The 144,179-nt window shown below is 30.1% G+C and overlaps 5 protein-coding genes across 10 annotated transcripts in view; 3 read left to right on the forward strand and 2 right to left on the reverse strand.

Annotated features, from left to right (window-relative positions):
- Nucleotides 1-312: 312 nt before the first annotated feature.
- LOC129913713 (matrix metalloproteinase-14-like) lies at nucleotides 313-51,289 on the forward strand. 5 transcript variants are annotated; one of them, XM_055992523.1, is made up of 7 exons: nucleotides 313-1,328; nucleotides 16,500-16,862; nucleotides 39,957-40,363; nucleotides 40,434-40,981; nucleotides 41,048-41,424; nucleotides 42,920-43,094; nucleotides 50,966-51,289. In XM_055992523.1, the coding sequence occupies exons 2-7, from the start codon at nucleotides 16,698-16,700 to the stop codon at nucleotides 51,103-51,105; spliced, it is 1,812 nt and encodes a 603-aa protein (XP_055848498.1). In that variant the 5' UTR covers nucleotides 313-1,328; nucleotides 16,500-16,697; the 3' UTR covers nucleotides 51,106-51,289. The 5 variants fall into 5 exon arrangements, with proteins under 5 accessions (XP_055848498.1, XP_055848531.1, XP_055848523.1 ...); XM_055992556.1 differs by lacking the exon at nucleotides 50,966-51,289 and adding an exon at nucleotides 46,069-46,316 and having other exon boundaries at nucleotides 314-1,328; nucleotides 42,920-43,007; XM_055992548.1 differs by lacking the exon at nucleotides 50,966-51,289 and adding an exon at nucleotides 45,689-45,837 and having other exon boundaries at nucleotides 314-1,328; nucleotides 42,920-43,007.
- Nucleotides 51,290-54,543: 3,254 nt separating this feature from the next.
- Nucleotides 54,544-60,420, reverse strand: LOC129913743 (uncharacterized). The gene is made up of 2 exons (XM_055992568.1): nucleotides 57,890-60,420; nucleotides 54,544-55,245 (listed from the first exon to the last, which is right to left on the reverse strand). The coding sequence occupies exons 1-2, from the start codon at nucleotides 60,177-60,179 to the stop codon at nucleotides 54,917-54,919; spliced, it is 2,619 nt and encodes an 872-aa protein (XP_055848543.1). The 5' UTR covers nucleotides 60,180-60,420; the 3' UTR covers nucleotides 54,544-54,916.
- Nucleotides 60,421-63,550: 3,130 nt separating this feature from the next.
- On the reverse strand, nucleotides 63,551-64,589 carry LOC129905116 (uncharacterized). The gene is made up of 3 exons (XM_055980504.1): nucleotides 64,452-64,589; nucleotides 64,029-64,391; nucleotides 63,551-63,968 (listed from the first exon to the last, which is right to left on the reverse strand). The coding sequence occupies exons 1-3, from the start codon at nucleotides 64,532-64,534 to the stop codon at nucleotides 63,755-63,757; spliced, it is 660 nt and encodes a 219-aa protein (XP_055836479.1). The 5' UTR covers nucleotides 64,535-64,589; the 3' UTR covers nucleotides 63,551-63,754.
- Nucleotides 64,590-66,994: 2,405 nt separating this feature from the next.
- LOC129905360 (RNA-binding protein 28) lies at nucleotides 66,995-75,696 on the forward strand. 2 transcript variants are annotated; one of them, XM_055980831.1, is made up of 5 exons: nucleotides 66,995-67,056; nucleotides 67,153-67,236; nucleotides 67,300-68,386; nucleotides 74,738-74,993; nucleotides 75,053-75,696. In XM_055980831.1, the coding sequence occupies exons 2-5, from the start codon at nucleotides 67,203-67,205 to the stop codon at nucleotides 75,632-75,634; spliced, it is 1,959 nt and encodes a 652-aa protein (XP_055836806.1). In that variant the 5' UTR covers nucleotides 66,995-67,056; nucleotides 67,153-67,202; the 3' UTR covers nucleotides 75,635-75,696. The 2 variants fall into 2 exon arrangements, with proteins under 2 accessions (XP_055836806.1, XP_055836805.1); XM_055980830.1 differs by having other exon boundaries at nucleotides 66,996-67,056; nucleotides 67,297-68,386.
- A 67,691-nt stretch (nucleotides 75,697-143,387) lies between these two features.
- LOC129921562 (leucine-rich repeat neuronal protein 1) overlaps nucleotides 143,388-144,179 on the forward strand; it is a 1,613-nt gene continuing 821 nt past the window's right edge. Inside the window, exon 1 of the mRNA XM_056003448.1 lies at nucleotides 143,388-144,179. This exon is cut by the window's right edge and continues 821 nt beyond it. Within this exon, the coding sequence (XP_055859423.1) occupies nucleotides 143,482-144,179 (698 nt within the window). The 5' untranslated portion in view covers nucleotides 143,388-143,481.

Here is a 144,179-nt window from a genome sequence, read left to right on the forward strand (position 1 = left end):
AGGTAAACAAAATTTTTGGAATCATTTTTTTTTTTGTTATCATCTCCATGGCTATAATACCTATACAAATAAAAATTGCATTGCACTTTGGTTTGGATCCCGTTAGTTCATATAAATTAAGATTAACAACAACTGAAGTATAAGTACTTGTTTTGTTGTATTGTTTTTTTTTTTCTCAAACAAAAACGAAGCTCAAGTGAATCACTCACATTAATGCCAAGAAAAAATAATATCAAAAGCCAGTACAGACCAGAACACAGAGAGACCAGAACAGAATATAAAACACCACAACCAACATAAAGTCCGTATTAGAATACACTTGCCACTTGCCACTGACTACGATTATACGACACGACAACGACCGTCATCATTGGCTTTGGCGTATTAGTATTTTGTACGTTGTTAGTCGTTCGTTATTCGTCCTAAAGAAGCTAAATAAAGCACCCTCTTGGCAGGCAGAGAAGTTTTGTTATTCGCGTGACTTCGTCGAGAATAGTTGTAGACACTGACACGGAGACTACACTCGGGAGAGAGTCTTAATCGAGCCGCGAACACCAGCGGTTGTATGTTTATATTATTTTTTGGATTTTCATAATTTTTTTTTTAATTTAAATTTTATTTAAACAATTTTTTGAAATTCAAAAAATATACTCAATTTGACTCCTAGTGAGAGAGTCAACACCACCCAAAAGGATAAAATTTAAGGTGTCCTAGTTTCATATACGACATTCCGCCGCAAAACATATCAAAACTGCCATTTTCACGGAGCGATATTTTGCAATCCGTTTAAAAAACAAATAAACGATTTTTTTCTTCATTTTCAAAAAATTCTAATCAGTGATAAAAAAAAGCTTTCAAAGTGTGATAACAAAAAATTTTATTTAAAAGTATCTTTTGCGTTTGTTCAGATATCAGAATCGCGTATTTATCTATATCACCACGACAGATAACAGTTTTTATTTTTTTTTTCATAACTCTTTTGCGTCAAGATATCATTCGACTGAGTTCTAAGTTGTTCCATTGAACCCATTTTTTTGTTTTGTTCAAAAAAGAAAATTAAAAAATTTATATTTATTGTGAACTGTGTTCAGTCAAAAGATACAAAGATTCAGATTCGTGCTTAGATTGGTTTTGGAAATAATAAATCTTTCAAACAAAGAGAGGGACACTGGTTGAACTTCTTAAATTAAAGGTCACTACTGACTACCAAGAAAAACCATTAACAAAAACAAAAAAGAAAGAACAAAACTGCAATTACTCAAAAAAAAAACATAAAACAGCTAACAACACGTATTTGTGATTTCGGACCTTTTAAACTATATATGCAGGTGAGTTGTTGAAAGAATTTTGCATGATGATTTTTCGAAAGGATTGTGATGGTTTAGCTATATACAATTTGTTTGTATATATTTTTTGTATAATCTCAGTTAGAAGATCAATTGCGATTTTGAAAAAAAAAAATAAGTGAATGTCGTTTGTTTTAATATGCAAGAGACAAGTTAAGCCATTTGGCAAGAGGACGTGTTAATATGGGGTCTTCATTGTTAATAAAATTATATATTTTCTTGAACCTGATCGGATTTTTATACAAGTGATGGTAAATGATTGTGCCAAGTATATAAGAGGTGTCTAGTTTGTTGGTTTTAAAAGCGTATTTTTATAAATAATTTTATCTTATTATAAAACAAAAATATTGATTCGGAAATAAACTACAAAAAAGTACTATTATAATTTAATTAAATAAAAAAGTTTGCATGGAAATATAGATACCTATTCAAAAATTTTGTAGGTAGACCCCTTCGATATTTTTGTATAAAATCAATTTAAATTTATTTAATTGAATTATAAGATTTGCAACAAAATACTAATGTTTCTTCAACACGAATAAAATATTGGGATGATAACTCTAAAAAATATACATATATACATTTTTTAATTGGTTCAACTCTATACAAAATGTTGAACAAAATATCGATTTAAATATGTAATTGTTTGAATGTTTCAATAAGAGAGTTCCCAATGCTTTCGATTTTTTTTAAATTTTGCAAATTGGTACTTTCTACTTTTAAATTTGTTTTGCATTTTCTTCCAGTGTTTCGATTAATAGAATATGTCTTAAAATTTACTATGTCTCGTATGTTTTCTTGTTTTTTTTTCAGAAGAACTTTCAATATCTTCAAAAAAAATATTTTCAAACTTCAAAATTTCAATATCATACATTGTTTTGTACATTAACTTAAATTTTAACTTTTGACAAGAATCTCAAATTTAAAAATGCGAAGTAAGAAAACCCACCTTAAAATTTGTATGGCGTAACATACATAATATGCATTTCACTTAATGAATCAAAAACTATTGCACTACTGAAAAGAATAAGTCTTGTTTTCAATTCTTGAGCATTTTCAATTTTTTGAGATCTGCATTTTTGGAAATTTCATATTGAAATAAGCTGCATTGAAAAAATTGTTTTAACGTCCTTTTTCCTTCGGGTTAAAATTGTCGTTGAGAAAAAAGCTGTATAGTCGAAATATTAACGAGGATTTTAGAACTTTTTGATTAACTTCTTTTATTAAGATGCATTTTTAGAAAGAAAAAAACAATTCTAAATCTTGGGAGATTAAAAAGACTCCAACGTCATTATAAGCAATTCCATATTAATAAGCACTTAGATAGTAGTACAAAAATTTTTCATTTTCAAAAAATTTATTTATCAAGGCAAAAAATAATGGAAACTTTTAAGCAATAAACAATTAAAAAAGTATTTACCTACACATTATGCAATGGGTTTTTTGTATGCAAAATATTTTTATTTTCCAATGGGAAAAATGTTCGTAAAATTTTTAGTGCAAAAATGTTAAAAAATCCAATGAATAAATAAATTTAAAAAAAAGTACGTATACGCCACAGTGCACTCGGATATTAAAAACCTCTCACTTATAGTACAACTAAAATATTCCTCTTTTTTTGATATCTTTATCTCGAAAACGAAATGAGATAAAATCTTTTTTTTTTGTTTTTGGCCAAGATCTGAAACTTCCCACTTAAGAATATTTGTTTGCAACGATGGCGTTGATGCATCGTTTTTCTCACAAACCCCGCGTGACACCAGCCAGACTTTGATTTGTGTAGTTTGCTCACCAAGTTCATTTTAATATAAACAAAAATGGTGTTTTGCAGACCCAAAGCATCCACTGTATACCCGGTTTGTTAGCAGTTCTGAAAACGACTAAAAAAATTTTATTGAGTCCAATGTTCTAACAACGAATTGAAAATACTACGAGTAATTACAAAACTATTTCTTCTTACAATCCAGCTTCATATAATTAAGCAAACACAGTAAAACCATAATCAAAAATAATTATGTCGTCATCTAATTTAACATTTAAATTATAATTTTTTTTTTTTGTTAAACTTGTTTAACTGCCCTTGCAATAAAAGAATATATTATCAATACCTACGAACTCTCAAAAGCTACTTTATGATTAAATATACCTACTTTAAGCTTTCTTAGACTATTATCTCTTCTTAATACTTCCAGTAAAATTAGTTTTACACGAATAACATTTGTTTAAATTTCCTACTACGTCAGTAGTAAATTAATTATGCACATTATTCATTCATGAATTGAAAGTCATGGGTAAATCGCCAGAGTAAACTTACAAGCAAAAAAAAAACACTAAACAAACAACCTACTAATCTTATTGAATTATATCGAAAAAAAAAATCAAAACCAGTATTAGTGTCTCTAAAGAGGAAATTTTTAAATCATTATATTATTCCATATGCATCGGAATTGAAATGATTTTCTCCGAAATTCAAATATGATTCATCTCATAATGGAGATATTTTACCCGTAATGATCAATAATTTGTATTGCAAAGATATACAAAAGTTAACCAGGTTACGGTTGTGCGGTGTGTGGTTTATATTGTGGGTGACGATGAGTGTGTCTTTAAGACACCGGAAGTTGGTTAGTTAAATAACTTATAAATGTAAACATAAACACACAATAAAATTACACATTTAAACACTGTTAACTGATTAAGTACATTTTCAGAAAAAAACAGCTTTATCTATTGTTCCAAGAAAATATTCATAGGAAAATCTATAACAACATTATTAAGTCGAATCATTCATTCATTAAATTTAGTATCTTGTTAGAAAAAAAAAGCAATATTTTTTTTGTAGATAGAAGGAAATTCAATTCATTGCTTAAAAGTAGATAAATATTTAATGATCTTTCCAAACGGAAGAATTAAAAAGAAAAGATCGAAATGGCTTTTTGTTAAAAGACAAAAGAAATATGACACCTGATTGGAGTCAATTAAAGAAAGTATACTATTATATTGTACTTATAAATCGAAGAGGTGACCGACGAGTTACTTAACTCATAAGGTTAGAGGTTAAAATTAGTGTCAAATGAATGATGAGTTGATACTGAAAATTAAAAAAAAGGGTTGCCACTTTTAAAATGGGAACTTCTATGTGGCAAACCTTTTTTAAAAGCCAAACAAGAAGGTCTACAAATTTGGCAACCCTATACAAATGAAAAAGAAAACTCTAAAAAAAATATTTTTTGAACAAAAGAGTAAATTTTTTAATACACCCAAATGCTTAACTATACACCAAACTTTATGGACACCTCTAAGAGACCAGAACTCGACAACCCTACGCAAAAACACTCAAAATACTAATTTTTCAGAAAAAATGTATGATTTTCGACAGAGTTAGGCTAGGCGCACACATGCGATTTTAGTCGCGCGATTATTCAGTCGCAAAAATGGATCACAAGGATTTCAATGCCTGTGAACACACATGCTTCCCGCGATTAAAAAATTGAAAATTGTGTCTACAGTCATTGAAATTCTGGTCATCTAATTTGCGACTGAATAATAGCGCGATCAAAATCGCATGTGTGCGCCTAGCCTTAAAGGCCTAAATATACATCAGATTTAAGATGAGACTCTCTTCTATCTTTAAAATGTCAGGTGCAATCCGTTAAATACGGAAAAGTACTCGGCAACCCTACGCAAATGCTCAAAAACACTAAAAATACAATTTTTTTTCATCAAATATCTGTTCTGATGACAAAATTTTATAAGATATTGTTCCACCTGATCCAAAGAATTAAAAAAAAAAAATTAATCCAAAAAACAGCAAATATCTTATTGTCAAGTCAAACCCACTTCAGCCCTTTGCGAGTCTTCGTCATCGTCATCGCCGACATCAATATCACAAAGAACATATACTCAAGTTTGAAATAAAGGCAAAATAATAATTTTTTCCTTATGACAACTTTACGTTTCCAAGAAGCAAACGCTTATTCATCCTCAGTGTTGTTGCAGTCAATAAAAGAAACTACCTATACAACATAAAAAAAATGAGAGTGGAGAGGGAAAGAGAGTGAGAGATCCTCAGCCTAGCCAGACAGCTCCAACAAATTTTTTTTCTTTGATGTTGTTCCTCAAGCTCCCCTTACCCCTCCCCACCTCTAGGTTATTCCCTTCTCCTAAAAACTGAGAGCAAAAATCAAAGAGAAAATGTTTACTGAGAGACAAAAAAAAAATAAAAAATATCTGCACCAGCAGCAGCACAAAAGCACCATTCATTCAAAAGATACACTTAACATTATTTTCTCGATCAGTTTATCTATCTTTGGGTGAACACAAGACAAAAAAAATAAAAACAAAAAAAAACCCCACAGTGACTCTGTGTAACTATAAAGATACATGTGTATTTATCTTGCCTATCCAGTAGATACACCAAACGAAACCTAAATGCGAAGCTTTTGTGCGTTTTGCGGTGAGCTTTGATCGATCAGTTGCTAATTTAGTCGCCGACCGATCAGTTGAGTTTAATGTTAACTCGGTTCTCCTACGCGAGGGTTTCGTTGCTATATGATTTTTTTTTTTTATGGGGTTTGAAAATAATTTTTTTTGGGGGAACTTTAAACTGATACCGCGAAATTTATTAGAAAAGCCAAAATTTTAATTTTGTGTTTTCTTATAAGAAAAATAAAATAATTAAACGAATTTTTTAAAAAAAATAATTACAAAAAGAAACAACAAAAATATTAACAAAGAATATTATTTAAATTTATAAGGAAACAAAAATTATTTTTTTCCTGTGAAAACAAGAGTGATGTGCATTGTGGGATCAATTCAGTTATTTTCTGTTTAAATTTTTTGTTTTTTGAAAGAAAGTTCGGTGATCTTACCCAGGGACTATATACCTGCACTGTCTTCTTTCACTTGGTATTAATTTATTATTCTGCGAGTTCATTCAGTTCGCTTGTTGATCAGATGAAAGCCGCATAGAAGATAATATTTGTACAAAGACCATTCCGTGTTAAGAAATGGTTATAAAATCAAACAGAGGAGAAGGAGATTCCAGCAGCTAACAGAGCTGCAACTAACCAACAACAACAACAACAACAAAAACTGTTAAACTATTTTGTAAGTAGTTGCTTCCTACTAAACCTAAGATGGGAATTTCAAGTTAGGTAAAGTAGTTTGGTTAGGAATTGATAAAAGGAATTCGTAGTTTGAGAAAATAAAAATCATAATGAGGCTTGTGTTTGTTTATTTTTAGATTTTTTTTTCATTTTTTTGAATACATTTCTTTGTTCTGGTTGTTTTTTGGGGTTTTGTCTGAAATACAAAGATTTTTGCTAAAATTTACTTTTCATACTCTAAATCACAAACAGAATATTATTCCCTTAAAGTTGATCCTTTAGCAAATTTGTTTACAAAATCTTCTTATTTTATTGTGTATGCCAAAGGAAAAGAATTAATAAAAAATCATTTCAGTTTTAACAGATACTCTTGTTAAAATGAAATGTAGTTCACTTTGATTTTAATAGATTCCATTTATTTTTAAAAGGTATCTTATTATTTTAAGAAGATAAATTTGGGATCGGGTCAAAATTCTGCTTTTTTCAAGAAAATTCTGTCTTTCAAAATTCTGCTTTTAAAAATTCTGCCAGCATTTTTTTAACAAAAAAAAAAATCTGCTAATTCTGCTTTTATTCATAGCAAAATAGCTTCTACTATACCAAAATACACCTCATTAATGTTATTTTAGATTGGTATTTTCTTAACTGCTTGCTGTTTAACCATTACAAATAATTTTCAAACTGCTCAGAGTACTGACTTTCCTATAACTCACATTTATACGAGTATACCGTTGAAAACTAATTATAGAAACGATGTTGTGCGATAAAATATATTACTTTTCTTATTTAATGTTTTGAATATCAATTTTTATTTGACTAATTAAGTAATGTTCAATTACTATTTTTCGACTATATTTATCATTAATATTTAATATTTAATTATATTACGAAAATTTGAAAAAATACTGTAGTAGAAGTATCTTAAATAGGCAGCAAATTTTGCTAAAAGATGATTTTACAAAATTTGAATAACAGAATTTTAAAAGGCTGAATTTTGAAAAGCAGAATTTTGAAAGCAGAATTTTGACCCCAACCCGATAAATTTAAGAAAATCGATTCTATTTGTGTCTTATTTGTCGCTGAATGAATTGAAAAGTGTCTCTATTTTTTACTACACGTTACATTTTTTAAGAATTATTTTTTAAGAAATGTATTAGTATCTCAAAAACGTGAAATATGAAAATATGACACAAGAGATTTTTTTTTTTAATTGAAAATAGTTTCTTCGGTTGATCAATAAATTTTCAAAAAAAAAAGCAAAATAAGTTTCTAAAGGATGTCCTCCCTCAAAGTAATTGAAATTATTAAGAGGGAAAAATCTAAACTTAAAAATTACACAAAAATTTAACTAAAACCTTTTGATTTGTAAAAAAAAAATGTCATTGATTCCTTTGTGTTTCATTAATATGGTTCGTTATGTTCAAAACTGCGATTTAAATTATAATACCTTTTCATCGAAGAGTTCTATAGTTAGTTTATGAAGTTCCCTATGGTAGTTACTTAGGTCCAGTACTATTAATATTTTTTTTTTTTTAATAAGCTGTTACTTCGCTGAGGTTAATTTTTCATATTTTAAAAAGAAAAAGAAAATTCGAACAAAAACACAAATAAATAAATACAACATTTTTTTAACAAAATATTTTATTTTCGTCTAGAGACGGTATTATTAAACCAACTTCAAAAAGCAAAAAAATAATTATAATTTATAACATTGTTTATAAAGTAAAACCTTAGCTTAACTGAACATTCAAAATTTTAAGAATGGTTGTGAAATTGTTTGTCTTAAGCACAGTGGAGATATAGAGGGTACACAATAATATTAAGACTAATTATAAATTATCCCACAAGATTACTTTTATTTTTGCAACTTAGCCGGATCTTAGTTATCTTTTTTTGTTGCCAACTGACGTAAATTACTTAGTAGGTAACACACGCTTAATATTTATCTACTTTTTTCTTAATTCTTAATTCAATAAAAATTATTTAATTTTTAACTCAAGATGAAGAACCTATGAAGATAGGTCAAGGTAAAAAATAATTGGTTCATGATATTTATTCAAAGCTTTAAAAACTGGTCATTATTCATATTGAAAAATTGACTCTTTTCAAATTCTTCCAAAAATAAAGCCTTTGTTTTCTTTGAATATTCCTATAATTTTTTTACAAGTAACTCTATTTTTTTTTTAACTATATTATGTCTATTTTTAAATTCATATAAGGCTCTCCTCATTGTCATCTCATTGAATAAAGTAGATATTATATTGATGATGTCTTAATTAAGGAACATAATAATAATTATATATCACTATTATTCCCTGTTCGTTTGTTCGTTAGTAAGTTCAATGTGATCAACGTAATCATTAAATTAAAAAAATCTGTTAAAGTTGTAATCAGAATTTGGAGCTGAAGTCGTAATTAGTGTGCTTTTGCCATAAATAAAAATCTTACTTTTAGAACTTTTTTTTTCTGAAAGAACAACAGAAAATCATGAAATTTAATTAGAAATAAAATGAGAGTTGTTTTTTTATTTTTGTATCATTAATGACTAATTTATATGAGTTCGTCTTTAAATATTATTATTCTTCGAAGACTTGAAAAATTCTTGTTTTGGTTTAGAATTTTTATCTGTGTCACAATTTGTATTTTTATTCATTTTATTCATTCAAAAAAAAAGCGTGGCTGATAAAAACAATAATCAAGTTTTTGTTTAAATATTCAAAGAATGTTAATTTAAAGACATATTTGCGATAAAAAGTCATACGATATCTAAGACTTTTTAGAATTTGTTTACAAATTTGGTACTGTCACATATGAGTAATTTGAAATCAGCTCTTAAGAATCCTGATGATGAACTCCGAATCTAATATGTTTTTTTAAAGCTTTAATCAGTTTTAATTTGGCTATACCATAATCAAAATTTCAGGCCAAATCAAGTTTGCAAACGTTAATTATTTAATTATAAAAATGTCACATACTTAAAAAAAAATGACAAAGTTCGGTGGAATTTTGTTTTTATATTTAATAAATTTTTTTTTTTTAATTATTTATTAATTAACGTAAAAACAAATTGTTACACTTTTAAATTATTCATATTAGTTTCAAAACCAATTAACTGTTAATAAACTATAACCAATTAGTAGAAACGGCACTAGAGGGCAAAGGGGAGTATTGGAAATTCCGATTCCGTTAAGTCAACAAATTGACAAGTTATATAAGAAAATTGGGTGACACATACTGATACCTATCACAAATCAGAAATGCTTAGGGAATAAACAAAGTTTTTGAAGTGAAAGCAACTTTAGTATCGTAATGATTTGAAAAACGATGAAACGAAAAAGCGACAGAAAAAATCAATTGATTACACCGGCACACAAAAAAAAAAGTGTCATGAACCAGAAACCAGACCTATCTTTCTATATGTTTTTGGGCACGCTGAATCCGAATTTGAAGTCCGTTTGGCCCCATCACCCTCCAGTTTTGAGCTGTGAGTGCATTTTGTTTGAATTTTTATGACTTTTTTTGGAGTTTTTTGCATTTTTCTCAAAACTGAAGAGTGACCGGGCAAAACGGACTTGAAAATCGGATTCAGCGGTCCCAAAACATATAGAAAGATAGGTCTGCTTCCTGGTACATGAAACTTTTTTTTTTGTGTGCCGGGTATGACAGCGACATGTCGCGACAGTGCTAGCACACAAAAAAAAAAGTTGTATGAACCAGAAACCAGACCTATCTTTCTATATGTTTTTGGGACCGCTGAATCCGAATTTCAAGTCCGTTTTGCCCGGTCACCCTCCAGTTTTGAGAAAAGTGTAAAAAAGACCCCAAAAACTACCTTTGTTTTGAGTTTTTTGCATATTACTCAAAACTGGAGGGTGACAGGGCCAAACGGACTTGAAATTCGGATTCAGCGGGAAAGATAGGTCTGGTTTCTGGTTCATGACACTTTTTTTTTGTGTGCCGGTGTTATTAGATAGATGAAAGAAATTTATGGTGTAGATAGGTAAAAGAATTAACTATAATTGTAAAATTTCAATTGATTTTATATTCAAAATCCTCAAAACACCTGTGGAGATAATATGTTGCCGATGACCAGCCACCAGTGTAGGAAGTACCGTAATCTCAGTTTGAAATTTCCACATGGTTGGCTTTTAAAAAATTCTTACATTTTTTATAGGCATTGTAGAAATATGATTGAAGCGTCATATAAAAGATGAAATTATAAGCTTTCAAATGATATTAAATTTATTGCTGGTTGTCATTTTAAAAAATTGATTTAATAGTGTTAGAAGAGAAAAAAGATTGATTTTTTTGCTTTTTTTTAATGACAACTTAAATTCTAGCTCTGTTATATAGAAATGGTCGGTATAAATATTTTGAGCTGAAACAACAAGCTCTTTCAGATGATATAAAATGTATTATAGCTTGTCATACAAAAATGGACGTACAATTTGATAGAACTGCTGAATGGTGGTATGTCGCATTGATCAGTAAACTACCAACTTGATGCTTAATACAACAAATAACAATTATTTTGAAATTTAGAACCTTGAATATACCGCTGATTTTGAAATAGTCACACACATTTTCTACTATAATCAATAACTAAAATCTTATAAAAAAAATTTCAAGTACAAATTTTAATTTTCGGGGCAGCCCCATTCAAAATTTATAAATCATATAATCAATACTCTTATCGACTAAAAAATAAATTGATAAGATAAAATAAAACTCATGGTCAAATAGCTAAGTTTAAGTTACTTAAAAACGTCATTACGACTTAAATCTTGATAATTATTTTCTTTTTTTTGTATTTGTTTGGACATTAAAATATAATTTAAAAATAGATGTGACATGAGTATTTAACCACGAAAACAAATGTATGTTTATCGAGTTAAAATTAAATGTTTTTTCTTAAAACAATATCTCAATTATGTTATCTATCTAAAAGATATGAATGAAATTGTTGATAAAGAAAAAGTACAAATTGCAAAATAAATTTATTTAACCACAAACTGACAAAAATATTATTCTTATCAGAGTTTTATTTGAAAATATTAAATACAAATGTCTAAAAAATTAAGCTTAAGTGAAAAATGCGCACCCATTTCTTGTGACAAAACTTCTTAAAAAAAAAACACAAAAATAAATAAAAGATAAAAAAACATGACCCTTCAAATAGTTACTTCTACAACACCTGATATCATTGTTATCAATTTTTTTTTATTTTGAGGAATTTAAGGTTATAAACCAACCTTGCACAATGAACCATATATTTTATTTTGAAGGCCTATAATAATTCAATAATATTGACTAATCTTAATCGATTTTGTCCACTCTAATTTAATATATCCCATTTAGATTGGTATCAATAGAAAAAAGTGTCAACATGAAACAACACAAACCTACATTAACAATATATATATTTTTGGGGAAACATCCTCCCCCATATCACCTACAATATTGATTAAGGTTAAAAAAATGTTTCTTTATGTTTTTTTTTTCGATGTAAGTGTGTATGTTTTTTACTCCAGAATTTTGTTTTATCAATAATTCAACTGTGAACAATACACATTTACCTTTTTTTTAGGGCTATATAAAAAAAATAAATGAAAATTCGGCTACCTTACTGAATGGTAACGAAATACAAAGGGAGCTCTAAAAAAATTCTCATGCTACCACCTTGAAGAAATAGCTTTAAGGCAAAATGTAACAAACGATAAAGTTATTGTTAAGGTTTATGAGAAAGTTTTTTTTAAGCTTTTTTCATAAAATTTTTCACAAATCATACAAATGTACAGACATGAAAAGTAAAAAACAAATATTAAATTCTTATGAAAACTTTTTGCATACAATTCAGGTTAATAAGGATGTTTTGCCGCATTTAAGGAAATGGTAATTTGTTGTTCTTCTTTTAGACCAATTTGAATAAGTAATTATAAAGAGATTATTTTTTATGGCGCATCGTTGTTTCCTTAAATTAGTTAACAAAAAGTATCGCCAATTTTATTATCTGTCACGAAAAGATTATCCTTAAGTTCAAATTTTAAAACAGGTGCAAATTAGAGCTTTAAAAATCAATATTGTATTATTTTTAACTATGTACTATCTACTCATACAAACTGCGCTCAATTTGCTTTCAAAAATAAAGTGAGCTATAGCAAGACTTAAAACGACTCGAAGTGGTAAAAAAAGTACAATCCTGAATAAAATGGGTGCCGGGGTAAAAATCGGTTCAGACCTTTGGGTCTTCATTAAAATTGGATTTCAAAAACTCTTAATATCTAATAACAGTAATTCGAAGTGAATAATGGGTTTTCGTTTGTAACATCTTGGCGGTAATAACTGTCAGAAAATAGCTTATTTATCATGTGATTTTCTAAAAAAAATGGTTGTCTGTAAAGCCGGTTTACGGACGATGATTTTACGTGATAACATCATAAGAAAACAAGTTGTGTGCTTTTGTTAAAAAAAAAAATGATCTAAAAATTACACTGTGCTAGTTCAAAAAACCGACAGAGGGCTCTCATGTCTACTAAAGATAATTCGAGTATGCTGAACACGATGGCGTACTCAGTTTTTCTGGATTAGGTCAAATTAGAAAGATTTTTGCGTTTGAAATTTTGTTTGCACATGCCAAAAATGAGGGTATAAAACACCATATATTTTCCAATTCTTGATTTTGTATCGATGTAAAATGATGGAAAATCTATTTTTTGGAAGGATTATACGTAAAAGAAGTTATTTGAAAAAAAAAAATCTGTCGAATGACATTTTAAATCATTATTTTATGGCAAAAAGCGTCGACTTTTTTTTTCCCTTTTATTAAATTTTTTAACTATAAAGGTACAAATTTATACGAAAATTCAAAAATTTTTTTGTACACACCTTTTATGTGTTAGTACTCTGGAATATTATACATATGTAGATGTAGATATTTAATTACAAAATCAGGCATGGTATCAATACTTTTATTTAAATTTTTTTTAAGTTCAAAAACTATTTTTTTCTTAAGGTTCAATCCTTTGGGATTCACTCTTTCACAAAAAAATACTCTTGAATATCAAACTTTCATTATAAAAAAGAATAAGTTAAAAACTTTAACTATCTCACTGTTAAAAGTGCAACTTACTTTTAACATAAACTGTAATGATTTGTTGAAAAATCACAAAAGTTGCCGTAACTTTTTCGGAGTTTCAAAAAAACTTGCTCATACTTTCAGACATGGCCGATCGTACCAAAAGCCCCTTTTTTCATATTGCAAGTTTTGCCAGTTTTATTTTTTGTCATACAACATAGTAAGAAAACGATTTTGCCCCCACTTCCCCTACATATGTATTGCATTAAAACATTTTGTAATTTTTTTATTTTATAAACTAAAAATTTGAGAAAAAAATATGGTTTTACTGCTACTTTTTTAACCAATATTGTAGGTAGGTAGGTAGGTTCTACCTATTCGTAAACAAAGCCATATTCTATCTCAAAACACAAGATCAAATCGTTGCCACCGAGTGCTGCATTTTAATTTAAGTAAAACGAAAAATACAAGAAAAATTAAAGAAAAATCGACGTTTTTTTACCATAAAATAATGATTTCAAATGTCATTCGACAGATTTTTTTTCGATAACTTCTTGTACGAATAATACTTCTCAAAAAATAGATTTTCCGTCATTTTACATCGATAAAAAATTAAAAATTGGAAAATGTATGGTGTGTTTTATACCCTCATTTTTGGCATGTGCAAACAAAATTTCAAACGCAAAAATCTTTCTTATTTGACCTAATCCAGAAAAACTGAGTACGCCATCGTGTTCATCATACTCGAATTATCTTCAGTAGACATGAGAGCCCTCTTTCGGAAAAAAAAGTTCCATTTTCGAACACAGTGTTAATTATTGGTCAACTTTCTTGTAAGAAAATTTATAAGATAATAAATTTTATAGAAAAGTACTTAAGCAAAAGATTAAAACCTTAAACTGAAGGAAAAGCCACCATAAAACAACGTAAAATCAATGAAAAAAACATTGATTTAACTATTATTCGGAATGATTTTGCGTTGAAGACGAAAAAATTAAAAGCAACGTGGAAAAAAGGTTAATTTTTGATGGTTTCGCATCTTAAAGTCACATAAATCAAAGTAGTTCACCTTTGAAACAAAGACGTTTCAACTTCAATTTATTTTTTCCTTCAGTGTACACATTTATAAAAAAAAATACCTTTTTTTCCTTTCTCATTATATCGATTTTTGTATATGAAAAGCTTACAAAAAATTACAGCATTAAAAAGTTTAATATTTTTTCCAAAGAATAAGCCATACTTAAATTTTTACAATGCGTGAAAGGTATACAAATATTTATTGAAAACAATCATTTATCATGAAAAAGTGAAAACAAAGCCAAACTTTTTTTTTCTAACACAATAAAATCCATTTTTTTACATAAATTTTATACCATCTGAGCTAGAATATTTTGAACAAGAAAATCAATCTTCTTTTTGTTCAATTCAATTACCTTAGAGTCCATTTTTTTAAATGACAACATAGAATAAATTTTATATCATATGAAAGCTTATTATTTCACCTTATATATGACGCTTCAATCATATTTCTACGATGCCTACAAAAAAAAGTTAGAATTTTTTAAAGCCAACCATGTCGAAATTTCGAAATGAACTGGGCAACAGATCTCCACAGGTGGTAGGGTCCTATATTATGGTTGTGTGTTAAGTTGAGTTCAAAGCCTATAGGATTTATTTATACCTACTGACACATTCAAAGGGCATCTCAAACATCTAGTTGATAAAGCATGTTCTCACAGTTCGTTGATTACCACTTCAACATTTTTCTCAGTTAAACGTTAGCTCTGAGGTAACTGAATAATTCAGAACAATCTTCTTCTAAATGGGCAAATTTCTTTTTTTATTACTTCGTTTTCGTCAAATATTTTTCAAAAAAATTCAAATATGCACCTCCATTTGCACCACTTCTTCAAATTCTTCTTCTAAATACATAAATAGAATAGGTACCATATTTTTTTGTTTTCTTTTTTTCACCAACAAAAAAAAAAATATAAGAAGTTATTTCAAGAACATAAAGGTCGATGGATATACACAAATATACTCTCGTTTATATGAGATATTTTAAAGTTGCGACAAAAGAAAATAAATAAATTTATTACATTGCCTGTAATAAATTATCATATATTCCACATCGAAGTTATACTCGTCTCGTACATAAATATATATCTACCACAAAGTTTATCCACATCAACAATCTAATTTTAAAATACCTACAACAAACACACAAAATGAGGTTATAATTCCAAGGTGGTTCCGGAGAATCTATCTAGGCACAACTCGACGCTCTGATGCCACCCTCTTCCTTTTGCCCTGATGTTGTTACTCCCCCATCTTACTCCTTCCTCTCTGCCCCTCACACTAAGAGCTCACACTCGCACTAATCTCAACCTCAATCTAAAATACCACAACCTGTTGGCATTTTCCAGTTTAGCCTGACTTCGACTTGGGCTTGGGCTATATGGAAACACATAAATATACAATATAATGTAGTAAGGTATTCCTTGACTACTTTGCTCCCTCATGACCACACACTATAGCCGCAACACTACCGCTGCCTCACCGCACCGACCACTTCCAAAGAAGACAAGAGCAGCTGTAGTAGGACTTCCATTGTTTTTTGAAGAGAAACAAAAAATAACATGAAGAAGAAGAAGCAGCAATGCAGTTTGTTGCTTCTCCGGTTTTTCTATTTTTGAAATCAGGACACTAAATACCAAAGGAAGAACCTAGAACCTAATCTATACAAAAACGTACCTTCTACATAAAATACTATATAGTAGATAGAAATACAGAGGATTCTATTTAAATGAATGTGCTAACTACACAGGCACAAATGTTTGCCCTTTAAGGAGCAATGAGTTGAGGGAATGACAGTTGATATTTAGATAGCTGATTGTGGGAATTGTATTCTATGTTCATCATCCTGGCTAATAAAGTGTTTTTTTTTTTTTCTCTTTTGTTTATTTTCAGGTTTAATTAAGCAACACACAACACGAACTTTTGTGTGTTTTACTTTAAATAACAAAGGATTACAAGATAAATACCAACAAATATATACATTTAACGAGACGCAATTAACTTTAAAGTGATAAATATTTTACAACATATCAACTCTATACACAAAAGAATATAAGCAATCAAAAGAATACAAAAAATAAAGGAGCAACAATGTACGAAATCGAAGATATAAGTAAAACGACTCGTCGAAAGACTCCAGCCACAATCATCAACATCTCCTGCCAAAGTGTGTTCATAGTTTTAGCCACGTTGCTAGTATCAACTTCAACAGTTGTGGCAGATACTACACCTGTACAAACAACATCACAAGCTGCGGTAAGTCTTTTTTATTTGAATTTTAACATTTTATTATAAAAAAAAACAGCTTAAGTCCAAATAATGATAGTTTAAAGGCTTTAATAAAAATGTCACACCCGTAATTAGTAAATTTTTCATGATTACTCTCATGCTGATCATTTTTCGGAAGGTATATCCTCTCAACACTACCTCTTACTTCGTTTTTTATAATAATACTTAGTTTTTTTGATAATTCAAGCCTTTTACAAGTTGTCACACCCGTAACAATAAAACAAAATTTGAGTTCTTCTCTTTTCTTGGAAAAAAAAAAAGAAAATCGAAGTAATCATAAAATATCCCACACTTTATAATAATTTGGCAAGTGACTAGTCACACCCGTTACAAAGGAAAACTGTTCCTACAAACTTTAACGAAGTTGTTTTTTATATTTTCAGAACGTTATGACTTTTAATGATTATTTAAACTGTTTTTTTTTACTATTTTCGAATAATTTACAAAATTATGACTAATAAGAGTCGCACCCGAAATGTTTTTGAATACCTTTGTGTATCTTTAAAAAACCATATCTTTCTATTTGAATCGTCATTTTTATCAGAAGGTATGTATATTACCTTAAAATTACCTTTTACTGCATTTACTTGACATTTTAAAACTTATAATTACTTGTCACACTCGTAACAATAAAACAAAACTTATTAAGTTTTATTCTTTTCTTAAAAAAAAAAAAAACAGAGAAAATGAATGTGTCCTTAAAATATCCCACATTTTTTGAAAATTCAAGTCAACTGATTAGTCACACCCGTAACAAAGGAAAACTGATCCTACAAGCTAAATCAAATCTATTTATTATTTATTATTCAAATTTAATTTGACTTATTAGGAATAATTTATAAAAGTATGACTTAAAAGTGTCACCCCCGTAATGATTTCAATACCATTATGTATATTTCAGAAATTAGTCTTCTATTCTAAATAACAAATAATTTTTCTTCTAGCAAAGACAGTCAATCAGACAGTCATAGAGAACAATAATGTTCTGATTAGTAATAAAAATTGACAGAAAATATATGATTTGTGACAGTTTATGCAGATTTTCAAGTCATTCCTTTTGAAATAATTCTAATTTATTAAAAAAAAACTCAGTACTATTCAACACAGACAAATTGCAATTAAATTATGACCTAATCACCTAAACTTTAATAATAAAACAGCCCGCCCATATATCTCCACGCAATTGAAATATATAGATTTATAGATATGAGCTTCTGTCCACATAGATAAATTTATGGCACATTGTAGTAGCTGGCTGACAGACATTATTTTTGTTCTACGTTCTCTTCTCTGTTCAGTTCATCGTTGTCTTTTCTAATAAATTACTTAAAAATTAATTTGTTTACCCCTCACTCAATGGTTAAAACACAACCATCATCACAGTCCCTGATGACATGGGTGTGTTTAGTGCATCATAAAAAAAAAAGGTCTTTTTGTTTTTTGTTGCAAAAATATTATTTTGATTATAATCTTTGAGAGAGAGAGTAGTTAATGGCAACAATGATAAATTTATAGTAAATTTGCAAATAATAAACAATTTTCATTTTGAGCAAAAACTAACAAAAACTACTTAATAATTGTTACGCCCTGATAAGCTTATCGTTGTGCGATCATATTTTGTAATTATTATTATTATTATTGTTATCATAGAGACGTAACACCACTGATTTTAAGCGTGGAGTTCTGCGGCATTAAAACTGATTACTCAATGGAAGCATTGTTTATTGTTCCAAAAATAAATAAATAAATTTTATCTTGTACCAAAATGTTGATTTAAATGAAAATGACATAAACCTCTGACGACTTTAATATCGGACCGGCAACGGGTCGCAATGGCAATAAGCAAGAAATAAACCATGATTAGATAGATAGATATTAGTGGCTTATGAGCTTTCAGTTTTTATTTTTACCATCCGGTAGCTACTTTTTCGCACTTTGACTACCATTTTTGATTTTTTTTTTTTTTTTTTAATTTTGTCTCATAATCGGATCTTCTGTCTGCTTGTGTCGATATAGTAATTAAGATGAGTCATTTTTTTTCAATAAATACCGGAAAATGAATCATCGCAAGCAAATGTGCTTTGAGGCATTAATTCTCCGCTGATGACGCTTACTGTGCGGCGACGGACGCTCCCGTGCCGGCCGGTGCTGGTATTTTGTGAAGTTTGGATTTATTTTTTAATCATCGAAACCGTCATGGAAATGATTTGTCATTTTTTTTTTTTTTTTTTTGAGTAACTACAACAGATTTTTTTTTTTATTTTGGGAATCTGAAGTGGATTGTGAACAAAGGGAAAGGCAGCGTCAGTCGTCAAACTAAAGCTGACATTTTGATAAATCTTTTCATTTGAAATGTCAAACAGATTCTTTAATGGAATATGACAAATCTATCAGTTTTTATAGATTCTTCAAAAATTATTCAGTAATTTAAAAAGAGTTCAAGAGTTCAGTGAGACAGACGTGGCTATTGAAATTTGGAGTATTAACCACTTTTACTTCAGTATCTTTAAGCCAAAGTGCTAATATTATCTATAACGTTCCTATAGGTACCATCTACACGGTGTGAAATCATATAAGATAAAATTATTCTCAGATAAATTCTCTATAAACATACTTTAATGATACAAAAATAAACATTTTGGCTTCTATAAAGTTTTACTAATTCTAACAAAAATATCCTGTGTAAGGTTTTATAAGAGCAAAATTATGTCTTCATATGACAATATCTATGAATGTACTATATTTTGTAAGAAGGTTGGACGATATTTCCTTTTGAATTGATAATAACACTGGCTTACAGCCAAAAGGGACACTCAATTCCACTATTTTTTTCTTACGTACTTTGACCTCAGGAACTTGAAAATCACTGGATCAAAAAGACCAAAAACAGTATATTTTGAAAGTCCATATTTTATTCAATTTAAGCCGTATTCAATTATCGTGACCATTATGTTAAAAGATAAAGTATTTTCTCAAAGGATAAAAATAGACTATTTAGTAAAAAAACATCAAAAATGTAATTTTTTTCTCTTTTTTTGAACAGTTTTTTTTTAAGTTTTTGACAATATTTTGATTTTAAAAATTATCGATACGAAATTTAATTATCTACAAAAAAATACTTAATTTAATATTTTCAAATCCGGCTTCCTTTTCAAAATATAGACAAAAATACAAAAAGTAACAAAAAGTTTCGACTCTCTTTGTTACTTTTTGTTTTGATCGTTACAAAAATCATCATATCTTTATAACTCATCCATAGATTTGAAAGAAAATTATCTTGTTATCTTTTCCAGAAAATGCACTACACATAAAAAATATAAAACTATGAGGATTCGAAAGATTTAGATTTTTAATTGCAGTAAGATTTTTTTTTGGAAATATTTCCTTTAAAAAATAGATTTTTTTTAAATGTTTTAATACTTTTCACTTAAACATCTGGAGTGACCTAAAAAATAATTCCATTGTTTGGTTCTTATTTATTCAGCTTTCAGGTGCCTGTTTTTCTGTTCAGATTGATCGTTTATTGCTCAAGATATACCGGTAAAAAACCACAACAAACTTTCAAAAATCATATCTCGAAAACCTAACCATAAACATTTTTTTAGATAAGATTTTCGAGTCTCCTGGGCTCAAATCTATATGAAACTGTAACGGGTAACGGTGTCCAAAAAGTTTTTACTTTTTTTTTTGGTTTATTAAAAAAAGCAGCAGTTAGCATTGGAGCGTAAACGGACCATTATTCGCAAGCATTAATAGTCTTATGCTTATAATATGCAATAAGTTTTCTGCGGTACACTATTAGAAATGAAAAACAACGATATCAGCTCAGAATTTTTATCGGAGTGAAAATAAAGTAGCCTTTTCGAATCTTTGGAGTTTAATAGTAATTTTAACGGGGGTAAAATTGATAACTTCAAGAAGCTTCTCTGGATAATTAAAGAAGCGAAATTGTTAATTGGGTGGGTAATTCATAGGAATAATGATGCACTCAGTGAAAATTTGACTTCTTGTCATAAAAAATTTCAAGAAATCAAGTACAAAGTACAGCAATGCAAATGAATAAATGACGATTAAAAATCCCCTTAAAATGGAATGTTAAACAACAACCTGCAAATCACGTTTTCCCCAAAGACAAATGGAATCATTAAATAGTAATTGTCAGTTGTTATTGTTTATCTCTAAAAAAAAACATGAGCTTAAAATTCCATTTGGACAAAGATGCATCTGAAGTATTTAACTTTATAAATTTGAATATGAGTGTAGCGGGTAATTATGTTGATATATTCAGGGAGCACAATTTACTAATTTAGTAGTGATTTTAAAGAAAAAAAATTAAATAATTTTATACTCAATTTCAGAAGAAATTTCCCGAAGTTTTGCATTGAAATATTTTGGTTAAATTTCAAAAAATATTTATCTATAATAATTTTTACCTTGCAATTCTTTGGAGAACAATTTTCTTCACTCAAAGAAATTAGTCAGGAAATGGGTTTGTACAACTGTTCAACTGATTTCTCCAATTAAAAAAATTTTTAATCAATACTCATTCTAACTACATTTTTTATCAACCCTGGATATCTACAACATTTATCTCACGTGGACATTATAAATGTCAAAAAGCGTGCAGAACAGAAAAAAAACAACACTGCCGCATGACAGAAAAAAAAAACAAGCAATATTCATAAAGTTGAAGGTTCATCCATTAGCTATGCAACAACAATATGCAAAAAGCAAAGCTAGACCCAAACCAAGCCTAAGACACCCCCTTTTCGTGTCTCCTCACAAAGATGGCATCGATATGACATTGTGATATGGTGACGACGACGATGTCGTTGTTGACGGGTTCGCCAACAGCGCAGTGGAGGAGGATGAGAATTGAGAATTGGCCGACAAAGTAGCAACAATCCTCACTCTCATTTGAATATGTAATTACCTCATGAGTGCGGGCCTATGCTTGTAAATTCTGTGGCATGTAGCATGCAATGCAACTATTTTAAAACCTCAATGTGATGCTTTGAAAAAAAAATTACACATCTCTAAAACCTCTCAGTTTCCATGACGGAAGTTAAGGCGTGTGCACATGGAATTAAAAATGATTTTCTAGGAAGTGTGAATGTACACAAGTTTACCGCTCTGAGAATTTTTTATATCTATTATTTAATTAAGAGTGTGCATATACAGTTTTAAATTGGTAATAATTGTATTTTGTGATTTATCTTACAACAGCGTATTAATACAAGCTGGTTAACTGTTTTAACGATCAAAAACAGACATTGTATTTATTTTTGAGCTGATTCATTACAAAAACAACAACGATACAAAATAATTGGAGTTGAGTTTGGTGGCAGTTCGAACTCAGATAATTGTACTAGTGAATACACGAACAAATAATAAAGTTTTTCTAGGAATTAATTAACAGTATATAAATGCACCCATCAGGTTGAGTTCAAGATTAATTCATTAATTGATTGTTATTGAGTTGACCGTTAGTATAAAACAACTTGACGAATGACGAGACGTAGTTTTTCTTATATAATTGACAGTTTTTTTTAGATTTTGGAATTTTTAATTTAAAAAAAAAATAAATATTGAGTAATTTGTATTTTAATGATTACAAGTTTACTTAAAAAATAAGTATTCGACTTAACAACTAACTTAAATGTCATCGGAAAAAAACTACAAAATTTAAAAAATAAATGACTTGAAATGTCATTATACTTGATTATTCTTTGTTTATATTATTTTTATAGAAGGTTTTTTTACAAATAAACAATTTTTAACCTGTGATTTTAAAAACAAATATGAGGGAACGTTTCATGTCAAGCGAATATTTAGTAATACAGAAATATATAATAATTTTTAAATTAATTAGTCTGCAATGGTATCGTTTGGTATCATCTCTCTCAATTTGCGTGTGAAACTGCAAGAAACCTTGAAAGTTAACATTTGTGTAGGTTTATCGGGACAGGGTTAAATTTCTCAATCATATTATTAAATTAACAATGAGTAGGTATCATTTGCCCTGAGAAAGTTTATTGATATTTAAATAGACCTTTCAACTTTTAACTGCTTTTTTTCTGTTTAACTGTTTTATTTTATAGAGCTGAAACTGCTATAGCGATAGCTGCTTTAAATCACTCTGCTCTTCCACTGAGCAGAGAACAGTTGTGATTGCTCTTCAATATAGCTGCTCACTGCTCATTCCTTAACCCCTAAAAAAATACAACCTAATCCAATTTTTTGTGTTTTACAATGATGAACAAGAAGCAATTAAGTGAACAGGGAGAACAGTTAAAGTGAGCAATTCTCGTAAAAATTTCAAAACTGCTCACAGTTCTTTGTGATTTCACTGCTCTTTTTTAGAAAATGTTCTCGGCTCTTTATAAATTCACTGCCTTTTTGTAGGCATTCTGTTTGTTCTTCATATGTTATGATTTGATTAACGATGAAAAAAAAGAAAGATGTAGAGAAAAGTTAACCACGAAACGGCGAAATATCATTGTTTCGGTTCAGGCATTTAAAGTGTTAATTTTTATTGAAAAAAATCAAAAATGATCAATTTCGTTTTATTTATTTTTTATTCCATATTTATAATCATATTTCAAATCAAAAAGAAATTTAAAGAGTAATTTGCTGCGTTAACTGCTATATAAAGTGTGATTAAATAGCAGCTTCAAATAGCTGACCTTTTTACATGCTGCTCACTGCTATCGCTGGTCTTTAAAAATCGCTCTTTAGCACATCCCTATTAATTTATAAGCAATAAACAATAAACCTTTGAAAATCGTTAGAGCCGTTTCTTAAAAAATAGTTTTTTTTTCATATAAAAATTTCAAAAATATTGATCGACAATGAAAACATTGTTTCAGTGACATTTATTCATTCTTTTTCAAAAAATTGTTTTTTAAAAGCCAAAATGTACCTACATATTTTTTTTTGAAATTTTGTCTTAACAATTATAAAATTAGTCTTGTTTAAATGTTTTTGTACAAAAATTTCTAAGGAGAAATTAAGACATCAAGAAAAAGGTAATATTGTTTATTTTGGCCAAAAAAAAAATAAAATATTAATTTCACCAAAATCTTGAGAGGTAATTTCATTCAAATATATTTAGAGAATTATAAGCTTAAGCACACGTCTGGACCAATTTTATCTGTCAAAACCAGCTCCTTAGACTGTAGATAAATGGTACAATTTTATCCATACATTTTTAACTACTCTACTTAAGGTTTAATTTCCTTAGAAGATACTCATATTCAAAAATTTAAGAACAATTCGAAAAAAATTTGATAAATACTTTAATCAAAACAAAATCAGATCAATTTTTTCTTATTACCAATTTTAAAATGAAAAAAAAAATATAAATAAATAAAAACAAAAAATAGCGGAAATTAACCTTGATTAAAAAAAAAAAAAAAAACATAATTTAAAAATTCCACTCTTGTCCTACAATCAATAAAATAAAATTATAATTATTACATACAAACATAGAATATTTGTAGACACAACCAACATACATAAGTGAGATATCATACTGCTACCAAGAATTATATTGCACGTACTTAAAAAAAAACAAAATCGTTCCTAGTTTAATCAACTTGGCGACGCGATGTACTTAATAAAAAAAAAAAACAAAAAACCGCACGCACATACACAGCCTTTAACCTGATGTGAATTTTAATTTAAAATTCTCGCAAAAAATAATATTAAACAAAAGAATAAAATAATAGTTAATAATTTCAATAATCATATTTTATTAATTTTTTTTATTTATTTCATATAAGTTCATTTCAAAAACAAATTCATAATTATTTTACAATTCATGAATAAATAACAAAAAAATTACTCAAATTCTTAAAATTACTCAAGGAAATCCATAAACTCAAAAACAGTTTGAGCTGATTCGGTGTGTGCGTGTCAAAAGCACTTCCCCCTTTTTTTGGAGTGTAAGCAGCAGCAATTTTTTAACTTACTCATGATCTCAAATAGGAGAGAAGGGGTGTAGTAGAGGTTTAGTGTGTGAAGTTCGATGCCAATATTGACTGTCCGAATGGCATTGAGTGACCATACTTATGATCATTGATCAGAACTATAGTCATAGACAAAGCCGCCAAGTGTAGATATAGAAAATTGTACTTTTAAAGTAAAAAACGTTTGCTAAATTCTAAGCCGATCGTGGCTTCACATATCAATTAGTCTCTATTGTTCTATTGGAAGTAACATTGTGGTTGGTTAATCATGTTGGATATTTTTTGTTTTGTTTTGTTTAATTCCTTCTGTCAAATAATGGCAGGAAATAAATCTCGAATAGCTTCTACTGTTCTTCAGAACTGTTTGCATTGTTAGGCGTTTTTTTTTATAGAGGAGACTTGCAATGCTGTCTGAGTCTGGTCGATCAAGTTAGAGAGCTGGTGACAATTTAGTTTATCATTTTCCATTTTAAAGTTTTATCAAAAATTTGTCCGAAGCGGAATAAATTTTCAATCTTGAAAAAATTTGATTTTTTTCTGTTTTGAAATTTCAAAAATCGTTTTTAAATATTTTATCTTGAACGGATTTCCTCTATTAAATTTAAAGTCGCCATTAAAAGTGGGAGATTTTAAAATTTGTATGCGATTTAACAGATTTTTAATTTTTAATGGCGACTTTAAATTTAATGGAGAGTGAATAAATTGTGCCTAAATAATAAAGTTCAAGTAAATAATATTTCTGCCACTAGCTCCCTAGATTTTACAGTCTTTGGTATAAATTCTTGGCTTAAAACAAATGACTTAAAGAATGCAGGTTCTGGCGTCAGTGGCGGCGGCGGCGTCCGTCGTTCTTCATAGATGGCGTCGTAGTCGTCGGCATAGGTGGTTGATGAATGATGGTGCAGTTTACAGTGAGTACTTAATAGATACTTTGGGGCCAGTAGAAAAACATTAAAAGTTATTACAGGTGAATTATACCGATTTCATGCTCATAATTTATTAACCTTCAAATGCGGGGATTAAATGAAAATATATAAACAAAACCTTAAAAAAAATATATACAAAATCCGATAGAGGAATTAGAAAAATACTTGAGACATGAATTGCATGCAAGCATGCATGCGCCAATGTTTCATGATTGGGTGTGGTAGTCACGTGCTGCTGCAAGGCGGCGAGCTGGTACAACTTGTCTCCAATGATCTTTGGCAATGATCTTTTTTGTAGGTGGATATAAGAACATAGTGTCAACAGATCAGTTAAGACGATGAGACATGGTTCTAGGATAAGTATGTAGATTGCAAAAAAAAAAATACGTGATACTGTTTTTTGTTTGTCTTTTTTTAAAAGCACGTAACAATTTCGGAAACGTGAGCTCGTTTAGGCATAATTTAGAATATTAAGTTTGCTGAAGGCTTGACGTTCAGGAAGAAGACAATTTAGAATTTCGGTTCTTTTTTTGTCACTCTTTGATAAGTTTTATATCGAAAATCTATTTTTTTTAGATTTTTTTTCATTAAGTTTTAATTTCAAATAAAAACACTATTCACCTAAGTAAATATTTATAACACAAAGAAGGATCAAGGCAGAAATTCGACAAGTATTAAAAAAAAAATATTTAATGCACACATTTTGATTTAAGTTTTTTTTTTTTCAATGCAGAAAATTTTTTATTTGCAAAACAATTTTTTTTTCCAATTCAAATATTTTTCTTCGCAATAAAAATTATATTGTTTTCATAAAAATCACGAATGACATTACGATAATAGAGAAAGCAAAATAATCATTTAACATTTAAACATTTAATTCTTGAATATCTTTACAAAAAATAAAAGAGAAATCGCTGATACAAAATTCTATTGTAAACAATTTACAAAACTTTGTGATTGATTAATTCAATTCGTGATCTTTATTAAATCAATATTATAAAACTAACGAGGTAATGAATTCCCAATAAATCAGATTTAATCTTAAACTAACAAATCTAATTAAATGTGAAACAGCCCTTATTAAAAACACAAACTAATAATTTTAACAGGAATTATTATTTGCCAATTGTTGAAAACAATCGATTATTATATTACAGATAACAGTTTTAATTACTGCAGTTAATAATGTATTATGTTCATAGAAAAAAATTTTAGTAATTATTGTAACTTATGGAATTTAATAAAATAAATCTATTTATGTGTCCGCAATTAAGAAAAGCTAATAAATTCAATTTTTTTCTATATAGTTAAAAACTAATTACTTTTTTGCCTGCAAAAATTAATGCTCTTTTTTCTATATTTACAAAATGAATGAAACATGATATTAAAGTCAATAATTATTATGGGAGTGGTAGGTAGGATGAATCACGAGAAAATCACTATCAATCTGCCTTTACTTTATTTACTTCCTGTATTTCAAAATAATTTTACTTGTTTTTTTTTTTTTTGGAAAAAACAGCAAATTTTACTATTTTTCTATGTCAAGACAACAAAGTAGTTAAAAAAAGTTGAGGTCTTATAGAGTTTTCAAAATTTTCAAATTAGGAAATGATGAATAATTAAAAAAAAAAAAACTAAGAACCTTGATATTCTCTGTTGATTTAATTTTCCTTATCGACAAATCATTATTTTTATTAGTAATTGTACTCATTATTTTAAAATTAAAATGTAAAAAACAATCCCTTGAATACTAACCCCAAAAATAATCACAATTAATTTTCATACAAAATAGCTATAACTTGATGCTTTTCATTCAATGATTTTTTCCACTACACATTTAACTAAGTATTTATTCTAAAAACAAAAATAAACTCCTAAAACTAATTGCTTCGTTTATCTACTAAACGCTTCTCATTGCATAATTAACGCACTTAAACCACTACCCACTGATAGGGATTTCAATATTTAGTTTTCCGTTTCAATACAAAAAAAAGTTAACCAATCAAATAAGAGTGAGACTCCTGCTAATTGGTTTGAATTTCGTCCTGACCTACATCCTATTTATTTCGAAAAGTGAATAATACATGAACTCGTTTCAAGTTTTTTTGTTGTTTTTTCTAACTTGTATGGTAATAACAGTTGTTAGCATCAGACTCTCAATGAAGTATCCATTTGACTTTCCAAACGCAATTTGTGTGGGAGGAAATACTAAAACAAGGATAATAATACCAAATTACAAAACCAAATACCTACTAATAGTAGAATACCGGCATATTTTATTAGGTCATTCAACTGAGCACGGGGGCGTATACGTAACTTTTTTGTGTGTGTGTTTATTTCTTTGATTTTGTTTTATTGGTTTGACCTCATCATGTAAATTACAAATTTTCTCAAATATTATTAACCTCATTTTTTTTTAACAAAAAAAAAAGAAATTGACTTTGTATGAAAATATGGTTGTGGTTATGATATCTAGTTTTTCATTTTTTTATTTCTTTCTTTTTTTTACTAAAATTGGTCGGAAATATTGCGTCTCTTAAAAAGTAAAGAAATCACATGTGTATCTTACGTCATGTTTTAGTTATTCCGGTGGCACAAAATGTAAACAAAAAGTGGGGAAGAAAGTAGTCGAGACGACTTCTTGTTCGTTAATGGCTGTCACCAACTTTTACTCTTTGAGACGATGCAAAACGCAAAGAAATATAATACAAAGAGCAAGTTAAACATTGATGTGAGTGTGATGGGTAATTTATGGAATGAAATTTTTTGCAACGGGGGATCCAGTTTTGTTTGAGTTTTTCTTTTTTTTACATTTTAATCACCTACATAAAGTAGTGTATCAATGATTATTATTTAACTGGTCAGTTTGAAATTATTTCCGGTTTGTCATTAAAAATTAAACAATAATGAGAAAATTATTTTTTTTATTTTTATTGGTCAAAACAGACTTTGTTAAAAAAAAAATATAGAAACACAAATCAAAGATTGACAAGTGGAATGATATTGAATTGAATTGAGGATTTAAGTAGCTTAACAGCAATTCATTTTATTAGATTTACCCAAGTTAGAACATTTTGACCTGCAAATTATTTGTTAAGTCTAATTTAAATAAATGCAATCTCTTCAGTAATATCTCATTAAATGTATCAGTGGTTTAAATATTGTAAACCTTTTTTTTATAAACCAACCAAAATAATTTCCCTTTTTTTTTTAAATGCCAGACTTATTTAAGAAATTTTTTGTTTACCTCTGTTGTATGGGAATATTTTTTGTAACGAAAATAAAATCCAACAGCGACAGGTACTTGCACAGCCATTTAGCCACAATAAATTGCACAACTGCATACCTAAATACCATGTCAGCAGCTGTAAAGGGTCATTTGGCAACAATTATTGTCTTAAGGCGTTTAACTCTTTTGACTTCGTTTAAAATTAGGGTGACCATATTTTGATTTTTTTCTTCAGAAATTATAGGGAAAAAAACTCACAAAATCATTTGTTTCAAGTAAGAGATTTTATTTTACAACAAATGAAATAAATGATTTTGAAAATGATGTAAGGGAAATTGTTAGAATATTAAAACAAAAGCTTGTAGAAGCTTCTTTTTTCTCATTTTTAATGCATTAAATCAGGCTTTTAACAATTGTTTCTTTTATGTTTATTCTTTATTTAATTAAATTAAATTAAACAAATGACAGTAAAAATATGTATTTCGTTAAAATAAACATCCTTTCTGTAACATTTTTATCTGATTTAATGCATTAAAAATGAGAAAAATAAAAAGTTGCACAGTCAAAATGTTTAACCGAAAAAAGGAATCTTCAAGAATATTTTTTTGATAAAGAATTTGCAAATAATTAAAATTATTAACAAACCTCAAAATAAACAAATTGTATTATATGATTTGCCAAGGTTAATGCTAAAATGTCAGAAAAAAAGTTAACAAATGCTAGAAAATGTAAATTTCCATTTTTAGAAAATGTTTAGAACTTTTTTTTTGCAGTTTCGGTTTTTATGAATATTGTTTACATGCATTTTTAATGAATTCTAAATGAGATCAAAACTAGTCTTAGTGTGTCCTTTGAAAAAAAAAATTGCAAAAAAATTAGAGTTGGTCACAATAATGTATATAGCGTTACCAAGGAATTTGTGTTAACTTTTTTATTTGAGAAAATCTAACACTCACTTTTTATACAAACTTCTTTTAGTGTGTTTGTGTGTCTGTGTATATTTCCTTCTTCATAACCAAAGCAAAACAAAAAAAAAATACAAAACAAACGAGGAAGCAAAAAGAAAACGAAGAAATAGGCTTTTGGTATAGGAAACAACCTTCACCTCGTCAGTGGTATGAATTTATGGGGTTGGTGTTCCACTTTGACCAGTTGGTCGTTCGGTTATTTTTTTCTTTCATTTTTTTTGCTTTCTTTTATTCTACCTTGATTAATTATTTCTTTGGTTCTTCTTTATTTTAAGGATAATCTGCCCTTTGATACCTTTTTTTTCTAACATTTCTACGTAAAAGAAGTAAAAATTTCTTGTCCTTATTTTCTAGTAAAAGGTTAACATCCTGTTGAAACTGATTTAAATCAATTAGAGTTCATTTTCGGAGAGGGGTCTTTAATTGTAACAAAACATGTTAGAAAGTTATTAAAAGAATATATTCTTCTACATGGTATTTAGACCTATTTTGGTTTAGTTTTTTAATTTAAGAAATAATAAAATCGTTTTTTACTATGTAACATAAAAGTTCAACAAGGGTTTGGTTTGGGTTAATGGAGTTGGGTTAAGACGGATATGACTTTCATAAATAAATAGTTTCGTTGTGGCCTATTAACCTTTGTGTTAAGGGGTTGGTATTTAAGTTATTAACGGTTTGTTGGAAAGAATTAGGTTTCATGAACTAAAATAGAACAGTTAAATCTTACCAAGAACAGAATTGTGTTTTATGTTAAAATTATGTTAAATATTTACATGAATTTGAAATAAGTAAACACAAATATGTCGCATGTGGGCGTTGCTTGTTAACAAGGATTTTCGTCCTTTTATCAAGTTGTATCTGCTATTTGAAGATCAGAAAAGAAAAATGAAGTCAGGCAAAGAATTTATTGCAACCTTTTTCATGGTACCATTAAATTACTCTGAATTTCTGAAAAAATGACTCATTAATTTACTTTAAGTAAAACTAAGACGAATTTCTTTTATTCACAAAATTTTGGGACATTCTCCTGGAATTTCAAAATTCCGTTCTTCGTTTTATAGCTATATTCTCGGTCTGCATTTTAAACACTCTTCTGATTCTGAGTATTTAAAAAACGAACAAGTGTTTTACGTCACTTTGTCTTGTTTGTCTTCTGTTGCCATAAATATTTTATGGCATGTTTTAAGAACCATTATGTTGTTTTAGATTTGTAATCTTATTTTTTTAGAAGTTACCATCTTAACATTGGTCAAGTTTTTTTCATTTTTTTTAAGCATTGAACTCGTGTGTTTTAAATGCTCATAAAAGGATTTTGGTACTAAAATTGTTTTTGTTAAGTTAGATGCAGAGTGACCTCGTTTTTTTTTGGAATCATCTACAGAATACAAATCAATTACCAAGAACCCAAGAACGGAAAAGTCATATAAATCTTAGTCGGATACACTTATTTGGTTTTTTTAATTCCGACAAAAAAACAAAATTCCCATTGTACATTATTTGGTTATATAACTTTCTGGATTTTTTTTTTTAACTAAATTATTCCTGATGGAGATTTGTTGAAACGACAAATATCATGTGAATATTGGGAACGTTGTTGGAAATTTTAAGGTGACTCTCTTGTTTCACGTTGTCCATACTAATTTGTATGTCTTGAATAATTTTTTGTTTTATTGTAACCACTCTTGACGTCTTGTCTTGACCACCATATCGATTTGCATAATTTTCTGATTGGTATCAGCTGATGGTTTTTGGTGTAGGTTTCCAAATACAATTCGAAATGCCGCCAACACCTTAACAAGGGGCGCGCACATTTTTTTTTTTTTTTTTTATTTTTTAACTTGTTATTTTTGTGTGAGGAAGTCGACTGATTGCCGACAGAATAGTTTATGGGTGTTTTATTTTAGGTTATAGGCCTTAATTTCCAAATAGGGTAATGAACTGTGTTGATATGGCATTCGCTAGGTTTATTTTAATATTTTTTTTTGCGATGGTAAATTTGTCTGAATTAGTTTGTTATGGGTTTTTTTTTATGTCAATAAATATGATTGGTAGAATATTTTTACCATCTTTGGTTGGTATAGATTATTTTAAAACCTATCCACAAATAAAAATAACCTTATCTCGAGTAGATTTTTAGCTATTAAAGTAGAATTAAAGTAAAACTCTAAATTTGTTATCTTGTTATCTTTGTAATCTTGTACGAATTTTATACAATTTTTTATTTTTGCAATTTAAGTGCACCATTTTTTAATTAAATTTATGCATGTAAATTGAATTTGGTCCTTTGCAAATCAAATTCACCCTTTTGTACTAAATTACATATTTTTTATTTTTCTTGATTATTGTACGATTTACTTTCATATGTATGGAAATGTTTTCATGATTTAAAAAAGGTGAATTTGATTTGCAAAAAATTAAGTTCCACCTCCTTTTAATTTGTCAATATAATGAATTCGATATGCAATAGGATTTCTTTTTTTTCTAAAAGGGAAAAATTAATGTAAAACAGCTCAGGAAGAAAAGATGACAGTATTTTGATGGATTTTCTCAAAGTGTATAGATCAATGACACTTCCTAGACATTTCTGCATTTCGTATGGATTAATGTGTATCAACAAATATGTTTCACATTTTAAAGTGTGCAAATTTCTTCAATTATTCATTGAGGACAAAACCCATAAAATTGATTTTCAATTATTCAATATAAAGAAAAAGGTTATTGTTCGCATTTTCCTTGCATTGATTTTTGGGTCATTCTCATCATCATTATCATCATCATAAACTTTATGAACTTGATGTCTATAATATTATGAAAAACCCAAAACATACGTATATACACACAATTCAGTTTAATTAAAGGCTTGTTGTTTCAAGAGTATATACATTACATTCTAGTAGCAGAAGGGTGAGTTTTTTAATATGACATAATGGCGTGTGGCACGCAACTTTGAACAAATAAAGTGTTCTTTAAACGAAAAAATCAATTTCATCTTATGAGGTCAGTGAGGTGTGCTTTATGACACCACCATCACAAATCTTTGAGTTATGAATTATATTGTTTATATATTATTTTTTTTTTTTTAATTTAAAACTTTAAGTTTTAGTGAATTTTGTTAAAAATCTAAATGAAAGAAAAAACTTTAAAAAACATTCATAAGCATTTAAAAAAAATTTAAACCATCCAAAATTCCCAAAATTTACTCATTTAAAAGCATTTAAATTTTTGATAAGTCATATAAAAATTAAATTCTATTGTCTACAGTAAAAGTCTTTCTAAGAAATTGAAAACTTGAGGATATTTGATATTTAAGCTTATTTCCTTTCGAAAAATTGATACTAGGTTACGAGCAACATATTAAAAATTTAAAAAAAAATCCGGAAAACATCTCAACTAAAAACACTTGTTCAGTTATAAAAACAAAAAATTATTTATAATAAGTCTGCTAACCCCACACGTGTGTTTTTAAAATTATATTGCATGACCAAAAAGTTAATACATTTTTTTTAACTACATACTTTATAAGCCTCGTTGCAGATGCAGTTTTTTTATTTAAAAAAAAAACTCATTTACTGCACGAATCTGTTGATGTAATTTATGTTTTTTATTTGACAGAGAGTATATTTCAATTGAAACATTTAATATTGACAGTCAAGTGCAAGTCCAAGGTACACATACAAATAGGTGCGTTTATTTTGACATTCACATGGAGGTTGACAAATAATTATAATGCCTACAACAATAACAAAAAAAACTTATAAATTACAATTATTTCAACTCATGCAAATGAGATGAATATCGCACGAACATTATATATGTATGAAAACAGTTGTTGTAGGTATGTGATGAAAAATATCATTAGGAGTAAAAATTTAAACCATGTCACAGACGGATGAACCTGATAATAAAATATTTTTTTTTTTCCATCATTTTGTATTGAGTGTAACCAACTTCACAACCAAACTTGAATTGTTTGAACTAAACTTTGTCCGTGACTCTTGGATAATAATGTTCGATGACAAGAGATTATAATAATTTGACATGTGTTTGTAACATTTTTTTGTTCTTGGATTTTTTTAAATAGGAATTTTTAAATATTCTAAAAAGATGTCTGGGAAACGAAAATGTAAATATTTGAATAAATTAAACTGTATTTAAAATAATTAAACTGTATCTTTTCTGACAAAAAAAAAACTCGGAACTAAAACTTAAATAAAATTACCCTTAACCGACAAAATGGACAACTTACCACTAAAATGCTAAAATGCCATCGTGTGTCATTTTATACTTACTTTCACATAGTTGTATACTTACTTTTTACTTTTTATACTTACTTTTTATAGTTGCTAAATATAAGCGATCTGCAGGAGGCAGTTTTGGGCCCTATTTCTTGTCGAACTATATCAACTACATCAAAAACTTTAAACTTTATATCGGTCCCCAGTGGCGTATTGAGGGGGGGGGCTCAGGGGGCTCAAGCCCCCCCCAGCCTCCAAAATAATGTTACTATTTAGCTGATTTCATCATAATCTACATGATTAACTGAAACTTCTTCGTAAATCGTAGAGATTTAGAGGCAGCTCAAATGATCGAGCCCCCCCCAAATTATAAAATGGTTGTTTGTGTTGTAAGTGCCTTAGTTGACGTTGAGGTTTGGGATTTTCAGGATTTTAGTCCAATTCAGAATTCTTCAAATAATTTGTTTGTTGTTTTGACGTCGAATTACATCACCGTTAAATTTAGCAAAGCTTCTTATGCCATCACGTTGTATTTTATTGTCTTGAGTATATTACTTTTTTTCAAAAATAATATTTTTCTCAAAGATATTGGAAATACAAATTGTTTATATCTCAATATCTTAGTGGTCAACAAACTAATAGTTTATTTAAGCAAATTCCAGTTTGTGCTTCTGATTTATATTAAAAAAGGAACATATTATTAAAAAATATATCGCATTAAACATCAAACGAATTTAATTGAAAATTAGTTTTTGAGACTTTTACGTTCTGCATTTCACTTTTTGAGCATTCACTTGCGTTGCCGATAGTGAAATTAGGAGTTCTACATTTTTTCGCTCATTTCGATTTTCTGATCGAATTCAATTCGCTTTGTTTCTGCTTGTGAACTTGGTATCTTTTTCAATGAATCTCCAATTTTTGGACAAAATATTATCAAAACTTATATTTTTATTGTTTTGTAATGTTTATTTGTTGTTAATTTAATACAAAATACATAAAACACATAAGGCATGAATATCATGCCTCTGTGTTGGCAACCTCATTCGCTTTACACTTTATCTAATTCATTTTTCTTTGAAAATTTGCAATAATATCGCCCATGTTCTGCATTTCACTTACCTACAAGTCTCGCAAAATGTGACTTCTTATTTTTTCTTTTAAATTCTGCTTTTTTTCAGTAAAGTTGCCAATAAAATTGTATCCATTTTCAAAGTAGCAGTAATTTAACTTTAGAAACAAAATAAAAATGGATGATCCTTCAGTTTTGACAGTTCGAAGCATTTTCGAAGTTTTCGAAATCGATCGAAGATCAATTTCACGTGAAATTGAAAAGTGATGCCAGTTCACTTTCGGTCGAATTGCGGAAATATGGGCATTTATACCGAAAAAAGTGATGAGTATTAAGGTGAAGCGATTTTATTTTAATTTTTTATTTTCGAATTGGCATAGTAATAAAAAGTTGCGCCATTTATAAACGAACAAAACTGTATACTTAAAATTTTTAAATAATTTCATTTTGAGGTGCCCCAAGTCCTCTGAATGCTTAAAAAGGGGACTTTTTGACCTTTAATAATAAAGTTCAATTTATTTTCTTTTTAATTCATGTTTCACTGAGTGTGAAACTTGAAAAAAATAAGTTACTTGACTTTTTTAATATATTTTTTAGAAAAAAGTCTTACGAAAAGTATGAACAAATGAACATCGAAATTTAAGAATTCTAGATTTTCAACTAACCGCACCTTTGTTAAGATTTTTGATTGAAATCTCAATTAAAAGTGAAGTAAAACATATTTTTTAGATGATTCAAACTCAGTTAAATACGAATTTAAAAGAAAATCTATACTGAACTTTATTTTTTCCCATTTAATTTAAAGGTCAAAAAGTTGCCTTTTTAAGCATTCAGAGGGCTTGGGGCACCTCAAAATGAAATTATTTAAAAATTTTAAATATACAGTTTTGTTCGTTTATAAATGGCGCAACTTTTTATCACTATGCCGAATCGAAAATAAAAAAAAAAAATAAAATCACTCCACCTTAATGAGTATAGCTCAAAAACTAGACGTGATAGGAGTAAATCTATAAACAGTTTTGAATTCAGCACATGAAACAGTTCGAACGAAAAAGTGTTTTTTTTAAAGATTACACCTTGCTGTTTGTGTAAAATGTTTGGGATACAAGAACTTGGAAAAATAGCTACTTTGAATGTGAAAGGAGACAATAGTACGAAGTTGTCGGGAGCAGTAAAATGCTACTATACGACTTTCAGTACCGCAGCACAGCGCTTTTCTCTCGATCAAAGATGAATAAAAAAAGAGACAAATTTGTAGTACATTTACCTTATCAAAAATTTTTGAAAAATTTTTCAGCCCCCCCCAAATTTTTTTCTGGATACGCCACTGTCGGTCCCATCAAACCTCGCGGATAAAATTTTAGTATTTCTGAATTATTCCGACCACAAACAAAAAATATTTCCCAAGATTCAATTGGTTTCTAGGGTCGTCAATTTTAATCTCAAAGCAATACTTCAAAACTTCAAAATCTTTATAATTGTTTCGAAAGGGTTAGCATTTCAATTCAACAATGACCTGCCATTGAAGCGTTTTTTTTTTAATCCGATTTTCTCCGAAACTAATACTAATTCGATTTCAACTAAATTTTATATAATTTGTATAAAATTTTATTATAATTTAAATAATTTTTATATTATTTATATAATTTTAATATAAGCCAAAATAAAATTTAAAAAAAATAAATTTTTGGATTTTAAAACAAAATTTGAAATTTGAATTCTTCTGTTTTGTGGGCTATAGGTCTTTTCTAATGATCCTATTTAATTTTTCAATTTACCAAGAAGGTAATAAACCTTTTTTGAAAAATCAAATTTTCGAAAACCGGACATTGAATTTTTTTGAAATTTTGGTTTAGATGTGGATTGGTAATTTCTTCAAAATGGCATCCAAATTTTGTTTAATTTTTTGTTTTTAAATGATTTATACAAAAATTATTTTTTTTTAAATACGACTCTAACGATTTTTAAATTAAGAAATTTTTTTCTAATGTTTCTTGATAAAAGAAATGAAACTGCATACTAATTTTGGAGGGCAATTTGATTTCAGATCATTTTTTTAATTTGAAAAACGAATTTTTATTGTTTTTTAAATCAATTTTCAAAGTTTTTATACAAATACTCTTAAAAATTTTAGCAACTTGAGTTCTAGGAGCAAGTTCGTTTGACCCAGTAGTTTTATTTAAAAAGAATTGGTTTTTCGATTCTACTTGTTTTCATTTTCCCAAAAAAATTCTAATATCTTAATTTCTGTCATGCCTTATAAACTCATATCTCTTACGGAAGATCCCTACGTCACATAACTATATTCAGACTATTCAACTTATCAATAAAATTTGTAATCTAACTGTATTCATCATAAAAAAAAAACCTAATATCCCTATAAGTCACAATCATTAAAAAAAAAAAAGAAGAATAAGAAATGCCTTCCATATTAGCAAATCTCCTTATACAAAACATAAAAGACTGAAACAAAATTAAAACAATAGCAAGGTGAATCACACTTGAGTGAAATATGAACTATCTTTATACCTACGTATGCAGTAAGATACGTCTCTATCTTTTGCCAGGTGATAAATTATAAATTCATCAAAAGAAACATGAACAAAAAAATAAAAAAAAAAATTAATCGATTCATAATTTCATGTGTAGGTATGTCCATAACGATATTCTAAGCAAATCGATATTTAAAATTCATACGTCGTCCTCTTTGGGAATACACCATCATCATCATCATCATATCGCATCGAAACTAGGAAGAGAAAAATTGATGTGTGTGTGTCTGTTTGAGGTATAGTGAGTGCGAGTGCTACAGAATTCTGTGATGTAGCTTTTATGGATTGTAAAAAGATTTTTTGAACAATTTTTTTTTTATTAAAATTATATAAAACAAAAAAAACACATAAACGTTGGATATACACACGCGAATTGCTTTTAAAGAGAAATGAAGCCATTCAAATGATTGATTGACACGGAATGAATATTATTTTTTATAGATATTTATTTTTTTTTTGTTCTATAGATTACAAGGCTTCGTTTGAAGAGGGACTTAGTGGGTGGAGACACTATCCCCTAGGACAAGGAACTGTTATGAAAAATGATAAACAGTAACAGTAAAAAATTAGATAGGGTTTTTTAGACGTGCCATCCATTATTATTATTTTTTTTTTTTTCTTTTTCATTTTAAATTATAATTATATAGGAAGAGCTTTATTGGCAATTGTTAGAAATATCTTTATCACGTTTTATTAGCAGTTTATTGTGCACGTGAACATGATCCCTTGTTTTTTTTTTTTTGTGATGAATTTTTAAATGAATGATTTTCTAATAACCATTTAGATATTCAATTAACTTCACGTGTTGAAATATTTAAATTAACATGACAAAAGATGTGTAGGTGAATTTGTAGATATTAAGATAACATTATGTAGATATTTTATATTTTTTACTACATAGGTACCTACTTGTATTTTTCTAAATATCAAATGTCACATTTTTTTATCAATTGAAGGACATACTAAAAAAATCAAGTATGCAATTGACACTTGGTAGAAGTGAAACCTTAAAAATCATTTTTCTTGCAAACAAATTCGAAAAAAAGCAAAAAAAAATCAATCTTTTTTCTCTTCTAACACCATTAAATCCATTTTTTATATGACAACCTATATTAAATTTTATATCATTTGAAAGCTTATTATTTCACCTTTAATATGACACATCAATAATATTTCTACCATGCCTACAAAAAAATTAAGAATTTTTTAAAGCCAACCATGTGGAAATTTCAAACTGAGATTACGGTACTTCCTACACTGGTGGCTGGGTTATATCGGCAACAGATCTCCACACTTGTTTTGAGGTATTTTTCAAGTTGTTCAAGATTGTCAAGACATCTGTACAAGCAGAAACAAACTAGTTTAAAATCATAGTACAATGAGCTTTTAGCTTAATCATTATTTCGGTCATTTATCATGATACAGATCCCCAAAAGTCCATTAAAGTCAACATTGGGTCATTAAAGAGATAACCTCCTTCGCGACTTGGGTACAAAAAAATTATATCAATGCAACAATGTCTGTCTGAAGTCCGTCCAAATCACTTTTTTCCCCATCACAACACTCTTGCATGTTCTGAATTGCATTCCATATCTATTTATTATGCATTCCCAATCATCACCAAATAAAACATACGCCAAAAATTTATTTTTTTCGATATCAGCAATTAACATAATCATCATCATTTTTGTACATAGTTTCCAATAAACCTATGTATTGTATTTTTTTCCTGTCTTGATTTGCGATCTCATCAAATTCGTCCTTGTCGGTTTTAACGAAATCATGACAACATGTGCTAGCCTATTCGGACTATGTGCATTGCATGTTAATTGGCCAATATTATTTGCTAGAAGTCTCCATTTCCAACAGATTGGTAGGTTTTTAGTCTATTATTGATCAGGTAACGCGTCGGATCGATAACGCTTATTAGAATTTTCATTATTTTGATTATGAGGAGGTCTTCATTATGGATTCAAAGATTCGTTTCTTTAATTTTGTATTTTAGCACTTTGAAGTGTCTTGTCGATGCTAAAGCAATGGTTATGATATATTTTTTTTAGAATCACATTCAAGACCCATGTGTGACTAATTTGTACGTCTTATTCTTTCCAGATATATCTGTCACAATTCGGCTATCTTCCAGCGGCAGCTAGAAATCCTGCCAATGGTGGACTATTAGATGCCAGCACATGGACCAAAGCTATTCAGGATTTTCAAGGATTTGCCGGAGTGAATGTTACCGGTGAATTGGACGATGAAACTTTGCAGTATATGTCACTGCCAAGATGTGGTGTAAGGGATAAAGTTGGTTTCGGCACGGACAATCGGTCGAAACGTTATGCCCTTCAAGGTAGTCGTTGGCGTGTGAAAGGATTGACTTATAAAATCTCCAAATATCCCAAGAGACTGAAGAAGGCTGATGTTGATGCTGAAGTTTCAAGAGCTTTTAATGTGTGGAGTGATTATACTGATCTAAGCTTTACAGCCAAAAAGACTGGACCAGTTCATATTGAAATTAAGTAAGTTTTAGTATGAAAAGTTTTGAAATTATGGTTTTTTTTTATGGTTTTATTGATTTTTTTTTTAAAGATTTGAAGAAAGTGAACACGGTGATGGAGATCCATTTGATGGCCCCGGTGGTACCTTGGCTCATGCCTATTTCCCTGTTTATGGAGGTGATGCTCATTTTGATGATGCTGAGTATTGGACAATTGGTAGTCCTCGCGGTACAAATCTGTTCCAAGTAGCAGCTCATGAGTTTGGTCATTCTCTTGGACTTAGTCATTCTGATGTACGATCAGCTTTGATGGCTCCATTCTATCGTGGTTTTGATCCTGTTTTCAAATTGGATTCAGATGATGTGTTGGCTATTCAAGCACTTTATGGAAAGAAAACAAGTCAAGGAGGTGGTAGCGGCGGCGGAAATATACCAAAAACCACATCGAAACCAGCTGTTATACCAACGAGACCGCATGATGATTCAATTTTGTGTAAAGATCCAAAGATCGATGCACTATTCAATTCACACGATGGACTTACGTATGCCCTTAAAGGCCAAATGTATTATAAACTTACAGAAAATTCAGTGGCTGATGGATATCCCAAATATATATCAGAAGGATGGCCAGGTCTTCCAGGTAAGAATTCATTTTTTAACTACTTTGGACAAATCTTTAAAATGCTTCCTCCAAAAAAATTTATAGGTGACATCGATGCAGCATTTACATATAAAAATGGCAAAACATACTTTTTCAAAGGCACCAAATACTGGAGGTATTCGGGGCGACAAGTTGATGGTGAATACCCGAAAGAAATTAGTGAAGGCTTCACTGGTATACCAGATCATTTGGATGCTGCTATGGTTTGGGGTGGTAATGGAAAAATCTACTTCTACAAAGGAAGTAAATTCTGGCGATTTGATCCATTGAAGCGGCCGCCAGTTAAGGCGACATATCCAAAACCAATATCGAATTGGGAAGGCTTGCCAAATAACCTTGATGCTGCGCTACAGTATACAAATGGTTACACATACTTCTTTAAGGGTGATAAATATTATCGGTTTAACGATAGAACATTTTCGGTAAGTTGGAAAAAAATTTTTTTATTTATTTTATTAGGGTCTGAGGTTTAAGAATAGGTACGTACGTATATTTATAAAATCGTTCGTCTTTGGCTCGCTCAAATCGGCTGAAAATGAAAAAAAAAAAACTTAATATTCTGAAAAAAAAAAATGTAATTTTTTACCGATACCTCGGAATTTTGAATGTGAAAATGTTTAAAGTTATTGTAAAAATATAGTCCTGCCTTTTACCTATTTACTGTATAAATTTAATTTATCGAGCTATCGAAATAAAAAAGATATTTATACAAAACTGTTGAAAACGGTCAAAAAATGTTGGACAAAAAAATTCGTATTCCCGTTTTTCGCTCAAATATCATTTTAAAAATATAAATTTTTGCATACCTATTAGTCATGTAATTTTGGGAATTTTGTGAATACTTTGAAAAATAGGTGTTTTTGAAAAAGTTATATTTCGAAATCGAGTTTTTATTAACTTATCATTATTATAGGTAAGCCGTGTTATAGAACAACATGACCCTTACTCATAATACTACGTTGTCGAAGTTTTTTTTTCATTTGTTTTAAAAAACCGTTCATATCTTGATTTTGAAATTTTTTAGAGAGTGACTGATACAAATGAATTTTGAAAACAAAATTGTAGTAAAGAGTTAGTGTTTTACTAACGGTATTTTTTTTTGTTCTAAAATCTCTGGTTTTCAGCTTGATTACAGAAAATTAAAAAAAAAGGTCCTACTTGAATGGTTTTTTTTTTTAAGTTTGAGTTTAAAAATTAATTAAAACATAAAATACAAAAGGAGTTTTTGGTCTTTACAAAAAGATGATATTGTAAGTGATTCCTTTCTTTTTTTTTTTTTTTTTGTTAAAAAAAAAAAACATTTTATATAAAAAAATTATTTATTTCCTTCATTTATTATTTATTTCATATCTAAAAGCCTAAAAATATTTAATAAATTTTTTTTGTATCCAAACGGGTATTAAAAACAACATATATTTAAAAAATCTATAAAAATCCAAATATCTTCGATTTCTTCCTATATTTTGAGCGAGCCAAAGATATTAATTAAAATGAAAATTGTAAACGCAGAATTTAATTTTGACTTTTAAAAGCTATTACATTTGAAAATTCCATAGTTGAGCACATTGACACACTCTAATGTTCAGTCACCAAATAGCTGCACGATTTTGGTTGAAAGTTGAAATTACGAAACTATGTTAGTTCTTGCGTAACTTCTGTAATGGGTTTAAAAAATGTTTGTAAACACTTCGATGTCCTAGCCGTTCTTAAAGTTTCTTGTAATCGTTGTAATTATTTACACAAAAAAATTACTGTTTCATTTAACTGAGGCCAACAGTGGCGTCAGTCAGAGGTTTGAATAACCTGCGGTTATTTCAATCTTAAGAAGTTTTATTACAATTTTTCATTGAATTTTCCAGTTAATTTCTGACATTTACCTGATTTCATCAAAAACTTAATTTTTATTTTATTTTTCAGGTTGATGCTGCAGATCCACCGTTCCCCCGACCATCAGCGCATTGGTGGTTCGGATGTAAAAACGTTCCATCATCGTTTAACTCATTAGGTAATTTAATCGGAAATTCCGAGGAGACTGTTGTTGATCAAAATGATTCAAGTAGCTATGATAATGACGGTTTGAATTTCGATGCAGGTGAGTGGAACCGACCACACGAATTATTTTAAAAAGAAAAAAAGTTTATTTTTAGTATTTTTTTTTTTAATTTGTATAAATTAAATTTAAAACAAGAAAAATATTCTTTATAAGAATATTATACTATATAACATTAAATACACAAAAATGATCTCTTCAAATTAAAACAAAACAACAACAAAAAAATACAAATAATTCATAATTTTAAGGATTTAAAAATCCATTTTTAGAAGAGTATTTTTTTTTTTATATTAAAGTTATAATTAACAATAAATTTAAACAAAAAAAAATAGATTTAATGGTATGTTACGTCTTTTCTATATGACAGTGTGTATTTAGTCCAACATTGTATGTTTTTTTTTATAGTAAATTTTGTGTTTAATTATACATATAGATTTAATGTAAAAAATAAAAAACATAAGAATGTTTGTTTAACCTTTAATATAATATATACTTATTTGTTTACCCATCGACATCTTTTTTTTTTTTTTTTTTGTATTTCTCCTCATTTTAGTCGCCTTAATCATCTCTGTTTGTTTTTGTACTTGGTTAAAATTTGCATTGTTATTTTATTTTTTACTTGGGGATTTTTAGAGGTTGTGGTTGAACAAAAATTTGATTATAATTTGGTGAAGAGCATAAATTTTTAAAAATCAAATTTAAAACAAAAAAATAAAAGTATTTTGTCCCATTTGTCCTCCATTATCCCCTACATTATCAATTGTATGTCTCTGCTGTTTTCGTAACTGTTGAAGCCTTGAGTTCTAGAATTATCTGACCTTTTTAATTTTATTTTAATGAATAGAAAGGTTTTTTATTGATATACGGTAAGTTTTATATAACGCATATACTTGTATATAATACAAACTAATAACAAAAAATGTAACACAAGAAATCGTCTAAAATATTCATCCTTGTAAATTTCATTAAATAATATTTTACTAATTAATTAAATTTAACTTAAAACTAATCATCTATTTTATAACATACCAATAATTTTAATTTAATTTTGTTTTATATTTAAAGTTAATCAATAATATTAATAATTTTATAAATAAATTTTCTTTTTAATAAAAAAAAAATAAAAACAAAACTAAGAAAACTGGTCGGTTTCACTAACTAAGCATAAGTTAATGAAACAAAAAAAAATATTAATTTTAATAACAAAGGATTACAACAGGGAATTTAATATTTAAAACAATTAAATAAAATACTTATATAAAATGCACAAATTTAAGCACTAATTAAAAAAAGTAGTTTTTTTAGATTAATTTCTTCTGTTACTAACAACTTATGGGAAATTATATGGCTTTATTTAAAACTTCTATTTATTTAAGGATAATGCGGAATCTATATTTGAATGCACTATCTTTCAACTCAAAACGCACTTTAAAAACTCTTTCATTTTATTAAAATACTTTTTTTGTTTTTTATATAAAAAAAAAAATATATTTTATTCCTATGTATAATACCTACTTTTATTCCAACTGAACGTAGAATAGTTTTGATTTCTTATTTGCATGGATTTTTGTTGGCAGATGTGTTTCTATATTTTTATGTAAAAATTATCAAAATGAAATATTTTTTGTGATATTTTATTCAAAATTATAAATAAAATCAACATTAAATAATAAAACTATTTTGGCATCAAATTAAGGTAAACTTGGCAAAATAAACACTAAATATTTCTAATAAATATAAAACTAATATTTTTTTTATGAAACTGTAAAATATCTATCAAAATTCAAAATTCATCTTCTACGTACCGATTAAGATATAATACTTTACAGCTCAAATGATTATTGGACCAGAATTCAAAATTAAAAATGATAGTTCGACAACAGAAATAATAAAATCACTTAATAACCAACGTTTTACTCGCGCTTAAAGAAAATTTTCAAATTTCAAAATTCTTTCCTTATCCGTACTACACGAATGTGGAATGTATCTCTATTTTTTAAAATTCATAACTTGAAAGGGTATATCTTTAAAAACCTTTTCTATCAAAATTTAGATCCCGATATACAAAAGTAATAATTGACAAACGTAAACAATATTTAATTAAAAATAGGCTAAATTATTAATATTAAACCCTATACAAAATCTGTGGATAGTAAAATTTTAGTAAATGTTTTAAAATTTATCAAACTATTTGCATGTTAAGTTTGCATTAACAAACCCCGTTTTCCCCTTTAAAAATCGTTTCTTCAAAAAAAAAAAAAATGTTTGGAACAAAATTTAAATTAATGGTACCTACCCACTTTTTGGCAATATTTTTTGTGGTGTTCGTGTTTCTAACAAGTAGTTCTAAATAAATAATTTTCAAAACAAAATATACTCCAGTTGATTGTTTGCACTTTTCTTATACAAAATTATTATGTGTTATTTTTCTTTTTTTATTAATTATTATACTCTTTTCTCTATGTGAAACAACTTTTGCACCTTTTTTATTACAAAAACACACACAAATTTCTCTCTATTTTTTTGTTTTCTGAAGCATGTTTATTTGTTTTGTGTATAATACAAAAATTAATTATCTAATTTTTAAAATTACTATAGATATATTTTGTTTATTTTAAAAATATGTTTTGCAGGCGTCAGATCTCGGGGTTGAGAACGTAGCTTAATGCCCCCAATAAATCTTCCTTATACCTAGTAGCAATTAGCTTTTTTCTGTAAATTGTGTAGCTTCCAGCTTTTAAATGAAAAAAAAAAAAAAAAAAACAAACAAAACAAAACAAATTCCTGCGCACGAACAAAAAAAATATCAAAAGTGAATATACTTTATTATAATTTTTTTTTTCTTAATTTCTTTTCTTAATTTTAAAGAAAATTATTTTTTACGTTTAATATTTTTTTCCTTTTTTTATTTGTTTTGTTACTTTTTTGTGTAAAAAAAAAAATCGTACATGCGTGTCTGTGACAACATCTTCAAAACAAAAAACAATTGCCAAAAAATTATCCAAAATTGCAGTCTACTATTATTTTAATTAATCAAAAAAAAAAAACCGAGAGATAATTATATACCTACAATCGAGAGCTTTCCCGATGAAGAAATTTCTAAACAAAAAAATGCCAATCATACCATTAATCTGTAAATGTAAATATGTTAAAAAATGACGTCACATAAAATCTGATTAAATCGAAAAGCTAACGCAATGAACAAACCTAAGATATTCACTGTAAATTACATCATCAAATCAGATTTTATTAAAAATAAAATACAAACAAATTGAACGCGCGTAGGACTAAAAAAAAAATCAGCTTCTGGCAACACTGTGTGAAACTTAGCCCAAGAAATATGAGAAAACTATGCAGCTGCCAACAAACAACACGCTTACCAAGATGTACGTTAAATTTATATATTTTATTTAAATTCTTCGTTCAGATTGGTTAAAAGTATCAACATTATTAATTTTAATTTTGTATATTAATTTATAAATATTTAAATATGCCAAATTTTTGTTTTTAATATTTTTATAATTATATTATTATTGTTGTGATGCATTTTTATTAATGTGGGATTATTTTTGTCGCCTGGTGGTAACTAAAAATTCGATATAAAAAAATCCTCATCTCAAGACCGAATTTAAATCAAATAATTATCATGAGCATAGCATGATGTTAAGTTTAATTTAAAAATAAATTAATAACAAATTATTTCATATACTAAAATAAATCATTATCTAAGACTAAAAGATCATTAAGTTTTAATAAATTTGCTAGAAGGTTGTGCAGCTTAAAGATATTTTCATGTAGGTATAATTTCACTTAATCATAATTCACATAATTCATAAATAAAAGGTTATACAAATTTATATGATAAATATTATATAACAGAAAGTTTTTTTTGTTTAACTATGGTATCATTATATCTAAAAAAATATTGTTGTTAATTTTTATTCTTATGAAAAATTTTCTTATTGCACATGAGACTTATAAGCCAACCTATGAACTCCAATCGATTTTGTGGGTGGGACTTAGTTCAATAAAATTAGGAGTTATTTCGGTTGAGAATTAATTCATTTAGCACCACTCTTACAGTCTTGAAAAAATCGAATTTAATTTTTTTTTACATATTTTGAATGTAATAAAATAAATAAACTTTCAATGTAATGAATAAAATTGTGAAATTTACGGACAATATTCTGTTCTAAAATTTCACATTGATCCAGCAAATAGTTTCGGAGAAACTAAAAGTAAAGATGTTTTTACCATAAAAGCGTTTTACTCGAAACGGTGTTTTCCAAGTCGGTGAGAAAATTTTTTTTCAAAACGGCTTGAAGTTTTCACACGATCTTCTAAGATACTTTTGTCAGGTTATTATCGAAGTTATAAGGTTTCGGACAATAATTTGGATTTTTCTTCAAAAAAAAAAATTGTCCTACAATTTGTCAAAAATCCAAATTTTGACTATTCAATCCATCAATACCAACCTGTATTCTATTATTCTAAAAATGAATCCTTTGTTTTTTTTTATTTCCGATAATTTTGATCAGAAATTTATTTATTAAAAATCCTCTTCATAAAAAAATCGTAAGTACACAACACGTTTTTCGGACTTATCTGCTCAGGTTGAGAAGGTAAAGGAAAATTTTTGGAGAAATCCGATTAATTAAAAATTTAAGGGTGAAGATGCAAACAAAGCATCTAACTTTAAATGCAATATTATAAAGTTCTAAATAATATATATAAAATTTGTAAGTCCCTCCTAATTACCCATTCTACCTCTTTTTACCCTTTTTGAAATGATTATATTTCTTAAAATTCGATACATTTTATGTTATATGTAGGTCCAAGTGCTTGAAAGCTGGCACTAAACGGCTTGCCGAATTTGTTCGTGCTCGCTTTGTTTTCGTCTTGTAGGGAGGGCTAGTTGGCGAACAATTCGTTGTCGGCGAAACATTTCAAATTCTTCTCCAGGGAATTACACAATACCAAAACAGATATTTATCGATTCGATCGACTTTTATCGCATCGAAGGTTGAACGACACTCGCAATAAGGGTCTTAGTCTGATTGTTATCTCCAGTTAGATATTTTTATGAATCTAAAACTTGCATTATAGTGCCTATATCGCAAGTAAAAAGATGCATCTATGTTAAAAATTGTCAAAGTTGTCAACTCGCTCTACAATCTACAGCAACAGCTACGCGATTGTGATCAAGGGACTAGTCTTAAATTTTTCGTCACGTACCTATATAATTTCTCCATAAAACCTCAAAAACCTTTACTTATTAAACATTAAAAATCAATAGATGACACGTGTTCCAACAATCTATTGTAGAAACGAACCTCAAATCTTTTTTTTTCGACAGAAAGGACTTATAGCGCTCTAATTTTGACTGCTTAAAAATCGATTTCGGTCCACAAATTTTCAATATTTTTTAATTATCTATAACTATCGATGTCAAACATTTTTCTCTATTTCCTTGCCATTTTGAATAGTTAGTCCAATTTTACTGAATCTTTTGATTTTTTTTTAACTTTCAACTTTTCCTCAAAGAAAAAGAAAGTAGCTAAAAAAGTACATAATCACAAGTCCAAAAATTCTTATCTAACTTTTGGCTTCTTTTTTTAACATTAACGTAATATAAACCTCACAGTTTTGGCTTTTCGTTTGTAGTGGAGTCAAATTAGCTTTATACCTCGGAATCCAGGGAAAGTCGATGCATCTGAAAAAAGAGTATAGGGCTGCATTATAAAAGGGTCAAATAAGAAAGTTAAAAAAAAAATTTCACCGCTCTCGATTACAACAGTTTTTATGGACCGTTTACTGTCATTCCGTATGCAAGCGTCAATCGGAATTGCTGCCTCATTTTAGATTTTGATCAAACTTTGTAGGGATGTTCTCTAGGACTGTAAGGAAGCAAATCCATGATGATTTAATTTTAAGTTGCGTGGTTTCCCCGCTACCCGCATTCGAACTTTTTCAGAAGGTCATTTTTATATTATTATAGCTTTGCGTCTACTAAAGATATCTTTTTGTTTGAAACGCCATTTTAAAGCTTAAGAGTAGTAATTTTTGAATATATATTAAAAAATTACGTAATAATTATCCCTGAATTAAAAATAATTTTTGAAAAACTGGTAATTTTGCTGATTTTTCATGGTTTTTGACTGGCTCCAGAACCTTGGCTATTATATGTAGGAAGCTTATACTTACCAAATATTAAATATAGATATTTTTCAACAAAATAAATCTAAAATGAACTCGATGGCTGTACTCCTTATGCAAAAATTTTAAGTTCAAAGTTTTGAGCTTTTTGAAAAAATATTTTTTTATACTATGATTTTTTACGATTTGACTAAAGATAGAAACATGAAACTAACAGTGTGTTAAGTTGAAACTTTTAACTTTAAGTCCTCTAAATAAAATTGTGTTATTTTCATATCTTCTTAGTGTACCGCTTGTTTGAAAATTCGCAAAAATGCTAAAAAGCCAAAAAAAAAACCTATTTAAGGCTATGATTGCACTATGTTTGACTTAAGATAGAAGCATGAAATTAATAGTATATTTAGTTCGTACTCTTAGCTTAACACACTGTAAGTTTCACATTTCTTCGTTTAGTCAAATCGTAGAAAATGACAGTATAAAAATTAGCTTTTTTAAAATACTCAATACTTTGAACTTAAAATTTTTACATAAGGAGTACAGCCATCGAGTTCATTTTAGATTTATTTTGTTGAAAAATATCTATATTTAATATTTGGTAAGTATAAGCTTCCTACATATAATAGCCAAGGTTCTGGAGCCAGTCAAAAACCATGAAAAATCAGCAAAATTACCAGTTTTTCAAAAATTATTTTTAATTCAGGGATAATTATTACGTAATTTTTTAATATATATTCAAAAATTACTACTCTTAAGCTTTAAAATGGCGTTTCAAACAAAAAGATATCTTTAGTAGACGCAAAGCTATAATAATATAAAAATGACCTTCTGAAAAAGTTCGAATGCGGGTAGCGGGGAAACCACGCAACTTAAAATTAAATCATCATGGATTTGCTTCCTTACAGTCCTAGAGAACATCCCTACAAAGTTTGATCAAAATCTAAAATGAGGCAGCAATTCCGATTGACGCTTGCATACGGAATGACAGTAAACGGTCCATAATAACTGTTGTAATCGAGAGCGGTGAAATTTTTTTTTTAACTTTCTTATTTGACCCTTTTATAATGCAGCCCTATACTCGTTTTTCAGATGCATCGACTTTCCCTTGATTCCGAGATTTTACAAATTTTATGTCTAATTTGACTCGACTATTGTTGTTTGTTAGGGAAATAAAAATCAATTTATTTATCAAAATTTGTTTATCCAAATTCACCACTTTAGGAACTATTATTAATTCTAGACTATTTTATTAATATCTAATTAATTTTATCTCAAAATGTTAGATAAAAATATTTGTCCAGGTTTTACTGTTTCTTGTTTAAAATTATTTTTTTTAGAATCTACGCTTGCGGTCATGAAAACCGCATCAAATAATAATAGGTTCTAAGAAAATGCAATTTTTTTTCTCAAAATTTCAATTCAATTAAAGTTAGAATTAATTTTGTTTACCTATATAAAATAGTTACACAATGTATTTATGTAGGTATTTTTTATTCTTTTATTTAGCGATGATTATTTGAAAATTGAAATATTAAACAAAACAAAAATTATGTCAAATATGGCAGTCAAAAATAATCCCACATTAGAATAAATTGATAAAAAAAAATTTGTTGGTGCACTTTTTCAAATTATTTTTTTAATAACACCTTAAATTCACGAAATTAGGATATATTTCATTATTAGTTTTTTTTTTATTATAAAAAAATGTTTTTATGAAAAATAATTCATATATTTTTTGTATTTTTTTATTTATTCAGGCACGGATGACCATCAAGCACATGATGAAATCCCAGGCAGAAGCTCTGGCATCAGTATATCGGCGACATCGACAAGCATTATATACACCCTGATATCGACAGCGTTATTAGTTGCATTCAAACAAATTATTGTCAGCTAAGAGCGGACTATATTGTTGATTTATAATCGTTTAAACGAAGAGAGCAATTTGTATTTAATTTAATTTAAATTAATTTTTTTTTTTTTAATTTTATTTTTATTTCGCTTATCATATTGTTATCGCACAAAGTCACAATTTATTTTAATTTGACACACATTTTTGTCCTTAATTTATATTCTTTTTTTTTTAATTATTATGTATATGTACATAATTATATGCATTCATCAGAAAAAAAATATGACGTATATTAAAAGCTCAGTGCCTTGTTTGTAAATATTAAAAATAAAAAAATTAAAAAAATTGCATTAATTCAATTAAATAAATTTTTGCAAGAATTTTGAATACCAATATTTTAAAAGTATTATATTTGACTCTTTAAAAAACAAAACAAAATCTGTGCACATTCCATTCCAAATAGAATTTATATATTTATTAATCTGGTGCAAAAATATTGACACTCTTTAAGAGGAATTATTCCAATTAAAAAATAATAACCGGTGAATTAATGTGGGCAGCTTTATTGTTTTATTTTTTTTATTGTTTTAATTTACAATTAACTTATAAAGCTTACTAAGGTTCTTGAGTGAATTGTAGCTATCTTTTTTTTTATTTTAAGCGCGAAAGATTGAACGAAACTATTAGAATACTATGTCATCAAACTTAGCATTAATTTTAGTTTTCTTTATTATTTAAAAAAAAAATAAATATTTTTATTAATTTTAGTTTATCGTCAAATTATAAATTTGTATTATTATTCCAAAGTGGATATATGACTTATAAAAATAATATTTAAAAAAAAATAAAATATATACATTCACATTGTCCAGTTATTAATTTTAAGAAATTATAAAATGTAAATGTTTAAAAATAAAAAACACAAAGAACAAAATGTTGTAAAATAAAAAAAATTGTAAAATAAGAACAAAACAAAAGAACATTATACGATAATATTCGGAATTAATATTTAACTCCGAATATTAATTTTAGGTAATTTTTTTTAATAAATGAATGAAATATATATTATGTATGTTTTCTATAAATGACGAAATAAACAAATATGAAAAAAAAAATTTGTTTGTTTTTTTTTTTCTTTATTTCAATTAAGATATTCGGCATTAGCCAAGTTGCACACGGATGTAAGAGTGTTTGCTTGTTTCGTATGAAATCAGAATTGTCCGTTCCAAAGCCAGTGTCGTGGCAAATCAAACGGTTTTATGAGAAAATTCAGACGAGAAAACTAACACACAATCTGGTTCTGACTGAAAAGCAAGTACAGAAAATCCTTCTCTGAACTCTTCCTTAGGGTCAAAAAAACATCAATGAAACCTTTTTGAAACAGAAATTTTTCACCAAAAAGTTTAACATTTCTGTTCCGAACATTCCAGAAAAGGCTCTATAACACAACATACTTACCATCCTATCGATTTCAATGCCTTAAACATTCAATTAATAAAAATATTACTAATATACAAAGTCCAGAGGATATTTCCGATAATACACAATAATTGAAGAAAATATTACGCATACGCCACAGTGACCCTTCAGTTTAAACTTTACAAATTGATACGAAGTTTTTTGAAAATTTTATAAATGAGAAATTAACAAAAAAAAAAATGGTACCAAAATCAAGTCAATTTGTCAATAATAAATAATTATTATTAGGACGTAGTCGCAAGTAAGGCAAAGTTTGATTTTCAAATGCGTCAAAACAAACCTGACACAATAAAGCTGAGAGTTTACTCCTGTTGTTTTTCGTCTCCCAGTTTCACTAGCAGAATAGTTTTCTGTTAATACCTACCGTATCCCGATTAATTCTAAAAATTTCATAGACATTTTTTTTATAATTACATAAAAGATTTAATTTGAATGATTAAGACTTTATTTTTATACAATTATATTAACAATTTTGATGATTAGATTTTTTTTCTGTCATTGCAAATAAACCAACTTAAACTATTAATTTCAGGGAAAAAAACTTAAACTCTTTTATATACTTATTTGTATACCCCTTAAATAAAAGTTAATATGTAAGTTTATAACTTAACTTAATCAATAATTTATTATTTTAAAAACTTATATTATTTCATTTTTTTTTTTTTGTATGAATTACGGAAAAATTAAATTTTTTATTCGTTTGTATATCAAAAAAATTGTGACAAAAAAATTTTGGAACGGCTGTGTAAAGAAAAGGGAAGTATTACTTTTTTAAATGCAAACAAAATTTGAGCTTGAAATATGAAACAAGTAAAAACTAAAATCCTAAGCCCAATTTCTTAACAGAGCGCTGAAAGTTACGGTTTATTTTTTATTTTTTTTTTTTTTTTTTCTTAAAAAGATCTGAAAGTATTTGATCAAGGTATGTACATTGTACAGTACACCCAGTTTTTAATTTTTTTTTATAAATTTTAAAGCTCAAAAAATGGGTTGATGCATTACGTATAGATAAAAAAATGTTAATTTTTCTTTTATTAAAAAAAGTATATTTTTTTATTTTCATTGTCACTAATGGACTAGTAAAGGATTCGTTCAAAAATCGAACTCGAGATAACATGCAATTTCCCAATTCTGCCTGTCTGTCTATCATTCAATCTGTGTGTATAAGCAACCATGCGTTAGGTCGATTCACTTTGTCTGCAGCAGTTCTATATTATTTCCATAGGAATTTTTAACATTTTGTAATATTTACCTCATGGCACACGATAACGACCATAACATTTTGACTATTTTTGTCTCTATTTAATTAGTAGAAAAAGATAGGGACACATAGCGACCAGACGTTAACGAACAAATGCCGTAATTCACCCCTTTCAATTAGGTATAGTTTTCAAAAAAGCACGCGTATATCAGCATGAATTTCTTTATATAAAATATGAACTTAAGCTGCCAGATTTTTAAACTTGATATCAGAGCTAGAGGCGTAGCTACCGCAGTATCAACCGTATCAATCTTACGAGGGTGGATCAATGCGTTAAAGAAAATTCACATAAATTAACTTTTAATTTAAATCCAATAATCAGGTTTTTATAGACGATACTTTAAATGAATACACTAATAATTCATACAGATCAGTCAAATAGTTTAACCAATACAGAAATTTTAATAAAAAGCTGAATGCTATATCAAAATGGAAAATTCGAATTTCACTATTTTTTGCCCAAGAAAAGCTTAACGGAAACCAAGAAAAAGCTTCAAAAATAATGTGCAAGTTCCTTTTCATCTATTGAAACTATCTACCACTGGTTTAAACACTTTTGGTGCGTACGAACCAGAATTTTGAATGTGCTTGGTGATATAAACTATGTACATTTTTAGAACTTAAGCATGCTGTAGTGTTTTCTCAAGCTAAGATTAGGCAGTATAAGAGAATAATGCCAAGAAACTGGGAGTTTGGGTAAAAAAAAATACATTAAATGATTTACAATTGGCCGTAAGGCTTCCAGGACTAATTTTGTTTTTTTTTTTTACTTAAAAGTAATTTTAGATTTATTCTTAAATCTATATAGAATAATGTATGTTTTAAAGTTTTACAATGAAAAAATACGTATATAAATATAAATAATATATATGTAGCTTTTTAAAAAATATAGTATTTCCACCTTTATAAGTGGGGTATAATTTAACTACCCTTGGCTTAATTTTTAGATAGGATGCCTAAAATATAATTTTTATATATGATAGTGAAAACCTTATTTGAACTTAAAAGAAAAGAAAAAAAAAAGAAAAACATTTACGATCTACTACAATAATATAGTAATTTTAAAGTATTACTGACAATGTTTAACTATGTCAGTTTATTGTGTTGTGTTCTTATTTAAAATTGTGTATCATCATCTTCATCCAAGTCTGAATTCATTTCGGCAAACATATCATGCAGATCATCAGTCTCGCCTATAGTGTCACTTATTTTATGAGCTTGACTTGCGGTAAATAATTTTTCGAACTCGTTTTTGGGCTCGAGATTTGCTACAATTGGTTGGATGTTGGCTGCCGTTGCTAGTGTAGCACTAATTTTGGCTAATTTATCCAAATCTGGTTTATCCTCTTTGGCATTTAACTCGCGGCGACGCAATTCTTCCCAGTTAGTTGGTGCTCTCGTTGACATGGAGGTAACAGCCCAATCATCATCTTCTTCTTCGGGTTCTAAAATAAAAAATAATATACATAAAATTGATATTTTTTGAGGCCTTTTTATTAAAGACAAAATTAAATATGTATCTTAAAAAGTATAAGCAAAAATATTTAAAAGAGAAAAATGTTTTTGTAAAAAAAAATATACATTGAATATAGCGCAAAACGAGAAATAAAAGAAAACCAAGTTTTAAAGGGGGTAGAATTCAAGCACTCCATTCAGGGATATTCTCTTTTGAAGAATTTACAACGTCTCAAATAGTATAATTGACAATTATTATACTATTGAAGGCGTTGTAAATTCCTTCTGCACTTTTTAATGACAATTATTAATTGTCATTAAAAAGAGCATCTCTGCTAGCCATTTCTGCAAATCAATTACTTGCACACAAGCATGGTTGAGAGTTGTTAGTCACTAAGCCTTGCTCCTTCAGTGGGTGTCGTGCGACTTACATATCGTCAGCTTAGAGTGTAAACCTACTAACTCCACATAATAGTCTATTTCTATTTAATAGACCGGAGCTCCAGACCAAAAATAGAACAAATTCGTTCAAATTGTTATTGCCGAATATGTCATAGAAGTAAACTCCAGCTAAAAATGCTACTAGATCCATTGGTGCATTTCTGAGAAAACGGTAACCCTGGTCGTTTTTCAGGTTTTTTGATTTAATTCGAAAACCAAGCCTAACTTTGAAATGGTTCAAAGACACTTTTCATAGCAAATTAAATTTTCTATCAAGTTAAGGTGGTTAAAAAATTTTAAAAATTAGTTTCCACTAAAGTTCGAACCTAAAATCAATGAAAAAAAAGTTAAAAAATTGAATATTTTTTTACTAAATCAGGGTACGTCCAAACTTTGTACTAATAAAATAAAGTAATGGTAAAATTTTTTGATAATATGCAATTTTTTTTTTTTCGTCAAGAAAGGACAGAATTGTACCTTTTCAAAAATTAGCACTTTTTCTTTATTTTTGAATTTTTTAATTGAAAGCAAGTTTTTAAAATTCGATAAAAACGTAATAATAGGTTAGTCTTAAAGTAAAATGACCTCGAGGGATTGATTAAATATAAACTAATTATGACAAGCAAAACATTTAATTTGCATCCTTAGGGCCTTGTGTGCAATTTTGTGTATTTGTTTTTGTATAAATACGGATCAAATGGGTGGACCGACCATAAGACTTAGTCTATGGCAAAGAAGAACATTTAATACGAACTCTTTAGCTATTTCCAATGGCTTAAAATAACAGTTATTGTCAAATCAAAAACCTACGAAAATTTTCTCTTGAAAAACGAGAAAAACCCACAGCAGTTTTAAATAGAAATGTTTGGCAAAGTGTGAGTAAGGATAGACACCAGTTACTGCCGTGCTAAGCAAAAAGGGCTCATATCCATTTTTGTAGTTTTGAGATAAATGCATTTTACTGATAAGGGAAAAGGTTGAGAATTGTAAGTGCGCTCAATTTCAAAAATGATTTTAAGCAACTTGTAGTATGAAAATTATAATTTTTAGTTTGCACAATTATTATATATTGTTCAAGCTTCCCAAATGCGTATCTAATTTTTTTTTTTTAATTTTAGAGTTAGTAATAAATGCATTTTTCTATTGAGGAATACAGCGGAGTAATATTGTTGAGCTCATCTTTATTGACTATTTTGAGCCACTTGGAATTGGAGGCATTGTTTCAGGATGTCAAATATGCCTTTAGCTCAATTTTGGATTTTTGGCTGCTCATGCGCCCTTTTTGCTTAGTACGGCAGAGTAGTTTAAAACCATGTTTGCAGCTTTAAAAGACCAGTGCTGATACCTCGGTCCGCGAAAAACCTCGAAATTTTAGGACTTTTTTCAGTTTTAAGCTTTCAAAATGTAAATGGTGCATATTTTAGAAAATACCTGTAACAACCAGTTAAAGATGCCAAAATTTGGTATAATTTCAGCGTAACCACAGATATGTAGGTCCAAAACTTCTTGAAATAAATTACTCCAAGAGTTGAATAATTTCGCCACAAAGTAAATTAGGCCAAAGGCGTACAGCCATGAGACTGGTGTCAAATCAAACCTGAAGGCTTCTTCATATAAATTGTGAATTATTTTGAAAATCGTATGAGTGGTTATAGAGATACATATTACTGTGTGAAGTTCATACTAAGAATGAAAAGGAAACTCGGTATGATCGCTGAGTAAAAAGAACAAAATTTTGATAGATGTACTAACGTGTCATTGCGCCATTGGCACAATGTACCCATTGGCATTTGCACCCATTCCATTGGCACATGATAAAAATTCATTGAAAGTACCGGATTGTTTTTAAATGAACTAGTATACATATGTAAACCAATAGTTTAGGAGCTTATGCAAATTTTTTTTAACCAAAGGGAATCACAGTGGACCAATAGGATCCAGTTCCCAGTGTACGCAACAGCTAAGTGCTGTGCAAACCCCTCATAACCTAACCTAGTGTGCAACGATGGAGAAAAACATCCATCTGGAGGAGCGTTTAAAAACCGACGTAGACTGGAGACAGCCAGCAAGGCAGGGCTGACTTTACAACCTTATTGGTTTAGACCAAGATCTTCTCTTGATTGTAACTACTGTGTTCAAATAACAATGCATTTAGATTATGAAAATTCAAAAAAATTAAAAAATTATTATTACCTTCATCCAAATCATCGTACTCATAATCATCCAAATAAATATCATCCAATGTGGGTGTAGGTGGTCCCGCAGGAATTTCAGCGCACTCATCCTTCACTCTTGTGCCCAGCAAATTGATACCTTCAGTATCCGAACTGCTCTCATCGATATTTTGCTCCACTTTCACAGCAGGTTCCAGATGTACTTTTCTTGCAGTTTCTGGTGGATCTGTACATATGCAATCTGGAGATTCTGATTTGGGTCTTTCTATTGACGGTGCTGCCGCTGGTGTTACTGCTGCCTTTGTTGTAGCTGATGCAGTTGCAGTTTCCTTTAACAATTCCTTCGCCTTTTCTAACACATTCTCCTTAGAGTCTTCTTCTCCCGAAGCGGGAGCGGCGGTGGATCTTATTGATTTATCATTCATTGCGCTTTTCGATGTGCCAGCTTTTTCTGTATTCGATGCTGTTCCAGCTGAGATCGTGACAGAATCCTTGTGGATTTCTTTCGAACTCTGTGATGCTTCTGATTCCTTTGTTGAATTGCCTGCATTGTTTTCTTTATCCCCCCCAACTTCCTCTGTTGGACTTGGTGTACACAATAGCACACTGACAACTGGGTCATCATCCTGTTCAATCAAATCATCATCATCCTCCTCAATCTCATCCAACAAATACGCATCTTCATCTTCATGATAATCATCATCTTCCACATCATTCGCTGGCAAAGTTTCTCGAGTTTCCTTCGGCGGTGGTATAGCTTTCGTCTCCCCAGGAAGACCAATATTCCCCTTTTGCCTTCGGAATCTTACAATCAAACTTCGAGACTCTAGCAATGCATTTACAGTATTCCTATAACCTTTACTCGCTTCCTCAAAGCTGTTATATCGGATAAATGCATATCTTGTGTATCTCATCCTCTGGGCATAACCAATATCAACCCGATGAGCTTTAGGAAAATGCGCCTTAACAGTATTCACTGTTATCGACGTTGGCAGGTTTCCAATATACAAAGTATATGGATCAATTTCTTCTGGAGAAACCTGATGTTCCTCCGATGGCTGACTTTTCAGTTCAGCAACTATTTTGCCAGTTCCAAATGGAATCTCTCGAATAGCTTCAATCACTTTCTCAACATCGGCACCTTCTTTTAATTGCACAAAGCAATAACGAGGTGTCGATGGTTGTTGAAAGTGAACCGTTTCAATAAACGGTGAGTACTTCTTAACAATGTACTTATTGAGATCTGGATCAGGGAATTTAAGAATTAGCATCTTTCTTGTCGATGCTCGACTGAATTCTTTTTCTAGAGCTAAAGCTGCTACAGCATCTTCCCTCACCCATTCTTTCGAACAAGAGTATCTCGTCGACATGGGCTTCCTTTTAGCCTTTTTGTTCACTTGAACAGTGCTATTATCAGACTGGTTAAGGAAAATTGTTAGTTTTTCCGGACCAGCTGCTTGATCATCTTCATTTAGATGATGCATTTCATTGTAATTACCAAAGTGGTTAGGATTTTGAAAGTAAGGATGGGGATAGACTCCAGGGAAGTGATGGGGATTCTTTCGACGGTTTCGGGAGTAGGATGGAATCCCAGAGTTTGGGGACAAGTTTGGTGGTCGAATTGGAGGAGGACCACGAATCCCGCCTAAATTGCCATTGAAACCATTGTACATGGTTCCATTTAAGGCGTTGACGCCTCGTATTCGAATGCCACCTGCCGAGTTGGGTGTTCTCAGGCGAGAGGGATTATAGCTCGGTGATGAGCCAGTGGGTCTTGAGAGATAGTCATTGCGGGGATTCATTCCTGCCGCTGGTTCTGGGTCTTTTGGCAGAGGTGGTTTTTCGGCTTTTAACTCGGGAGGTGGTAAAGGCGGTTGATTAGAACCGCCGGGAGTTGTGGCAGGTGGAGTGAAGAACGGTGGAGGTGTTGACATGAAGTTCCATGTGGAACTGCTGTTGTACATGAGAGTGGTAGTCGGCGGAGTGGGGAACGGAGGCATGTTAACCGAGTTCATCGGAAAGAAAGGAGGTTGGTTGTAAAATGTGGGATTGGGAGGAAATTGTTGTTGTTGTTGGGCAGCCTGAATCTGTTGGTGCATTTGGAATTGCTGTTGTTGCTGCTGTTGGACAGCGACAGCAGCCGCAGCTTGCATTTGCTGCTGGGCAAGGATTTGTTGTTGCTGTTGGTGAATATGCATTTGTTGTTGTTGTTGTTGCTGTTGTTGCTGCTGTTTGTATTGCGATGATGGCAAAAAGGAATCGAAGCGCTTTGCTTCGGATGCAAAGTCCGGCGAAAGTGATCGTTTCATAGTCGAATACAAAAAATTGAGATGGTTCAAGTGTATTTATTTTAGCATTTTTCTAAACCATTTTCAAATGCAATTAGTGTTGCGTGCAATTATAATAAACTGTTTTTGGGATTATAATATGTATTTGTTGTTATTATTTAAAATGAATTTAGATGAAAAGAAATTTTATTTTTTATGCAAAATTGCAAAGAGATTTGGACTTTTTTTTTGTCGTATATTTTGAAGTAAGCTTGATTTTATATTTGTCTTGTCAAAAAACAAAATTTGTTTTTTTTTAGCGCTGAATATGAGAGAAAGAGAACAATGTATGATGTTGACGTTTTTGTTTCAGTGCTAAATGGGTGTGTTCAAATAGTTCTTTAAGGTCCCGTATTCATTGTGCATTTTAAAAAATAGGTCTGCTTTGCAACAAGCTAAAATAAGCAAATTGTAATATTTTCAGACCGAAACGTGTTTGTCAGCTATTACATGAAGCCTCAATAGGCGCGACTCTTTTTAAACATAATGAGTGCAAAAGAAAAAAAAGATGAAAGAAAAAATTATCCGACCGGAGAGTCGTGGGTCGTGAGTCCGATACTCTTTTTTGACGTTTCTTTTTCCACTTTTTCTTTTTTCAACATTCCCTCTCATTTCTTTTTGCTTCTTGGTGCAATACAACAACAAATTTTAAATCAAAAGAGAAATGTCAAATTTGAGTCTTGGACTCAAGAGGCATCGTGTAAGTCTGCTTCTACAAGAGGACGCAAAGTTCAAGATGCACATAAGAGCAAGGGAGAAAGAAAAGTCGAAAAAAAGGGAAGCAAGATTTTTTACACGGAGAAAAATGAATCTAGTATTTTATACTCCATATGACTAGTAAGTCAACTATTACATGAAGCCTCAAGAGGCTTGACTCTTTTTTCTAATTTTCTTTTGATATAATCATTCTGTGAGGCGCGTACTATTACACGACGCCTCTTGAATCAAAGACTCAAATTTGACATTTCTCTTTTAATTTAAGTATTGTTGTTGTTGTATTCCACCAAGAAGCAAAAAGAAATGAAAGGGAATGTTGAAAAAAGAAAGAGTGGAAAAAGAAACGTCAAAAAAGAGTCTCAGAATTTTGGCCCACGACTCTCCGGTCGGATAATTTTTTGTTTTATCTTCTTTCTGTTTTGCACTCATTAGTTTTGAAAAGAGTCGCGCCTCTTGAGGCTTCATGTAATAGCTGACTAAGGTAAGCCCTAGATTTTAATGTCGTTTTCCAAAATTATGGGAGTGAATCACTCCTTTTTCGTGCAATTTTGGAATTTGTTCACGAAGAATTTGACAAGTGGAGTGATTTGACGTTTGCTTGGCATGTGTTTGTAATACGAAATAATGAATAAAATAATAACACACAAAAAAAAGTTAAAACAACCACCCAACAATTTGACAAGCAGTCCATGAAGCCAAATGTAGAAGTATTGGTAATCACTCCGTCACTCCTTCAAAATCTTGGGAGTGAAGAATTCACTCCAAAAATTCACTCCTTTTTCAATTTTGGAATTTGAAATCACTCCTTTTGGAGTGATTATATAGCTAGGAGTGTCACTCCTTCAATTTTGGAAAACGACATAAGTAAAATTTACCTTACGTATTGAACATTTCTTGGCTGCGTGAAGTTATTTTTACAAGAAAATTATGGTGAACAAAATAAAGTAGTATATACCTTAGCTATATTTTCTTTACGTAGAGTAAAATATACTTTCAACTAAAAAAGTGTATGACTCTATTCACTTTAAGATTCAAGTAAAACATATCTTACAAATTTAACTAATCTAAGAATAAGTTTTACTTTACACTAGGGTAACAATAATATACCGAATTCTAGGAATTTTATGCTGTCAATTTAAAGTGTGCCATTTTGTTTTATATTTGTTTTTGATATTTTGTTTTTTTTTTTTTTCAAAGCTTTTGGTTTCAAGTGCGGAACAATTACCTAAAAAAATAACACGTAGGTACAAAAATGTCTTTTCCCATTGGTTTATTAATTTTTTTTTTCTTTTGGAAGTGAATTTTTACTTTCTGTTCTTTCATATGCGTTTTTATTTGCTCCGTTATTACGGATGGCAATTTTTTTTCTTGTGTGAGAATAAAATAGCCCAAGTAACAATTTTACTTGCATAAGGTCCATTTTGTTCAATTCGACAAGCTATAGCTTGTATAGGTTTACTTTAAGGCTTACTTACGCAAGTCATCCATTTTGGAAAGAAAGGAGGTCTCCTAGAAGTGTTAAGAAGAAGCCTTGTAAATATCAGTTAAAGAAGACCTTTATAACCTCTGTTTGAACCGTTCTAAAGAAGCCTTGCATTTTCAAGTGACAATTAATTATAAATAAGATGTAAATCTTAAAATTAAGTTGATTTAATAAAATAAATGAAATAAATGAAAAGCCCTCTATAAGACCTATTCCAAGAGGTTCTTGTAAGTATGCAATGTTTTCACCTATAAGTATGCAAAGTTTTTATCCTGCAGATATATGCAATGTTTGTAACGCATTAGAAAAAACATTGCATTTCAATGTGAGGTTTCAATTAGCTCCCAATTTTCCACTCATCTTTAATATTCGAGCATGGTCTACTGGTAAGGTGCTGGCTTGGTATGCATAGGTACGTGGGATCGATTCCTGGCCGGGCCATGTGATGAAAATAAAAAAATGTGTTCTTTTTCAATTAAAATAACATTCTCATCATTTCAGAACAACAGAAAAAGCAGTGGAATTTTCAAAAAAAGAAAAGAAACAAAATAGGAAAAAATTAAAATAAATAAAATAATATGCAGAAAATGCAAAACAGAAAAAATCAAAATAAAATCAAAATAAAATAAAAAAATGAAATAAAATTCAATAAATTCTTTTTTTTTATGCATAAATTCAACATTTTCTACAACACCTTCAACAACTTCTATAAGGCCTTATTATAACATCCTACGCAAGTAATCCGGTTTGTGCATTAGATAAACCATCTGCAGAAAGACCTCCGTAAGGCCATTTTAAGCTGTTTGTCACAAGCTATTAGCTTGTGGATTACATGTGAAGGAAAGTCCTATGCAATTTCGGTAAAATGCGCCAAAATGATTTGCATAAGACCTGTCCTTCTTGTTATGAAAGCCAAAAAATAGCTTGCATTGGACCCTTATGAAAGCTAAATTGTTACTTGGGCAGACTTTACACCGTCACAGGTATGATTAGAATACCCCTATTATTACTTTTGAGATTCGAAATGACACAATTTGTGAAATTAGTGAAAAAAGAACATAAAGTTTGACAGCGTATAGAAACACTACGCAATATTCGAAAACTATTTTTCAGAAACAATCGGTGCTTGGGTAAAAAAAAATATTTTTACTCCTATTTAATGGTTGTCATATTTTGATTTCATAAATTTTTTTTACTTATGGGATTTATTTATAGTTATAAAAGGATATTTTTTAGTTAATATATTTATGAACACTGCCCATAAGTGACAGCTTACATTTCAGAGCGCACCCTAGCAGTGAAATCTACCAACTATATTTGTAAACAAAACAATTTTTTTTTTTATTTTCTAGTTAAATTATTTGTTTTCCGATTTCGGCTCTTCGCACATTTCATGAAATTCCGAAGGAGTTTTGAAGTAATCCAACATCAACAAGGTAATCGTATCTTTGATTTTAAACGTAATAAGTGACCATGGATTAAGGAAATGTTTAAATTCTTTGACTTGTCCTTGATTGTAGCTAAGACGTTTGATGCCAAACGGAAGAAGTCCTTCGAAGATAGCCAAATAACTAAAAAATCCAAAAACTGTTCAGTAAAACATTCAACAATAATTCTCAACTTAAAACCACCTTTTGTCTTTTTTGTAGATTCTCAGCGGATATTTGGTAATGAAAATCATTATAGTTGCATTGATGGCAATAAATCCTGCCGCCAACGGAAATATATCCGAATCATGGGCAACTAAAGGACCATAAGTCAATTCGGTTGACAGTTGCAGGTATTTGGTATCGGTGGCAAACTTTAACGCTGCCAAACCGCTCATAAAAGCCGCACTTCCAGTTGAGATAATTTTCGCTGTCTTGATGTAATATTCCATTGGAGCCCGGTAGATTATTTTAAATCCTTCGGGAGCTTTGTCTTTCTGAGCGAATTTTTCTTCTTTCATGAATCGCTTTAGTGGGATAAGTGACACCGTCCGAGTGGAAGGTAACCTTATTTATGAATGATGAAAATTATTTATTATAAAAGATAAAATTGGTAAAATGTTAAACCTTTGGAAGGTTTGTTGTGTGTTGAGCAGTTTTCCATTTAGACTTTTACATGACAAATTAAATAAACGTAATATAATCGGCATTTTAAAATATTTACACAAATTTTTTATTTTAACTACAACCACAACCGCAAGCAAAATCCAAATTTGATCAGCTGTTATTTTGACATTTCAGAGGAATTCAGCAAATTATAGTAGATTCTTTTTTTATATTCAGCTGAAAACAGTGTTCGTAGACGTTTAGTGATATTATGGTAAAATTGGTCCCCGATGAAATAATCTTGATAATAGGCTACTTTTGGGAACACGCAATTAAAGTTCAGATTTTTTTTTCTCGAAAACTGTACGGTGAGTTTTTTTAAAAATATCACATATACAGAAAATATTTGTCTATTGAATTATGTTAGAATTATTTCAATATTCCAATCCAGAAACAAATAATAGTCAATTTTCTCCAATGTGTCGATGTCGTATGTTAGTTTTCACAGAAACTATTTGTTAGCCAAACACATACGAGAAATTGATGACACATACGACAAAAATAAGCAAAGTTTTATTCGACACTTGTTTACGACATACGACAAATAGATGTCAAATTCAGTGCGAAAAACAAATAACTAACGTTAATTTTTTAACTTTTTAAAATCACATTGGCTCTTGGTAATAACCCGAGTTTAGCAAAACTTGATTTTAACAAAAACATCAATGGTAAAATAACATACCTACATCTAACTTCTAAACAATTGGTTTAGAAGAAATGATAGAAAATGATAGAACTTTTTTAATTTTTGTATGTTTTATTTTTTGTTAAAATCGAGGTTTCGCTTAATTCGGGTAGGTATATTACTATGGGTTATTGACTTCACAACTAAATTCTTTCCTAGAGATAAAATCACATAAATAGAAAAAAAAAAATAATAGGTACATTAGCGGGTATTCACGATCCGGTGTAACAAAAAAGTGTAAAAATGCAAAATTTTGTTTTCTACTACTACAACTACAATAGACAAATTTTGCACCATTGTATTTTATTTTTGCAATAGGGTTGGGGTATAGCAAAAGTGTAAAAAATTGTAGTCTGTATATTTGGTTGTTTTATTTTAAGAAAATGTTACACTTTTGCACTTTTACAACGATACAAGACCATTTGCATCGAATCGTTAATACCCCTATTATTTTTAAAGTAAGTCGCAGGCGACTAAAGTGACAATCCCTATAGAAAAATCCGACATATCGTGCGACTAAAATCGACTCGTGAAAAGTCGGCATTACTATTCAAGGTGAATTAAAATTATTAAAGTTTTAAGATAGCACGATAAAAGTTTCATACAAATTTCGTAGGGCCAATACGACAATTATTTACCGAACGAAGAAAAACACAGATTTGTATGAAAAAATTGTAGTATGTGATAATTTTTGTCGTACGTGCACGTTTTCTGTGCACTTACGACAAAAAGCTACTGAAAATGTTTGTAAACCTACACATACGACAAAGTGCATAGCGATTATCTCGGAAACGGATACAGATATCGAAAAACGGATTTCACAGAATGAAGGAGAAAAAATCAACTAGCAAAACTGCATTCAAATCTCAAAACCTCAATTTTGCACATACTACAATATTTTATTGAGGCGACGAAATTATCCGGAGTTTATAATTTAAAGCAGCTGAAGCGAAACGAAATTTTCCATACAAAATTTCTTTTACGTAAAATTTCGTTTTGCTTTTCGTTTTTTCAGTACGCAGCTCTAGTGAAAAATTGGAGAGTTTTCACTCATTTGTCACTTACTTCTTGCTGTCTTGTGAATTTTTCTTGACTCCAAGAGCAGTCCCAAGTAACAATTTTGCTTCTATAACACTTTACAGAAGGAATAGAAGCACCCATAAAGCTTTACAGAAGCAAAATTTGTGTGTTGAGGTGTTGACGGTTTTTTCACTTCTAAAGGCATAACTACATACACCACTTTTTGAAAAAGTACAAAAGTGAAAAGATTTTTATTCTAGCTATCGCAATTGTTTTTTGATAAAGAGTGTACAAATTGTTTTTTAGACCAAAAAATAAGCTTTCTGCATAATTTATTTTAATTGTTCATTCCGAAAAACTATACGGAAATGCGTTTGAAAATTTTCACTTTTGTACTTTTTCACTTTTTGAGCCAATTTCAAAATTATTTTCTATTGATTTTTCTTGATTTAAAATTAATTTTGAATTTTTTTATTTTGACTTTGACAGAATATTCGATAATATTTTTTCGTTAGCATTTTCGTTGTCGACTTTGGAGACTTGAACATTTTTCGTTTCGCATCAGCAGCGTACTAGGCTTATGCTGGATTTACATACGTCAACACTGCTCTTGGAGTCAAGAAAAATGCACAGGACACTAAAAAGTAAGTGACATTTATCGCTAGAGCTGCGAACTGATTAACGAAAAGCAAAACGAAATTTTCCGTTCAGGATTTCGTTAACGAAATTTTGTATGCTTTATCACTTTTCGAAAATTTCCCTATTGAATAATTAACATCTGTGAACACTGTTGTCAGCTACTCCACGTGCGATTAAACGTCAAAATAATCATTTGTCAAATTATTGATATTATTTTTTCAGAAAACCTAGTATAAGTTTTACTACTTTTATAAATCAAATGTTAAAAAAAAAGAAAGTCTCAATAAACTTAAATTGAATTGAATTGATTTTTTCAGAAAAAATTTCCAAATCAATTGAAATTAATTTTATTATTTTATTAAATTAAAATGGAGCTCAAAGAGAAAACAAATCAAGAATCAGGTACGAAACAAAATTAATTAAATATTTTCAACCCTCCATATATAAATAAACTTCCATTAGAAGACGAATCCCATCAAGAACCAGCAACCAAACGAAAACGTTCAAATCCTTTTAATAAAAACCTCAAAGAGGAAAAAGAAAAACGTCGTCAAAAACGAGCAAGAATTATAATTCGCAATATTTCCTACAAAGCCACTGACAAATCTTTAAGAGAACACTTTGAAAAATTCGGAACAATTCAAGATTTGAATCTGCTAAAACGTCCCGATGGAAAACTTGTTGGTTGTGCTTTTATTCAATATGAAACAATCAATCAAGCGGCTAAAGCTATTTTGAAAACTTCGAATAAAGACTTTCTTGGACGACCTGTTTTTGTTGATTGGGCATTGGGTAAAGATGAATACACAAAGAAAAAGGGTCAAGATAACGAGACGACAAAACCAAAAGAAGAACCTAAAGAAGAGCCCAAAGATGAAATTAAGTCAGAAGATGAAGATGAAGACGAAGAAATGAATGAGGATGAAGATAAGAAAGAATCTTCTGTTAAATCTGAATCTGATTCAGATGAAAAAGACTCTGATGATGATGATGATGACGATGACGAAGAAGAAGAAGATGACAACGAAGATGAAGACGACGAAGAAGATGATAAAGACAAAAAAGATATAAAAAGCGATATAAAAGTAGAGAAACATCTTTCCCACGATGTCAAAGAAGGCTGCACTGTCTTCATTAAAAACGTTCCATTCGACGCTGAAGACAATGATTTGCGCAAAGTTTGTCGCAAGTTTGGTCCCGTTTATTATTCCATAATAAACAGAGACCCAGTCTCAGGTCATTCCAAAGGAACTGCTTTTGTAAAATTCAAAACAAAAGAGTCGGCTGATCTTTGTCTGGCTTCGGGGACAGAATTTGTTTTGAATGACACTCCTTTGGATCCATTCCCGGCTTTAAGTCGAGAAGAAGTTCGTAAACAAGCCGACCAAAAGAATGCCAAAGACGATCATAAAGATTCACGAAACCTTTTCTTAGCTAGGGAAGGTCTCATTATGACGGGTTCCAAAGCGGCAGAGGGTGTATCACAGTCGGACATGAATAAACGGCATAAACTGGAACAAATTAAGAATCAGGTGTTGAAGAATCTTAATAGGTGAGTTAGACTAATAATAATTTTGATTTTATACTCCGAAAAATCGATTGCTAGACACCTCTAAAATATACTCACCAAATATAAGCTTAGTAGAAAGGTCGTCTGTTTCGCATTTTTACATCAATCTTCAACTAAAAATCGAATTATAAATCGTTTTTTTAGCAAATTTCTTTACATATTCTTGTAAGAAATTGAACGGTGTACAAAAAAGCCATATACACCCGTATTCTGCTATTCGATTCACGTGAATATAACGATTTCCTTCATTTACCACGTCAAAATGGCTTTGAAAAAACGCTTAATTTCGAAATAATCCAGTCAAGTAAGGGTTTAACCTAGGAATGAATGCTAATAGAATTTTTTTTTTCTCAATACCTTCGTTTTGGCATTCTATAACATACCTCAAAAGTCTAGAAAAATCTAATGTCCGCAAGTCGCGATTTTCAAGGTCAAAGTGCGAAATGGGGATTTTCAATATTATACACACATATGTATATGATACATGATTTCAAGGTATTTTTTAATGCTGATTTCAAAAAATCTAAAATCAAGACAATCTAACGTTTCTGAAAAGTTATACCTGTTTTTCATCTGTCAACCCATATTATTATAGCAGTTGCAAACTTATTACCGAAAAACCCTTAAAAGTTATGGTAGGTTAACCAAATTTTTCTAGAAGGTTTTCATATCCATTATCATTAAGAATCAAAACTATACAATGCAAAAAACGTTAATATCTATGAAAAAATGGTATGTATTAGCAGAATACGGCAGATAAACTTTTTTCGTTTATCTAACCGTTTAAAAGATATTTGAGGTAAAAAAATGAGAAAATCTATAAATACTCGTTTTTTGTTCTTAGTTTTGTAACAAATTGAAAAATTATAATAATCAAACGAGCAAGACATATTTTTGTAGGAAACAGATTGCTCCACAAAAAAGGTCTTAGAAACATTTTTCATTAAACTAACCATTTGAAAGATATTCGAAGTCAAAGTTAACGCTTTAATAAAGCGGCTTTATATCAGATTATTGTGAGATTTCTGTAACAAACCAAAAAAGATAAAAAAAAAAACCATACGAAGTACATAAATGTGCCCTTAATTATGAAAGTGGACTAAGTCACTCCTAAAAATGCCATCAAATCTAGCCTAAAAATAATTATAATTTAAGGGATAAAGTTTATTTGAAACCGAAATTGCAGTAAATAAACTTCTTTATTGCTCCTCTAGTGATTTCATAAAAGAAATATAATTAAATCGTTTTAAAAAAATTATTATGTAAGTTTTTCTTTAAACAATGCAAAAAGTGACTTAGTCCACTTTCATAATCATGGGCACAAATATGTGAATTGCTTTTGCCTTAAATAACTTAATTTTTAAATACTGCTTCATCGAAATAGATCAACATGTTACAAGAAATTTCGATAAACATAAGTATGTTATTGACAGTTTATTTTGAAAGTTTGGTTTTCTTGAAAAAATGTGCCAATGCCCACAATAGTAATTATTGAAATTGTAGCAATCGATTTTTTGTTTGTTATTAGCTTTCAATTTTCATTTAAATTATTTTTCATTCTGAATCTAAACTCTGTATCGAGAACATCGTTTTTATTAAATCAAATAAACTTTTCTTGTTGGAAAAACTTTTTCTTGGAATCTATTAAATCTTTTATTTGGAAGCCAAAGCATTGAATCTCAATAGGTTATGGGCGATAATAAGGATTTTATGCATGGTATCCCACAGTTTAACGGCTTGGGATATGACGATTGGCAGTTCCGAGTGAAAATTCATTTGGAATCCAAGAATCTATGGGATGTTCTAACCGACGATCCCCCAACAGAAGCAGCTTCAAGAGCAGAATTTCTGAAGAGGGATAAATTAGCTAAGAACTATTTAGTTAATTTTATTCACTCAGATTACTTGAACTATGTAAGGGATGATGAATCCGCTAAACTGATGTGGCTAAGTCTGAAGTCAGCATTTGGAAAGACATCAATTGTGAACCAATTGTTGTTGCGAAAGCAACTGACGAAGTTGCGTATGCAAAGGGAAGATTCAGTGGCTTCCCATTTGCTAACATTTGAAAACCTGGTTCGCCAGCTCAAACTGGCTGGGTGCAAAATGGAGGAGAACGATGTTCTCACTCAATTATTCCTGTCGTTACCTGAAAAATTCGACCCATTGGTAACAGCTCTTCAAAATTTGGATGATGGAAAACTTACATTTTCCATTGTTAAAGAGAGGTTGAAGAGTGAAGAACTTAAACTTATAGAACGCCAGGAAGAAGAAGATGTAAAAGAAACTACAGCATTTTCGAGTAAAAAGAAAGGTTACAAAAAGAAAAAATTTCTTGGAAAATGCTTTAAGTGCAATAAATTTGGACATCAAGCAAAAGATTGTTATTCAAAAGAAGCTCAAAACGTTAAAAGCAAAGGTTTTTGCTTCATGGCCGACAGAAATTTAACTAGCAGTAACAACAACGAGAGAATTATTTTCAAGCTTGATTCAGGAGCTAGCGATCACCTCGCCAACGAAAAATGGTACTTCTCTAGTATGAATCAGTTGAAATATCCAATCGAAATAAATGTTGCCAAAGATAAACAGTCACTGTTAGCAAAAGAAATTGGAATAATCAATGGACTGAGCAGCACGGAAACTGAGCTCACAATAAAGAACGTGCTGTTCATACCTGAATTGAGAGACAATTTGCTATCCGTCAGTAAGCTAACAAGTGCAGGAGCAGAAGTTAAATTTTGTGGGAATAAGGCTTTAATTTTAAGAGATAAAGAAATTATAGCAACGGCCAATTTACGTGGAAGCTTATATGAACTTGAAGTGTTCGTTAGAAAACCAACAATCAACATATGTGAAAAGGATGAAGCTATACTATGGCATCAGCGTCTTGGCCATATAAGTCAACAAAGAACAGATATCCTTGTGAAACAAAACTTGATTCCGAGCAAAATACAGAAATCAAAAATTGATTTTTGCGATGTGTGTGTTGAAGGCAAGCAAGTACGGGAACCTTTTAATGGAACACGCAACAGAGCCAGGCGAGCTCTTGAAAGAATTCATTCGGATGTCTGTGGACCGTTTAATCCAGTTGCATGGGATGGTTCGAAGTACTTTGTTTCCTTCATCGATGATTTTAGTCATTTTGCTATGGTTTTTATAATCAAAAAGAAGTCTGATGTGTTTCAAGTTTTTAAGGAGTATGAAGCTTTATCTACTGCTATGTTTGGTTCTGCTATATCAAGATTAACAATAGATCAAGGACGGGAATACCTATCAAAAGAGCAGCATTGTTGGTACAAAGAGAAAGGTATTCAAGTTGAGCCTACTGTTGCATATTCACCAAAACAAAATGGGGTTGCTGAGAGATTTAACAGAACTCTCACAGAAACTATAAGAGTTTTGTTAATTCAATCAGGCATTCCAAAGGAGATGTGGAACGAAGCTGCACTTGCTGCAGTATACACAATCAATCGAAGCCCAACCAGTTGCTTGGATAATTCTACAACACCAGCTGAATTATGGTATGGATTCAAGCCTAATTTGGAAAAGTTAAGGGTGTTTGGTTGTAAAGCGTATGCCTGGGTTCCTAATCAACACCGAAAAAAGCTTGAACCAAAAAGCAAAATAGCTGTAATGGTCGGTTACGCTCCAAATGGGTATAAACTTTGGGATATAGAATCTCGAAAAATAAAAACCTGTCGAGATGTTAAATTTGAAGAATCCAGTTTCCCGTTCAAAAACTTAAAAGAAAAAGATAAACCAACTCAAAAACAAATGGTTATGCAATGGAGCCACATGCAAGAGGGGGAATATGAGTTTGAAGATGTTGCTGTGGCTAATACACCTGAGCCCCAATACGAATATGAAGATGTGACTGTGGCTGATGTATCTGAGCCCCAAATTGAACCAAACGAAGCAACCGATCATGTCAGAGAAGAAATCAATCAAGTAAATCCAGATCATGAAGAAGGTGTCAATGCGCTCCCTTCACAAACAATTAACAATCCTGCAAAGGAGACTGTGAGGCGCAGTGAAAGGGAGCGCCGGCTACCAAGTAAGTTGCTTGATTTTGTTTTGGGTTCAAAAGCAAATTCTGCCGCTGTTGATTCTTTTTCCTTAGATTTACCTCAAAGCTATAAAGAAGCTTTAAGTCGAACCGATTCGGATCTTTGGAAGAAAGCTGTTGATGATGAGTTAAATTCTATGAAGAAAAATACCGTTTGGAGGGTTGAAGATACACCTTCGAATTCCAAACTTCTACAATCGAAATGGGTTTTTACAATCAAAGAAGATGCAGATGGCAATCAAACCAAATACAAGGCACGATTGGTTGTAAAAGGCTATCTTCAGAAGTTCGGTATAGACTACTCAGAGACGTATGCACCAGTTGCGAAATTGACGACAATACGTACTTTATTGGCAGTTGGTGTTTACCGAAAATACCACTTTCATCAACTGGATATAAAAACAGCGTTTTTACATGGTGATCTTAAAGAAGAACTGTATATGGCGATTCCAGAAGGCTTACAAGCCAGAGAGGGGAAAGCATGCAAGCTGCTAAAATCTATTTATGGTTTGAAGCAATCTCCTCGCTGCTGGAACCATAAGCTAAATGAATATTTACTGTCACTTGGATTCATTCGGTCAAACCATGATTATTGTTTGTACACAAAATTCACTACAAAAGAAGAAGAAGTATTGATTCTGATAATCTATGTTGATGATCTATTAATTGCTGGCAATAAGATATCATCGATTAAAAACTTGAAGGATGCTCTCTCTTCGAGATTTGAAATGTCAGATTGTGGCCCTTTAAAATTCTTTCTGGGAATGAAGATCGATTTTCTTGAGGGATGCTTACAAATATCGCAAGAAGCAAGTATTGAAAAACTTCTTAAAAAATTCGGAATGTTGGACTGTAATCCTGTTAAAACCCCTATGGAAAAAGGTTTGCAGCTTGAAGCGAATATCACTGGTCAAGAGCTTCAAAAACCATATCGTGAACTTCTTGGAAGTATAATGTATATTATGCTATGTTCAAGACCGGATATATGTTACGCTGTAAGTTTCATGGGGAGGTATCAACAGAATCCATCCGAAATGCATTGGCAGCATCTTAAAAGAATCGTACGTTACTTACGAGGTACTAAGTCTTTAAAATTAAACTTTAATAGTACTCAAGACCCACCAGTGATTGGATATGCAGATGCAGATTGGGCTTCTGACATTGTGGATAGAAAGTCAGTAAGTGGCTATGTTTTTCAAGTTTATGGAAGTTCTGTATCTTGGTGCAGTAAGAAGCAAACCACTGTTGCTACTTCATCGAGCGAAGCCGAGTACATTGCTTTAAGTTCTGCTGCTGCAGAAGCTATATGGTTGAAAGGTATAATGCAGGACTTACAAGAAAATAAAGACGAAGCCATTACCATATTTGAAGATAACAGAGGATGCATTGGTATGGCTCATAACTTGGAAAGTAAACGAGCCAAGCACATAGACATAAAATATCATTTTATAAGAGACAACATTGCAAAAGAAATTATAAAAATTGAAGCTATTGGGACGAAAGAACAACTGGCGGACATTTTTACAAAAGCAATGGATCCTACACACTTTTTGGAACTAAGAACAAAACTCAAATTGAAGTAAAGAAAATTGATTAGCGTAATAAGATAATGTTCGATTGAGAGAGGGTATTGAAATTGTAGCAATCGATTTTTTGTTTGTTATTAGCTTTCAATTTTCATTTAAATTATTTTTCATTCTGAATCTAAACTCTGTATCGAGAACATCGTTTTTATTAAATCAAATAAACTTTTCTTGTTGGAAAAACTTTTTCTTGGAATCTATTAAATCTTTTATTTGGAAGCCAAAGCATTGAATCTCAATAGTAATAAATTCGAAAAAAAAAAATATTTTTTCTCTCTTAACTATATTCAATAGTTTGTTCTTCGAATTTTCACATTTCTGTATTTGAAAACACTATTGATAAACACTTTTTATTTTGAATGTCGAAATATATGAATAAATAATGAAAATATTAATTTTTTTTAAAATACGTGTTTTATAATTATTAAAGGCAAGCGCTTACAGGTGGTTGATTTTAAAATACACGCTCTTGTCATATAAAGGATTAAACAAAATTATAAAACCATTTTTTACAATTCAAAATTTTATAATTTTCGGAAAATTCATTATTATCAAATTAGCAAGATGTATTCTTGTAGGTGCTTTAACGTTCCACAAAAAAGTGCTTGACATTATTGATTGATAAAATCAAACAAAAAATTTTTTTGACCCACCCTAATAATAATCTTACAATCCATTTTGAAGGTTCGTTTCTCGAAATCGTCTCTCCATTCATAATCTGCCTCAGTCGTTTGACAATGAAAAACTTCGGAACATGGTCATTACTTATACTGGATTCAAGCCTCACGAATGTCGGGTTATGCGGGAAAATAAGATCACCCCAGAGCATCCAAAAGGAAAGTCTAAAGAATTTGGTTTTATGTCCTTCACGACGCACAAAGAAGCTCTACAAGCTCTCCGGAAATTAAACAATAATCCCAAGATCTTTGGAGATACTCATGTAAGAAAATTCTTCCTAAAATCCAATATATTTCAATAATTTGTTATACTTTCTTTTAGCGTCCAATTGTTGCATTCAGTATAGAAGATCGTGCCGTGCATAAAATCAAAGAAAAACGAAAGGAGAAATCAAGGGTCAATAATCCAACTTACAAAGATAAACTCGAGAAACGTAAAGAGGCGAGAAGAAATAAATTAAATAAAAAAGCAAAGGACGCGATTCCACAAGAAGACAATAAGAAAAAAATGCAAAAGCACATCAAGAAGCTGGAGGAATCACGAGCGGCGGCGATAAATAAAAAGACCAAACCAGTGACGATAATGGAAGATTTTGTTGGATTCGAAGGTAAACCTGGAGCGGCGGTTGGTATGAGATCCCAAAAAAAGATCAATGAACAGGCTCAGGAACATAAGAAAAAGGTTGGCGAAAAGAAACGCAAAGAAAAGGCAAAGAAACAAAAGCTACTGCATCGCATTGAAAAGAAACAAATCGATAGGACAAAGCAGAAAAAGAAAGTTAGCAATCATGATGATTTGTCAAATCTGGTCAATAAGTATAAGAATTTGATTGATGCTAGAGCAAATGATGCTGCGCCAATGGGAAAGAAAAAGAGCAAGAGGACGAAATGGTTTAAGGAGTAAATTTTTTTTTGTTTATATTAAGAATTAAGTCAAAAGGAAAATATATTTATCTGAATTAAGATAAAAAATTAAGCATTTTTTTAATCTTGTGCATCAACACAAAAAAAATTGACCATTGATAGAAATTTAAATACCTACAATTTTAATCTTTCAGTTATTATTAGCATCAAGACGACAATTCTTATCAATTATTCAATATTTTTTCTTTCTAAAACTTTAATTGTGACCTCAAGATCAAGTTGTTTTCTTATGGTATAAACGATATGGGTAATAGGGCTGCAAATTTCAGGAAGTAAAAATCTAGATCGGGCTCTAGACGATTTTATTTTTATCAAATTCAACTCGATGATCGTACTGATTTTTAAAACAAACTCGCTACATCACATCCCAAAATATGGACTGATTTCAAAGCTTCAAATTATTCTTTAAGTTTCTGAAGCCATTTATAGCTGTTCTAATATTTATTCGAATTTATATGGAAACGAAAATTGAATCCGTACGGATTGAAAACTTTTTTTCTGATTTCCATTCGACTTTATTGTTGGAGAATATTGTTTTACGGTATGGTAGCACTTCGTACCTTCAGACATTCTAATATCTTAATACAGGTAAAATCAATAAAGTCTTTTTTTTTTAAGTCAGTCACTATCATATAAGTTAAAGAAAAATAGTTTCGTAAAAACATACAAAACCACTCAACCCAAAGTCATAAGTCTTTCCTTCCTTCCCATCATCTCTCCTTAATTGGTTATGCACATTCTTTGTAAAAGCTTATACGCCTTTATCTTAATCTTGGTTAAACCATTCTACCGGGTTTTCTAATACCAAAATGGCAGTCAACCGCAATAACTTAGATTTATTACATTACATCATCCCCTCTCCAACAAATCCTTTTAAAACTCACCTCTCAAACCCATTGCATGACACCACTTCCACAGAGAGCAAAACATAGAGTTCAAGGAAATAAATCAAAGATTACAATTTCTGATTTTGCATCCTTTAACTTCCTCTTCCCATCCTTTATTGTTTCCTCTTGCGAGAAATTAAATTTACCGAAGTAGAACAACCCACCATCACTATGATTAACGATTGATCATAAAGATTTTAAAATGCAAACGCATTTAGGAAGCTTTTCTCTCTCTCCTGATGACCCCTATAGCTCCACCCTCATCTCACCATCAATGCACCGACTTTTGTCTGGTATTGTATCCTCCTATCGCTATATTGACGTCACATTGTGAACACACAGCTATCAATATAATATCCAAGGTTCAACACATATAAACATGAAATATGCGCCAGCTAAAGAAATTCCACAGTTAAACCTGTGAAAAATTGAGGTGAAAGTTCATATTCATTTTTCATGGTCAAAATTCCCTCGATAAGGATTCACTTTTCGTTTTCATGCCAGCGCGTGTGTGAACCCTAATTTATAAAGTTACCTCATTTAAACCGACACAAGTGCTACCATCTAATAGTAATTTGTCGTCCTTCATTACCATCCGAGCATAGACAATTTACCGAGAGTATGTGATGGCGATGGTTGATGATGGGGTGATGGGGAACTCCGGAACTACGATGGCCTAGAGTATGGTGTCCTTTCAAGAGAGATGAAAAAGAACAAAAAAAAAAAAATAACAAGAAGAGATAACTTCCCAAAAGGCATCTTTCGCTATGCTGGCTGTGTCCTTTATGTTGTCAGTGAAAAAGTGCCATCCTCAACCTACCTAATTCTAGAATTAATGGCATCGACGCGACGAATTGAAACCGAAAAAAGTTCTCAAATTTAGAGTAGAGAGTATGTTTTTCTTCTTTCTATTTTTTTTTTTTTATTTAGAGAGGAACCGTTTTATAAGCATGCCAAAGCACCATCAGACTTGTATTTCAAGGACACTGGAAGCACGTAGCAGCAAGAGTGTTGTATAGCAGATACGACATGATATTTCTTATAAACATACATAACAGGGCCATATACAGGGTGTCCCAAAAGTAATGGATCAAACGAAATATGCTGATAGGCCAACTTAAGGGCTCTCAGAATTTGGTAACTTGTTCATCCCAAATCCTTACGGTTTTCGATTTAATGCAGTTTTTGTGAAATTTCGAAAAATGCCGACTTTGCATCAGTATTTTGCTTCTTCCGCTCATAATTGATTTTTGTTTTTTACAATTCTTCCACTAAAACGTTGCCTAATAATAGGAAATAATTAATTAATCAAAATATTTTTTATTTCATTCGCTATTTTGCTGCAAATTAATTAACAGTTTCATGTTTAATAAAAACTCAATTTCTTACTTTTATTTCAGAGCAGCATCCCGAAAAAAAATTGTATGGTGTGATACTGGTTTATTATTTTAAAAACTTGCCGTGTTATTGCAGTTTTCAAAAATGTATAAAAATTTCCAAAGTTGAAATTAGAACGAAAGATATTACAATTTAAATGCAACAAAACAGGGCTTTTCAGAGAAAAATAACAAAGAAAAATAAACACATTTTCTCGACTGTTGTTTGTTTATTTCTTTTTCAATAAAAGTCTCGACTTTTGCTTGTTATTTTTCCCTGAAAACCCCTGTTTTGTTGCATTTAAATTGTAATATCTTTCGTTCTAATTTCAACTTTGGAAATTTTTATACATTTTTGAAAACTGCAATAACACGGCAAGTTTTTAAAATAATAAACCAGTATCACACGATACAATTTTTTTTCACTATGCTGTTCTGAAACAAAAGTAAGAAATTGAGTTTTTATAAAACATGAAACTGTTAATTAATTTGCAGCAAAATGGCGTATGAAATAAAAAATATTTTGATTAATTAATTATTTCCTATTATTAGCTAACGTTTAAGTGGAAGAATTGTAAAAAACAAAAATCAATTATGAGCGGAGGAAGCAAAATACTGATGCAAAGTCGGCATTTTTCGAAATTTCACAAAAACTGCATTAAATCGAAAACCGTAAGAATTTGGGATGAACAAGTTACCAAATTCTGAGAGCCCTTAAGTTGGCCTATCAGCATATTTCGTTTGATCCATTACTTCTGGGACACCCTGTATAGTGTTGGTATTTACACAACAATTGAGCACATGAAAGTTTTATTATCACCACTTATGGGGATACTTTTTTGCTGTTCATCTGAGCTGCTGAATTGCTTCGCTTTATCTCTTCTCTCGTTGCTGGTATAATTTCTCAAAGGATTTCCTGTTCGTAAGGATTTCCTGTTTTTATTTTTTTCGTTTAATAAATCTAAAGCTTAAACATGAAAATGTTCACAACAAATTGAATTTAATAGAAAACAAAAATATTAGATAACGCATAAGGAGACAGGATTATTATATTAATAATTGCATTTTATAATTTAAAACATTAGCAAATAAAAATAGCTTAGAGTACATGAATTTAAGGTTTGAGATTATATTATAAACTCGTTTTTAAATAAATTTAAGGGATTTTTAGGTAAGATTAGCCCTCTGTAGGCACACCTCTCTTTTGTGACGTGATAGGCACACGGGTGCGAATTTGGTTTATACTTTTTCATGTCGCTAGAACTTTTTTCATTCACAATATTTTATAGAGAATCAAGTATGAAATTGATGTAGAATATTCCGAGGAATTCGAATATTGTATTCACAATTCCGAAAAAAAATATTTTCACCTACATAATTATATAAAGAGACTTTTTTGTGACCACTTTTTTGAAAAATCGTAATTTTTTTATTTTTGTCCTGCTAAATTCACACCCGTGCCGTGTGCCGACAGAGGGTTAATATTAAAATAGGGAGTGTAGATTAAATTGTATTTATTAATGAAGTTCTTTGGCAATTTATGGGTCCCTGAAATATAAGATGAAATAAACACCCAAAAACGTGTGAAATACGGTATACGGCGCACAGTGTGGCCGATGGTAGGAAAAGTTGGCAAAAATTATTTTTGTTCGTTTTTTAAGTTTGTTATGGGTAAAAATACTATAATAAAGTACAAAACTAAGACAACTCTTGTGATTCTATGACAAATTATTAAAAACTCACATAACTAAGAAGGTATCTGTTACCTTAAGCTTTGAAGTTGTTTGAGAAGGAAAATTGTTATTTAATTTTTCAACACTTTGAATTTACTGGTTTTATTATTTAAATAAGGTTTTTCTTAAAAAATATAGTTTTATCGCTCAAAGATTTTTGACCTGACTCATTAATTGGGTTAACAAAATCTTCTTAGTCAAAAAATACACTGGTCAACAAAATTCAACTTTATTTTGTCCAAAGAACCAAAATATACTTTTCTGAAGAATTTAGGAATACTGAACTCGAATACACATTCAGAAATATTCTTTTAGCTTTCGTTTTTTTAAATATTAGCCTTATAAAATGCAAAAACAAAACACTTATTTTGAATGTTTTTGATGTTATGCTGATTGTGGTTTATTATTTCTGCATAGTTTGACGCCGGATCTGTTTTCCTTCTTCAAAAAACTGTTTAAATCTTTCCGATCTTATTTTATGCATGAGATATCTCAAGATGAGTTTCCATTTTGTTGATCAAGACTATTTTCTTAAATTTTTAGCCAGCTAACCGTACACACTCTCAGTTGTGGCTAATAGAATAATTCTGACTATGGATACGAGTTCAGAATCTCTTACACCTTCAGAAAACTATAATTAGGTCCTTGTGTCAAAAATCTAGTTGACCGGTATTGTCAAAACTGCCAGAATTTGAGAAATATTTACAAAAAAAATGGTTATTTTTAGATAACTTCACATAGTGTTACTCAAAAAGGGGCAAACACGGGCAACATTTTTTTAATTGACACATAAGATGACACTCTCATCAATAAAGGGACACCAAAAACAAAGCGCCACTTCACATCGTTATGAACTTTTTCTCAAGGAATTTGTATGATGCACACAAAACACGAATGATCTTAAAGGCACCGAATTCGAAAATTATTTCAAACAAACTACACACTCATAATTCAAAAGAGAAATGAGAATCTAAAGCTTTCCTTTTGCTTGTTATTCCATAGTTATTTCAAATTTGTATCTTTTGTTTTAACGAAATAGCCTTAAAACTTGAAACACCCATGGGAGCTAAAATAAGTTAAATAACGAATAATTTCGTCAATGGTGACATTTTAAAGTGTAGTTACTCTCCCCGTTAGGCTAAAATCGTGGAATAAAAACCGGTTTTGTGCAGCCTATTAATCCCTCTATTAAAGTAAATCTGTATTTGGCAATATCGGTACAAATTAAAAATAGCTATTTTTGCCAGCTTTTGATACCATTGGCCACACTGTGCGGCACTTAAATGCCATTGAAAAAGCCTTCAACTCTTATAGGTGTCAAAAAGTGTAAATTATTTTTAGTTCTGGTAAAGTTACTTGGTTGTTCTGATGAGAATATGTTTAATCGCCAAGGTGAAGTTTTTATCAATAATTTTATTTATTAAATGAATGAATTAACCACTTTGCAATATAAAGTTTCCAGGCCAATAGATCAGTTTGTTCCTGACTTCAGGCCCAGACGCTTATTGGGTGAGTTAAAGGGAAAGAGGACCGAGCCTCAAAATTTTAATTTTTGCAGACTCTTCAAAGCTTTTCTTTGAAAGATTTAAGAAGAATTTAGTTTAATCGACTAAGGTAGCTCTTGTAAGGCTGAAAATTCTTACAGTGGTCATTTTTAGCACGCTAAGTATAAATATTTTGGTCTGGCAGACCTCAGCGGTGCACATCATATATATATATGACCTTGAATGTGTACAAAAAAATTAAAAAAAAAGTTGCTCTTGTAAGGCTGAAATTTTTATAGAATTTAGTTTACCCATCGAGAAGATCAAACAAACTTTTAGTTTTTGAGTAAATTGTAAAATAAGAAAACCATTTTGGTATCAGATTTTTATTTTTTTATTTATATTTTTAATATTTTCTTATATTTTCTTTCAATTTACTCAAAAACTAGAAGTCGTAGAGACATGTAGTTTTCAGTATTTGATAGGAAATTTATTAGAGCAATGTTCTGTATCACTCAGTTTTGCTCTTAATTCACAGTCTTGGCAACATTATTATTCAATGTGTTTTTTTTAATTTTTTTTTCCTAATTTTAACTTTAAAATTGGATATTTCAAAAACGATTTATTTAAATATTTTGATTTAAAATTTAAAATTAAGTGTACAATTTAAGCTTTTAAAAAAAGTATCACTTATAACTGTAAGTGTTACCGTTGTTTTTAAATATTTTTTTTTGGATTTTAAGTCATTTTTTAGAAAGTTGCATCTTTCCACTCACCTAACTAGGACTTATACTGGTCAGAACCGACTGTAATTGCACAGTTCCTCTTAAAATCGCTTAGAAAAACACATATATAAATTTCGACTTTACAGAATAAAGTTTCGTTTAATGCATGTAAACTGCACACCTTTAAGTTAGTCTGGCAGGCACTTGTGCACCTCAAAAAAGTCTGGCAATTTTTTTTTTGATCTTCTCGATGGGTAAACTAAATTCTATAAAAATTTCAGCCTTACAAGAGCAACTTTTTTTTTAAATTTTTTTGTACACTTTCAAGGTCATATATATATATGATGTGCACCGCTGAGGTCTGCCAGACCAAAATATTTATACTTAGCGTGCTAAAAATGACCACTGTAAGAATTTTCAGCCTTACAAGAGCTACCTTAGTCAAATGTGCCACTAGCTCTCCTACTATGTGAAGTTGGCACCCATAAATGCTAAAAAGGACAATTTTTACACTGAAAAAAAAACAAATTTTGATTTTTAATTGAACTTAGGGTGGGCTAATGAAAAAAAGTAATGTAATTTGTTGGAACTAGCATGGTTAATTGAGAAAAAGTGGAAAAGGGACAATTTTAACAATGAAAAAAACAAATTTTGATTTTTAAGAGATTGGCAATTTGAAAAAAGTTTTTTTTTCGTGTACTGAAGAAGAAATCACTTCACACCATTTTATATATTTATTGTTACTTTTGAAAAATATTTGTATATATTTTACTAAGCATGTAGCTTTTCTAGGTGCTTATATGGCAAACCAAAAAAATGAATGATTTTTACACTTGAAAAAATATTTGTATGTTGTGGTTTTTAAGGTGAAATGTCAACCTAAACCTCTTAACAGGAATGTTATATGGACTACATTAAATCAAGTAAAAATTTTAAGTCAAATAAATAACATTTGAGGCGCAAAGCAAACACCAGTCAATTTAATTGTTCTTAGTTTTAAATTAAAAAAAGGTCACTGTGGTGTATGCGTACTTTTTTTGTGTAATAAAAACTAATTCTTCTATAATTTTTAAACTAAGCGTAAGATAGTGAAAATAAAAGTTGGGCTATCCGGGTTAACCTTGGGCAATCGAACCAGGCAGTTTTGAAAAAAAAAAAAAAAAATAGCTTAAGGGGTGCCAACTTCACATATACAATTTTTCATTTTTTGGTTTCATTCTTCTCATAGGTACGTAAGATGATCTAGAAAAGTTCCAAGATAACATCGAGTTTAGGATTTCTACCGCTTATATGCTACTTGTTTTTAATCATATTCACTATCGAGCTACTTCGTTTCCAACCCAATATCATCAGCGTAGATAGCACTGATTTATAAGGAATTTTACCACTGTAAGGTGGTAGTAAGTCTCCATTAGGGTGGTCCTTAGGAAAAAAAAAAATTGAGAACGCCCCCTAGATTGGTTGCAAATAAGGAAAAAAAAAAAACCCTAATTTTTTTATTCCTAACCTTTCCTGACCCTATTTCATTAAGAAGTTTGTACGTATGAATGATCAAACATCTGCCATTTACCCAACACTGGTTCCCTGATTTGAAACCAATCTAGGGGGCGTCGCACTTAATTTTTGCAAATGAGTAAAATAGCTAAAATACCACCCTAGCGGCTAGGGCCTAGCCTCCATACAGATTTTTTTTTTTATAGAACTTAGAAAAGTACATACATTTGTTATTAATTTTGTAAATTGCTACAAACTCAGTGTTTATTATTCAGGACGCTGAAAGTGATAACTTTTTGTAAAACCTCTCAAAGTTTTTGTTTGCAAATATTTCATGCCTAATTTATTGAGACAGTAGGTTTTACTGATCTCTTCCTTCCTTTTTTAGATATGACGTGAAGGTACACAACAACCTTTTGACATCACACATGTTTCAAAATGAAGCTTTATTTAACATACTGGGATATAGTAAAGAACACAACACTTACTTGGATATTAAATTTCTCAAAAAGCCACCATAAATAAGTTTTTGTAATTACATTAATGGCACTCATGCATCATTCTTAAAACAAAACAAAAGTTGACTTCCCCAATCATTCCCATATCATAAGTGCTTAAGGAGGTGGCAGCAAAACTCTTGAATTCCCTTTTCCCTCCCATACAACACTCTTCCCATGCAAACTTACTCCCATAGATACCGAGTACCTTAAGTGCTTTTACTGTTAATTAGATATAACATCTATTTTCCCCAATGGTTTGTTCGCTCGTGCATGCACACTTTGGCTACTTGTTACGAACTTCTTCAGTATAAGGATACACCAGACTGGACCACTTACAAGCAAAACCACTCCAAAGGACTCATACTACACAAAATAATGATAAAACAAACATTACACACTACATACTTCTTCTCTTCTTCAACCTTAAAAGACAAATACCGAAAACGCTAATCTCTCGAAAACTCAATGAACCTCTGCAAATTAACGAGATTAAGCTTTCAATTAGCTAAACTTTTTCAATACTTCAATACACCACCGCACTGGAATTTGACACGCTCGATTGAGGCAACTTTATAAAGTGATTTCTTTCTAATCCACGATATTGTCCAAGGGAGAGACTTTCTTTGCTGTTGCCAAAAATAAAATACAAAAAAAAAAAGAGAAAAACTTTCAACCCTTGAATAACCACAAGTGAATTGAAGGAAATCCTCTCAATTCTCCAGCCAGTTGGTGTGGTGAAGGGTTTGACCTCGACCGACCGACGACGACTTACAAAGAACCCACACAAACCACATCAACCAAACTATCACAAGTGATGCAGTCAACACTTGAAGACTTTTATGCTATTTACCGTTGCTTTCAGGAATCAGATGTGTCCTATGGATTTGCACCCCCTCAAAACTAGGATTCTCTGATTGAGGTCAGAAAAATACAAACTAGAAAGAAAGAAGGCAAAGAGGAAGTTTACGATTCGATTTCATCATTTTTTATTTCATTTATCGATAAGTTTCTTAAATGAAATTCTTTTTACAAATAAAGGATTTGACTCGGTCGCATGAACTTACTTTGTAGAGCCTTTTTATGTGTTTACCTACTCTAAAAGAATTAAGAATTGTCTCAGCTTAATTAAGAAAGAAAAACATTGACCATTTTATCTTATTTTTGTTTAATAAAAATTGATCAAGTGGTTCTTGATATATTTGAAGGCTTACATTCCTCAGGCAATTTTTATCATTCCTAAACTTGTCCTCTAAGCTTTTATCGCAACTCAAAATCACTGCACAGAAAAATGTAGGACACAAGAAGAAAAAGTGAATCAAAAAGTTAAAAGGAAGAATTTTAAATTCCCAAATGCAATTGCTTCGGTAGGAAAAAAATTGTTATTGGATTGGTTTTACTGAAATCCTTTCGCGTGGAAAAAAAATCTCCTCTCTTCACAATTGCAAAGCCTTGTACAGAGCACACCTGGGTTTTCTTTGAAATGGTCGAATACAATACTTGGGATACCTAGTCTCTAGGATAAACTTTATTATGATTGGACAAAACTAACTGCTAGAGCATGACTTTTGTAACTAAGTTTTTTTTTTTTTTTTTTGTAGTATCTATCGATAAACATTTAAGAACTTATAAGTTTGAAACAAAGCCAGTTTTTAGTTTATGGTATTGTTCAAGCACAGTTTCCTCCTAAAGCTTCTTTTAAGTGACAACATCAATGACAAACGCAGAAAAGCAATTAGAGTACACCGAAAAAAAAATTTTGATAATAACAGCTATCAAATTAACATTTTTCAGTGACAAAAGTCGTCCAAAAATTAAAATATCAATTTTTATATTTTATCATATCATTTTGACATTTTTTAATTACAGGTGGGATAGTGAAAATCTCACTTTGACAATTAAAATATCATTTTGACATTTTTTTAAGTTTAAGTGGATAGTGAAAATTTCACTTTGACAATTAAAATATCAATGTTGACTAGATTTTACGTTTTAGTTTATTAAAATGAAACCTATTTTTTTCCTTTTCATTTTTATTATTTTTATTATTTTAAGAATTTTCTTTCTTTTTTCAAAAAATTACTGAAAGGGAATATTCTTTACAAAATAATGGTGATATTATTTTTTCTATTATAGGTGATATAATTATTTTGTTATTTTCTCCCAAACTATGTGAAGTAAAATCTTAGTGCCGATCAAATTTTCTCAGTAAATCATACATTTTACTTCGAAAAAACACAAAGCGCCTTTAAATTAGTACACATTAAGAATTTTTTATTTGATATTTTTCAATAATTTGGAATGAGAAATTGATATGAAAAAATGATAATAAAATATCAAAAAAAATTTCCAAAATGTGACATTTAAATATCATCCTGATAATAAAAATGTTGTTTTAACATTTTAAATATCATAAAACACATTTTATAGAGCATTTTTGGCTGATATTTAAAAAATGTAAATTTGATATTTAAAAAATGTTAAATTGATATTGGTTTTTTTTTTTCGGTGTAGGCGTATTTTCGAAATCGGAAAGAAAAATATTTAAAAGACACATAGTGTTAATAATTCGAAATTTTACACAAAAAAAATGAGAAACAGAACATACTAAAAAGTTTATTATAAGGAATGTACTTTGTGAAAGAGCCAAGAATATATAGTCTTGATCTTTCTTTTTTTCCACTAGAATGAAAGAAAAAGTGGATATACATTCGTTCGAGCATATTTGGTCCGTTCCTTTCTTAATACTAATTTAAATCGTCACTGACGAAGCTTTTACTTTAGACTTTACACTACCCAAAGGAATATCACAACTTGTAGACTATAAACGAACTCTTGGGAACTTGAAATTTAATACATCCTAAAGGATTTATGAGAAGGAACAAACTAAAAACTGAAAATTTCGAATCTTTAACGCATCACTGAGTTATCAAAGGTCTTTTCAAGGTTCAAACTTGCTTTTGGTAAACTTGGTATCTGTCTTAGCCAAAAAATCAGTTCAGCGCAATTTCCCGAAATAACGCAATTTTGTGTTCTTCTGGCTTAATAAATGTATATTTTAGTGTCTGACTGCATTGGAACTGCCCAGCGAAATTTAATTATCTGGAAATTCAAAATTATACCCCCCGCAAAAATTGCATATAGCAGGAATGAAAAATCGTCTTTCAGAATTGTATCGAAAGTGAAATAAAAGTGTATGGAATTGTACTTTTTGATTCTTTCAACTTTAATTGAAGACAAATTTAAAAAAAATTAATGAAAAAATAATTTTAAGATTAACAAAAAAATATTTGTTTTTTTCAAAAAATTCGGAAAAAACATTTAAGGGCATTTTTTTATTTAGTTTTGTCTTACAGTGATTAGAAACAGGTCGTTTGCAATTGGAAAAAATTATGTTTTATTAAAAGTAAAGTTTGATCAAGAGAACAAGGGTTTGGTGAGTAAATAATGTTAATTTGCAGATTTATTGCAAGTGTATTTTACTTAAAAATTTTAGACTTAATCTTATCGTCAATAACTAAAAAATAAAATATATAGTTTAAAAAAAAATTAAAAATACGCTTTTATCACGCACTAAAATAAAATAAAAAAATAAAATAATTTAATTGATTTATTGGAAATGGTTAGATCAAAAAGCATAGAGCGCATTTTTGCTGCGTGTACTTTTATAAACATTTCCAATAAGTCAATTAAATTATTTTATAGTTTTTAGTGCGTGATAAAAGCGTATTTTTAGTTTTTTAAACTATACCTATTTTATTTTTTTTCCAATTTTCAATGCTGTTTTAAAAATAAAAAAAATTAATACTTTTTTGGAACCAATGCAACACGTTTTCATAAATTCATACTACTTACTGAATCAATTTCAATCCATTTTAATTTCAATTCGTTTCAATTTCAATTCAATTTTATTTTACTGCCTAAATACAGTGGGGCAGAGTCTTTTAAAGCATTTTGTACATGTTGGGTAGCTTTTAAAATAGCCGTGATTCATTGGTAAATCATTACTTAGCTCAGTAAAAAAAATTGCACGGTTAACAAAAACATCTAAAAAAACTAGGGATGAATAAAATATTTTGTTGTTGTTGTTTACAGTTTAAAATATTTACTCAGCAAAACAATGACTTACAACAAAATCAAGGCTTATCTACATATGTATGTATACCTTTTTACTGCTCCTAAACCTACAATCTTTTGTTAAAGGTATTTGATAGATGTTTTATATGGTTTTAGGTTTACATAGCTACTTAAATACACATATCAGTTTTCTCTTTAAGGATAAACTCCTTGGTATCATATTTCATATCCACGTATTGAAAACATACAAATTATTCATAAATCCTTCATCATAACCGATTTGGCTTCTCTTCAAATACACACCAACCACAAACGGGTAACTAAATACGAAAAAAAAGAAGTTAAAGCAATTTAATGATTGGCAATCTTTAAATCCCGTACTCAGTTTTTGAATTTGAATAAAAATGCTTATATAGAAAAAAAATATATATATTAATCCAGTCAAATAAGGGTTTAACCTCGGAATGAATGTTAGTAGAAATTTTTTTTGCTCAATATCTTCCTTTTGCCATTCTATAACATATCTCAAAAGTCTAGAAAAATCTCATGTCCGCTTGTCGCGATTTCAAGGTCAAATCGCGAAATGGAGATTTTCAAAATTAGCAAAAATAGGCTATGGTATTATATACACATATGATACATGATTTCAAGGTATTTTTAATGCTGATTCCAAAAAATCTAAAATCAAGACAATCTGACGTCTCTGGAAAAAGTTATACCTGTTTTTCATCTGTCAACTCATATTATTATAACAGTTGCAAACTTACTACCGAAAAACCCTTAAAAGTTATGGTACATGAACCAAATTTTGCATGAAGATTTTAGAATCCATCATTATTAAAAATCAAAACAATCCATTACAAAAAATATATATACCTACGAAATAATGGTATTTTTTGATGGAGGGGCAAATTTTAGGATATGCACTAAAGAAGATTCTTGTTCATCTTAGGAATAAGTGCGAATAGGCTAATTTTTTCATTTTAATCTTTGTTTGGATATTCTTTAACTACCCTCAAAAATCTAAAAAAATCTCATGTCCCCAAGTCCTAATTTTCTTGGTTTGAAAATAAGGTGCAGATTTTAAAAAATTAATAAGAAAAGTTTAAATTTTTATATGTATACCAACATAAGCGACATGATTTAAAGGTATTTTTTAACACTTATTCCAACAAAACTCACAAACAAGTCAACCTGACCATCCCTGAAAAGTAATGCACCTTATTCATCTTGATCTGACACAAATATCTGAAGTGTAGTTTTTCAATTTTTTAAAATCTGCACCTTATCTTTAAACCAAGAAAATTAGGACTTGCGGACATGAGATTTTTTTTTAGATTTTTGCGGGTAGTTAAAGAATATCCAAACAAAGATTAAAATGAAAAAATTAGCCTATTTGCACTTATTCCTAAGATGAACAAGAATCTTCTTTAGTGCATATCCTAAAATTTGCCCCTCCATCAAAAAATACCATTATTTCGTAGGTATATATATTTTTTGTAATGGATTGTTTTGATTTTAAATAATGATGGATTCTAAAATCTTCATGCAAAATTTGGTTCATCTACCATAACTTTTAAGGGTTTTTCGGTAGTAAGTTTGCAACTGTTATAATAATATGAGTTGACAGATGAAAAACAGGTATAACTTTTTCCAGAGACGTCAGATTGTCTTGATTTTAGATTTTTTGGAATCAGCATTAAAAAATACCTTGAAATCATGTATCATATGTGTATATAATACCATAGCCTATTTTTGCTAATTTTGAAAATCTCCATTTCGCGATTTGACCTTGAAATCGCGACAAGCGGACATGAGATTTTTCTAGACTTTTGAGATATGTTATAGAATGGCAAAAGGAGGATATTGAGCAAAAAAAATATATACTAACATTCATTCCGAGATTTACCCCTTTTTTCTCCTTATTTGACTGTATTATATGTAATGTATGCCTCATTTTTCAAGAAACATCAAAACAGTAGGTCCCATACGAGTAGGTAAGAGTTCTCAAAAAAAGCTTTGTCATCATTGCTGAAATTGATGTATATTTTCTGAACGGTTACACCCTATTAGTAAAATTCCTTACAAATACTCGTACTCAGATATTCACTGGCAAATGAATTTTGCCAAAAAATAATATACATGCTTACATGTTCATGAGTAGGGGATCCTTGGATCCTTGCTATTTTTGGTTTGAGTATAAAAATATGTTGAGAGGTTTCGTTTTGCTTATATTTGCCCTAAGGTTATGAGGTGGTATAATGATGCTTTCGTGTCTTCGATGTACCAAAAAACATAAAGAGTAAACGAGGGAAATATAAAACCTTGACAATCGAAAATTATTTTCTTATACCTTTATTGTGTATAGGTAGATATTGTACCTATACAACTTATTTGTATCTACATAAGAAACATTTTTATCCTCTTTTTCTCTATATGAGTGTTCAATGTTTAAAAGAGAAAAATATTTTATTCCCATTGGGAAGGTTTCTTAAATTTACCTTATATTAAATAATAGAATATCTGGAATAAGAGGATATACATTTTCTACTTACTCGTAGGTACTCGTCCTCGTACATTATATTTAAGTTCTCAGTTCACATGGAAGCTTAGTTCTTTATTTATGTATATGTTTGTTGAATTGTTAAACCTTTTTGCCTATGATGGTTCTTATTTCAGCATTTTCGATTTGAAGGCGACTTATATTGACAGTTGTTGTATTGAAGCCTTATTTTATTTACGAAAATATAAATCACAACAAAAACATTACTGTTAAAAAAAGAGCCAGGTTCTCCTATGTTGAAATTATGCTGGCACAAAAAGTACTGAGATGTAAAAGTGTACCAAGTTCTAAAGTTTGGGTTCAAATTCGTATCAATAAAATTTTGATTGTTCTCTTGACAATTTTTCTTAATTATCGATTTTTAAAGTTATTTCAAAAATTGCCAAGTAAACAATCAAAATTTTATTGATACGAATTTGAACCCAAACTTTAGAACTTGGTACACTTTTACATCTCAGTACTTTTTGTGCCAGCATAATTTCAACATAGGAGAACCTGGCTCTTTTTTTAACAGTAATGTTTTTGTTGTGATTTCACTACTTTTTGCAAGGTATGGCTGTAGAATATAAAATCTCTATATTTGATGAAAATTCAGTGAAAATGGGTGGTTGCCACGCCCCCTGCCTGAAATTCTCAAACTTTAAATTTTTTCCTTTGTGTAAACTACCAGCTCCACCATTCTACCAAATTTCAAGATTCTACGACAATCAGAAGTGCTCTATAATAATTTATGAAAATTCAGCGGAAATGGGCGGTTGCCACGCCCCTTGGCTGAAATTCTCAAATTTTAAATTTATTCCTTTGTATAAACTATTAGCTCTACTATTCTACCAAATTTCAAGATTCTACGACAATCAGAAGTGCTCTATAATAATTTATGAAAATTCAGCGGAAATGGGCGGTTGCCACGCCCCCTGGCTGAAATTCTCAAATTTTAAATTTTTTCCTTTGTAAAAACTACCAGCTCTACCATTCTACCAAATTTCAAGATTGTACGACAATCAGAAGTGCTCTATAATAATTTATGAAAATTCAGCGGAAATGGGCGGTTGCCACGCCCCCTGGCTGAAATTCTCAAGTTTTAAATTTTTTCCTTTGTATTAACTACCAGCTCTACTATTCTACCAAATTTCAAGATTCTACGACATTCAGAAGTGCTCTATAATAATTTATGAAAATTCAGCGGAAATGGGCGGTTGCCACGCCCCCTGGCTGAAATTCTCAAGTTTTAAATTTTTTCCTTTGTATTAACTACCAGCTCTACTATTCTACCAAATTTCAAGATTCTACGATAATCAGAAGTGCTCTATAATATATGATGAAAATTCAGCGGAAATGGGCGGATGCCACGCCCCCTGAATTGAAAATCTCAAATTTTCGATTTTTTCCTTTGTATACACCACAAGTCCTATCACCTTGTAAAATTTCAAGTTTCTACGATATCGGGAAGTTCTCCATAATTTTGATGATCTGTCAGTGAGTCAGTGAGTCAGTTACGGTTTTTGCGATTTTTGAAGCCCTATATCTCAGAAACTACTCATCGTAGGAGGCTGAAATTTTGTGAGGAGTTTGGTTTTTACGAGCTCAACAAATGTAGTGAGTTTGAAATTTCTAGCATCTTTGGTGTGGAAGTTAGAGGGGGGTCGAAAATGGCCTGAGTTGTTTCCTGTAAATAAGGGTGTAGTGCCAAAGTTGCTAGAGAACTTGGCTGGGCACTACCGTGCCCCTTGATTACCTCTTAAAACTACTTACATATGTACGTGAAAAAGAGATTTAAACTTAAGTAGGTTTCATTGAAGGAAACTTGAGTGCTCTGAGATTTGATTTCAAAATTGGTATCTTCAAAATATCTCATCTATTCTATAGGAGAGATCAAGTGTAGGTAATTCTAAATACGAAAAAAAGATACGAGTATTAGGTACTTGACGTATTTTGTAAGCATTCAAGCAGAGTTAAATAACTTTGTATGATAATGAGGTTAAGTGCACTGCTTTCTTAATATCACAAGTCTTACAAACCATTACGATGGATAATTCTTAACCCCCAATGTCAATAGACTAGGAAAAATAGAAGCTAGGGTCAGAAAAATTAAGTGATGCATTTTTATTATTGGCATCGAAACTGAATTTCAGCCCCTATATCAGGTTCAAAGCTCAAATCAATGCAGAAGAGCATGATAAGTAATTAAAAATTGATTTTTAATAACGATATTAAGAAAACAATTTAAGAAAAAAAAAATTAAATAAACCCTTTCTCGCTGGGCTATTTTTTTACCCGTGAAAGTAGCTATTTCGGGATTCTTCAAGGATGTCTGGTGGGGATAAGTGATTAAAACGTCTGTGATTTATTAATTTACTTTCAAGATTTAGTGATATTTTTTAAAGAGTTACCATAAAATGGTTATACTAAAGAGGAAAGAAAATTTCGCTTAACTCTTTTCTGAAAATGCATTTCAGGATTTCAATGACGTCTGGTAGGGTGAATACCGCCAAAAAAACCCAGATTTTTGTAATTGTTGTATTTTTACTTTTGGTTATACCTCCGAAATCAAAAACTTTTTTTTTACCATTTTCGGGAACGTTTGGCAAGGGGAAAGCCGCGAATAAAACGTCTGGGACCGAACTATTTGAAGTGAAGGTATCGCCCTCTATCGGCTCCATATGAATTAAAATGCTTATATACTCAACACAAAAATCGGAAAAAATGCATTTTTCAATTCCCCGCATAAACCATAAAATGCCGTGCAATAAACCTGCCACATATATTATGTAATCTATTTTTAGTTATACCTCCACTCATAAAATCTGCTGTGGGCTCTTAGACTAAAACGAAACAAAAATAAATGGATTATTATTTTTATTTATTATTATTTATATTTATAGATGATCTGCCTGATGCTGTTATAAACTGTAATGTGCATATTTATGCAGATGATGTTACAATTTATCTATCTAGAAGACCTGGGTTGCTAGAAGACTGGTTGCCCGAGTAAATGAAGATCTGTTAAATATTCAGGGGTGGGCTGAATTTAATAAAATAAGATTGAACCCGTTGAAATCGTTTGGAATGGTGTGCTCAAGAAACGAAATATCAGTTCGCGATGTACCCTCACTTAATTTAAATGGCTTTATCTTACCTTATGTTGAAAAAGTTAAATATCTTGGCTTTATGATAAATAGTAAAATGAGTTGTTGTGATGCTACATCAGACTCTATTAGAAGAATCTACGGTGGCCTGCGGAACCTTAGAACATCCTTTAATCTACTGAGTCCTAACATGAAAATGTACCTTGTAAAATCATTACTCCTGCCTTTTTTTTCTTACAATTGTATTGTATAGGGTAGGATGGTATAAGAGTGCGCGGTTGATAAGAGTGCGCAAGGCCATTTTCTACGGTTCTAAAGGGAATATAAGACTGAATGCACTTATTTTGGAAAGATCTAAATGAGTTTGATCTGCTGTCAAAATTTCATGCAAATGTGTTTGTAAACAGAGGTGCTAGTTAAGTTTAAGTTTTTTAGCACTTTTTTTCCAATATTTCTTGCCAAACAAATTAAATTTTCCGCTTAACAACAAAAAATAACAATAAATGCAAGGAGTGATGGGTTGAAAAATACTCTGTTTATTTAAAGATAGGCAATTTTATTTGCGACTTTTGTGCGAACCTACACCTGTGCGCAACTGCGCACTCTTACAAACTAAGCCGCGCACTCTTACACAATAGGATGTGTAAGAGTGCGCAAATTTCCTAATGTGGTATTTTGTTTATTACTTTTGAATTAATACATTTTTGTTACCAGTTTTAAGTTTTTTTCGTTGCTTTGATTATAAACTAAAAACTATATATAAAAAAAGTAGTTAAATTCTTTTTGTTATTGTTTTATTTGGTATTTTGTCTAAAATGCACACTCTTATACCACCTTACCCTACTCTTGTTTAGATTCTGAATGCAAGCGTAAATTAAATGTGGCATTCAATGACTGTTTGAGATACATACGTATATGGTTTGCCGAGGCATATAAGTGTTTCGCAGTATAAAACAACGCTATTGGGAATGAGTTTGGATGACTTTTACAAATTTAGATCGATCTTGAAACTTCATGACATAATTCATAATAAATGTCCTGAGTACTTGAATGAATATGTTAGTTTTCTTCAATCACCTAGAGGCATTAAGTAAATGATACCAAATTTTACACATACCATAGGAGAGCGATCATATTTTGTCAATGCAATTCGATTGTGGAATAATCTTCCACATCAGTTGCAAAGAAACATCTCGTCCGTCGGGGGGATTTCGAAAAGAGCTAATCAAACACATGTCGGCATGAAAGTAGATTTCAAATATAATTAATTTTCATGCATATACACATTGTTCTTATTATTACGTAGGTATTATTTATTTATTTAACTTTTTGAACTTATTTTTATATATATATATATTTAAATATAGGGTAGGATGGTATAAGAGTGCGCGGTTGATAAGAGTGCGCAAAGCGATTTTCTACGGTTTGAAAGGGAATAAAAGACTGAATGCACTTATTTTGTAAAGATCTAAATGAGTTTGATCTGCTGTCAAAATTTCATGCAAATTTGTTTGTAAACAGAGGTGCTAGTTAAGTTTAAGTTTTTTTGCACTTTTTTTTCCAATTTTTCTTGCCAAACAAATTAAATTTTCCGCTTAACAACAAAAAATAACAATAAACAAAGTATGGGACTTTAAAAAGTCGACAAAAAGAAACATTTGAGGAACACGTAAGACTGGTCATAAAGTGCATTGTGAAATATATATATATTCTTCGATTACATGTCTGAGCGTGTAAGAGTGCGCACCATGATGATGTATAAGAGTGCGCGGGTTAAAAGAGCAGTAAATGCTATCCAAGGCTTCAAAATAACTGGCATTTGTCCATATACCAGCAAACAGCAGATAGAAAAAGCAATTCCAACCAAAAAGAAACCAAATAGAAGTTTTACAAAAAACAAGCGAATGAAAGTAACTAGGAAATATTGAAATTTTCTCGGAACCATTAATCGAAGACTAAATTGATTGTTCCTCATGCAAGGAGTGATGGGTTGAAAAATACTCTGTTTATTTTAAGGTATTATTTTTGCGAAATTAATTTAATTAAAAAATTTTTTGTCTATCCGTTTCGGAAAAGATTCTTCTTTCATGCACCTTCATCTTATTATTTTATTCTTACATCTTTCAAATCCAAAATAACTTTATTTTTAATAAAATTCATCTCTTACAAAAACAATAACTTAAACCCTCAATAATTCTCAAACCAAAATAATATTAACACAAAATCCACAAAAGAATGCGATAACAGAATAATTATTATTGTTGTTCTGATGGTCATTCAATAAAATAACAATTGTGGCTTCAACAAAATACATAAAATGTTTATATGTTAATTAAATACAATACTCTCTTTTTCACTATCTCTGTGGCCCTTATTTATTCAATTCTCCACAAAAACCTCTTCATTTCGAAAACGTTTTCCCATTCAACTGCATAACTGTGGAAATCAAAATTAAACGGTGTGGTGTATATCAGCAGAAAAATAAAACAGAAAAAAAAACAACAACAACAACAAACCACATAAAGAAAGCTTTGTTTTCGAATACAAAAACGAGACTAACAATGACACTGAAGGCGTCAAAAGAACATAAACTGGGTAAATTCCATAAACAACCAACAATTGAAATGTTGACAAAAGCCTCTTTCTTTCTGTTAAATCTCCCGCAATCCCTTTCCCCGCATCGCTCCTGAATTCCGCCCCCTTAACAGCGATTCTGAGCGTGACACTAGAGAGTGACGAGCAGCGCATGAAGTTGACTGATTTTTGAAGTTTAATATTCGCCAAGCATCATCATATTGCCGCTAGTTGGTAATGGCGAGAGCTTGGAAGCTTCCACCACATCCCTTTTCCAGAGAAAAAGATACGACGACAGTGATTAACACGTCACAATTTATGACAAACTTCAGCCCGGAAATAATGAGATAACAATAGCAACGGAAATAACAAAGTTTCCATGCTCCATTTCAATTTCCAGAGAGGCGGCAGCGTGAAGGCCACACCACCGACACCATAACTCGAAAACCTCATTCCTTCGGTTGCAAATGTGCGGAAAGACAGAACGCGCGTGCATTCATGTTGAATATTGTTGAGCATGATGAAATTTTATTTGAGTTTTGTGAACTTTTAAATTAATTATTGAAAAACATTTCTCATAAATAGATATGGCCTCCTCTCTACTCAGCTAGTATCTTTAAATGCCATTTAATTCCTTATTCCACCCATTTGCACCACAATTCTACATTCACACCAATCCTCGATCCGAATAGAAAAAGAGGAGCTCTGTGAGGCTTGCGAGCATCAGCAACATTGCGAAAGGAAGTATCAACAAATTTCTCCACAACTTCTGAGAGCAAGTATTTGATATTCTTGCGCAAACATTTATTCGGGACACGAACCCCTACCCCGGCCTTAATGCCAAAGGTTGTGATTGCTTAATTCGAAGCGAAGGTATCTCCTGAAGTGTGTCCTCATAATGGTAGAAAAGATGAAAATTAATTTTCCAAATGAATCCCTCATGGGTTTTGGTGGGGTTTAGAGTGGGGCTTTGGGTTGTGGGGAAAGAGAATTTGCATTGAAAATTATTATAAGAGCTACAACGAGCACGACGACACACACAGTACCTTATATCTCTATACACACAAATTTTTGGGGAGATGTGTGTATGCATTTTAAAGAGCTCTGTGGGCTTCTTAATTATTAGATTGTCGGCAAGCATATGAATTAATATTTTCGCCTTACAATTTTTGGAAAATATTTCAGAAACCCCAACTTGACTATGGGAATCCGTAGACAAATTTTGAAAGGACTTATTTTTTCGAAAAATAAATAGAAAAAAAAAACGAATTTAAAGCAGGATTTTAACTTTTCCATGAAATTTACATAATAAAATAAAAATCAAAAACGTTTATGTTTGAGCTTTGTACACAAAAATGTGGGCGAGAACGAAGGAAGTGTATATAAAAGTCTGTGTCGTGAATAGAAGAAAGATATATGAATGTATGTTTTGGAATCATTTTACATAATGATAGATAAATATTAATTTAAAATTATTTGACTTTTATGGCTTAATGATCTTTTATAACAAATATAAGTAAAGACCGGTATAAAAAATGGCTTTGTGCTTTTCTATTATAAACAATTTTTGGAAGCAGTTATATCGGAGAAGTTAAGCCGAAGGAAAATTTAATAAAGACATAAAAGAAATTGACATCTTAGATAAAGCTTGATAGAATTAGAAGTACGAAGATCCGAGGAAGCCTTCATGTTAAAAATACCATCTCCCAAAAAATTGAACACGACCGACTCAGTTGGTATTGCCATGTTCAAAGGAGAGATCCTGAGAACCCCGTCAAAAAAGCAATATCATATAACGTTCCAACACGAAATAAAAAGAAAGGTAGGCCTAAAAACTCCTGGTACAAGCAAATGCAAAAACACCAGCATTCAGTTGGCCTCAGAAACGGAACAATACAAAACCGGGAGGCTTGCCGCCGATTTCTGAGGTCAACCCGGCGAACCCCACAGGCGGATCACTAGTGTGAAGCAGTAACGTGGGAAGCTTATGATCCCCTCGACATCGAGATCATAACAGCGCCGAGAAAAAAGGAAGAAGAAGAAGACATCTTAGATAAATTGACCAGGCTAACCTACATTGTACAAGAATAAGAGCTGATCAACTAATCAGGGTCATTATAAGCAGATTTTAATTGAACAGATATTATTTGCAAGTTTATATAGGTTTGGTGCTATGACAAGTACTCATCAAAAACAAACTTCTTCAAGACGTTTATGAGGGGAACTATTTGCACATAATCACTTTTCTCAACCCACTCCGCTATACTTAACTCCCCTTGGTGCATTTCAGCTGTCTTTATTTTTTAAGTTCCGCTTTAACTAAGCCAATAAATGAATTAACAGACTCTAAGTTATCTACGGTCTAAAATGAAATCACGGAGGCGACACTAAAAAATTTGATGGGGAAGTCAAGACTGACAATCCCACACTTATAATCCGATTACCGATAAATATCACTGATTACCTCGGTAAGAATCACAACCGAAGGATGAACTCGTATTTTTCGGGTTCCTAAGTAAATTTGACAGTTTGCTCCAGTTAGTTCCATTGCATTAAACAACTTTGTTGGCTATTAGGAATTGAAGTTCCTGTGGCATGTAATTTCGCTGATTGCGAATCACAATCTCGCAGGTACTACTTTTTATACAGCTTGTATTGAGCTTGCTTCCGAATCTAATTACTTATAGAAGATGGAACTTGTTTAAAAACTTCTAATAAGTTGTTTTGATACTATTAAAGAATCTTACTGAAGAAAGCTTTTTTTCGGATAAGCTTGGTTAGTGAATTTATAGAAGCTTTACAGAAATTATCGAGTTTTGTATTTGGTTTTGACATTGAATAATCTAGCTCGGACACTTTTTGGTTTTAATATTGAATAAAGGTGGTAATGTAGCTCCTGTAAAGCTTTATAGAAGGGATATTGTTTGTTTTATTATAATTTAGCTCGGACATTTTTATGGTTTGACATTTCTGCTATTTGAACTGATAAAGTTTTTGATTTCATTAAAAAAAGGCAGGACTACCACCATATATATACGAGGTTCGATTCCTAGTTAAGGTAAAAAAAATTATATAGATTTAAAATTATCATTAATATATATACCAAAAACTAATAGAATGTTTTAAATGATTTCAGATTAAAAAATAAAATTCAAATCAAAAGCAATTGAATAAGAAATTTTGTTTTGTTTTTATAATTTCGATAAGACTTGTATTAAAGAGCTATAAAAGCTCTTCCGAAGCTATCTGACAAATCTCAAAGCTTCAGTAGATTTTCGGTAAAGCTTCTTATAGACCTTATAAGTACATTTTTATACAGGGTCTAACTTGCATAACGTTCTCCTTTTTCCGTGCAAAACAACATTACTTAAGTTTAACAGAAGCTGAAATGCAGCTTCGGTAATACCTTTATCGAAGCTGAAATGTTAGTTGGGTACTGCAACAAAATGTATCGATATCAAAAATACTTGCTTTCCAAACAAAGTAATTTGTTGGATTCACTTTTACTTTCCATATATTAGTTTAGAAACCGAGTCCTCTAGAGTTCTTCTTGACATTATTCAAATATAATCATAATTAAATCGAGAGTGTCTAAAAATTTCCAAAATTTATAAAATGTAGTAAATATACAAATTGATTTGAAAGCCAAAATATTTCTTGTAAATTTTTCAACTGTATTCGTGGTTTTTTCATCTAAGTACCAGTTGAATCCAAAATAATTGCTTTAAACACTTCGATTTAAAACTATCCTTCCTTCTGCCTAAATTGCCTAAATATTTGAGTAACAAATCGAGTGTAATTAAACTGTCAATATTTACATCGACATCAAAATAAAATTAAAAAAAAAAAAAAATAAATAAATGACTCCCACACATTTTGCTATAAATAATTCGATTGATTCAATGTTATCCTCATACTCGCACAGTGAATTGCCTGCTCAAACTAAAAGCACTTTAACTTTAGCCTCTTGATGTCAGGAGAGGCGAAAAACAAAAATAAAACGAAAGCGCTTATGAAAACATTCGTCGTGTCTGTTCTGTGCAACAAATGTTTGTTTTACTGAGTGAATCAGAAGTTGTTTGAATAGTTTTTTTTTGTTGTTTGAAACATTCTAATATTTGTTTATTGCTTGATATTTGGTCCTGAACAACAGGGTTAAACACATTTTATCAATCATGTTTTACTACGATAAACTTACTTTACTTAAGGATACTAGCTGATGGAATGTTGTCAAAAAACTTGTTCAATTTTGTTTATATTTTTAGATTTAAATTTTCAAACTATGCTTTATAGGCACATTTATTATTAAATCAGTTCCCAGAATTGAAGATGATATACATGGATCCTTAAACAAGAATAAAACCCCTAAAGGCTGGATCCCAAAATTGAAATGAAATACATAAGTCATCCTCAATTCTAAGAATTGAGTTGCTGTTCATTAAGGAAGTAGACAAGGTTTCCATTATAACTCTTGTTATATAGTCACTTACAAGGAATTAATCGAAGGTTCGAAGAATTTGATCTCTATTTTTAGGATATGTCCAGCACACTTATTAACTTCGTTGTTTTTCTCAGAATTTTTCGCCAGTGCCTGGGAGATTCAAATGTTAACAGATCTTTTAATAATTAACAGCACTGCAGGTGTCTCCTTTTAGGAAAATGTATGTTCTTTTGTTTTTGGAAACAACTCTCTGTTATCGCAGAATTTCTTGAAGAAAAACGCCACATTGGCCTTCAATTGAACACCCTTTGCGTTAGGGGAGCGATTTTCAAACAACAGTGATAGCAAAGAACATCAGATAAAAAAAGCAGCGATTAATAGTTGCTATTTAAATAGCAGTTAAAGCCGCTATAGAACTTCTTTTTTGTCATCATCATGTTGAAATTTTCTCTACATATTTGCTTTTTTCATGGTTAATCAAAATCATTAAATATATGAAGAACAGAAAAAAGCAGTGAAATTTTAAAGTTCCGAGAACATTTTCAGCAGTGAAGTTATAAGGAACATAGAGCAGTTTTGGTTTCAAAAGCAGTGAAATCTTTAAGAGCATCGAACACTTTTAATGTTCTCCCTCACGGTGGTCTTGAAAACGCAGCAGGTTTTATAAAAATGGACCCCAAAAGTAATGATGCAGATTTGTTCGAAATGATCTCAGAATTCCAAATTTGTAAATTTCAAAATCGTACCTGTTCCCTTTTTTGAGTTACAGGCATTTTACATATATACACGTGGGAGAAAATTTGGGAAAAAAAATTTAAACAAAAAACAAAAGCACATTATAATGTCCTATACCTTTTTGGAAAGCTAAAATATACTCCTTGAATTTGATGATTATTTGAAGTTGATTGAGTAAATAGTTTTTGAGAAATTTAATTTTTAAGTTATTATCTTAGAAAAAAAAATATTTTTTTTTTCTTTCAGTTTATTTTATTCAATTGTTTTTACCCTTTATGTAACATTTTTTTATACAAATCAATGCTCACATTGATTTTAAGTCAAAAACAAAAAAACGCATGTTTAAAAGTATCTTAGTTTTCGAGATTTAAGGAAAAATGTATCTTTTCTCCAAATTTTTTTTAGCTTTTTTTATTTATTTTTTTTTTAATAAAAAAAAATTAGCCTCAAATCAAATGGAAAAAAAGTCACTGTAACACGATGCTGATATGGACGTCTTCTTTTTTTTTTAAATTAACGCGAAAAGTTAACATGGATTCATGAAAAATGGCTCTCACGATGAAAATCGAGAAAAGGTTTTGTGGTCTCTGAGGACCTTAGCTGTCCTGAAATCTATGTAATGTGGGATATTTTTCTGTTATACGTAACATTATAACACTTTCATTTCAAAAATAGTCCTGAAATACTCAGAACGTAATAAAAATAACTTAAAAAAATATGAAAATGAAAAAAAAAAAATACAAAACTCTAAAAATGGCAAAAAAAAAAACATTAAAAAAAACAGCAAAAATTAACAAAAAAAACCTCAAAAAAGGAGCCAAAATACCACTTCGTTCTTGGGGTTGATTTTGAGTTAAACTAAGTGTGATTAGAACTTACAAATCTGTTCATTAAGTAACCATTATACAAATTTTTCCTTAGGAACAAATAAAACAAATATAAAAGTGCCTATCTTTTTTCCCATTTTTGAAAAACTAGAATAGTTTTTTGCATCTATTTTTAAGGATTTGACTAAGAACTAAATAGAACATTCAAATTTGAAAAAAAATTAACTTAAATACAAAAAATTATTTTTTTTATTAAATTTTGACTTTGAAATGAAATTTCTCAAAAACTATTTACTCAATCAACTTCAAATAATCATCAAATTCAAGGAGTATATTTTAGCTTTCCAAAAAGGTATAGGACATTATAATGTGCTTTTGTTTTTTCTTTAAATTTTTTTTTCCCAAATGCCCTCCCACGTGTATATATGTAAAATGCCTGTAACTCAAAAAAGGGATCAGGTACGATTTTGAAATTTACAAATTTGGAATCCTGAGATCATTTCGAACAAATCTGCATCATTTTTTAATAAAACCTGACGCGTTTTCAAGACCACCGTGCCCTGTTAATTTGATCGCTTCATGTTTATAATTTTCATCAAAAAAAGAACACAGCAAATAAGATTGGTTTGTATTTTTGTATAGATGAGCTCTGAATAGTAAGCAGCGTTATTGAAGAGCAATCGCAACTGTTCCTTTCTCAGGGGAATAGAAGAGTGATTGAAAGCAGCTATCGCAATAGCAGTCTCAGCTCTACTTGGCGTGGGGCTTTAGTTACAAACGAAAACGAGTAAAATATTCTTGTAGTGCAAGACGACTTAAAATGTAGAAAAATCCTCAAGTCTTATATTTCTTATAAGAATATGTAAGCAACGCAACGCTAGTCTAGGTTTGCTAGTTTGTTAAACAAAGAAAAAGTTTCATACATTACGCACAAGCTGCTGACGTCTTTAATGTCGTCAAGCTTAATAAAAAGTAAAAGAGCAGTCAGTATTTAAAACTCCAATTACAACACATACAGTTCAACGGGCCGCAAATGTCCTTGAGCACAATTATTATTGAATCAAATAACAGTGAAGCAACTGGAAAAAGAAGCAAAAACAACAAACAAAAAAAAAGATAAACCAAAAAGTCCAAAGGAAGGATCTGCTTACAGACAGTTAAATAGACTTTGAAGACATTTAATCTTGAATCGCACATTAATAGGATCATAAAAGGAATAGTTCTGTCATCTTTATTTTTTCTTCTTTTTTGCTTATCATCTTGTTGTTTTTTTTTTTCTTTGTATGCAAGGCAAGGACCAAGGACACTAGAATGGATATCCACTTATTTTCCTCCTTGGAGGCATAGAATATAATCGTTTGACAAATTGCTGGTGGGAGCAGTAAATTATAAAAGCAAAATTTTCATATAGATGTAGATGTACTCGTTATGGGAGCGCGGCGGTATGGGCGCGGATGCTATGCCGACCTAGCAAACGGATTATCATTCCAGCCAGGATATAAAGGAGAGACGTCGCACAATTTACTATAATGTAGGACACCATCTGCTTAGGCATCAGCATTGAAATTTATGCATGGATTTAAACGGGTAAATTATTTCCACGATATTTGCTAGAATTTATTTTTATTATCCTCGTTCCGCTGCTGTAAGGATCAACTGTTTTATAGTTGAAACAAAAATATATAACATTGTCTCTTATATATAGAGTGTTCTCCTCAACCTCCACAATGGCTGCTTTATCAACGCGGTAAGTTGTGATATGGCTTATTTCTGATCACAGTTTGTACGTGCAATTGTACAGAAAGTATCCTGTTTCATGTTGCTTTTCTGAAAAACGGATTAAATCAAGCAAAATGCTCTGTCAATAGCTTGACAAAAACAGCTGGTGGGTGTCGTCGACGTCGTTTTCGTCGTCGTAGTCGTCCTTATCGTCATCGTCATGCAGCAATTGAAATGTGCTACGTTTGTGAATGGGACGTGTTCCAGAAATATACAAAAGATATATACAATGATAGGTTAGTTATGTGTATGTGTAGTGTACGTATTTAGCCTTCATACCATCATCTCTCGGTTTCGATTTATAAAAGAGGATGTAGCAATGACTATGACTATTATACGTGGGAGTGCTTTGTGTTGTTATTGACTCATTTCGTCCGTTTCGGTGAATAGCTTAGTTTAAATGGATCATGGATGAAGCAAATGCTCCAATGAATTCAAATTATGAACGTTATAATATGATTTGCACTATCTTACGATTTTTGGTTGAATTGTTATGAGAGTTATGGTTTAGACATGTGAGTGAGTGAGTGAGTTGCATCAAGCCAGGTAGGATTAAGCTTAAAAACGGATTATTATGTTTCGTCTTCTACAAAGTTACCTAACTTTGATAATTTCTTGGGAAAGTTCTGCTGATGACATGGTTGGTTTCGGTTGATTGGGACTTAACATGAGGTTAACTTGGAAAAACCTTTTTCGTCCATTAAACATGACAGGCAGTTCCAAATGATTGCTTTATTAAGGATAATAGTTTTTAATATGTTGGGTGGTAAATTTTCATGATTCTGTTCCGAGTAGAACTTTCTTTGGGAATAAAAGTAATTAAGAAGAAGTAAAAGGATGTGAAAATAAGTCTTTTATGCCAAGAACACTTTTTCGATATTCTGAATATTAAAAAGTAACAAGCCAAAAAAAATAAAAAAATAGGAAAAAAAAATGAAAATTTAAAAGTTTGGAGCACTTTTTATCAAAATTATGAAAAAATCTTCCGAGAAATGTTTTTTACTTTGAAATTTTCTACAATTGTGCTAAACAACTTTTTTTTTTGTATCGCTATAATTAAAAAAAGTTATTAAAACTTTCTTGTTAAAAAATACACATTTTTTGTGAAATGAAGGCACATAAAAAAACTGCAGGTCCTTGTTACACAAAGCATAAAATACTCACTTATCATTTAAAATTCAAGATTTGGTAAAAAAAAAACTGTAAGAAAAAAGTAGAGTCAGTTGGGGTAAGGGTAAGCGCACACCGAAAAAAAAAAATTTGATAATAACAGCTATCAAATAACATTTTTCCGTGACAAAAGTCGTCCAACAATTAAAATATCAATTTTGATATTTTATCATATCATTTTGACATTTTTTAATTTCAGGTGGGATAGTGAAAATTTCACTTTGACAATTAAAATATCATGTTGACTGGATTTTACGTTTTAGTTTATTAAAATGAAACCTATTTCTTTCCTTTTCATTTTTATTATTTTTATTATTTTAAGAATTTTCTTTCTTTTTTCAAAACATTACTGAAAGGGAATATTACAAAATAATGGTGATATTATTTTTTTCTATTATAGCATAGGTGATATAATTGTTTTGTTATTTTCTCCCAAACTATGTGAAGTAAAATCTTAGTGCCGATCAAATTTTCTCAGTAAATCATACATTTTACTTCGAAAAAACACAAAGCGCCTTTAAATTAGTGCACATTAAGAATTTTTTATTTAATAATTTTCAATAATTTAGAATGAGAAATTGATATGAAAAAATGATAATAAAATATCAAAAAAAAAATTCCAAAATGTGACATTTAAATATCATCCTGATAATAAAAATGTTGTTTTGACATTTTAAATATCATAAAACACATTTTATAGAGCATTTTTAGCTGATATTTAAAAAATGTTAATTTGATATTTAAAAAATGTTAAATTGATATTGGTTTTTTTTTCGGTGCACTTTTCACTTTAAGGCGAAATTGTGAAGATTCTGTAAGAGATATGAGCATAATTTTTTTTAGATTTGAAAAAACCTATACTTTGGGAACAAGGAAACACAGAAAAAAATTTGTTTAGTTTAAATATTTCATTTGATTAAAAACAAAAACCAAATGAAGTCGAAGTGCGCACTCTTTCCCCAATGTCAGTGTAAGATCGCGCAAAATCTTGGGTAAGAGCGCGCACATAATTTTAATAGGAATCTTGACAGTTTACGGCAGCTAAATGTCTAAAAACTTAATGTTATACTTAGTTAAACAAAACTTTATTTCAAAACTTTCAAGTTTTCACTAAAAATGAATGAAAATGTTAATGAAAAAACAAAAGTTCAAATACAAAAACTTAAACTTTATTTATAAAACAAAGAAAACAAAAAAATATTTCGAATTAAATTAGAAGATTACGGCCTTTCTTTTTTGGAATTCATGAATAACAGCCTTCGTTTGTCAAAATTCAAGTTTAAAATGTTTCTGTCCTGTTGAAAAAAGAAAAGTTTAATATGGGGAGAAGTGCGCGTTCTTACCCACAAATGGACTGCGCGATTTTACCCACAAAGGTACTTTTTTTTTTATTTACCAAATTTATAATAAAATACTACAAAATCTAACAAATTTGTGTCTTTAATCAAATATAAATATGCACAATTCCAAAATATGTATTACTCTCGGTATATAATGCTCCCACGCCGACGCTACACACTTTTCCCGCACAACTTTGTTTTTTGTTTTTATCCGGGTTTTTTCAACCCGCTTTTAAAATAAAATGGAGCGAAGGTCATCACTTATTGACGTCTTACTAAGCGCTGATTTCCTCATTTTTCGTTTTAGTTTTTTTTTTGACACAACTCAAGAAATAAGCACTGCGCGCTCTTACCCACTGAGCGATCTTACCCCAAATGACTCTAAAGATAAAACAAAAAAAGAGCATTTTTTAACAAAAAAAAAATTTAATAACTTTTATATTTATAGCGATACAAAAAAAAAGTTGTATAGCAGAGTTGTAGAGAATTTTAAGGTGAACAATCTTTTCTCGGAAGTTTTTTTCATAATTTTGATAAAAAGGGCTCAAAATATAAACATTTGTCTTTTTTTTGCTTTTTTGGCTTGTAACTTTTTTAATATTCAGAATATCGAAAAAGTGTTTTTTTGGACATAAAAGACGCTAAATTTAATTGTTTACGTTTTTTGTGCATACAACTTTTATGTATTAGCTATAAATAGAAATCAAGAAGAAAGGTGAATTTCCCGAGTGCGAAAAATCAGGGTAATGATATCCATCGCTATTACAAGCCTCGTTCCTTTGGAGGTGGTAGTTTACTCATTAGTAGATGATCTAGTACCTACATTTACTAAGTATGTTGGTATATCGTAATCTCCGCTCAACTCTTACCCTCATGCAAAACCATTATTACTGCCAGTTTACCATTGATGACGAAATAGGAATTGGGCATGTTGTCTTACAAATGATTAAAATCACTTTCATTGCCCAATCAATAGAACTTTTTGGATTCCTCCTTTGTTTGTCTTTAATTTGAATATTTCCAATCATTCTTGTTTGTATCCCTTAATTGATATGAATACAAAACCAGATACATACCTACACACGTGTACACTATACAGTACATAGATTTCGTACAATTTGCAAATTCAAAATTTCAATTGCTTCCCTTTACGATTCGCATGATTTTTTTATGATCTTTGAAGTCATAAAATTTAGCACTCTTCTTTTAAGTGCCTCCACGTGAGAATATGCATACATTCGCTGTTACAAGCAACGTATAAATTCAAACAAATTTATTCATATCCTGATCTATTTTCAAAACCGTATACATCCTTCATCCGCCACTGCCACCACCTTCACATTTTTATGTTAACTTGTGTCATAAATTTCTTGTCAACACAATGGACCCGTTTCGAAACACTTTCCAAATTGGATTTTCAAAAAAATATTTCATATTCATAAATTTTTTTTTTGTTTTTCGTTTTTGTGTGACAAAATCCACAAAATCAATGCCTCACTTCAAACAATGTGACATGGCGTCTCTGACTCTGTTTTTGTATGATGATGATGTCATATTGCATATGTATGTATTTCAGCATGTATGTAGTTTATGGTTCATATCGTTTTTAACCCCCCCATCGATGATAATGTTGCATTGCTGCATACCTTACCCACTTACCAAGCTGGTGACAGAAATTTTGTACAACTTGCACTGAAAATTGCTTCATTCAATTTAGTATCCCGAGGGAAATGCCAAAACACGTTTGTGAAACTCCCACTTGTCTGTGTGTAGGTTTTTTTGCACATGGAAAAGTACTCATTCACCTTTTCTTCCGGTACTTTTCCATTAGGTTCCCATGCTAAAAATAATTGACTTTGCAGATTGTTGCTATACACTGAGTTGACAGAAAATTGTCACCATCATCATGTCCCCGTGTGTACGAGTAGAGTACAAGAGTATGTATCGGGAAACTATATACAGAAGAGCCTCGTTTGTATGTTCGGTTTTGGTTCTTCCATTTCCCATCCAATTTGCTTAAATGAAATGAATCAAACTTGCAACTTCCAATTAGCATGAGAAGAGAGGTTCTACTCTACAATCTACTATAGATTCACCTTACAAAAGATATTGGCTGTACAGTTTTACTTGCACTCTTGCACATAACTTGTGTGTCTGTTGAGATATGGTATACTTTGATAGATAGGTACCTACACTACATTTTGTAAAGTTGGATGCATTTGCAAGGATGTCAATTACTTTTAGTGCAATTTAATATCTAAGAGTGACATATTTCAAAGGATGTGCATGAGGATGATATCTGACTAGAAGAACTTTTATTTTCTGTTGAGTGATGAAAAAATGTCCAAATATCGTTGTTTGAAATATATTTGAACTTTAGATGAACACAAGTATCACCAACATAGTTATCTTGATTATTTAAAAAAACGACATTAATCTAATTAACTTAAAAATTTGATTTGAAAGTATTTTTAGTTTTATGTGTCAACAAACAATACAACATCCGCAATAGTTTCGGCGAACGATCAGTCTTTGGATTCGTTGATTTAATAATGAATGCAATTCAATCTGAAAATTTAAGGCGCTTAAACTTTTTTTGCTATAAAGTTAAAAAAAAAATAATTACCTAAATGAAATTATTTCTTTTTTTTGTGTTTTTATGTACAGGGTGTCCCACAGTCACCGCCCCAAATGAAAACCTTGGATTCCTGAGGTCATTTTAAGTCGAAGAAGTTTCTCGTTTTCGTCCCGTTTTCGAGTTATGACGGTTTTTATGATTTTTGCTCTCTTTTCCCTTAACCCTTTGGAGCCGAAACTATGAAAATCAATACCTATTAAAAATTTTGTTTTCAGTTTTATGGTGTCAAAAACATCACAAATAAAAAATATAAATAACAAAAAGTTATTCTACAAAATAATAAATAGTAAAACTAATGTGTTACTCTCATGTGTCATGTAAGTAACATGCACTGTCTATGACCACCAAAAAAAGTCGGACAACTGAGAAAATAACTTTTTATATAACAATAATGTATGCTTTTTCTTATAAGCCAAAACACAAAACAATTTCTGGATTTACGTTCTTTTATATCTTTTTTTCTAAAAAAAATTAGCAAAAAAAAAATACAAATGTGAATTTCAGTCCCTTTTTCCGGAGAAATGGCTCCGGCATGTTATCGTTTTTTAAGTTGTTTTTCACTTTGATATCATTTTATTAAAAAAAACATGTATGTATAGGTATATGAGTATTCATTTTTTCGCTTATTATTAAAGTCCAGTTTATTTTCTTCAAAAAAAAATAATTTTTTTTAATAAAAAAGAATACTGAAAGTAATTTTTTAAAAATAAACAAACTAAGGCCCAATTTATTCACTCTCCATTATTTTTAAAGGCTCCATTAAAAATTATAAAACTGTCAAATCGCATACAAATTTTAAAATTAAATTTAAAGTCGCCATTAAAAAAGGGAAATTTTAAAATTTGTATGCGATTTGACAGTTTTATAATTTTGAATGGAGCCTTTAAAAATAATGGAGAGTGAATAAATTGGGCCTAAGTGAATTAAAAAAAATTTTGTTTTTAAATACAAAATTAATTCAAATGAATTAAAACTTTTTCTGAGCTTTATCTATTAGTTCTTTTCTTAGTCACAATAGCTCAGAAAAATTTAATTTTGGTCCTTAAAAAAAAATTAGTTCCATTTGTCCTCAAGGGAATTCCATTTGTCCTCTAGGGAATTACCCAAAACTGTTTACTTCCAAGTTTGAAGAAAATCATTCCAGTAGCTAAGGTTGTAGCTCGAGGTACATACAGACAGATAGAATTGCGGGATCCACATTTTTGGAATTCTCCATCATGTCTGATTGTCACATCCAATTCGATTTTTTTACGAATACAACATAATCAACTGGGATGTAATTCGATTTCTGAAATATCAAAAAACCACGTTTTTGATTTGTAAATATTCAATTATTTCAAACATGACGAGCCATTGAAATTTTAGCATCTGTTTTTTTTTTTTTAACTATTTGAACTGATTTGAATTTGAATTGAATTGATTTTGAATTAGTTTAAATTTTAAACAACTTTTAGGTAGCTCTTATATTTCGTAAGCGTCTGAAAACTGGAATTTTCGACACAAGAACTTGAATTTGAATGGTTGAATAACATAATAAAACCGTGTACCAAATTTCAGGAGTTTCGAATTTTTTATACCTAAGTACAATTTTTTTAATTAATTTGTACTGGACTATTAAGGTTTTTCTACCCTTCAATATTGAATAATTCTTTGAATCTTCTCTTTGAGGTATTTAAGAACTTTTATGAGAACGTCTGTCCTTTTATTTCCATATTCTTGGGATGAAATCAAGAGTTTCCATTAGAGTCAAGCAGATTCGCTGATCAATATAAAAAAATTTAATTTTTTCCTTTAATGTATACGTTAACACACTAACACGTGTAAGTAACCAAAAACATAATACTCGGACTTTTTTTTTAAATTTATTTTCTTGATTTGTTTTTAACTGTTTTGTGTTACCAGGTTTAAATGTGTAAGCCGTCTATATTAAACAAAAAAAAAATTGCATCCTTTAAAAAAAAAGCAGAACGTACAGAATTCCCCACTACAGATTTTCATTCATAAAAACTGAATACCTGTATAAAGTCTAGATAGATATCTATATATATCAACAACCAACAACATAGCTAGCTAATTTACATTGGTCTAGTTGTTGCTCGCTGTGTATATTTATATTCCTGGCTTATTGGCGCGCACGTAGCGTTGGCTTAAAGACTTTTGTAGAGTTAATGACTGTTGAACTGTTTTTTTTTCCTTCTGTTCTGTTGAAAGGCTTTTCGAGAGGTAAATCATTTAAATATAAGGAAGGTTTTCCTACCTACCTGTGGTGTATTTTAATACAGTTCCGTTCGTTCTAGCTTTCAACGCTCTGGCTGTCTCTATACTTGGTCCCATTCATGGGACGCAAGTGTGCTTCTATATACGAACAGCTAAAGAGTAGTTAAAATGAAAAGCTATATTCAGCGTTGTTGGGTTTAAATGAAAGGTTCAGTGAACCGTTAACATTGCAAAAATGTGCTCATCGTGAATCGTGATGGTGTATATGTATAAAGACAAAAAACATTGAGAAGGCTCAGTGAGGCTTCAACACCACACACCACACCAACATCATATTCACACACACGTACACATAAACAAAACAGTCAAAATGTATAACATAGCAAAAGGATGAACAATGAACGTATTTAATGAACCGTGAGCCAGTTAATTTGATAGAATTGACTCATTACATTCACTACAGGTTGTCTGTCAGTTAGCTTGCTGACTGGGTAATGTGATGGTTCTTTTTAATTTTGACTTTGTTTTCGTGGATGGAGTTGAAGCTAGTGCTATGATTAAAAGGGACTTTACTCAAAATACCGCTGTTTTTAACTTTTATTTAAGCTTTTATTATAGTGTTTTGGGAGGAAGGAAAAAGTTAATGAGATTCAGAAATGAAATGTATGTATTTCTAAAACAAAAACTTAATATTCAAGGCCTGATAGATGTAGCTATTCTCTTAATACTATATGCTGATAGAGAAATAAAATTAAGTCTTTGGAAGAAAACCTTTCTTCTTCGCAAAAAAAATGCTTTCAAAGTAAAAAAAAAATACTTTTCTTGACAAATGTTTCCCAAAAGTTACAACAAATCAAGTTAAAAACTTGCTATCTCTTCATATGAGTACCTACACCGAGGCATATAGACGCTTGGGTATCAAACAATAAACATGATTGTTAAAGCGCTTTAACCTCTTTCTTTGTTTATAAAACCTAACAAAGAACATACACAAGAAAGCAGTTAAATTGGCAAAATTGCAAGGCAATATAATGCTTTAAGAGTTCTTGACTCCGTCTGTTGACAATGCGAGTGTAAGCCGAAAGGAATCAATGTTGATAGCTCTCACTACATTTTGACAAAAACCGAAGTATGTATTGGTTTCGGCCAAAAATACTCTGAAATATTGTAAGCGTTCTGAAAAAATGCTTATAAGAACATATTTGATTGATGTTCAAAATTCGATAACAGTAATTTTGGCTAGCTTCTTTAAAAATAAAATGCACGACTGGGTCGCACGAACTTGCTCTTAGAGTTAAAGTTGCTTAAATTTTTAAGACTTTTTATATAGAAATTTGGAAAAAAAAAAAAATAAAATTCGTTTAAAAAAAAAAATTAAATAAAATCTGAAATTAAATTGCCCTCCAAAACAAGTATGCAGTTTTGATTGATATATATAGATGTATTTTTATAAAAAAAAATTTCAAAATCGTTAGAGCCGTTTTTTAAAAAACTAATTTTTTATAAATAATTTTTTGGAGAAAAAGTTTTAAAATAAAATTGGTATGCCATTCTTTAGAAATCACTAATCAACATCTAAAAACAAAATTTCAAAAAAATTCAATGTCCCGTTTTCGAAAAAAAAAAAAATTTCAAAATTTTTTAAAAAATCCAAAAATTATTTTTTTCAAAATCTTATTTTTGATTTATATTAAAATTATATAAATGCTTCTTCACAAAAAGTTTCGTTGAAATCGAATAAGCAGTTTCGGAGATAATCGGATTTGAAAAAAACGGTTCTATGGCAGGTACCGTTAATAATGATTCTCAAAAAAAAATTTTTTCATTGAAAGATAGACCTTAGCTTAAAACTAACATTTGAATTTTTTAAACAAAATCGTTAGAGCCGTTTTCGAGATATTTCAATTTTACTAAAATCGGTATATGACAAGTACCGTTATTTTTGGTCCAAAAAAATTAATTCCAAAAACCCCTCTGGAGAGTCGCCAAATAACGCTACATACCAAGTTTGACATTAATCGGTCCATCCGTTTAGGCTGTAGCTCCTTATACAGACAAACAGACAGACAGACAGACAGACTGACAGACAGATTGCCAGACAGACGGACTTCCGGGACCCACTTTTTTGGCATTGTCTACCATCGTAATGTCATGGAAAAATGTTATCTCAACTTTTTTTTTTGTACGAATGCATAACTTGATATACAGGGTGTCCCAAAAGTAATGGATCAAAAGAAATATGCTGATAGGCCAACTTGAGGGCTCTCAGAATTTGGTAACTTGTTTATCCCAAATCCTTACGGTTTTCGATTTAATGCAGTTTTTGTGAAATTTCGAAAAATCCCGACTTCGCAACAGTATTTTGCTTCCTCCGCTCATAATTGATTTTTGTTTTTTACAATTCTTTCACTAAAACATTGCCAAATAATAAGAAATAGTTAATTAATCAAAATATTTTTTATTCCATACGCCATTTTGCTGCAAATTAATTAACAGTTAATTATTTTATAAAAACTCAATTTCTTACTTTTATTTCAGAGCAACACCCTGAAAAAAATTTGTATAGTGTGACTCTGGTTTATTATTTTGAAAACTTGCCGTGTTATTGCAGTTTTCAAAAATGTACAAAACTTTCCAAAGTTGAAATTAGAACGAAAGATATTACAATTTGAATGCAAAAAAACAGAGATTTTCAGAGCAAAATAACAAACAAAAATCGAGGCTTTTATTCAAAAAGAAATAAGCAAACAACAGTCCAGAAAATGTGTTTATTTTTCTTTGTTATTTTTCTCTGAAAAGCCCTGTTTTGGTGCTTTTAAATTGTAATATCTTTAGTTCTAACTTTAACTTTGGAAAGTTTTGTACATTTTTGAAAACTGCAATAACACGGCAAGTTTTCAAAATAATAAACCAGAGTCACACTATACAAATTTTTTTCAGGGTGTTGCTCTGAAATAAAAGTAAGAAATTGAGTTTTTATAAAATAATTAACTGTTAATTAATTTGCAGCAAAATGGCGTATGGAATAAAAAATATTTTGATTAATTAACTATTTCTTATTATTTGGCAATGTTTTAGTGAAAGAATTGTAAAAAACAAAAATCAATTATGAGCGGAGGAAGCAAAATACTGTTGCGAAGTCGGGATTTTTCGAAATTTCACAAAAACTGCATTAAATCGAAAACCGTAAGGATTTGGGATAAACAAGTTACCAAATTCTGAGAGCCCTCAAGTTGGCCTATCAGCATATTTCTTTTGATCCATTACTTTTGGGACACCCTGTATAGTACCTATATCGCAAGTAAAAAATGTTAGTAGACGGCACTAGCAAGTTTTGTTTTATTAGAATTTTATAAGAATTTTCTTCAATAGCACTAGTTTACAAAAAAATAAAAAATTTTTGGACACCAATGCCCATGTTCTGTAACTTTTATCACTGGCGATAAAATATTTGAATGGCTTTAAAATCCATTAAATCTCATCAAAATAAAAGAAATTTTGTTCCAGATCATAATTTTTTAATTCATACATTCTGTATTTGAAAGAAATTTTGCTTTATTTATGGAAGAAAATGGATTTTAGAGACATTAAAAAACGTTTATCGCCAGTGATAAAGTTACAGAACAGGGGCCCAAGTGCCGTCTGCTGTTATACTTTTCATGCAGATTTAAGCCCAGGAAACTCGAAAATCTTATCTCAAAAAATGTTTATGTATAGGTTTTCGAGATTTTTTCAAAATCTTTTTGTCGTTTTTTTCCTACTATACTTAGTATTCGTGCTATATCTTGAGTAATAAACGATCAATCTGAACAGGTGTTTAATGGTGTTTTCGTTTGGTAAAAATATCAATTTATTTTTTGATCTAAATCTGTCAAAAAAAAACAATTTTTGATCTGTTCAACTACAACTAAGTAGTCGCAACAACAGTTTTTTGACAGATTTAAATCAAAAAATAAATTGATTTTTTACCAAACGAAAACACCATAAGTAAACAACTTTTTTGGGTCACTACAGATGTTTAAGTGCAATGTATCAAAACATTTTTAAAAAATCAATTTTTTAAAAGAAATTTTTGCCAAAAAAAAATTTCTTATGAAATAAAAAGTTTAAATCTTTTGAATCGTCATAGTTTTTATATTTTTATGTGTAGTTTGTTTTCTGGCAAAGATAACAAGATAATTTTCTTCAAAATCTATGGATTAGCTATAAAGATATATGATAATTTTTGTAACGATCAATATTTTCGACTATTTTTGTTACTTTTTGTTACTTTTTGTCTATAACATGAAAAGTAAGCCGAATTTGAAAATTTTTATTGCGTAATTTTTTGAAGATAATTTAATTTTCTATCGATATATCCTTTTAAAACTTTTTAAAACTAAAATATTGTAAAAAACTTAAAAAAAAATAATAAAAACTATTTTTGATGTTTTTACTAAACAGTCTATTTTTATCCTTTGAGAATTAATTGATACTGAACATGTTACGAAGAAAAGAAAATACTTTATCTTTCAACATAATGGCGCCAAAATTTGAATATGCATTTAAAAGACCTTAGGTCTTACAGGCATTAAGTTAAAATTATTATTATTATTATTATTATTATTATTATTGTGTATAATTTATTTTATCAACTTAACGGACTTACTATTCAATATTCAATTAATTTGAATTACAAAAAATCGCGGTAAGTCCGTTAAGTTGATAAAATAAATACACTGCCGGTCACTTGAATACGTCCACATTTTAGTTCATCTTATTTTTAGCCTGGCTTGGTATTTATTGCAATGGTACATCTTTTTTACATACGTAACGAGAGAACATCTTTATGCGCTTAGCTTAGGAGAAAAAAAATTGTCTTGGGACCTACCGTTCTTCTCACACGGTAGCTAGACAAAATCTATTCATAAAAACAAGTATATTTTTTGACTCATCTGAATAGACTCAAAAGCAAAAATGTTAATAAATGATGAGTTGCATGGGTCAGTTGGACTCAAAATTGTGTCTGTCAATAAATCTGATTGTCTATAACCTATAAGGACGAAAACGACTCGAAAAAAATCATTAGGCGCGGGAAAAATGGCGAAAATAATAGAAGTCTTTGAATTAGGCCGAAATCAACGATGCATTGGGACAAAAATTAACACAAGTTAAAATTTAGTATGCAGTAATTCGCGCAATATCCAAGGGTATAGAAACAACATTTACAATCGAAGTTGCTTAGCCACAACATTGGCCGATAGATGTGCAATGATCTGAACAGCATGACTTCGCGCTAAAAATTAAGCTGAAAACCGGTATGAAATGCAGTTTAACGACGGCAAAACGGGTTGTCAGAAGTGGTAAACATTTGAGAAGAACAAATCTTCGCAAAAACTACCACTTTACAAACCACGAAAAGAAACACGCCTCCAATAGTAAAAAAAACTGTGTTAGAAATTGCAGATCGAAAGTTTTGTAGAAAAAAATAGCTTGGACTCAATAACACTCCCTTCACAGTTATGCAGACAACTTAAAATAATCCTTCTCTCTACGAAGGTCATACAAATAGATATTTAGACCTCAGGGTTAACTTAATTCATTTTTTTCCTTTGTAAAATCACCGGTTGGAAATTCGACTTTCACGACATGTTTTTTTTTTTTACTATTGGAGGCGAGTTTCTTTTCGTGGTTTGTAAAGTGGTAGTTTTTGCGAAGATTTGTTCTTCTCAAATGTTTACCACTTCTGACAACCCGTTTTGCCGTCGTTAAACTGCATTTCATACCGGTTTTCAGCTTAATTTTTAGCGCGAAGTCATGCTGTTCAGATCATTGCACATCTATCGGCCAATGTTGTGGCTAAGCAACTTCGATTGTAAATGTCGTTTCTATACCCTTGGATATTGCGCGAATAACTGCATACTAAATTTTAACTTGTGTTAATTTTTGTCCCAATGCATCGTTGATTTCGGCCTAATTCAAAGACTTCTTTTATTTTCGCCATTTTTCCCGCGCCTAATGATTTTTTTCGAGTCGTTTTCGTCCTTATAGGTTATAGACAATCAGATTTATTGACAGACACAATTTTGAGTCCAACTGACCCATGCAACTCATCATTTATTAACATTTTTGCTTTTGAGTCTATTCAGATGAGTCAAAAAATATACTTGTTTTTATGAATAGATTTTGTCTAGCTACCGTGTGAGAAGAACGGTAGGTCCCAAGACAATTTTTTTTCTCCTAAGCTAAGCGCATAAAGATGTTCTCTCGTTACGTATGTAAAAAAGATGTACCATTGCAATAAATACCAAGCCAGGCTAAAAATAAGATGAACTAAAATGTGGACGTATTCAGATGACCGGCAGTGTATGTGTAATCGCGAATATAATAGTTTAAAATCTAAAATTGTGTATAACAATAAACAAGGTTTTTTTTATCACATTTTCCAATTTTAAACAGTTGTATAAAGTTATACAACGTTTTTAAATACGGGGGTTAATTTATATATTCTTATACATATATATTTAAGTATTGCAGGACTTTGAGCAATATCATGCGACACACTTTAGTTCATTTTATTTTATTGAAGCTATAAAAATATTTATTTTCGAATAAAAGAGAGAAAATTGACATGTTTACGATGAGACGGACAACGACCATTGACAAAGAGTATAGAAGACAACCAGGACTATAGTCATGGTTTTTTTTTTCTCTCTTATAAAACCAGAGAACATTCCGCTTAAGAAAACAAAATATAAAAAAAAAATTCATTCGTATACTAAAAAAAATAAAATAAAAACAGTTTTCCCCAAGGAACTTCTGTTTGGAGATGACAGAAGGTAACAGTAAAAATGTCAATGGTTATCTTGGGTTATATTATATTTTCTATTATTAATGATAGTGAATATGTTTGCGTCAACAAAATAATAATATCATATAAAACCTTTTCTTTTTTATTAAAATGATGAATATAAACAACAAAAAAAAAAAGATTAGCAAAGTCAAATCTAATAAAATATTATTATACTTTTCCATTGGGTTTGAAAATACCTACAGAAAAAAGTTACATTTACGTCTGCTCTTTATTTTAGGAAATAAAATATATTTGCATCATTTTTATATAGGTATCAACCACATAGTGAAATTTCTTATGAATAAATAGTATTTCACAAGGAAGGATTTTTATGAACAAATCAAATCTATACACAAAATTTGAACTATCGGATAGTAACGCCTCAGAAATGGAACAATACAAAACCGGAAAGCTTGTCGCTAATTTCTGAACCCCACAGGAGGATCAATAGTGTAAACCAGGTAAGTAGGAGAGTTATGATCTCTTCGACAGTGAGATCATAACAGCGGCGAATCAAAAGAAGAAGAAGAACGAAAAGGATAGTGAAAGAAAACACTTTTGAAACAATTTGACATCCAAACCGTACATAAATTTATGGGCTGAAAAATCGTAACTTAGAAAAAGAAAGTAAAAGAAACAAACAACTTATTTTTCTTATAATTTGCTTTCAATTTATGAATGTCAAATAAGTTTTCTTGACTTTCTTGCAACTTGAAAAAAAAAACATCACTAAAGAACAATCAGCATTGGCATGTTCTGGGTGGAACTTTCATACCTTTCTATAAAAACACTTTCCCATATTTAACCATTCCTTTACAAAACTTTGTTTGTTAAGTAAAAGGAAAGAATTTTAAGATTAAAACCAACGCAAAAATTAGCTAAGCTACCTTGGAAAACTCCCTCAAGCACTGCTGTCAAAATCCGGTATCAACCCGCCAGCCGCTGTCTACTATGTATATAAACGTTCACAAAAGACGTCCACTTCTTGACCCAATAGGTATTCTAGCTAGATATATATCCAATTTTTATTTCTTCTTTTTCTTTTCTTGTTCTTCTTTGAACCCGCGCACAACTTAATTAAAACCAAAGCAAACAAAATTATCCGCATTGAGCGCCTAAAGAACAAACTCTCATACAAAACAAAAAAAAGAAGAAGAAATAAAGAACCTTAAATGGAAAGAATCGTTAGCTATCTGGCTCTAAAATTTTATTTTTATTTCACCCAAAAGGCACTGAGAAAATGAGACCGCACCTTAAGATATCAGATTTAGAGGTAAGGCCAAACGAATTTATGTCTTTTCAACATTTTTTTTTTCTCAGATAGTATTATAGTATATCTTTTTCTGCAATGATTATAAAAAAGAAAATCTATAAAAATGAAAATAAATCCACCCTGCGATATTTGCTATGAAGCAATTATCAGTGAAATCATCACCCTACAAAAAAAAAAACTCTTTAAAAAAGATATAAACCACATAGAAAAATGGTAATAATAACAAAGAAAAAAAAAAAACAAATTTCAGAACGTCAAGATACTCATATTTTTAAATATAATAGGTCTGTTTAATGAATCTGATCGGCACAGAAAAGATCCGAAAAGTACAGGTTTGTGTGTTTCATGAAGGGAAACCTTACCCTTAATTGTTCTACAAACTGTCATTTTGTGTTTCATGAAGTTTTCCAGCACAGATTAGTTCAAGTTTTTTTGCTCCTACTTTTGAGGTAGAACAAACGAGTGAGAAGTGTCAAACTGATTTGTTTTATTCTTACAAAGAAATATTTAAATAAATTCAAAATAATGGAAATTTGTTAAAAATCTTCTTAATATGAAGAAAATGTGAACAAATATTCTGATTAATTATAATTTATTTGAATGAAAACTCATAACAAAAAAATTTATTTTAATTTTAAGTTTTAAAACTGATAGACAAAAGTCATTCCCATAAAATAGAAAGGTGTACTTTTCTGATATTTTTTGTTCTGACAGTTTTCAAGAATTTGCGCTGTTCTGATCTTTTCTGTTCCAGTTTTTCTTCATTAAACAGACCTAATTATATCATGTACAAGATCCTCTTTTTGATATTTGGTATATGTTTGCTTATATAGAAAACAGCTTAGGTAGAAAGTATTTGAATTCTTTGTCGACCGAGGAGTTTTTCAAAAGATTTTAAAACATTACCATGGAATTAAAATTAATATGAAAAGTATCTGCAAGAAGAATCGCATACATTTCTCAAACTTTTGTAGAAAACCTTCTGGATTTAAGAACAATTTTGACAGAGCTACACTGTATGAAAACAGATGTTTCACATACGCCACAGTGACCCACTATTAGGTATAAAAGGCAGGGTGGTAAAAAATCATTTTATTTTTAATGCATTGGCTTTCTATTATACAGATTAAAAAAAAATTATTGCAAATAAAAAAATTTGCATTACAAAACAAAAATATTTATTGAACTGAAAAATATTTGCATTGAAAAAAAAAATCAATGCAAAATGTGTGCATTAAGAAATTCGACGAAAATTTTTTATTTGCATTAAAATTTTTTTCAATGCAAACATTTTTTAATGGAATATAAACTTTATTTTCAATGCAAATTTCTTTCATTTGCAATACATTTTTTTTAATGCAAAATATTTTTAGTTGCAATACCTAAATATTTTTTTTCAATGCAAATATTTTTCAGTTACAAATTTTTTTTAATGCAAATATTTTTCAGTTGCAATAAATACAAATTTTTTTTATTTCCAATAAATATTTCTTAATTTCAAATGCATTTTTTAATTGATATTTTTACAACAGGGATGTAAAAGGCCTTTTCTTTGAAAACTCTTTAAAATTTAGGTATGCTTCACCCTGAATCTATGATTAAAGTGGGTCACTGTGGTGTATGGGTACTATTTTTTGAATGGGTTGGGTTCGATATCCCGCTTTTTATATTCCCGTTTTTTAAAATCCCGCTTTTAAAATCCCGTTTTTCATTATCCCGCTTTTTATAATCCCGCTTTTTAAAATCCCGTTTTTTATAATCCCGATTTTGCAAGCAAAACTAGTTGTTTTATTTTAAAAAATCGCGCGATTTTTTTAAAATGAAACAACTTGTTTTGCTTGCAAAATCGGGATACTAAAACAAATTAAAAAAATGAGACATTGTTCTAAACGCATTTAATTAAAAGCTTAACAAAAAATATAATATATAAAAAAATAAGAAAAAGTAAGGAATGTGATACTAAAAAGAAATCAATTAACGAACTAATATTTACTTTAAAGTTTCAGAAGAACAATCAAATCGTGATAATCCCATAGATTAATAATAACATAAAATGATCACAACACCTTAAATTAAGTACACACTACATAATCAAAAGAAATTTCATTTAAATATATTTCAACTTATATTTGGATGCATTTCAACAATTTTGATATTTAAATAAATGAAATTTCTTTTACTTGTGAACTCAATTTAAGGCTTTATATTTTTATAAAAGAAATACCGTTTTCATAATGTGTTGAAGGTACATATTGTGTGGGCAAAAAATCAGTTTTACTAATTTTTTGTCTATTTCTCATGATTTTTTTATTTGTGAATTAAGCATGTATTTGGTAAAAAAATCGGAATTTTCGGGATTTGACGGGATTTCAGAAAACGGGATTTAAAAAAGCGGTATTTTAGAAAACGGGATTTTGAAACTTTTTTTTCGGGATTTTCGAAAAACGGGATTTTAAAAAACGGGATTCCGATACGCTCCCTTTTTGAATATTGAAAAAAATTATTTAGAAAGTAGTATTTATTATACTAAATAATAGTAAGAGTAATTACCTACAAGATTTTTTTTTCTTATCTGGCTCTTTGCATTTTTGTATTTAAATCAAATACGGCTCTTTTAGTCGTTTCCAGTTAAATCAATCTTTTGAAGATAATTAACTAGTTTTTCTTCATCTTCTTCATATTATTTAACGTATTTCAATATCGAAATTTAAACTCAACGTCCTTCTTTTCATTTCTTTAATTTTTGAATAAGATTTTTCATTAAACAAAAAAACAAATTTCAATTTTCCTTACTTGTCCTTTAAACCTCAACTCTTTTACCAAAAGGATAATATTTTTTTTCCTTGAAAATGAACATCAACTACATTTCCTGTTACACATATATTTTTCTACTTACGATATGTACATACATAAATATTCTAATTGGAAAACTACCAAGTACAAACCTGTTGCCTCTCACATACATCCTTTGCGACTTTCTAAAACGCAAAAAAACATTCTAAATCCAATTATATTTCTTTTTGTACTACAGAATTTTGTTTTTAATTTAAAAATAAAATCCAAAAACATACAGAACATATACCCTGGAAAATTATTCACCATAGTCCCTCGCTTTATGAGTATCTAACATACACATACTTATGTACATATCATTAAAAAAAAATCTACAATCTAACAGCAAATAAAAAAAAAAACATGCATCGCGGGAACATACACAAATTGGTTGACGAGATTTCTCAAAGCAAAAAATTTGCTTTGAACATTCAAGTTGGTTTTAAATGAAATAATAAAAAAAAAAAATATTTATAATAAATAAAAAAAAAATAACATAGAATTTGTTGGAGGCAAAAAAAAAAAATGTGTGTCATGTCACGTTTCAGTTGATCCATATCGATTTCCCCGAGGAAATATGTTTTTTTTTTCTGCTATATTTTTTTTATTGATATTCTCTATTCATTGTATATGATAGCTTTCAAACGGCATCGAAAAAATCCTTATAACTAACTGACAGCAATTTTTAGAAATCTCATTCTTATTTTTTTTTATTTTTCAAAATCTACTAACAAACACAAACATATGAGATGCGATACAGAGGATAAAGGATAACGATTTTAATATTTCTGTGGCTGCTATAACACAAAACAAAAATATATAAAAATACAAATAAAAGCATTAACAGCAGGGGTAGCTATGTGCAAGTGCATATCCTGCCGACAAATGCGAATATGTGTGAAATCTAGAATGTGGAAAACGTGTGTTGTTATTATTATGAGGTGCGATAGAAAAATGCATAAAAGCATCGCATCGCAGGAAGCTAGGCAGCGGAATGTGCAGCTTTCTAGTTGGTGTCGTGGATTTTCAATTTTTTTTGCGAGGTGTTTAGCATTTGCATGCATGCAAGTTGGTGTAAGTCTTGCCGTACTGCTATGTTAGTGGTAGAGTTATGTTTTTTTTAGCAGAAAAGTTGAATAAAGATAGCTTAGGCAAAATTTAGTAATTGAAACTTTTGTTTGCAAAAAAAAAGTTTCTCTGGATAGACTTTAGAAAAAATGGTTTTAAGATTCCTCTTTCAAAATATATAATTTAAACTTTCTTCTTTTTTCAAACATTGGCAACACTGATTGTCGCACATGCAATATTGCAAGTCTTTATTTCAAATTGTTTTTCTTTAAATATTTGTTTGTGCTTTATTTAGAGCAGATCCTGCATTTGAATATGTGGAACACATATAAAATTTACATTTTTTAACTGAACGGTTTTTCTTTATCGATAAGCTTTGTTTGAGTGGAAATTGGAAAAAAAAACCATCAGGCAAGAAGAGAAATAGAATAGGTTAACGACTTCACAATCGGTAAAATAAATCGCGTATAGATGGAGTGACATTTTTTTGTACTTTTGATACATCGACGAGACTTAAGTTCTTCAAGAGATTTGTTGTTTAGCATACAAAAGAACTTTTTAAAATATTAAAATACTTTTAATCAATTTCTTTTGGAAAACAAATAACAAAGGTGCTCTTAAGGTTGGTTAAAAAATTTAAATACCATTTTTTTATCTGAAAATTTATAAAAAAAAACATAAAAAAACAAAGACATTTTGTAACTCATTTCATTCGGCATTATTTGATGACACCATATAAGAGCAACAAGTTCTACGATTTTAAGCTATAAATTTTTTATTGTTTTTCTTGAAAGTCTTGAAGTAACTTTAAAAAATGCCAAAACAATCCACATTTAATAGTTTAAAATTTTAACTTTAGAACTAGATGACCTTTTGTTTTTCAGTGGTTTTTTTGTGCGAGACTTAATTTAGGAGAACTTAGCTCCTTTTGGACGTGATAGAGTCTTATAAATCGATGCACCATGGCAGCATCCACGAAAAAGTGGCGCCATGTGGCATAAATTTCAATTCAAAATTAAAAATAAACTATTGGAGATACAAAAATTTTATATATGTAGCTTATTTGAAAGACAATTACCTAAAGGTAAATACAAATGAATAACTTTTAAAAATTCACTCATTAAATAGGGTAAATAGGGGTAAAAAGTGGCCACTTTCTAAATGTTTGAAATTTCGACATGGTTTTAAAAAATTCTAACTTTGTTTGAAGACGTCGTAGAAATATGATTAAAGCATCATAGAAAAAGTGAAATAATAAGCTTTCGGATGATATAAAATTTATTATATAGGTTGTCATATAAAAAATGGATTTAATGGTGTTAGAAGATAAAAAAGATTGATTTTTTGCTTTTTTTTTTATGAAAACTAATAGGGTTCAAAAAATGCTAGCTCTTTTTGTAGCATGTCGTGAATATTTTGAGCTGAAACAATAGGCTTTCACATGGTATAACATTGTGATACAAAAAATGGATTTAATGGTGTTAGAAGAATATATATATATATACATTTTTTTTACAAGAAAGTTGACAAATAAATAATATTTAGATCATTTTTTTTTTAAACAAAAGCACGCAATCTGTTTTTGACGTTGTAACGTAAAAAAACAGACAACCACTTTTTAACAGTTTTTTTTTTTAATTCCACATTAATTTAATTATGTTAATTTTTTTTTCAGAATTCGGTATCTGGCAGATACCATTTTTTTTTTATCCTTAAAGAAATAATTCAATAAATCCCTCTTCAAAGTTTCGAAGCAAAATGTTTTAGTTGGACAACGTTAAAAATTTCTTGGTTAGAGGTACCGATATTATTATTATTATTAGAAATATCACAAATTAGCCTGAAACCTATTTTGCTTTTTAATATTTTTTACTTGCCATATAGGTACTATAGGGCAAGTTTAGGATTCGTAAAAAAAATCGAACTTGAGATAACAATTTTACATCATGACATTACGATGATGGAGAATGCCAAAAAAGTGGGTCCGGCAATTCTGTCTGTCTGTCTGTCTGTCTGTGTGTCTGTCTCTATCTGGAGCTGCACCCTAAACGAGTGAAGTGATTTTCTTCAAACTTGGTAGTTAGCAGTTTTTGGTGATTCCCTAGAGGTGAAATTGAAATTTTTTTTTTTATGACCAAAACTAACGGTACCTGCCATATAACGAAAATAGAAAAGTTAATTTTTTTCAAAAACGGCTCTAACGATTTTGATTAAATTTTTTGTGTTTAGTACTACACATAAGAGCCAACTTTTTAAATAAAAAAATATATTTTTTGTACCATTATTAACGGTACCTGTCATAGAACGGTTTTTTTCGTTTCTGAATATCTCGTACAACATTAACCCGATTTAAATTAAAATTTTTATACAAAAGTGTGTAAGTAAAGATAATATTAAAATTTTAGAAAATTTTCAAAAAACGCATTTTTGGATTTTTAAAAAATATTTCAAAATTTTTTTTTGAAAAATCAATTTTTTGAAAACGGATCAATGAAAAATTTTGAAATTAAGTTTTTATGTGTAAATCAAGGGGCACGGTAGTGCCCAGCCAAGTTCTCTAGCAACTTTGGCACTACACCCTTATTTACAGGAAACAACTCAGGCCATTTTCGACCCCCCTCTAACTTCTACACCAAAGATGCTAGAAATTTCAAACTCACTACATTTGTTGAGCTGGTCGAAACCAAACACCTCACAAAATTTCAGCCTCCTACGATGAGTAGTTACTGAGATATAGGGCTTCAAAAATCGCAAAAACCGTAACTGACTCACTGACTCACTGACTCACTGACTCACTGATTCACTGACTCACTGACTCACTGACAGATCATCAAAATTATGGAGTACTTCCCGATGTCGTAGAAACTTGAAATCTTACACGGTGATAGGACTTGTGGTGTATACAAAGGAAAAAATCGAAAATTTGAGATTTTCAATTCAGGGGGCGTGGCATCCGCCCATTTCCGCTGAATTTTCACCAAATATTATAGAGCACTTCTGATAGTCGTAGAATCTTGAAACTTGGTAGAATGGTAGAGCTGGTAGTTTATACAAAGGAAAAAATTTAAAATTTGAGAATTTCAGCCAGGGGGCGTGGCAACCGCCCATTTCCGCTGAATTTTCATAAATTATTATAGAGCACTTCTGATTGTCGTAGAATCTTGAAATTCGGTAGAATAGTAAAGCTGGTAGTTTATACAAAGGAAAAAATTTAAAACTTGAGAATTTCAGCCAGGGGGCGTGGCATCCGCCCATTTCCGCTGAATTTTCACCAAATATTATAGAGCACTTCTGATAGTCGTAGAATCTTGAAACTTGGTAGAATGGTAGAGCTGGTAGTTTATACAAAGGAAAAAAATTAAAATTTGAGAATTTCAGCCAGGGGGCGTGGCATCCGCCCATTTCCGCTGAATTTTCACCAAATATTATAGAGCACTTCTGATAGTCGTAGAATCTTGAAACTTGGTAGAATGGTAGAGCTGGTAGTTTATACAAAGGAAAAAATTTAAAATTTGAGAATTTCAGCCAGGGGGCGTGGCAACCGCCCATTTCCGCTGAATTTTCATAAATTATTATAGGGCACTTCTGATTGTCGTAGAATCTTGAAATTTGGTAGAATAGTAGAGCTTGTAGTTTATACAAAGGAATAAATTTAAAATTTGAGAATTTCAGCCAGGGGGCGTGGCAACCGCCCATTTCCGCTGAATTTTCATAAATTATTATAGAGCACTTCTGATTGTCGTAGAATCTTGAAACTTGGTAGAATGGTAGAGCTGGTAGTTTATACAAAGGAAAAAATTTAAAATTTTAGAATTTCAGCCAGGGGGCGTGGCAACCGGCATTCCCGCTGAATTTTCATCAAATATTATAGAGCACTTCTGATTGTCGTAGAATCTTGAAATTTGGTAGAATGTTGGAGCTGGTAGTTTACACAAAGGAAAAAATTTAAAGTTTGAGAATTTCAGGCAGGGGGCGTGGCAACCACCCATTTTCACTGAATTTTCATCAAATATAGAGATTTTATATTCTACAGCCATACCTTGCAAAAAGTAGTGAAATCACAACAAAAACATTACTGTTAAAAAAAGAGCCAAGTTCTCCTATGTTGAAATTATGCTGGCACAAAAAGTACTGAGATGTAAAAGTGTACCAAGTTCTAAAGTTTGGGTTCAAATTCGTATCAATAAAATTTTGATTGTTTACTTGGCAATTTTTGAAATAACTTTAAAAATCGATAATTAAGAAAAATTGTCAAGAGAACAATCAAAATTTTATTGATACGAATTTGAACCCAAACTTTAGAACTTGGTACACTTTTACATCTCAGTACTTTTTGTGCCAGCATAATTTCAACATAGGAGAACTTGGCTCTTTTTTTAACAGTAATGTTTTTGTTGTGATTAATTATTTCTTCAAAATGGCATACCAACTTTTTTTTTGAAAAATGTTAAAAAATTTTTATACCTATATAAAAATTTATTTTTTTTAAAAAACGGCTCCTACAATTTTCGAAATTTTTTTTCTAAAAATACTTTTTTATACAAGAAATAAAATGGCATATTTGTTTTTTTTTTATAAGATAATTTAAAACGGAGTTTAATTAATTATAAAAACAGATTTAATTTTTTTATACTACTTTAGAAATTTCTTCAAAATATCAAATTTTAAATTTCTTGAATAAATAGCTTTAACATTATAGTTACTCTAAGCATAAGAGCAAGTACGTGCGACCCCAGTCGTGCAATTTATTTAATATTAGTTTTGCAACTATGTATTATTTAAAACTAAAAACCCCCACAAACCAGCAAACCACACACAAAATATTAATCCTTTTAAATGCTAATGATATTTCAGATATTTCAAGGTTTATTCTCCAAAACTACAACATCTTTTCTTTCGAATATTTAATTTATCGTTTGGTTTTTGTGGTTAGCTCTAATTAATATGCTTCGGATTAAAATTCACAACTTTGTTTGTTTAGCATAAGAGACAAATGTTCACTATAATTTATCCACGCATGCTGAAATAAGTCGCTTGCAGATATACAAACATATAACAATATGGTATCTCTATATTCACAAAAATTATAATTCATCATAAACTCAAAGATATGGAAAATATCCTTAAAATATTTATGTAACAAACAAAGGAAAAAAGGACTCGAGATTAATTTATACCAAAAAAAAAAAAAATAGAATAAGAATATACAAGATAAATGAGATGGAAAGTGAAAATAAAGAATAAAAAAAAAAAAGAAACATTTATGATTCCACTCATTTCAAATCAACAAGCGGTCAGAAACTATGTTGATTCAACCTAATTCCCTATGGCTGCCCACACATAACTCCTACGACCGACCGACAGACGCCCACAGAGTTGTTAATATTCTCTACCACAAGTGTGTTTTAATATTCCCTATTTCATCATTTTCATTTTCAAAGAAGTCCTTTTTAACGTAACTTCATGTAAATATACAAAACACTCTTCCAAAAAGTTCAACGATAAATTTAAACAATGCCTTTTCATTTCAGTGATTTTCCTTTGCAATTCCCACAAAAGATGTTTCTCTCCCTATGGAATGGTATAGTTAGTAGAAAAGAAAACTCATATTCCTAGTATCCTGATTCTGAGAATTAGATTCAAATTCAAGGCAGCAGAGATAGAAGCAGAGTCAGAGTCAGAGGCATTTGCATGGAGTATTCTGATCTTTTGTCTTCAATCAAAGTCAACTTGTGAAATGTTGTTCGCCAAGAAAAAGGGAATTTGAAGTATGTTCCTCATCGCCATCGCCAGCCGAATCTCTCTCTCTGTCTCATTCTCATTCTCGTTCGAGGTGATTGAGGTATGAAAGTTTAAATAGTTTGAAAATTCAAAGTTTTCAAATAGTGGTCTGGTGTTGTGAAGCAACATGAACAGAACATCCATTCCCGTGGGCGTTTTTGTTTGAATATAAATTTAAGACTCGCCCACCCACTGTGTGTACAAATATACCCTACACATACGCCCGCCCCCTTTGGGTAAAAGATTTAATTTGATCCCCAACTATAGCTACTATGTTGGTCTTGATTGGATGTAATTCACATGATAATGCAGTTAATAAAAAATAGATTGCCTTAAGAATTGTTGGATGTTTTGGATACTAGCAGGGATCCATCTACAACTACCAGGCAATCAAATACATGACTCAGATAAAATACGATTTGATTTGATTTGAAAGTTTTATATTTTGAGTTGGGGGCGGGGAGGCATTCTTTTTTTTTTTTACAAAACTTTCAGAGAAAGGCAAATAGGATATTTCTCTATATAGAGATTTTGCCTTTGCCAAATTGAATGGAAGAAAACGGATGCTGTCTACTTTACATAAGAGATTCATGCAAAATTGGACTGGATTTCTTGGGCGGAGAAAGCTATTAGAGATGGTAAAGGGATGCAATTTGTAACTAAGTTTACTTTTTTTTTTCTTTTTTTTTCCTTTCGTTTTTTTTTTTTGTAAAGATGAAATCGTTTTTTGCCACAAGTAAAAGGTTTCAATTGAACTGAAATTGAGAAAACTATCAGTGATTGATATTTGAAGTGTAAAATCTTTTATAAACGTTTACTTGGGTGAGTGCGGTAAGAGGGAAAGTGTGATTCCGGAGAATAGATAGGGGTTTAATGAAAGTTTTTTTTTTGTGAAAAATCAGAAAATGCTTATTATTCAATTTATATTGTTTGGTATTTCTACAGCAAATTTAACGGTTGTTAAGAAATAAGAAAAAATTAATAACCTACCAAAAAAAAAAAACTTTGATTCTTAGAATCCGAACAATCAATATTTAGGCGTTCAAAAACAATTTTAAAAAATTGTTAGGTCACTATTTCTCTGAAGGCCTTTTATAATGTATATGGGTCAAAATCATGGAGGTGGGAAATTTCGATGACCGAATTCTTAAAAAAGAGTGTGTGTACATGTACACGCGACTGAAGTTATACTTCTCATTCAGTATATATAAATGAATTTCATTTGATATTTTTAATTTCTATTATTAAATTAATTAATCCACACTTCGTTTTTTACATTTTTATCAAGTGAACAATAAATTAATTCTTTCATCCTCCTTGCGTCCATGTAGTTTTCAATTTAATCTGTGAAATTTACTCATGTTGTGCGGTTCAGAACGTACGGTATATGCTTACCGAAAGTAAACAAATTGCGCATAAAATATGCTATATTGTAATTTTATGAGGATTGTGTATGCTTCAGCACTAGTAGTAGCAATATGCAACTTGCAGGGTTGCTAAAAAGCTCAAAAGTGAGCTGAGCTCAGCTCGCAGCTCAGCTCAAATTTTGGTGGTGAAAGGATAAATTGCTTTTTATTTGGAAAGTATAATGAAATATGAAGATATTTTAAACTTTTATATAACACCATAGCTTAAGATGTTTGGTTCTAGTTATATTAATGGAATTATTTTAACACATAGATATTTTTATAAATAAGACAGATAATTTTTCGTGATATTTTCTCTTGGTGTTTTTGATAGTAAATATATTTCTATTTTTTTAGTAAAATATTTCTATTTTTATCATAAAAAAAAATTCCGGTACAATCCGGTTTTTCGACTTTTTTCAAAATTCCGAGAAAATCGATGAGGAGTGATGTCAAATGATAGCTTGTGTCATGGGCCTACGCTTTGCACATTGTCAAATTTTTTAAAAATCGCCTTCCATATTAAACCGCCACATCATGCCTAATTTATCAGAATAGTGCCTAATTTTTTTTTACTTTTAAGTTCTAACGGTTTGAGAACGCGTGGACCTACAGGGATGAGAGTTGTGCCCAAATGTAGGTTAGAGTCCCCGCTACCTTTTGGCATCAAAAATTTTTTTTCATTTTTTTTCAAAATTCCGAGATATAGGCGTTGGAACGCTTTGATCTAGAGACAGGGGAGTGGTACCATATGAAAGCTTATATTCTCAGCTAGCCGATAGTGGTATAATCCGGTTTTTCGATTTTTTTCAAAATTCCGAGAAAATCGCCTTTGAAAGTTGGGGCAAAATTTTTTTTCGAAAAATCCCCGAATCCTTGAACGCTCCTAGAAGCTAAACCGCTTGAGAGCAATTTTTGGGAGTGATGCCAAATGATAGCTTGTGTCATGGGCCTACGCTTTGCACATTATCAGATTTTTAAAAAATCGTCTTCCATGTTAAACCGCCACATCATGCCTATTTTATCAGAATCGTGCCTATTTTTTTTTTTACTTTTAAGTTCTCCCGGTTTGAGAACGCGTGGACCTACAGGGATGAGAGTTGTACCCAAATGTAGGTTAGAGTCCCCGCTACCTTTTGGCATCAAACATTTTTTTTTTCATTTTTTTCAAAATTCCGAGATATAGGCGTTGGAAGTTGGGGCGCTCACTTTCAGCTCAGCTCAAATGAGTTAAGCTATGGTACCTAGCTCAAATTTGAGCTAAGCTGTCAGCTGAGCTGAAATGTGAGCTTTTTGCAACCCTGGCAACTCACCACATGGAAATTACCACATGCAACTTGCCACATGCAACTTGCCACATGTAACTTGCCACATGCAACTTGCCACACGCAACTTGCCGCGTGCAACTTGCCACATACAACTTGCCACATGCAACTTGCCACATACAACTTGCCACATGCAACTTGCCACATGAAACATGTAACTTGCAACGTGTTGTGTGTTTTATGTTTGCCGTACTGCGGCGTACTGCATTTTTAAATACTAAAGTACTGCCTACTCTAAAGGTGAAACGACAGCCCTGCTACCCAGGGTGATCGCGTCATAATCCCTTTGACATTCTTGTCAAAAAGTAAATTTTCATACCCACCCTCCCATAAGAAGTATAACTTCAAAAATTAACTTTGTTTTATGATACAAATTTCAGGCTCAGATGTTCGCTTTAGCCATAATTTATCGGCTCATGAACGGGCAGAGCACAAAAATGTATATTTTTTAATTTACCGCAAAACGCCAAAAATTAGTACTAGGAAAACTTTCCTCGAAATGGTGGTGATCTCTTCAAAACGACTTTAGGGGTCTAGAAATAGTATCAATGTGAATTATATATTACTATACTAAGATAGTAGGTCTTAAAAAAATCAAATATAACTTTATTTCTTGGGGCAGAGACCGATTTCTACAAAAAAAATGCTTTAATGCACCTCCGAAACACTTAGGCCATACCTAAGTAATTTTTTCTTTTGTTTTTGTTATAACTTTTTTGATAAAATTGTTTATTACAGCCATAGGATACTGAGTAAAAATACCCAAAAAAATGCAAAGTTATGAGTGTAAGACTACATTATTTATTCAGATTCTAAGAGCGTTCCCGGAAATGACGTTTTGACCTTAATTTATTTTTTATGTAACAAAGTAAAATGAAATATTTTTGAGATTATATTGTAGTGGCCTCGATTTTTGATCATAATATAACCAACAAATTTAAATTTCAATCTAGCTATACGACCCCAAGCGTTTCCGGAATGACGGTTTATTGATGTACGGTAGGTAATTAAAAATGAAACTAAAACTAGTTTCTAACATATATTTTATATATTTATCCATAAAAATGGTGTGGAATGATAAATCTATATAAAATTAACTTTAAAAACTGCGTCATTTTTCTTGGGACAACTTTTATCAATCGGCCATTCCAATGTAACGGAGAAGACATATTGACCTTGTTTCCAGTTTATCTCGATGAGGAAGCAATCTTTTTTCTTGAAACTTGGTAGGTCTTAAGGGCTCATGATAAAGTTGATGTTCTAGAAGTTTCACGAAAAACTAATTAAACGTAACCACAGATAAAGCGGTAACGGACAAGACGCGTACAATATTCTTCTCCGTTACCGTGTTTGTCTGTTAATAATTTATCTATTTTTAATTAGTTTTTCTTGAAACTTCTAGAACTTCAAATTTATGTTGAGCCCTTAAGATCCACCAAGTTTCAAGAAAAAGTATTGCTTCTTCAACGAGATACACTGAATAATAAGCGTGAAAATATCCTAAAAATGCAAATGGAATGGTCGAATGTATAAAAAATAATAAAACTTAATTTTTTTGGTAAGAGATGTTCCAATTAATAAAGAATTTTATGTATATGTAGTGTTAAGAAAAGAAATACTCAAAAATAATTAACTTTTATGTGATTTTAAGCAATTTGATTTTCAGTGTTTGAATTATGGACATGTCCGGAACGCTTTTTTTTTTGGGTATATTAGATGCAATAAAAAAGAAATGGAAACTTTTCCAACCGAAAACGATTTTAATTGATAAATGAGAAAAAAGCTTTAAATAAATGATATTTTGATTAAAAAAAAAATGCCTGGACATCAAATTTTCCACCTCCATGATTTTGACCCATATTAACTTGCAAAACCATGTTTTTAATAACATGAATTAACTTAAAACCCATGTTGGTTTAAGTGTAATGTCAAGAACAATATGTTCAAATTATCTTCCCCTTGTTTAAATTAAATTTTATTCACATCAAAAATTCTATTGTAGCATTTTATGAATTAACCACATATTTTATTGTTCACTCATACTTACTCAAAAAGTTCAACACAAAGTATATCCCAAAAATCATAATATTTGAAAAGTTCTATTCTATCCATTCATCCTACTCTAAAAATCAAAAAAAAAACCTGAAAATTTCATTCACCAGATCCACATAACTTGTAAAGAGCTTCATGAAATTCCTTATGAAATTTTGATGAGCAATAATTTCAACTCCATCATAATTCACAAAAAAAAAAAAAAAAAAAAAACAAATACAAAAATTTCAAAGGAAACAAAAAAAAAAAAAAACAACAAAAAGTTAAAAATAAATATAGAACTTTTTGAAACACTAAACTACACTTTCACAAATGGACGAAATGCCCTAAGGAAGAATTGAAAAGTTATATATGTACGGTCTAGCTAGTTTTATTGTAAATTAAAACTATATTGCTCGGTGGTCACTTTGTGAGAAAGGTATATATAATATATGGTTGTGGGTTCTTATTGCCAAGAACAAAATACATTAATGCACATCGGGTGGGATATACTTAGGTATGTGTCAAAAGGAAGAAAACAAAAAATACAAGTCAAACATTTTTGTTTCCAAGTATGTTCTGAGTTCTTCTTTGGGTAAAACGAACAAACTTTAGGGTGGAACATCAGAAATGGAAAGGCAATAAATAAACAATACCACACGAGAATATGTGTCACATAAGATTTATGACAATTACGTTGTAAAAGGTCCTGTCAACATATCACAAGAATTGTGTATTAAGAAGTTTTTGTGGTTGAAATAAAAAGTTCAATTTCGAAAAAAAAAATTACAACAAAATTCCTGGAAATCTGATAGTTTCACTTACGATATAGACACAGTAAAACCTGCTTAATTGGACTACGATTTAAGTGAAAATCAATTCACTGAAACTTGAGATTTATCAAATAACTTTAAAAAAAAATATTTCAATTTGACTTATTTTCCGGTTATGAGTTTTTTCACTCTAACCCCCAATTTTTTTTTTTTTGGTATCTGTTCATACTTTTTGTACTTATTTTTCATATAAACTCCTACAATTTTTACAAATAATTATTTCAACGCATTCAAAAATTTAACTTAAAAGTTCAGCGTTTTGTCTTCCTTAAATAAAAAAACTTCAACCCTCAAACCAAATATTAAATTTAAAACAGAAGTCAAGTTATAATCTATTGATACAAATCAAATGCCAAAAGGAAATAAATTAATTTCAAACCATAAATCATTGTGTCCGTTAACAATTCCCCAAACCAAAAGGAATTATAAAATCCTTACATTTAAATATCCTTTTAGATGATTCGCCCATACCAAAAAAAGTTTATATACACAAAACAGAAACTTAAATAGATTGAAAAGTCAAAAATATGAAATCTGTAATCGATAAATAAGAACATAAAACATATTTTTGTGTCACTAAACAAATAATAATAATGTCTTTGCCTTTGTTTTTTTTTTTTTTCTTGGAAACATCTTGAAGTCAGACAGTTTATTAATGAAGAAAGTTTAAAATATCAAAAAGGCAACAATATGAAATTGGATGTAATTTTGTCTTTTTAGTGTGACAATCAATCAAAATACCCGTCCAGATCTGAAGGACCTTTTGCTCTTCTATTTTTTGGAATGTGAGGGTGAAAATCTTTAAAAGTTGTATCAATTTAAACTCCAACACATATAAGAGTCAGAAGTCAATCTAGTTTATAAAACATAAGGGTCAGGATTAAAATATATTTAACCTCTTGCAAAAGTTTGGTTGTATAAATCTATGGTAAAAAAAAATATAATAACAATATGGAACATTAAACTCTTTATTGGGAGGTAAGAAAAATTTAAAAAAAACATTTGAATATCACGATTATTAATCTCACATATTTTTGAAGATTTTCAAACTGTGATGTGGAATTCAACTTCGAAGAAACAGTAGTGACTGAGTTAAGTAAAGCAAAAAACGGACAATGGCGTTAGCGATTTTAGTTTCATAAATTAAGGGTTTACCCCCCAGAACATCATTTTATAACATTTCGAAAGTCAGCTTCAAATTGTGAATTCTTCGAATTTTTAAAGGTATGAAAAGTTTCTAGAGTCACAAAATCGCATTTTTGGGTTTTTGATTGATTAAAAACTTCTTTAATTTGGTATCAAAAACATCAATTTTTTACACTCCGTGTATACCAATGGCAATGAGATTTTTCGTTAAATGAATTGCTTTTCAAAGAATTATTGTTCATTTCATATTTTTAGATGAATTTCGATGCATTTTCGGCAAGTTCTTCGAACGACAATTCATCGAATAAATTATTAAAAATCATAGGTTGCCACCACTATGACGTGCCATACCTTTTTGTAAAGCTAGTAACTTTTTCTTTAAGTTTGTGAAAATGTGAAAAAGTCCAAGAATATGAAAATTTGTTCTAAGTCCAAGAATTTTCCGCAAATCACTTTCGTGTGAATAATTTACGTTACTTAGAAAACAAATATAACAATAATTATTTATTTTTCTGGTTGTTGTTTTTCTACTTTTTTACAATTTAAATCGCCAAAAATGTTCAAAGATTATTTCCATGGACAAAAAAAAATAGTTTTGTTGGCTAAATACTATTGACAATTGATTATCAAATCTTACATCCATTATTGCTTTTTCCTCAACCTGATTCCTGCCCCCCTGAAATGTATCTAACTTTTTTTCCTGCGTCTTTTGGTCCTGTTTAAACCTGTAAGGCTCCTCTCGTTATGATTTTCTTCTTCTGTTTAGCCTGGCATTCATTAAGATATTGTAGATAAAAACCATTAGGAACTAAGTGATTGGAACAAAATTGTTTCTTCTAAACTCAACCTTTTCTGGTTTTTTTTTCAACCCAGCAAAAGGCATCATTGAAAATACTTCAATATTTAAAATCAACCTTCACCATCTTCAACTATAGAAAAGTAATTTTAGAATATTTAATAATTTCAAAACATCATTAAAACAAAATCCATAATATAATTCACAAGCAATCATAATTATGCTAAATCCCCAGATGTTTCTTTGGTTTTGCTATATTTAAATGTTCTCTGACAAAACAGATAATCGCATAAATCCAATTCTCTGAATCTCTGTATAACCTCAGGCTTGTAAAATCAACGAATTAATTTCCATCACACATCAAAAGCTTTCCAAGCTACTTGTTCTATCAAAATTCAATATCACAATATTTTCATTACACCCATTTAAACCATCCCACTTTAAGTTATACAGAATACCTATAGATAGCATAACAAAACCTTGTCACATGGCCGATTTCACATGACATCGACTATGTCATATGGAGACCATATACAAGTGCCTTATCCTATATCCTATCCTTACCCATTCCAATCACTTATGTCCTTTCATAGGTAAACCATGCCCCTATCATTGTGGTCACACTCCTTGTTCTCATGTGACCCATATCCATAATCAATTGTCACCTCTTTAATGTAGACCATGCGTCCCTACCCCAAACCAGACACACACATTCCTATCTTTGGTCTTCTCGTTCTCTCTGTTCTGGAACCCAAAATTCTCTCCTCTGTTGACAAATTAATTATATTTCAATAATTACCAAACACAACACTGTGTCAACTTCGAAAACACTTGCTTTCAATATATATGGCAATGGCAATCCGCAAATTCCATATCCATTTTACCGTAATAAATTAATTGTCAATTCCGAATCAATTAAATGGTAACCTCCCCCTGAGTAACGTTCGTTACCAAGTCACAAGAGTACACATTCAAAAACCACATATTGATGTGGATGGATCAAGTTTGGGGCGGGGAAAGGCGCACACAAAACGTCAACAGCAATATAATGAAAATTGAATTTAACGATGACAGGTGTAAATCAAATACGTGAAACCAATGCACACACACACACTCACACATGTATAAAAAAAGCAATCATTAATCCATCTCTAGGTATCATCTAAATGGAATCTAGGAAACGTGTCCTCGCATCGACCTTGCACGGCAGCGTCTCCCCCAGGCTCGCACCTTCCGCTTTCACATACATCCGATCCGGCAGCGTGTGAAATGGGAAAACAAAAAATCCTGCTAGAAAGCCAAATAAATTCTATTGAATTGATACTTTAACAGATTACCACAGCAGCGTAACGAGTATAATTATTATTGTTACAGTATTACGGGCTCCAAACCCGGTCCCACTCGCCCCCGCGCAACCTGTTCAACCGGAAACGACATTCGTTTTTAGAAAATATATTTAACCCAAGTCTCATCCATTTTAAGATGTGACACATACACAGACGAAGGTAGAACGCACACCGCACATCAGCCTTCACCCGCATTCAGCTAACGCGGGGAATTTATCGTTCTATTGTGGTGGATGGTGGAGGTACAAGGAGCAATGGAGGATGGAGTTCCCAGGTCGGATCTCGCTTATAAACGCGCAATGTCAGCCAAGGGTTTTGAATGGTTAATTGTGTGACACATCCTCTACTCGGAAAATGGAGATAATATGCATGCTCTGGGGCTCGGTCGTGAGGGTGGGGGTTAAATTTAATAAAATCTGTCTCAAAATGGGTGCTGAAGTGGGATCTCAAAGGGAAACGGAAATTCCAAGTCCTACACAGATGTTTGAAGTTTTTAAAAAATATATACACGAGGCAAAAAAATAATAAAGCTATGAAGTGCTTGTATATGTACAGCACCTCTTTATGAGTCTCATAGGAGTGCAATTGACAGTTTTAAGGATATGGACGAAATGCCTTTTCACATATATCTTATATACGTTTACCTATACTCCTTTCAATGCAGGAGAAATAATTGATTGGTGTTTTTGATTTCCTTCAAAAGGATCGATATATACCAACCTCTATGTCCTTTCAATTGCATTATGCCACTTGCAGTGATTAAAGCAATATCCTTAAGTGCTGGAAACTGGGTTCCATCATAATTTCAAAACCAATTTGTGGCTTCCAGCTTTGTGTTGTGTGAGATATTTTCTTCCTCTCTTTTCTTGTAAGGAAATATAATGATGATGAGATGATTATATCCGACGAGAGCGCATTTCATAATTTGTGTGCAATTATTTTGAATTACTATAAAACAAGGATATGATGAGGTGGGTTTTAAGTTCTTTGTCAATTTTTTCATTTACATTGGTTGCAATTGCAAATTGCTTAGAGCTAAATAATTTGAAAAAAATATTTGATTTTAACGATGCACAGTTAGTTACAATTCATATAAGTCAATGTTGAATATTGATAAAACTGCGTGTAACTTTGATGCACAATGAAATGAGAGATATACCTTACCTACGTATAGTCAAAGACAGCTGTGAGATTATTTTATTTACTATCTTAAAATTCTAGTTTTTAAAGCATTCAAACTCTTTCTAACCCAGTGTTACTCTCATGTAACATATATTTAAAAATTCGTAAAAAAATATTCCTTTAAAAAATATTTTAGGTTTCGGTGGCTTAATTGAAAGATAATAATGCCCAATTACTGGATTAGTACAAAAAGTTAGTCAAATATCATAATTTTTTTTTTATCGACAAAGGGACGTAAATTCACATTTTTACTTCCTCAATAGGGCAAGTATTGGTTTCGTGTCAACAAAAATTTCGAGGTTTTAATCAAAACTTACATTACGATGACAGAGAAGTCCAAAAAAGTGGGTTTCGTCATGACGTCCGTCGGTTTGTGCGTCGCATAGTGTGGGATTTCGCGAATTTAGCGGAATTTAATTCGAAAAATGACTTGCCTTGTTTGATGCCAAAACCGGTTTTTCTTAAAGCTAATAGATTGTAGAAAGTGATAACAAAAGCATTGTTAGGTGGGGATCATTTAAACAAAAAAAACAGCTTTGAAGTTGCAGTTGGCGATTTTTATTCTGTTTATTTGGTGGAAGAGATTACTTTGCTCTTAATTTTTTCTCGTGCGTTTGGTGTGAGTTTTATAAAAAGTTTTATTTTTTTATATTTTCTTAATATCAAGGTATAATTATGTAAGTAATTTTTTATTTCACAGGGTGTTTCACATTTTTGTTTTGGTGATTGAAGTTAAAAAAATGTGTTTTTTTTTTCGATTTTTGTACCTTTGTTAGAGCAAAACTTTAGTTATTCCGCGTTGTTCCGCTAAGAGACAATATTCAATGCAAAGCTTGATTTATTATCTATCAAGAATCACTAAAATTTGGCACCTCAATTATGTTATAATATATATTTTTTTGATTTTTCTAAGTGACTATTCAACAAAAAAAAGATGACCTACCCTCAAAATTGAATAATTTCTTATGATTTGGTTAGCTATGTTATAAATTTAAGAACTTTTTTTATTTCACAGGGTGTTTAAAAAACAATAATGAATTCATTTAAAAATAGTTATAACAGAAATACAAGATGTTCAAATCCAAAATTTAGAGTAAGAAAAAAATAGAACTAAGTAATTTGAAAAATTAAATGAGAAAACTACCAAGGAATAAAAAAAGATTACATCGGATAAAGGGTGTTTCAGTAATAATAGGGTAATTCCATGAAAAAGTGGACACGAATTTTGAACAAATTATGCAGTCTTTTTTACTTTTTTTATTAGCAAATTACTATTTACAAACTCTTTATGCAAGTTGCAAGAAAAGATTCTTTGTTGTATTCCCTTATGGATAGACATAAGATTCAGGGAGTTTAATAATTATTAAACTCCCTGAATCTTATAATCTTAAAGCTTTTTTATAGCATGAGCTTGCCAACAACAGAAGAATTTCACATGAAAATGACGGAAAAACAAGCAAACTGAAAATATGATGAGTCTAATAGTGACGATGACAATATCCCCTCGTGAGTGCTAAAATAAGTTAACATTTAAGCAACCTTCGTTACAGACTATTCGGTTAAAAAAAACTTGAGTGAAAATGCATCTTTTCTTTACTTTTGGAACCACAAATCGCAGGTAACATGAGTTACCAAAATAATGTAACGTGAGTTACCTAAATATTTTAAAATTTTTCTTCGAAATATTGAAAAAATGTTTGGTTTTGTCACTCATATTAAAAGCTTGTAATTTTGTATGTATGGAATCTTCATTGAAAAAAAATTGAGGTTCTTAATTTCACATAAAAACTTCATACTGTCGGACTCTTAAAATTCGTGTCCGATTTTTGTTACGTCAGTTAAAATCAAACTTTTATTTTTCCCAAGCAAATGTTAAAAATAAAGACAATTTTTTTAGTTAATTATGAAAGTAATAGTTATGCTCCATTCATGGATAGTAATTTCGTATCAATTTACATTAAAATTGAAAAAAAAATTGTTTATGTGTTGGAAATTTTTGTGAATGTAACGTGAGTTACCATGGAATTGCCCAATAAAAAAATTTAAATAATTTAAAATTTTTTCATTTTCATAACGTTTATCGATATTTAAACAGGGTTTTCATATTCCCTAAGTGCTAACTTACTAATCAAGTGCTTGGTCATTTATAATTCGTGGCTTAGACAATGTGCTGCTTTCTGAAGATAGAATAAATTTATTTATGGCAACTATAAGAACGCTTTGTTAAAGATTCAGTGAAATATGGGGTTAAATCGGTCGAAACTGTATAAGCTTGAAATTCACATACTTTTCACGACTCATTGAGAATTTAAAACTACTGTAAATAGTCTAATGAATGTACTTTCTCATATTATAATATCAGACCATCATAAGATAAAACAAAAAAGAATTTCATGAGTCCTGCAAAAAAGGCAAAAAACCCAATGTTTCCAGTTAACCTTTATGTAGTTTCCAATCTCCGTTTATCAAAAAATTGGCTAATTATGCATATAAAATTATTTCTATTTAATTTTCGTATGTAATAGATATAAATATTAGCAACAAAAATGAATACAAAGTTTTTTTTCTGCGCGAAATTAATTTTTTAAGAGGGTCTAAGGTGCCAAAAACGTGTACTTTTAGAGCTCTGTAAATCAAAAATATGTGTAAATATGTTATTAATCGTACTTCTACTCATTATTTTACTTATTTTTCAATAATATTATAAAAAAGAAATGGTAAATTTTTTTTTTGTGACCGTACAGTACTTTTAAAAATGAGTCCACCGAAAGGCAAAAAACTTGTACTTTCAGAGCTCTGTACATAAAAAATTTGACGAGATATTTAAATAATTGTTATTATTTTTCATTATTGATATATTTATAATAAATCTTGCAAAAAAAGAATTCTGAAAAAGTTAAACCTGTAAGCGCTATTAATTTATTTCCGCTAAACGAGCGAATTCCCACACTGTGCGTCGGTGCGTTGATCTATACAAGTAGCTACAGCCTAAACGGGTGGACGGATTTTTTAGAACGTATACCTCCAATACAAAATTTTCGAGTTATTGCAATTTTCTCGAAAAAGACTCTAACGATTTTGATTAATTTTTACATACGTAATATTCAAAGCAATTGCAATAAAATAGCATTTTTAGTTTTTCTCAAAAAAGTCAAATAACAAAAAGAAATTTTTTATTTAACAAAAATATGGTCTTCATGTCTTCTCTTCCCCTACATAAACCAAATTTCTTAAAAATTTATATAGAGGTAGCTCTTATAATCTACAAGTAAAGTAACATAAAAGTGCTTTGAACTGCAAGAGCAGTCGTGCATTTTATTTTTTTTTTTTTTTTTGCAAAAAACTTATTTTTTTTATATATGGTCATAATTTTGAAAAAAAAAGATATTCAAAATGTTAATCCAGAAAGTGTTTTGTTTTTTGGCTTATTTTCTCAGTTGTCCGACTTTTTTTGGTGGTCATAGGCAGTGCATGTTACTTACTTGTAACATGAGAGTAACACATTAGTTTTACTATTTATTATTTTGGAAAATAACTTTTTGCTGTTCATATTTTCATTTTTTAATATTGATTTTCATAGCTTGACTTCGAAAGGGTTAAAACCATTAATTTATTAAATTTTACATTTAAAAACATGCTAAGTTATTATATTTTATATTAATTTTGATTTAATTTTAATTTTTAAGAAATTTTATAAAAAATATAAAAAACGAAAAAGCTCTCAACTTCAAGCTTCTAACCTTTAAGGTCGATTTATACAAATTATCAAAAATTTTCAAAAACGAATTCCGCTATGCGATTTTTATGAAATTGTCTAAAAAAAACAATTTTTTTTTATATAGTCCTTGTTATAGATTAATCGAGTCCTTCAGTCAGAATTTATCTCAAATTGAATTTTAAGAAAATAAAATTTAAAAAAATATATCCAATTTACTATAAAAGAAACATGGTCACCTCACTCATAAAATTTTCATGAGAAACAAAAATTATCTACCATCATCAATAAACCTCCTTACGCTAATAAAACAATTTTGAAATTGAATCAATATTTTGAAAATATAAACATGACCAAAGTTTATTTACTCCGAAAGATAGTAAAAAATAAATTTCTGAATCAACCCTCACTACAAAAATATAACTGATAATACGGTCTTTCACTTTTATCTTATCAAACTGTGGCAAATGATAAGATTAACCATGTTGTTGATTTCATTACAATTTTGCCTAGCTTTTGAAACACCTTGTCGTAGTTTATTCTCATTTAAGTTTCTCCTATTAATCGTCCAACTTGTTTAAAATAAATCAACACGTCTTAAAAATTCAAATCTTAATAATGATTCGGTTATATCTTTTAACCATTTTATTTATCATCTCGGTTTCGGTGAATTTCGCCGAAGAAGATGTTCTTTTGGCAAGTTTGTGTCATCCAACCGAATATCGTTCGCGAAACACTTGTGACTGTAGTAGCGAAAATGAATCACCATGGGGTGTTCCAGCTGTCAAAATCGACTGCAGCTTCAAGAACTTGAAATCTAAAGATTTTCCTGGCGATGTTCTCCCTCTGTATTCCAATACACTCGATATATCTTGGAATACATTAGAATATGTGCCAAGTTTTGAAAGTGATAGTCTTAAAATTCTAAATGCTATGCATAATAATATTTTGGAATTAGTGGAGAATAACTTTCAACATTTAACAATGTTGCAGGAACTTTATGTTAGTTGGAATGCCATACAAACAATTTCATCAAATGCATTTGAAGATTTAAAATATCTTCAAGTCTTGGATTTGTCACATAATAATGTCAAACAAATTGGATTTAATGTATTTGGTTTTCTTCCTTCTTTAAATAAACTGGATATGTCATGGAATCGACAGTTGAACAACTCAAGTGATCTTCAGGCGGCTGATTTTTATTTACAATTTGGAGTTTGTTTGAAACTGGCAACTTTAAAATTAGATAAATGTGGCTTGAAGGAAATCAATTTGCCCGAAAAAGCTTTACTAACATCATTAAGCTTGAGGGATAA

The sequence above is a fragment of the Episyrphus balteatus genome, chromosome 1, assembly GCF_945859705.1.
Source record: "Episyrphus balteatus chromosome 1, idEpiBalt1.1, whole genome shotgun sequence".
Classification (NCBI taxonomy): Eukaryota; Metazoa; Arthropoda; class Insecta; order Diptera; family Syrphidae; genus Episyrphus; species Episyrphus balteatus.

What these genes read in the sequence shown, in the direction of transcription:
- LOC129913713 (XM_055992523.1), top strand. Translation starts at nt 16,698, where the DNA reads ATGTACGAAATCGAAGATATAAGTAAAACGACTCGTCGAAAGACTCCA. An exon ending in AAACAACATCACAAGCTGCG is followed by an intron (nt 16,863 to 39,956) that starts GTAAGTCTTTTT and finishes TATTCTTTCCAG; the next exon opens with ATATATCTGTCACAATTCGG. An exon ending in TTAACGATAGAACATTTTCG is followed by an intron (nt 41,425 to 42,919) that starts GTAAGTTGGAAA and finishes TTTATTTTTCAG; the next exon opens with GTTGATGCTGCAGATCCACC.
- LOC129913743 (XM_055992568.1), bottom strand. Translation starts at nt 60,179, where the DNA reads ATGAAACGATCACTTTCGCCGGACTTTGCATCCGAAGCAAAGCGCTTC. An exon ending in GTACGATGATTTGGATGAAG is followed by an intron (nt 55,246 to 57,889) that starts GTAATAATAATT and finishes TTTTTATTTTAG; the next exon opens with AACCCGAAGAAGAAGATGAT.
- LOC129905116 (XM_055980504.1), bottom strand. Translation starts at nt 64,534, where the DNA reads ATGCCGATTATATTACGTTTATTTAATTTGTCATGTAAAAGTCTAAAT. An exon ending in ACACAACAAACCTTCCAAAG is followed by an intron (nt 64,392 to 64,451) that starts GTTTAACATTTT and finishes TTCATAAATAAG; the next exon opens with GTTACCTTCCACTCGGACGG. An exon ending in ATCTACAAAAAAGACAAAAG is followed by an intron (nt 63,969 to 64,028) that starts GTGGTTTTAAGT and finishes TGGATTTTTTAG; the next exon opens with TTATTTGGCTATCTTCGAAG.
- LOC129905360 (XM_055980830.1), top strand. Translation starts at nt 67,203, where the DNA reads ATGGAGCTCAAAGAGAAAACAAATCAAGAATCAG. An exon ending in GTGTTGAAGAATCTTAATAG is followed by an intron (nt 68,387 to 74,737) that starts GTGAGTTAGACT and finishes TCCATTTTGAAG; the next exon opens with GTTCGTTTCTCGAAATCGTC. An exon ending in AGATCTTTGGAGATACTCAT is followed by an intron (nt 74,994 to 75,052) that starts GTAAGAAAATTC and finishes ACTTTCTTTTAG; the next exon opens with CGTCCAATTGTTGCATTCAG.